Below are 144,179 nucleotides of genomic sequence, written 5' to 3'. Positions count from 1 at the left end.
CATTTCTTCATGATGTTTAGTAACTGGAACAATATTGCATCATACACAAACTTGCCCTTCACTTCCTTCCTCAAATTATTAATGAATGTGTTTAAAGGCTCTCACTCCTATCTCTACCCGCTCCATTCACTACTTTGTCTTTTCCTATTTCTTCACCAGTTTTTAACCTGTTCAGTCTTTCACCATAACTTGGCTGGCTTCCTGGTGGCCAAGGTAGGGAAACTCTTAATAAAATATGTCCCGCAGATAGAAACTAATCCCAGAACATGACAGTTATACAGCATTGTTTTGAATCAACAATAGCACACACCAACCTATAACTTGGCACTATAAAGGGCTATCTCCTGGCCCTGAGTTATTTATTTGCCTTCTTCCTGGTGAGTCAGGGGAAGAGAAATGTGCTTGCTTTTCAATATTTAAATGTAGATCATTTCCATAGGGCTTTACACACACGAAGCAGAACTGATGGGGAGGCAAGTTCCTTTGGTCATTCATGACTTGGTTTCCCATTCATCTCATTAGAGTACTGTTTGTATCTCAGGCATTACACACTCAGTTACATTGTACAATTAGCCTCTACATCCAATCAGCATTTTTCTTTTTGATAAGTTAGGGTAGTGGAAGATGAGGTAAGACCTTAAATATTCAGAATACTCAAAATGTACTTTTTTTTTGCCTGTGTTGGGTCTTCGTTGCTGCATGTGTGCTTTCTCCAGTTGCAGTGTGAGGGCTTCTCATTGCGGTGGCTTCTCTTGTTGCGGAGCACAGGCTCCAGGTGCGTAGGCCTCAGTAGTGGTGACATGAGGCCTCTAGAGTGCAGGCTCAGTAGTTGTGGCGCACGGGCTCAGTTGCTCCGCAGCATGTGGGATCTTCCCGGACGGGACTCGAACCCGTGTCCCCTGCATTGGCAGGTGGATTCCTAAGCACTGCGCCACCTGGGAAGTCCCTCAAAATGTACTTTTAACTGTTCACCTCAAGATCAAACAGAGCCATAACGGGGATGTCTTCAAAAATACTCATACGTTTTTATCCTAAAGCCTTCTTCCAGCTCCTCCATTAAAAATATTTTCAAATTTGCTCAACTCCTGGAACAGGACATTGAAAGCCTAAATATTGGAGCATGGGACAGTCTACGCCCTTAGGCCTTCCTGACTTCAGTTGTTTCTCAGCCTCCCTCCTTTTGCACTGTGATGGTATATCCACTATGCCACCACTGCACTTTTCTTGTTATTTTAGACTGATGCACTAATCGGTCTGAAAAGAAAACTGGAAAGTTGGACAATCACGCACTTGTTTCATCTCTTACTCTGTACTCAAGAAATTTCTGTATTTTTCTGGTCAGAGTTGTCCATTTGTCATGAACCCTGGAGACATGCTCCATCCAGCTGGCAAGAACCGGACCAGGGCCCACCTGATTTCCACGCTCTGAAGGCATAGCTAAGGTCTTCTGAGGCCAAGAACCCCATCACTTGCCTGGTTGGTACACATTTGAGTTTGTACCTTCAGCGGTCATTCAAAGGAGGATGGGGCTAGAGACCCACCTGGCTATACTCATGGCAGGTTGGAGATAAACGTCATCCCCCACCCCGTTCCTTCCCCAGGGCCAAGGGAGAATAATGGAGTGGTGCTTGGATAGATGCCCTTGAGTTCTTCCAGACTCTGAAGGAGGAGAAAAGGAGCCTTGGATGGAACTAGAAAGGAGCTGGCTACAGAATGGCCCAAAACTTCAGCAGCAAAAGTCAGTGGTGGGGAAAACATCCATAAGGAGAGAGATTCAATAACACAAGCCCAAGAGCAACCTCTCTGAAAAGTATCTCTATCTTCTGGCAAAACACAGAAACTAATAGTGTCCTGTATTGAGCACTTATTTGTGCCAGTCTCTTCACATGGACCCATACGCGTTGATATTACGGTTGTTTATTGTTGCTTTTTTTGTTGTAGTTATTCTATGTCTCTGAGCACAGAAAGGTTTAAAAAGTCCCCCAGGTCAGACAGCTAGTAAACAGGATACCTGGGATGGGGAACGGATGCAATTCTGACCACAGTGCACACTCCCAGTCACGCCACTCCAGTGCCATCCTAGGAGGATCTGCGTACCACTAGGCAGTTTTCCCGGCCGTAAAAGGTTGGGAGAGCCCAGTTCTGAAAGGCAGTCAGTCATTCCTGATGGTGAGAAGAACTTCTGAGCAGCTTGCCTGGTATTTTTGAGGTGCAAAAGCTGTTTGGGTGCTCAGCTCCAATGCAGCAACACCGGCTCCAGAAAAGAACCATAGGAGAATCTTATTTGAACAAAGAAGGGAACAGGTTGCTCCTGGAGACAAAAAGGACTCCAGAAAGAGGGGGCCTGACTGGGGGTTCGGAGGCAGCAATTCCTGCACTCGCCGTTTGGTTACATAAGCAGGATTCTGTGGGTACAAAACGGTTTTATTTCTGGCTCCATGTCTTTTTCTCCCTGCTCTGCGACTACTTCTGTCCCAGCCCTCGGTGAAGTCTCATACAGGTTACGCTGCTCGTCCCGTCACTTTTAGTTACCAAAAATATCTCATGACAGTAATTTAACTGTCTAGTTCAGACTAATAATCAAAGCTTCTCACTTCAAAGTTAAGCCTTCTCCTCTGTCCAGATTTAGACCTGTCCCAGGCTGGAGGGTTTACAGGAGGAGGGCAGGATGACGTTGACTTCTTGCCTTTTTTCTTGGGCTCCTTCTGCACTCCGTGAGGTTGCTGACACCTTGGGGATAGGCAGGGTCCGGGGGAAGAGGGCGTGGGGAATGATACCGCCTTAGACGGCCTTCCCGGCGTGATGTGGCATTGCTGCACTGAGTTTGACGATGCTCACAGCTGCCTTTCTTTCATGGATCACTTAGGTGGGTTTCCTGGAGATTCTCTGTTCTGAATCTCAACTCTAGCCATGTCACCTCCAGCCAGCAGCTGATAACTCCAAACATTTGGCCCCTAGATTTCCTCAGCCCACCCCTCTGCTGGGTCAATTCGTCTGGCACCTTCCACTTTCGATGAAGCTCTTTAAGTGATGTTTCCAGTCAATCCCTCCTGGGAATCGTGCGCCCTCTCAGTGGACGGGAAGCTCCCTCCCACTCTACCTTGTTCCTGCTCCGTCCTTCTCTCTCACTTTTGCTCTGCTCTTCTGCTACCTCAGGGCAGTAGCCTCCGCTTCTTGCCTTTAGATTTCTCAGGTCTGTCACACTCCAGGGACACCCCCCGGTGCAATGAGGAGTCCCTTGGAGGTCACTTTCACTTGTCTTGATAAGAAATACCCTCTGTGCCTTTGCCCACAAGAGGGGCATGGCGAAGTGCCATAGCACAGTAACAACTCTTTCTGGAAGACTTTTCCACCCTCTTCCTGTTATAGACCAGAGTGAAAGATGGCTAAAGCCGGCCCATGGAATGGCTCCCCCAGACGCTTGCAGATCCTGCATAGGAGGTCTGGCCTCTCGTATTAGGATGTGAGTACTGTCCTGTCACACCAGGAAAGTGAGACGGAAGAGGCTAATCACGCCACTCATCACACCCAGACCACAGAGTAAAATGATGGATCTTAAAGGAGACTGGCTGGGGAAGGCCTTCCAGCTGTTGGGAGGGAGTGGTCCAGAGACCCTCTCTGACTTGGGGAGAGGAGGATAGTCCAAAAGGGTGAGGCACAAGCGATGATGGGCTTGATGGCACTGGAACCCTGAGACTGACCCAGGAAGGCATCATACCCCAGACTGCTCCTGCAAACTGCAGACAGCAGGGGAAGGATGCTCCCTTCAGGAGGCCCTAGGTCCGGGGGACTCTCAGCCCCAGGGCACGTAGAGTCTCAGAATCTGAATGACTGGCTGCTCCTGGGGAAAGTAGAGTGATGGCCTGCTAGTGTATATCTTCCAGGGAGACTGGAGAGGCCTACAAAGGTGCGTGAAGGGAGAGTGAAGGGTTAGATGACCTGAACCCAGGAGATGAATTTGCCGAGGGCTCACTCTCCAGGACTGGAGGAGGAATGGTACTCAGTCACAAAGAGCACTGAACCTTGATAACTACAAGCCCCTACATCTAACTTGTCAAGTAAAAAAAGCTATTCTTTCAAAACACTCTTTCTTCAGATATCATTTTAAGCTTATATATACCCTTTACCTAATTCTCTAAGTGTTAACATTTTAAAATATTTACTTTGCGGTCTTGCCATTTATTCTCTCTCTCTCTCTCTCTCTCCCTCCCTCCACCCATTCCTGAAACCATTCCAGAGTATGTGGTGCCTCTACCCATAAATACTTCCACATATACCCTAAAGAAAAAAGAGTTCTCTTATGTGACCTAGTGCAATGATCAAAATCAGGAAATTAACAGTGATACGATATAGTAGGTAATCTACAGGCTTTACCCAAATTTCACCAACTGTCCCAATAACGATCTTTACAGAAAAAGAAAGTCCCGGATCATGAGTTGCATTCAGCTGTTATACACCTTTAATCTGGGACAGTGCTTCAGTTTTTCCTTATCTTTCACAAGTTTGACATTTTTGATCAGTACAGGCCAGTTATTTTGCAGACTATCCCCCAGTGTGTGCTGTGCATCTTTGGTAGGAATACTACGTAAGCAATGCTGAGTTCTTCTCAGTACATCTTTTCAGGAAGCTCCTGGTGACCATCTATCTCACTACTGATAATGTTAACTTTGATCTCTTAGTTAAGATGGTGTCTGCCAGATTTGCCCTGTGAGGTCACTGTGTTCCCATGTCATGAATAAGTATCTCGTGGGCTGATACTGGATATTTAATAAAAGCGAATTTCTTTGTTTCCCCATACATGTTCCTCCTTCCATATTCTGCTTGGATGAATTACATCTTCACTTGGCCAACTGCCTAAGCTAGAAACTAGGCAGTCATCACTGTTTCTTCTTCCTTGTCTTTTGTGTTCAATAACCAAATCCTATAGATTCTGCCCCTTTAATGCCTTTCAAACTGGTCTTCCCCATTTCTATTACCACTGCTTAGCTCAGCTTCTCATCATCTTTCCCTTGAGTTACTGAGACACCCCTAAGTAGGCTCTCTACTTCCTGTCTAACCCTCTCCCCACCCTACCCACTTTTGCCACCAGAGCTGTCTTTCAAAAATGCCAATCTGCATTTTCCTACTTAAAAATCTTTAATGAAGTAGTTGCAAACTGGAGGTTTTTCAGGCAGTGATGGGAACCATATGACACATGTACTACAACTCTGTACCATAACAAAATACCACAGACTGTGTGGCTTTAACAACACAAATTTCTTTTCTCACGGCTCTGGAGGCCAGAAAGTCCAAAATCAAGGTTGTGGTCAATTCTATTTCTGGTAAGCGCTCTCTTCCTGGCTTTCTTTGATGCCTGCACGTGGAGAAAGAGAATGAGCTATCTGGCGTCTCTCCTTGTAAGGAGACACTAATCCTATTGGATCAGGGCCCCTCTCTTATGACCTCATTTGACCTTAATTACTTCCTTAAAGACCCCATCTCTAAACACAGCCACACTCCACAATACATATTTTAGGGCTTCAACATGAATTTCAGGGAAACACAGATGTTCAGTCCAATACGCTCCCACATCTCCCTTTCTCATACCCATGGCACACACTGTTGATCAATCGCAGCACTCTTTCCTACTGAATTTGAATGAGCCTCAGAACACTGTGTCCCTTCTTCTCAAGGTCAAAGTCTCTCTTGAATCTGGGACGCATGCACGTGACTCAGTTTCCCCCAGGGAGCTTTAGCCATGAGAGACTTTAATTCAGAGGAGAGAAATATGAGGACGAAGAGGACATCGTTGGCGAAGGCAGAGCAGAAAGACCTCAGGCAGTAAAGGTAGAGGCCTGTGTTACTGTATCCTGTGCAAACCACAGTGCCTGCGTGTGTTGACCAGATGTGTGACTTGGGTATTGTTCTTAGATGAAAAGCTTTCCACTTGACTCTTTGACCCTCCCAAGAGATTCTTAGTTACCCAGGACCTTTAATGCGTTTGTTTCCTGCTTAACCTAACGAGGATGGGTTCTGTTGTTACAACAACAGATACAAATGATACAGTCCTGCACTCTATGTGCTGATATGTCGAGCTCTTTGCAGCTTCCTAAATGTGCCAGGTGGTTCTGTGCAGATTTGCTGCACTCCACCTGCGCCCTTTGTCCAAGATATCCTCCCTACCCCAACCCCTCACGATACTAGGTAGGACGCTTTTGGCTGCAAGTAACAGAAAAACTGTCAGAAAATGGCTTAAACGGTTACAGTTTATTTTGTCCATAAAAAAGTCATTATGGGTCCTCAAAAAAGTTAAAAATAGAATTACTATATGATCCAGCAATTCCACTTCTGGGTACATACCCCAAAGAACTGAAAGCAGATTCGCAAAGGGATTTGTACACCTATGTTCATGGCAGCACTATTCACAATAGAGAAAAGTTGGAAGCAACCCAAATGTTCACTGACAGATGAATGGATAAGCAAAATGTGGTATATACATACAATGGAATATTATTCAGCCTTAAAAAAGAAGGTAATTCTGATGTGTTACAACATGGCTGAAACTTGAGGCTATTATGCTAAGTGAAATAATCTGGTCATCAAAAGACACATACTGAAAAATTCCACTTTTATGTGGTACCCTAGAGTAGTCAGAATCCTAGAGACAGAAAGTAGAACGGTGGTTGCCAAGGGCGGAGGAGAGAGAGGAAGGGAGAGTTATTGTTTGAAGGGTACAGAGTTTCAGTTTTGCAAGATGAATGGTGTTCTGGAGAAGGATAGAGGCGACAGTTGTACAACAATATGGCTATACTTAATACCACTGAATTGTACATGTAAAAATGGCTAAGATGGTACATTTTATGTTATGTATATTGTACCACAATAAAATTTTTTTTCTGGGGGAGAGTTCTTGGGTACACAGCCCCAGGATGATTAATTCAACTCAACAATATCAAGCTTCTGAGTTAGCTTCTTTGCCATTCTCCTGGCTTTGACCTCATGAGCACAAGATGACTGCTGCAGCTCTAAACATCTCAACATCCAATGACAGGAATGAGCATTTTCTCCTAAAGTATCTCTCCTTCTCTTTTTTTTATTAGAGGGGAAAACCCTTCCCAGACAGTTTTTCTGGAAGTCACCCCCACCATTACACTCTCTCCAACCCGGACCAGGTGTCTTCTCCTTAACATCACATTTGCAATCATGATGAAGGTATAATTGTCTTAGCCTGATCAACATCAATACCCCTGAATCTGGAGATGGACTCTCCTTCCCAAAGTGCTTTTCTGCCTGAGACCTGAACTAAACCAATGTTGTGAGAAAGAAAGGGGAACAATAGCCTCAGAGTAGACAGCCAATTCTGTACCCCACACCAACATACCTACTTATCTTTCAATAATAAGTTCAACTGAAAATATTTCAATAACGCCTAACACCGGAGATTCATCTGGTTTGCTCTGTAGAACTGGCTTCTTCTTTCTTGGCGTCACTAGAGTACCCTGTGTGTACATTTACTGTAATGCCCAAAGCACATTTACCTTTCCATTTGTTCACCTCTATGTAAGATTCCCAAAGGCTGTGTTACCAAGTCCAAGCTCACACTGCTCGCTGCACAACAGACCAATAAATCGAGAGCCGAGTCATTGGGGCAAGGAATAGTGACTTTATTCAGAAAGCCAGCAGACAAAGAAGATGGTGGACTAGTGTCCCAAAGAAACATCTTACCCAAATTTGAATTCAGGCTTATTTTATACTAAAAGGGGAGGGGGTGTGGCTAGTTGCTGCAAACTCCTTGGTGTCAGAATCCTTTGTTCCAGCAGCTGTCCAGGTAGATTAGGTCACAATGTTCCTGTAAACTTCCAACAACACAAATATTATTCTCTGTTCTGCAACTTTTTATCTCTATATGAATGGAAAAGTATTATACCTTTAAAGGTCAGAGCCTTGAGAATGGGCTATCCTGTATATTTCGGACTATAGGCAACATTCTTAACTTGTAGCAAAAGCAACAGAATACAAAGTTTAAAGTAAAAGAAACCGTCCAATATGGAGTCAGACTTGTTTTTCCCTATTACAACTGGACAATATTTTATTTGTCTTTGCCTCTCTTGTGCATAGAAAACATGGAAGAACACAGAAAGCACTTATTAAATGATTGCTGAATGAATGAATGAGCAAATGAATGAGATGGTCTGTTCAGAGAAGCTGCTAATAAATGAGCTCAGAATTCTGAATTTAAAACCCTCAAGGGAAACCAGAACAGACCACATAATCATGCCGGGCTGAGCCTGAGCTTTGCAGAAAGCTTAGATGCAAAGAAAAGGCAACGTCTCAGAAGTCAGACGAGGAAGGTGGAAGGGAAAGAGGCAGGGTCTGGGGTTTGCAATCCTTCCCCTGGGCTGGGCCTGTGTATGTCATAAGCAGCTCATTTTTGGCAGAGGTAGCTGAGGAGAGCAGAATCTCATGGGTCATGAACTGTTGTCTAGTAGTGGGCTAGATCTAACCATCTTCCATTTTTTTGTGGGTTGTTGTAGAAGCTGGAAAATTGATTTCAAAGTTGCAAGTTGTTTTCACACTTGTTACTATGGGCAGATCTCCAGGGAGCTTTATCAGCTTGTGGCTACATCCTTACTCCCAGTAATCCATTTTAGTAGATGTCTTATCTGGAGCAACACAAAAGAAATTCATTCGGACCTCAGTGAAAGTGTGCTGAGCGGTGGGATGAGAGGAGAGCTAGATTCTGAGGATTCTCTAGTAGTGAGCAAAAGATGGAGAGTAACCATGACTGGTCATATTTATCACATCTTTTGATTTTTAAATAATTTTTATTGGAGTATAGTTGCTTTACAATGTTGTGTTAGCCTCCACTGCACAACTAAATGAATCAGCCATACACATACAGATATCCCTTCCCTTTTGAACTTCCCTCCCATTTAGGTTAGCACAGTGCATTAGGTAGAGTCCCCTGTGCTTTACGGTATGTTCCCATCAGTTGTCTATTTTATACATTGTACCAATAATGTATACGTGTCAATCCCAGTCTCCCAATTCCTCCCTCCCCACCCCTTTCCCCCTTGGTATCCGTATATTTGTTCTCTACGTCTATGTCTCTATTTCTGCTTTGCAAATAAGATCATCTGTACCATTTTTCAAGATTCCACATGTATGCGTTATTATACGATATTTGTTTTTCTCTTTCTGACTTACTTCATTCTGTATGACACTCTCTAGGTCTATCCACATCTCTACAAATGACCCAGCTTCATTCCTTTTTATAGCTCAGTAATATTCCATTGTATATATGTACCACATCTTCTTTATCCACTCCTCTGTTGATGGACATTTAGGTTGCTTCCATGTCCTGGCTATTGTAAATAGTGCTGCAATGAACATTGGGGTGCATGTGTTTTTTTGAATTATGGTTTTCTCTGGGTATATGATCATGTCTTAAATGTGATAGTTATTTAATTTGGTGTGCTAGGTTTATATTTTTATATTAAGAATAAAAATATGTATAAGGGCTTTTCATGAATTTTCTGGAAACCTTCATATTCAACTCTATTTTTTCACAGGGTGTGGAATTCTTCAATAGACAATCTCCTACCTTAAATGTTTTCAGGAACCTGAATTCTATGAGTTGGCTGATATTACTGTATGTATGTAGTGCTGTTTAAGAATTAATATCACAAACTTGAAATGTTTAAAGTGGAAAAAAATGCTGTCTTTCACTTGGTCTTTGGGAAGAGAAGATGTAAGGAAACAACAGCCCGTTTCCTCCATTTTTCTGTATGAGTTTTTCAACTGTGGCCTTATTGACATTTTGGCTGAGATAATTCTTTGCTACAGGGTCTGTCCTGCACATTGTAGGATGTTTAGCAGCATTCTGGCCTCTACCCACTAGATGCCACTAGCATCTTCCCCGTTGTGACAATCAAAAATGTCTGCAGACATTGCCAAATGTCCTTTGGGAGGCAAAATCAGCCCCTGCTCTACATTAACACATCTCTTATATAGTAGCAGGGTCATTGTGCATGTAAGTCAGAGACCTGTCAAACCTGAGATCCACGTGGTCCAGTCCCTGAGGGGGTGGGGTTCAAAGAAGCAAAGTCCTGATAGGATTTCTACTCTTCATCTCAAGGAATATAAATAAGGGTCAGTATGTAATCTAGAGCAGCTCTTATCAAAATACCTTTCCTTTTCTCTAATATCCAACCATCCATTTCTCACCCTCTTTCCCCAGAATAGCAGTTCTCACCCACCCTCTCCCTACATCTCTCTGTGGCCTCCTCCCACACTCCCACATGATGCCTCTGAACAACATTCATGCCCTCTACTCTCCATTTTTTCCCTTAGAATCTACCCGTGTGGCTTACACCAACTCTCTCTCTCTTCCTTTCCCCTGATTCTCCAAAGATCCGATCTGGACCTTCCAAGCTCTTCTCCCCAGTTGCGTGTGGGTGGATGGGAGGAACTGGGCAACTCCAGCAGCACCAAATTTAGCAGTGGGGAGGAGGGTGAGGAAAGCTGGCAACACTCACATGTGTGAAGAGTTGCAGATTTTTTCACCCTACTCACAAATGTGCAAAGAAGATGTAGCATTTCATTTCTCCAAAATTGTTCTCATCTTTCTTACCAGCGAAGCCCTCAACCTTTCCCCCACCTACTTAACAAGCCTGCCCACTTTGGGTGGAATCAGGAGAAGGGAGATTAGCATCATCTCTGACAACCTAGGACTAGTGGGGCGGCAGGGATGGGGTGGGCATTCTTTCTTTTCCTTGTCTACTTCCCTGCGTAAACTCTATGATCAAACCGACTTTTGATATGCCAACAAGAGAAATAAAGGAATCTAGAACATCTTTTCTCTCCCTTATGAAACCTAGCTTTTAAGATCATCGGGCGGAAAAATACTAAAATCCTATTTGGAAGCTGATACTTAATTTTTTTTTTTTTCTTTTTCTTTGTGTCCCTCTGTAACAACACTAAACCTCCCTGAGGCAAGTGGAAACCGCTGGAAATACGAGGCATGGGGGAGGGCAGTGTAAGGAAATTAAAAAGAAAGCAGCATATTTGGGTATTTCACAATGAAATTACCACCATTATATACATTGATAATTTTTTCTATCACACGTCATGTTCTAACGTGGTAGTTCCATAGAGGCCTGCAAGGCCGAGACCGCAGCCTGTGGGCAGACTGCGTCTGTCCAGCAAATGGCCGGAAGAAGATGTAGGCCCTCAGACAGGAAACCAGAACGCTGAGGGCAAATCTTAACAGACGGGAAAACTGTCTACCATCCTTGAGGTCTCTTGACCTGGAATCACAGAGCCTCAGCACTAGGACAGCCCTCCCAGGCGTGGGCTAATTTTCTCTCCCAAATGAAGTCAGGCCAGAGCCTGCCAAGGGAGACTTCTTTGTAGCACTGTGCTTCCCTGATTCTACAGTTCAAAAGATCAGTGTAATAAAATGTTTTTAACGGGAAGACTAACAGGGTTATCAATTTAAAAGAAAAATTATTTTCTTGCAGTATAGTTGATTTACCACGTTGGGTTAACTACCGTACAGCAAAGTGATTCAGTTATACATATATACACATTCTTTTTCATATTCTTTTCCATTATGGTTTATCCCAGGATATTGAATATAGCTCCCTGTGCTATACAGTGGGACCTTGTTGTTTATCCATTCTGTACATAATAGTTTGCATCTGCTAATCCCAGACTCCCTGTCCATCCCTCCCCTTGCCCCCTCTTGGCAACCACAAGTCTGTTCTGTAAGTCTGTGTGTCTGTCTGTTTCGTAGATATGTTCATTTGTGTCGTATTTTATTCTCTTTTTTTTTTGTGGTACGTGTCATATTTTAGATTCCACATGTGAGTTACCAATTTTTTTTTTCACCAAGCAAGTATGTTTAAAAGAAACCCCTATTCCTATCATCAATGTTTTGTTTTTTTTTTAAAAGGACTTTAACACCTGAAAAGCTGGTGGTTTTGTTTTAAGGAAGGCATCATTATTGGTAAGAAAGAAAGCTACACAGATGCCTGGAATGGCATGGAGCAAAGGCATGGAACAGAGGCAGGGAAGGGAGATAGGGGCAATGTCTATTCCAGGGTGGTAGGTATACTAAGAAATGCCTACAGGATTTGTATAGGGGTCTATGGGAAGCAGACTGAAAGGAAGTTAGAGCATGTCATGGAGATCCTTCAGTAACAGGGTGAGAAACTGGAATGTCAGCTTTGAGAGAGTCAGACCTTCCGACTCTTTCATGAGAAGGGAATTGACACGAAGAAAACCATGTTGCGGAAATTTAAGTTGTAGGTTATGTGCAGCCTCTGATGCAATTACTGCATTTTGAGGGAGGGAGGTTAGAGGAAGGAAAGCCATTTAGGAGAGAAAATATGGAACCATCCCAGACTTTGGCTGAAGTGTAATCTTTAGTGGGAGATGAATGGGGCACTTTTTCTGTGTCTGTTGGTTATTGTGTCTATTGGTGACCATGGCAAGGGTGGTGGGTGATTTTTTAAAGAGGGCTACATATATTCCTAATAACTTAATACGTAGTCACAGGGTAGACTTTAACGTTTTAGACAATTCCTCTTTCATTCTGCACAGAAGTTCGCCCATATTTATGTCGCCTTTCTGCCTTGATTCATCTTATCCCGGTGCCTGTACTGTTATATGGCTTGTACGTTTCCTTTGGATCACTTACCACACTTTGCGATTATTTCATAAATTTGAGCATTTCAGTAATGTCTGTTTCCTCCACTAAACCACAGGGACAGTGTCCATGTATTTTCTTCACGATTATATCTCCAGCCCCAAGCATGGGGCCCACCCGACATTTGATAGGCACTCAATAAATATTTACTGACTGTGTAAATGAGTGAACGAATAAAGGAATTTAGGAAGAATGATTGGAGTCACCCTCCTTAAACACACTTCACCGAGTGCCTCTCTGTGTGTGGGCCTGTGCTAGGTTACGTCTTGTGATGGAGGGAGGTCCCCGAGGGCCACAATCAACCATAAGCAATAGATCCCACGATCACTGCTACAGGAAGTGGGCTTCGTGGCTCCCCGTGGCCTTTCCCCTGCCTGTGTTTATGAGGCAGGGTGCTAGTGTAGCGCCACCTGTTGGAGAAAAAAGAAAATCCAGCTTTTTGCTCAATCGCGTATCTGTTTACAAATACACACGTTGTAGTCCGATCTAGTTTTTGCTGACTGAGGATCTTCTCTGGCATTTGAAACTTTTTACATTTTAAAACTTTGGCTTCGGGACTTCCCTGGTAGTCCAGCGGTTAAGCTCCGCGCTTTCACTGCAGGGGGCACGGGTTTGATCCCTGGTCGGGGAACTGAGACCCTGCATGCCCTGCGGCAAGGCCAAAAAACAAAAATAAAAATAAATAGAGGGAGGGGATATGGGGACATGTGTATGCATATGGCTGATTCGCTTTGTTGTGTCACAGAAACTAACACGGTATTGTGAAGCAATTATACTCCAATAAAGATCTATTTAAAAAATTAATAATAATAAAATAAAAATTTGACTTCATTTCCTCACCAAAATGTACCGTTTTCTTACTCTTTCTCTATTAAATAGTAGCTTTAATTCCATTCTCCCTGTTTCAGATAAAGGAATCTTCTATATTAAATTGTAGTAAAATTTCTGTTAAACAAAAGGAGTCAGGGAGTGGGACAATGTCTAGAATTACCTTATGTGCCGTGTATGCATGAGTGACTTGAAGACACAGATGTCTGTGCTAGAAATACATTCTATAGCCATGGTGTGACAGCACAATAAAAGATTATTGAAAGGGAACTTCAAGAACATGCAGTTCCTCAGTCATTATTGTAAACACCTGTTATTACACTGGAAAAGCGCAAACATAGCAGTTAATGGAATCCTGGCCAAAGATGTTACTACTTATACTTTACAGGGACACATATATTTTCAAACATTGTATGTCAAACACATATGCACACCTTGGCCTATTTGTCCGTTTTAGGAGAAATGCATATTGACTTAAAGGATGCTGAGGGCTTCCCTGGTGGCGCAGTGGTTGAGAGTCCGCCTGTCGATGCAGGGGACGTGGCTTCATGCCCCGGTCCGGGAGGATCCCACATGCCGCGGAGCGGCTGGGCCCGTGAGCCATGGCCGCTGAGCCTGCGCGTCCAGAGCCTGTGCTCCGCAACGGGAGAGGCCACAGCAGTGAGAGGCCCGCGTACCGCAAAAAAAAAAAAAAAAAAAAAAAAAAAAAAAAAAAAAAGTTGGAAGAGGATGGGGTGGTACTGAGGGGATGGCAATACTTGTTATAACAAGAACACTAAATGTGGGAAACATTTCTTGAGCTTCTGTGATATGAAAATATTTTTTACCTGGAAAAGTATTAAGTCCAGGAAGCACCATGAAAAGGTTTTCCACGATTGGGGAGCAGGGGACAGAATAATAGTTTTACTCACAGTTATCATAAAACAGATTTGGTGAATTCTTTAAACCCAAAGTCAGTAGAAATTTGTTTTTCTTAGGACTGGACACTAGATATCTCAGTTACCTTGAGTCTGTAATGAGAAAAGAAGAATTTACTAAAAAGATTGGTACAGAAACGTGAGCTTTGTAATCTTGTATATGATGTAGCTTTTTATTTGGGGTACTGAATTTTTTTTTTTTTTTGGCCACGTGGCATGCAGGATCTTAGTTCCCCGTCAAGGGCTCAAACGCGTGCCCACTGCAGTGGAAGCGTGGAGTCTTAACCACTGGACCACCAGGGAAGTCCCTGGGGTACTGAAATTTAATTTCAGTGAAACTTTCTTTGAAAGGCTATGGTTATTACCTTTAAAATTCTTAACTAAAAACTCATTGAGGGCTTCCCTGGTGGCACAGTGGTTGAGGGTCCACCTGCTGATGCAGGGGACGCGGGTTCGTGCCCCGGTCCGGGAAGATCCCACATGCCGCGGAGCGGCTGGGCCCGTGACCCATGGCCCCTGAGCCTGCGCGTCCGGAGCCTGTGCTCCGCAACGGGAGAGGTCACAACAGTGAGAGGCCCGCGTACCACAAAAAACAAACAAACAAACAAAAACTCATTGAAATCTCAGTAATGTTCTGCAAATTCCTGGATGAGGAAATAAAAAGAAAGACATTTAGGGATTTATTAAAAGACTTAGCTGAAAGTGGAATTAGAAATCAGGGTACAATCCAGAAATTACCGGCTTCCTATATGATCCCCTAGAAGGCAGCTATTTCCACTGAGTAATTTACAAGAGTTTTGTTAATGTAAAAATAGAAAGTGCTCCAGATGAGACATATATTTACCAGAAGTATGATGTGGTGGAGCCCAAAGACTTGGTTTTTTAATACTGAAATCACTGTTTTTACGCTCCAAGATGACATTCGTTCAAATTCCCTCCATCTGGATCTTGCTTTCCTCCAGCACTAGGGGGAGTTCAACATTCTTTTCCTGAAGGAAGAGCTCAAGAACCAGTGGAATTCTCACGACCACCATACAACTTACAATTTTTTTTGGTAATGAAAAGTAAACAAATGCATATCTATTAAACTAGAAAATGTTCATCTATCCTGAAGTAATCTTGGGTGCCTCTAGTGGCACACATACATAGCCTGTTCTTGGGGCAGTGGGCTCTTGACTCCCACAGTCATGTCTGCAGACAAGGGAAAAGGATGAGAGCAGAAGCCGAGCATGGATGAAGGCAGAAGAGAGGCCCAGAGAGGACACGACATATACGTATTCTTCTACCCACTTTGTCTCATGGGCTCCTCCCAAACCTGCGGGGGAGGAAAAAGGAGTGGCACTCTACCCAGGGTGACCCCTGGGGGTGGGTTAATTACAGCAGGTGCCACTCCATCTCTGGCCCTCTGGCCCTGCCCACTTCCCTCCCACTCACACACATACCCAGCTCCTGGTCTCTCTCTAACACACACACACACACACACACACACACACACACACACACACACACACACACACCCTGCACCAAGGGTAGCCTTGGTCCTGCCTCCATAACTGCTGAGAAAGGGTGGAAATAAAAGGCGAATTGTTAGTACATGAGCCTCTTAGGTGGCATTTTTGGTACTTCCTGGGAAATCACCCCTTGCCCTCAACCTCTGGCCCTCCCGGGGTCACTGCCCACCCTGCCCCCCAACGCCTCCCTCATGGGGCCATTTATCCAGGCTCCCGTGGGTGTGCTCTTGAGTCAGAGCTGGCCAGGGAAGTTGAAGGGAGCTCAGTTCTGTTCCCAGGCTGCTGAGTCTCACTGAGAAGGAACAAATGATGACTGTTCTGCAAGGCCATACAATGAGCCACTTTCTCCGAGAGCCGTGACCTTTACCCAGGAAGAGGCCAAGCACACTTATCAAGTCTCTGCATTTGCCTCAGAGGAGCTGTGATAGAGCAAGAAGGCCCTCATTGTCACCGAGAGCTTCCAGAAGCCTCCAGAGCTTTTCACACAGAGCCCTTGGTTGCCTGGTCCACGGCTGTCATCCACTTTTACTATGGAAGTGGATTATTTAAACTTGAAAAATAATTTATTTAGTTCCATTTGGATTCACCTGGATGATCGCCAGTGTCTGCCCTTGTGGCCGTGCTATGACAACCATGTTGGTTGCTCATTCATAACTCATCTCTTCTCCTGCTGTGCTCAAAGAGCTCAGGTTTTACGCAGCCATTTGGTGACCATGAGCCCAGTTCAGGGGATAACACTTATTGCGAACACCTGTTTCCTCTTTACCAAGGATTAGTCTAAATTGTGGGTCGCTGAGGACCTTCGAGGAAGGGAGAAAAGCCCTGCCACGCTGCCCTTTCTTTTTGCTCTTGGACTTGTATAAGAGTCCGATGCTTGGATTGACTTTGGCCATCTTCTGTCTGTGAGGGTAGATATTACGGACAGCACTGACAGATGTAAATAAAAGCCTGAGTCCTTGTTGACACAACTGAACTTCAGAAGTGCCTACTTTGAGACTTCTTGTTAAGTTGGTTTCTCTGTGGATTGCAATCCAAAGCCTCTTAACAGATACATATGCCTTCCCCCCCACCAGGGGATCTAACATCATTAGGCCTAAAGCCAACCCTTCAGCAAACAATTTATAAATACTCTGGTTTCATTATGGCTTAAAGCAAGATGCTGGACTCCAGAGGGTTTCCGGGGAGTTTGTGCAGTTACACTGCAGAGGAACTGGAAACTGATTTGAACAATGAGCATCAGGTTGGACGGCCAGGGAATCCCCTTTCCTGTCAAGACTACAGCCTGCTTACCTCAGAACTGGCTTTCTTCTTTGTTTAGTACTTTTTCTCTCCCTGAAGGATTTGGAACAGAGATCCACCCATCCATGCATCCATCGATCCATCCATCCATCCATCCATCCATCCAACCATCCATCCATCCATCCATCCAGTAAATATCTATTAAATTCCCTTTGTGTGAGCATTTGCCAGAGTGGCTATGATGGGGTCCCCCAGTTTCCCCTAGCCACGGGCTGTGTGCACTGTGACAAGTGTGCAGTCCTGTAGGCCATGGGCTTTTTGGTTAACAGCGTCCTGCTCCCAAAGCTGGGCTCTTCTGGAGGCAGTGTCAAGGCGGCCCTTGGGGGAGCTCAGCCTAACAAAGATTTATCCCGTTTCAATTGTGCAGGGCCCCTGTGTCAGGTGTGGGGTAAAAGTCATACTGCAATCGTGATACAGGTGCTATTACATCAAAACATGTAAAACGGGGACTTCCCTGATGGTCCAGTGGTTAAGACTCCACGCTTCCAATGCAGGGGGCACGGGTTCGATCCCTGGTTGGGAAACTAAGATCCCACATGCAGAGCGGCCATAAAATAAAATTTAAATTAAAAAAAAACTTTATTAAAAAAAACATGCAGAATGGGTGTCACTGGCTTGGAAGAGGTCTCTGAGGAGAGAGTTTAGAAATGCTGCCTCACTTACTTGATAGATGAGGACACACACCCAGAGAAGATGAGCCACTTGGTCTACAATGTTAAATCCATCAAGCTGCACACGTGAGACTTTCAAAAAGAAAAGAGAGAAAAGCAGAAAGGAACAAGATGACCCTAGATATTTTTTTTTTACCACCACACACACACACACACACACACACACACACACACACACACACAAAGAAATAAAGGCAGAACTTTGAATATAGGAAAATCAATTATACTTCACCTATTTAAATTAGTAATTATGGGAATAAGCCAATTAATTGATCATCCTTCTCCAGCTGGAAGCCCTTCTAAAACTTAAGTTGGTTTCAACTTTAATTTCAAGGAGACGCTTCTCAACGTGTACTGTTTTCTACAGGTGATGTGCGGTAGAAATGCTGGTCTCTTGGTGTAGCTCTTAGGGTTCAAATTCATACCTTGGAGTTGTTGGCTCCCACTCTGGGGTGAGGAATGGTCCCCAAGATTCAGGATGGCCTGGATGTTTGTAAGAGAACAACCTCTGGTGACCTTTTGAGCCTGAGCACCTTGCCCCGGCTGACCGGCTTTATCTCAGATCTGCCGGCATATCAGGAATCCTAAGGGTATCAGATGCAGAACCTGCTCAAAGAACACCTGCCTCGTCTTTCCCACCTCAGGAGACACAGGAGTGCAGTTCTAATGGGCGCAAGGGGAGTCCATTTCCTTGCTGGAAACCCAGGAGTAACATTGACTTCAGGTGTGGCTGGATTCAGGGCTCAGTGTCATCAGGACTCAATTTCCCTCTGTCTTGAGGTTCTTCCACTGAGATAGTCATGATCTCAGGACCTCCAAAGTGGCCCCACTCAGCTCCAGGCAAGGAGGAAGCAGAACCTCCAGACTCTGTATCTCCGTAGCTCCAAGTCCAGCCAGGAGAGAATCATGCCTTCTCTCTTACAGCATTTCCAGGAGTCGCTAAGTCTCATTGGCTCTGAGTGGGTCACATGCACGCTGCTGACCCAATCACTGTGACCATGGAAATGCAATGCATTCATTAGCTTAGGCCTAGATCACATGCTTCTTCCTCAGAACTCTTCCCAAATGGACAGCTACCTCCCCTTCCCAGACGGTTTCCTGCTGCCACAATGCCTCTGTATTTCCTTCTGCTTTCCTGGGACCATCACACGTCGATTGGCCAGTGGCTGTGAGGTGCAATTACCTGGCTGCCTGCGTGGGGAACAGTCCACATATCCTAATGGCTTACAAAGGTGGTCTTCTCACCTGGCCTCTGAGACTGGCAGCAACCTAGCCTTGGCCAGTATATGAGACGGGTGCTACCATTTGGCAATTCAGTGGCTTTCAGGTACTTTATTATGCCCTCCCCAATCCTACAAATGTAGTTTCTGCCTTTCCACCCTGAATGGGTAGATGGCCCGTGGTGGCATCTCTTTGCTGTATTGGTGGCCACTTGAGAGCGCTGGCAAGTTGGTCCATGGTCTGCAGCTATTGTCCATGGCTACTCTTTGGCCCACAAGGGGCTCATAGATACTCCTAATTCTCTGCAAGCACCTTCTCTTTTCACCCTTCTGGGTGTACCACGCCATGCCGTACCATGGCACCCAGCCTTACTCTAGGGGTATTTGCACATACCCTCAGCCGTGTGTGTGTGTGCGCGCGTGTGTGTGTACGGGCAGTGGGGTCACCTCCCAGTCATCCAGGTAAGAAGCAAGTGTAACTAGTTTCTGGAATGGGGGTCAGGTACAACCCGAGTTTGAAGCAGAACCTGACATCCTGTTATTGCCTGTCCTGTTCTGAGTATTAGTGTTAATCTAAAAACGCTTAAGTTCGGGATATCAAAAGGTAGGTACTACTGAGAAAGTTGCTGATAGCATGCACGCACTGGGTCAGTGCAACAACGACATGTATTTCCTTCAATAAGTGAAACAGGGAGCAAGTTACTAGAAAGGGAAGAGGGGCAGGCACATTACTGGAATGGGCTGTCCTGCTGAGTCCCAGCTGGAGCTTCAGTGACCTCTGCTGGCAGGATTTTCCTCTCTGGTCCACACAGGGTTTTAGTCTCCTTCAGGTCTGTGTGTCTGGTTCAGTATTCAGAGAGATGTCACAAGATTGATCTCAGAGAGGGTAGGGCAGACGGGGTTTTCATGCTAAAACTTTTACCAGGGGGTTGGAGGTCACAGCAGTCAGGAGTTTAAGCATAGATACTAACCTGCCTCCATTGGCTTTCTCTCAAATGTGAATGGCTTGTTTACAAGACTCATTTTCCAGATATAAACATGTTTTCTTTCTTTTTAAGGAATACTTTTCTCAAAAGAACACATTAAAAACACAGGTTTCACATAAACAAGTGTATAAAATTTCTTAAGAATAACATGTTTGCAGTTTGACAAAGTGAGGTAAAGACACTCTGTCAAAATAAGTTCACTTTTTTATGTAAAGGATGAGGCGTCCTTTACAAATACCTCTACCAAATCCCACACTTCACATGATCATGTGCCCTCTCACCCGCAAAGACCTGTGAAACGCTGCTGTTGGTAAGGCCTGAGCCCACCTCCATGCCAGGAAACTTTTTTTTTTTTTTTTTTTTTTTGGCTGCGTTGGGTCTCTGTTGCTGTGTGCGGGCTTTCTCTAGTTAAGCGAGCGGGGGCTGCTCTTCGTTGCGGTGCGCAGGCTTCTCACTGCAGTGGCTTCTCTTGCTGCGGAGCATGGGGTCTAGGCGCACAGGCTCAGTAGTTGTGGCTCGCGGGCTCTAGAGTGCAGGCTCGGTAGTTGCGGCACACAGGCTCAGTAGTTGTGGCACACAGGCTTAGCTGCTCCGCGGCATGTGGGATCTTCCCGGACCAGGGCTCGAACCCATGTCCCCTGCATTGGCAGGCGGATTCTTAACCACTGCGCCACCAGGGAAGTCCCAGGAGACTTTTTTATAACTGCCTGGGTACAACTGCAGTGGGAGACTGGGGTAGAAAGCTGGGCAGCAAAGTCGAGGCCACCATGACAGGTTTTGAGGGTCACACTGATGCAGTTACTGACTAAGCAGCTCTTGTCCCCATGGGACCACGTGATGGGCACTTGAGGGCCTCTCCCAGCCCACCTGCCACCTCTGATTATGGATCATGGTTTGCCCTCAAGGTCGGGTCTCTGCAGCCATCTTGTAACAGGGCTCTGTCCCTTTAACCAGAGTTCACTGGACCAGGAGTAAACTGACTGAGGGGAACCAATCCCGTCAGTGGGGAGTTGGGGAGGGTGGGAATCAGATTTCCTTTTCCAGAAATTGGCAATTAGGATAGTAAGTCTCTGACAGAGACTTTGCCTGTCCTGTAGAGATGGCCAGCATCTTCCACTGCGGGCAGGGAGAGGCATAGAAGGCCAGTCAGCACAGAGAGAACTGAGTAAATGTAAACACTAAGGGGACACAGAGATGAGGTGACAGGGAGAGAGAAGGCTTCTGCTTCCTGATTCCAATTTTCATCCGAGGTCCAGGAACTGCCGGGAAACTGGGTTCTCATTTCCTATGTCGATTCTCATTGCTCAGAGTGGTGAAGGCCTTGGACTTGGACCTTGGCATCTATTAAACGGTGAAAACAGTACTTTCTTTTCAGGTTCTTCTGAGGAATAGAGATGAAAGCATCTGACACAGCGCCTAGCTCAGTTTTAGCTGAATGCTGTTTGTTTTGCGGTGCTTATGACTGACTTTACATCAAAGTGTCCTACTAGTAGAGATTACAAGTGTCAACCATGATGCTGGATGTCCTGGGTTTGAATCCAGACTCTGATGGTTGGGGGAGGTTATTATTAGAAATGTCTTTGCTCTTTTTGAAGACTTTTTTGGGGGGAGGAAAACTTTATTCCATTCAGCAATGGACATCTTTACCATCAATTGCAGAGAAACAGCCTGAGACTGAAGCCAGAGGAAAGTAGAACAGAGAGAAAAGGGAGAGAGAGAGAGAGAGAGAGAGAGAGAGAGAGAGAGAGAGAGAGAGAGAGAGAGAATATAACTTTGCCTGAGCCCTTGGATCCAGTTTTGCTTAAAGCCAACTATTCTCTCTATGGCAATTGAGAAGATCCTGACTCAGTTTCTTTGTTCTTGTGTTGAGACGTAGACATACAATGTACTAGAAACTAAGTCTCGTATTTCCCACCCACCCAGCCCCCGCTGCTCCCCCCCCATGGTCTGAAGGTAGGGTTGAGGAATAAGGGATTGAAGGATGGTTTCTAAAGGAAGTTCAGGTGCTTTAACGATAAAAATAGAAAGGGGGGCTTCCCTGGTGGCGCAGTGGTTGAGAGTCCGCCTGCCGATGCAGGGGACACGGGTTCGTGCCCCGGTCCAGGAAGATCCCACATGCCGGGGAGCGGCTGGGCCTGTGAGCCATGGCCGCTGAGCCCGCGCTTCCAGAGCCTGTGCTCCGCAACGGGAGGGGCCCCAACAGTGAGAGGCCCGCGTACAGCAAAAAAAAAGAAAAACAAAGAAAGGGACTCAGCAGGAAAACCCATCCACCCCACTTGGAAGGACAGATGGGGGACTCAGGGTGGGGTGGGAGGCGGAGGGGGAGAGGGCTGGGAAGACTGAGACAGGCGATCACTTACCCTTAGAGTGGACTCCACGAAATGCCTTGTGTGGGCATCTGGAAGCTGTGTGATGAGCTGGGTTCCCCAGAAGTTTCTTCAGAGAAACGAGACTAGACTAGAAACTTAAATTTAGTAGGAGTTGCCCCTACTAAAATCCTTTAATTCTTTAAATTAAATCATTTAAATGAATAATTTAAGTATTAAACGGTGAAAACAACACCTTCTTTCCAGGTTCTTCCAATGAATAAAGATGAAAGCATCTTTAACCATGCTTGGGCCTCCATTCTCCCAGCCCAGACCTGCACAGCCTGGCTAGATTTCCATGTGGTCTAGAAGTTTCCTCACGGCTGACGGGTGGACGGTGGAAAGTCAACAGTCCCATTAATTGTTTCAAACTGAAATTGCCACTTTGTTCCACTCGTGTCCTGGCTGCTGATGCCCTGTTTCTTTCTGAACAGCTTCTTCCCCATGAGGGTCACCAATCATCCCGGTTTTCCCAAGACTGTCTCGGTTGAGCACTTCGAGTCCTGCATCTTGGGAAAACCCTCCTTCCTGGATGCACCGGGATGGCTGGTCACCCTAGAATGGGGACCTGGCGCTCCTCATTTTGAGAGCAACGTTCTGATGCTGGAAACGTAGAGCTAAATGAGCCAGCTCTGCGCTCAGCCTGGAGGGGCAGGTTGTCTGATAGCAGGGCTGGAATTGAAAACAAGTGATCTCAGATTGCTGTGTGGGACTGAGGCGAAGGCCAGCAGAGGTCTGAGGGGCTGGGGTTTTTGACCTAGATATTGAGAAATGATTATGCCTGTGGATAAGGGGGGTGGTGGTGGGGGGGATGGACATTTCAATATGGCCCAGAGCTTGTACACAGACAGTGTGCTGGAAGCCAGGCATTTTGAAGAACAGTGCCCAAACATTTGCAGGGTTGAGGGCAAAAGCACATAGACGGAGGCGTATATATCATATATCAAAATATTTAAAAGTTATAAATCAGGCTAACAAGTTCTTAATTAAATACGCTCTACTTTCGGGCTTCCCTGGTGGCGCAGTGGTTGAGAGTCCGCCTGCCGATGCAGGGGTCACGGGTTCGTGCCCCGGTCCGGGAAGATCCCACGTGCCGCGGAGTGGCTGGGCCCATGAGCCATGACCGCTGAGCCTGCGCGTCCGGAGCCTGTGCTCCACAACGGGAGAGGCCACAACAGTGAGAGGCCTGTGTACTGCAAAAAAAAAAAAACAAAACAAAAAAACCGAAAACGCTCTACTCTCTTCCCTTGACAAACATACTTTCATAACAATCTGAAAGGCCAGGTTTGAATGTGGAATTCCCATCTCTTTGGTGCTCTGGGCTGGAATGAGACAGCACAGGAAGGGCTGGCCCCTGGTCTTCCTCCCATACCTTCCTACCCTCAGCTCTGCTCCTCCCCACATTGCCGGGGCCCTCATGTGGACCCAGAAACTATATCCCAAACTCTGTCCAAATCCCCTTCAAACGGCTGCCCCTTGCCATCCCTGGGACCTGGCAGAGTGACACTGGCAGAGAAGAGGCCTGAGCAGGCCCTGGAAGGAGACAGGGAATTCTCAGGTCCTGGGTACTCTGACGGCGGTCTGGGGAATGGCGCAGATTCTGGGTGGGCCCGTCTCTGCTGGCCCTGCAGACTCTTTGTCCCGAGGGGAGGGGACCTCTGGAGGAGGCCAGGGCAGGGCCCTCTCACTTGGTGTCAGAATGATGCTGAGTGGTGAGCAGTTCCCAGTGGCTGGAACGTTGTCATATCAGCACAAGCAATAGCAGAACGGGAGGCTGGTTCTCCCTGTGATGAGAGACGACAGAAAGCGTGGCCCCCAATTCTCACCTTTGCTCTTTAGGAGGGGGAATACGTGGGAAATGGCCCGCCACTCTTCCCATTCACCACATGTACACAGGAGCTGGGCACATCCAAGTCAATGTGCGGGACCTGGCCTTTTGACCCAGTAAAACTGAGAAGCTAGAAATTAATAGGACCTCAACTATATACTCTCTCAGGTTGTCAGGGTGAGGGAAGCAGGCCACTTGGGAAGGAGTCAGCTTCTCTCTGGCAACACCCCATTGCTCCAGTGAAGTGAGTAAGCTTTTTGAAGTAGAGACGTCCTTTCCTTGTCCTTCCGTAGAGGGCCAGGACCTGCCTAAAGTAAGCAACGACCCAGACTTTCAGGGCTATGGCATTGTACAGCAGGGGGCGCTGAAGGAGCTTGAAAAACCTCTCTGAGGCTGCTCTACACCTCAGTTCTACCTCTTCTGGTCCAGCTATGGGCTCCCCCGATGTCTGACCCTTTTGAGCAGATGTCTAAAAGTTTTAGATTTTAATTACTTATAGGAAAAACAACACACACACACGTGCGCGCGCACACACACACACACACAATTCCATTTCCTGATTGGAGAGAGACAAGCAAAAGTATGAAGTCTTCCATTTGCCTTGGGGCACACAAGACCGTATTTTCACCCCCAACATAAAAAGAGCCTTGTTTAGATCATCCTTGAAATTTGGCCCAATTTGTACTCTCCTCATTTCTTTCCATTCATAGTATTTTTAGAATTTCTTCCTCTCTCCCGAACTCCTGATAGAACCCCAGGAACTCTCTGGTTCTACTATGGATAATGCTGTTCTCTTAACCACCACAACTTTGCTATGAGAGGTTGTGCTGTGCTCTTGGGCTCTAGGACCCTTTTGCCTCTCCCATCAGGCTCTGGGACTCAGATGCCTGGGATTAACTCCACAGCGGGGAAGCTGTAGGACCTTGGGTAAGTTATCTAACTTCTCTGTGCCATGGTTTTCTCAAGGGAATTATCCCTTGCAGTAGCTTGTCTCTAAAGATGCCTGCCGTGGGACTTCCCTGGTGGTCCAGTGGTTAAAACTCTGCGCTCCCAATGCAGGGGGCCCGGGTTCGATCCCGGGTCAGGGAACTAGATCCCGCATGCATGCCGCAACTGAAGATCCCTCATGCCGCAACGAAGATCCTGAGTGCCGCAGGTAAAACCCAGTGCGGCCAAATAAATAAACAGATACTAAAAAAAAAAAAAAGATGCCTGCCATCAATCCCTTCCCTCCCCTGTATGTGCCCGCCACTCCCCTATCAAGAAGTGGACTCCATTCCTCAGCCCTCTTGGATCTGGGCTGGCTGTGACTACTTTGATGCCCAGTGCAGTCAAGCCCTTAGTTGACTCCACCCCACCAGCATCTGACTACAACTGCATGGGAGGCCATATAAGCACAGGTTGCTCTGGTCACTTCTTAAGTAACTTTAATTCAAAATAATCAATATGCCATTGTGGCATATTTTGGGATGGCCTGTCCTGAGCCCAGCAGTGTATATTGCAAAATGATCACCACGATAAATCTAGTTACAATCCATCACCATACACAGTTATAATTTCTTTTTTCTTGTGATGAGAACTTTTAAGACCATGTTCTAAGCACTGGAAACACAGCAGTGAAGAAACACCTAGATAATACTAGAACCTGGAAACCGCGGCAATTCTAAGCCTTCACTATGTGGAACATAGATTCTTTAGCCTTTCCTGAGACACCTCATGTCTGACCCTCCATTTGTGTCTGTCAGAGATTGAGGTCTGCACTTCCTTAAATTAAACCCAGGCTCCACAGTTCTTGGCTACAACCCGTCTCTCGCTAGTACTCTCAACTCCCTTGCCACCTCGTCCTCTGTTCCGCCCTGTTCCACCAGGTGGAATCCCAACCTTCAAACCCTGGTTGCCTTTGTCTGTCTTTCTTCTCCCCTTCAGAGCTAAGCTTCTTGAAAGAAGAGTCTCCCTCACTATCTCCACCTCCACTCTCACATCCACCCCTCAGTTCCCACCTGCACCATCACGCTGGAGCCACTCGTGCCAAGATCACCAGTTGAGTCACTAGAGCAGGCTCATACCGGCTCTCATGAGCCCACTGGATGCCTCTCTTCCCAACTTCCTGTTTACTGACACCATGTTGGTGGCTTAAAATCATCCAGGGTGGGAGTATTCACATCACAGACACTGGCACACACTATAAATAAGGCTTTCTCCCCCTACAGAGCTGGGGTTAACCATTTACCAGCACCTCACTACCAGTCACCTTCCAGCTGCTGAGGGCGAAAGGGCATTTCCCAGACTTTCCTTACTTGGCTGTATCTCCACTCGACACAACTGATCATTCTCTCCTCTCTTAGAGGTTCTTCGTCTCTGGCTTCCTAGGCTGCCACGCCCCCCATTTTCCTCTGACCTCTCGGCCCCTTCTCTGCCTCAGCCTTGAAAGGCTTTTATTTAACTCATCTTTCAAAAATTGGTGTTTTCCGGGATTCTGTCTTCTTTTCCTATACAAGCTTCATAGAGGACATGTTACATTCCCATAGTTTTGTTGAAACCAAAAGGTCACCCTGGACCTTCCCTAGCTCTCCTTCCCATATCAATCCAACATCAAGTCCTGCTGATTTTTTAAATAGCTCTCAAATCCTCTCCCTTCTCTCTATGTTCACTGCCTGTACGCAGTCCACACCACCATCATCTCCAGCCTGCAGGAGCTTCCTAACTGCTCTACTCCCGGCTACTACCGTCCTCCAATTCATTCTCTACATTTCAGCAACAGTGATTTTTCACAATACAAAACTGATGAAAATACCTCTTTGTGTCCTAATCTGCTTGAAACAGTTCAGTGGCTTTCTGTTGCTCTCAGTATAAGATCCAAGTCCTTAGCATGACCTGGGAGGCCGGCATAGCCTGGCTCCTATCCTCCAGTCTCATCTCAGACCTATCTCTCTTGCACCATTGATTCCAGGGCACTGTATTCCCTCTAGAAGCAGACTGTTTGTACGTGCTATTCCCTCTGCCTGGAAACCCTCTCCCCTCTCAACTCTCATTCATCCCTTAGCTCTCAGCTCAGAAGTTACTGCCTCAAGGATGTCCCTTGGACTACCAGACTCGGTTAGGTCCCCCCGTTAGATGTTCTTATAGCACCATGTAACTCTTCTTCACAGCGTCTATTGCAGTTGTTAATTATTTAGCTTTTTTTTTTTTTTGCCATACGCGGGCCTCTCCCTGTTGTGGCCTCTCCCGTTGCGGAGCACAGGCTCCGGACGCGCAGGCTCAGCGGCCATGGCTCACGGGCCCAGCCGCTTCGCGGCATGTGGGATCTTCCCAGACCGGGGCACGAACCCGCGTCCCCTGCATCGGCAGGCAGACTCTCAACCACTGTGCCACCAGGGAACCCGGAAAACGCTTACTTTTTAACAAAGGTACATTCTGAAATATGAACGTATTTACAGATGAAACGGTATGATGTCTGAGATCTACTTCAAAATAACACAGTACAGAGGGGAAGCAGGTGAGGGTACAGATAAAACAAAATTGGCTGTGAATGGCTGATTGTTGAAGTTGGATGACGGGTTCACTGGGGTCCATCGTACTATTCTACTTTTGCATGTTTGAACTTCTTTAAAGACTTAAAAATCATCTATCCAGAACGTGACCTAGCCTTACCGCTTTCGTTACGCCCACTCTTAACCAAACCACTGTCAGCTCTCACCTGTACGGTCCCAGCCTCCCATCTGATCTCCCCATCCACCCTTGCCTCGTCCTGTGGTCTCTACATTGCAACGAGCGTGATTCTTTAAACACATCAGATGGTTTCCTCTCTGCTTAAGCCCTACAATGGCTCATCTTGCTTGGACCTGTGGCACACCTCTCTGACCTCATCTCCTGGCACTCAGCCCCTCATGCTCTCCCCCCAACCCCTGCTATGGTCCTTCTACCCCCAGGCTAGAGAGCAGGCCCCCCGAGGCCCTGGTGATGTGTCCTTAACATGCCTCTCCTGACTCACCACCCCACACCCCAGGCTTGCGGGGTCTACACTCACTTGTGGTTTCTTTGTTTTAGTCACAGCTACCAGGACCTGTCCCGACTGGGAAGCCCAGGCTCCATCAGCCCCAGCTAGGAGCTTTGGTTCTGAGCCCCTAAGAGCTCAGGGCTTATCTTGTAATCATCTATTGCCTCCCTATTGCCTCCCTCCCCGGACTCAAGTTCCTCGAAGTCACAGGCTACCTCTTCTATCTCTGTAGGCTTGACAAAATGCCTGACACTTAAAATTCAGCACATTTTGAGTAAATGAATAAAATTCTTTGTAAGTTAGCATGTTACATCTTTTAAATATACGTACCAAGGTTTCTTGGAACAGGAACAAAATACTCATCATTACACAGAAGTCATCAAAGATGATTGGAAAATACGCTTCTGACTTCTCAGTATAATATTCTAAATAGAATTACTTGATATCTCAGATGTCAAGAATGAAATAATAAAAACCTAATCACGTTTCTGTTATAAACGGTTCTTCTTTAGTTGTCTAAATTTGGAGTGCTGAGTTTTAAAGTTTTAAAAATTGCGCGAGTCAACCTGCCTGCTCCCTTGACCATCTTGCTTGAAGAATTAGGGTCAAAGGATGCAAACTGGGGAGGGAGGGAGGGGTCAAAGGAGCTTGATTAATAGATGTCCAGGATGGGGTGTGGGAGGTGAGTTCTTAGGTAAGGAGGAACTTGAAATGGAAGAAGAGCTGCCCCTGCAAAAAGGAACTGATAAGAGACAGGAAGTGGAACCAAATCAGTCAATAGGGGATGAAGAGGAAGGTGAGCGATAGGAACGAAAAGACCTGAAATCATTCAAAGAATACGTACAAATAGGACCGCTTTGCGGGATGTTTTTATGCTTTTAATCCAGTTGTTTCCCAACTGTTACGAATTCTTTCACTATTAATTCTGTTGTTTTGATAATTAAGTTCCTTTTAGCAGAGAGTAGTTAAGAGAATTTTTGGAGAATTCAGTTTGGGTTGCTCTTCAAATACAAAATTGATGCTATGGGCCGGCCATTAGGGCTGGAAATTTGAGTTATTTTCCCCGTGCTGCTGATGGGTTGTGCTGCCTGAGCCACTGGCCCTCCTGTCACATCACCCATTGTGACTGCCTGTATCTGCAGATAATTAGCTAAGGTTGCAAGTGATGACGGGACAGAGTTTTTCTTTATGTGAAAAATGACTAGTTTATAATAGCATTATAATTTCACCCTGTATTCAAAAAAAAAAAAAAAAAAAAAAGGTGGACAGACTCTTACAAACTGAGTCCATAGGGCAATATCCTCAAATATAAGAGAAACCAAATGCCCGAAGTACTGAGGCCTCAGTGAGCAAATGAGAGTTGAGTCCAGGGAGGCTGAGCCTCTTTACAGCTGTCATTGTGACAACTACCATCACAAGCTCTTTTCCTCACTCTCCGTTGAGTTTACATTAAGCATTTCCCTCTAAGATGCTGAGAAGGAACAAAAACATGGGCTCTGGAGTCAGGCAGCCCTGGGTTGCGATCCTGGCACTGTCTGGCTGTGGGATCTGCTCAATGTCACTATAAAATGCAGATAATGAGGTCTACTTCCTAAGGTTGTCGGGAAAGGACTGAATGAAACGGCCCACGGAAAGAACGTTGCCGAATACCTGGTAGTTAATAAGTGTACTTTGTTTTCTGTGGATGTCCAGAGCAGAATACTTCCAACACTCTGATTTATCGTAAGATCAGGCCTATCCAAAGCACTAAATGATAACAAGAGTTCAGTCTCTTTTATTCTGCTTTTTTTTAATGTCATATTCCATTTGAGTCCTAAGCATGTAAGCAGGTACCATGGAATGTAAACAAGAAAGGAAACAGAAATATATTGAATGACTCATATGTGAAACAATGCTGTGACTCACACAGATGAAATAGCTGCTTGGCTGCACAAAAAATTAACACTAAAACGTTTAAAAAGAGACAACATAGGAATAAGCTATTTTAATCAAGCAAAAACAAATTTATATCCATTAGTTCTAAAAATAAAATTAGACTTTTCCAACCCTTAACATCTGTATTTAATAATATCTTCTAACCAAAATACAGATGCTAAAACAGCAAATTACAATATATCTTGTACAGCATACAGTATGTTCACTGTTCACACTTACTTTAATTCTAGTTGGTCGTTATGTACTCAATGCATAAACATCACTTAGAATAAAATTTTCACAATTAACAAAAAAGCGACAAGGCTGTCTTAAAACGGCTCTGCTATAAATTGTATAGAATATACAGGATTACAAAGTCAAGTATTTTTTTATCAAAATATACACCCCTCCCTGAAACTAACACAAGCTATCAACATTTTCAACGAATAATACAATTATAGAAAATATTTGCAAAATTATTTTTTTCATGTATAAATATTCTGCCATATTTACTTTGGTCTAGAATTATCAGCATACAAGTCCACTTAAAAAGTATCCACATGGAAGGGCTGGGAGACATCAGTACATGTAATCATTTTATATTTGGAGTTACCTCAAATCAAAGTGACTGAAACACACAGTAATTCTCCTTGATCCATAAGCCTAATTGAGATAAAACAAATTAGTAGATCACAGGATTGCTTATTCAATTTTCTAATCATCAATTCAAAATTTCTTAGGCCCTTTGCAACTATCTTTTTAACAAAACCCAAATGAATAGTGCAGGTATACATATATACAATGTATAAAATAAAGTTGGACTCGTTTGCATTTTTCCATTTTCCTCTATTACATAATACTGTTTGTAAGTGAAAGCAGATGAACAAAAGATAAATGCAAATACAATACTGGGGTTATTTAACAGCAAAGTACTACAGTATAAAAAGGTCAGCTTTGATCATGTCCTTTTCTGGGTGTTTAAATGCTTTCTTGCCCACCCCAATCCTTATTAAGTCTTCTTCATGGAGGTATCACAACGCTTGGAGAGAGAATCTGGAGTCCTTTGAGCTACTTCTTCACAATGGTAACCTTGCAACCTTGGGTAATCTTGGGTTTCCAGCTATCACATCCCGTGAACATGAATGGCTGCAGGTCATCCTTGAACCGGGTTCCAGATTCTGCTCATACTGGTCATCAAAGGGTAAGAATGTTTTCTCTCTCTCTCCTATTCTGGCAGTTTAAAAAGTAAGAATCATGACTTCCAGCCTCCCAGGAACCTAGTCCACATGATGGAATATCCTATAGGGCAGTTAGATTTTGAGGGCAGTGCTGATGGTGTGGGTCAGCATAAAAGAACATTAAAAACGGAAGTGGTTTTTAGCAAGCGGGCTAGATGTCTGCAAACATTAAGACAAGGCATCTGGTTTGTGGATGTATTTCTGAGTCATATCAGTAAGTGATGGAACCTTGTCACTCCACATTCTATCTCCCCACCCCCTTCGAGGCAAGGAAGATCATCACTCCCTCTGCCCCCTCCAGTCATTAATAGGTGGGGCGGGGGTGTGTGTTTCTCTTGTCCTTTTTTTTTTTTAAATACTATGTGCTTGTGGGCTGCATAATCTCCAAGAAGGCTAACAGTTGTAGGGATTGGGCTTTCTGTCACTTTCAAGTGCCTGGGAATTCACCACCGTACACATGCTTTGCGCTAAATGTCCTGGACACTCCTTCAGTGGCATGGAAGGCGTCAGGTTTTACTTGAACCCTTGAGACTGGTTAAATCTATCTGGAAAGACCTCCATGTCCATGGCCTTGTGATGGATGGAAGACTGCAGGGAGTTTCAGAAGAATCTGACCTTCCTTCATTTTCTGAAGTGAGGCCACTAAAAAGTAATATACAGCACAGCACAGGTAACCACAGGTAACTTCTGGGAAGGCTCTCCCCCATGGATAAGGCATGACCTATGTTTTCTGTGACTTGAGTAGACCAGTTCTAATAACAGCTCAGCCATAACTTCAAGAGAACAGCATTCCATCTAAAAGCATACACATGCTCTTAAGTAATATTCAAAATGCTTTCTACTGATTTTTACATCAGTCCTCATTATTTGCAGATCTATTGCTCATCATTATAATTCACTACAGGGGACATGGACAGTTAAAAGTTAGAGTGATTTATATATGTATTTTACAAGGTTTGTGTTGCAGAAAAGTACTTCTAGATAATGTATGAATGTCCTACTCGGGTTACTCATTTCACACATATTTTCAACTATATTATTTCGTATGTATCCATTAATTTAAACAATTTTAATAGAAGCTGGTTGGGAATAATGACTGTCATAGCTCATTTACCTTTGAACTTATTTATGAAGATGACATTTTCATGACATCTGACCCTTATTTTCTCCAGTGACTAAAGACAGTTCAGCAGCCAGTTCCTATTAGCACTTATTAGAAAGTTTTAAATTATGCTAAAATTAAACTCTTTTCTTTCCCCCGACTGGCAGAAATATCATAGCTGAGAACTTCATAAACTTTCACAGGTCACTTGGGATATTGGAAGATTCAGCTACTTTGTTTTTGTGTACTTTGCATGAAGTTAATGCTAAAACCCAAAGTAGATATTAGGATCCTTTTCCTGGAATTTTCACAAATGAGATTTTCTTTGTTACATTTCACTCCTTCATGACTGTTATGTGAACAAAATTAAACAGAAACAAAAGAAAACGGCTAACTTAAAAAAACAAAAACAAAAAACCCCCCGAAAAACCCAAACCCACCAACTTATAGTTTCGAAGATTTTTCTAAGTATCACCATTCAAAGGACATTATCAACAACGGTTTGTCCATTATCCTTTTGGTCACTGTCTTCTGAATCAATGAAATGTGGATTCTCCAGGGGATGTGAGTTCTCGTGGCCCGTGTCACCTTCCGTTTTCTCCCGCTGACTTGGGCTTTTGAATAAGTGTTTCTTCTGGTGCATTCCAAGGGCAGCAGCTGTTTTGCAAATTTTGGGGCACTGGAAGCAGGCATAGCCCTTCCCATTATGCTCTCGGATATGCCTCTGCTCGTGATTCCTTTTCGTGGAGAGATACAAAAAACTCTGAAAGCAGAACTGACAGTGGTATCGCTTTTCGCCAGTGTGGATTCTTTCGTGGATTTTGAGGGTCTCGTTCAACGTGAAGGCCTTGTTGCAATACTGACAGACGAACTCCTTCACGCCCAGGTGGATGCGCTCGTGTTTCTGTAGGTTGCCTTGCACCGAGAAGCACCGTCCGCAGGTCTTGCACTGGTACGGCTTCTCTCCCGTGTGACACCTCATGTGCATCTTCAGGGTGGAGGGGCTCTGGAACTGCTTGGAGCAGAGCTCACACGCATAAGGCCTGGCCGTGAGATGCCGGTGGGGCCTCCCTTGATTCCCGGCCCCCGAGGCTTTGTCTCCGTCACAGAGTTCGCACTGCAACTTGGGCATCTCTTTATTTTCTTCTTCCTCGAAGGCCTTCTCCTGGGGAGCCTTCCCCACTGCGCAGTCCAGTTCGGCCGGGTATTTACATTTGCTGCTCGGGCTCCTGTTTTCATGCTCCTTCCTCCAGTTGGCTTTCCTCATTTTTCTCAACTGTCTGGATTTCTTTTTGGGTTTGTAGTTGTAGTAAGGGCGCCACGGTTTATCCGTGGAATCCTGGTCACTGGCATCGTCAAACATCTCACTCATCTCCACGCACTCGGACTGGCAGAGCCCGATCGGGCTGTCTCTGTTGGTTTCCTGTTCACTCTCTCGTGGCGGAGTCTTCTCCTGCATTTGGTACTTGGGCCTCCTCCCTCTTTTATAGAACAGTTTAGATCCTAGGATGTGCCTTTTCACAATGGCTTCGTTCCCGATTTTCACCGTTATCTGGCAAAGGGGCGCGACGTTGCTGTTTGTGGAGGTTCCCGGGAGAGCAGGCTTTGCGATGTAAGTTTCAATTTTACTAGTTTCTTTAATGATATTTGTGGTTTTGCTCAATGACCCTCCAGGATCAGCAATGTATCTGGACTCCTCTGGTACTTCTCCCCTGTTACACAGGATGGTTTTCTTTTTCTCCTTCACGCTCTTGGGTCTGCTGACAACCCTCCCCACTTTGTCTGGCTCGGGTTTGCCGTCGTCTCTCGGGCTCTGACTGCCAGCCAGGTCTGAAGGGGCTGCGGGGTTGTGGTTGCTTGTGGCAGCAACGGCATTGCTGTGCATTATCACCGATGAAAACTGGCTGCTGTGCACGATGACTGAGGGGGCTGAGCCACCGTAGCTGATCACAGAGGTGGAGTTCTCGCTGCCGTTACTCACAGACAAGACGGGCGCGTCCCCTGCCCGGAGGCCCGAACTGACGGCATTTTCAGCCGAAGAAACTGACACCTCTGTTGAATAAAAGTTACTGTCCAGATCAACTTTCAACTCTCCCCTCTCTCCCCACTTGGTACCCTCTGCGTTTTGTGCACTGGTGGAAGTGGGTACGTCCTGACGTGCTGGTGTTTCCAGTGGGATGGCTGGACTGTTGGTCAAGGTGTTTACACTGTTTTGGAAATTCAGAGTAGGCAATTCAGAGCCGTGTGGATTCTGAATAACATAGGGACCAGGTGCAGACTCGTTCATCTGACTGTTTTCTCGAGTATTTTCATAGGAAGAATGTCGGTAGCTCTTGTAAGGAGCCCTCTTGCATTTCATGGGCAGGAGCCTATAAAGCTTATATGGATAGACACTAGGCTTCAAGCCCCCGTTTGCTGTTTTTTTACTGATGGAAAGTCTGTGATCGATGGCATGGAAAGACTTCTGGTGGTTTTTGAGTATATAGTAGGTCATGAACGTTTCCAGGCAGAAAATGCACTGATACCGCCTTTCTCCTGTGTGCCAAATCTCATGTCTTGTCCTATACTCAGCCAGTGCAAATACTTTGTTGCAGTAATGGCAAGGATACGTTCTTCTCCACGAGTGAACATTGGCATGTCTTCGGAGGCTGGATAAAGTCACATAACTACGTTTGCATACTACGCAGCTGTAGAGCATTTGCCCGTTAACAAATTTAACCATGTGTTCTGCTTCTGGCAAGGTACTTCCGGGACTGGAAAATTCACCAATCCTATTCTCAGATAATAAAGGTTCTGGACCTGTGAATGCACCTCCATTCTGCCCAATGGTGGGATAGTTTTCTAAGAAGTGCTGATTCCCTCCAGGAACGGGCATATGGCTTGACCTCATACAGATCTGCTCGTGCCGATCCAGTCTGTTGAGGGTGCTGAACTGTTTGTTGCAATGCTTGCACACCAAGGGCTCCTGGGTTGGCTTGTGAAGCTGCATGTGGGCGCTGAGCAAAGTGCTACTGTCGAAAGATTTGGAACAACAGCTACAATTGTAAATGAGAGGCGGCACCTCTGTGGCTGGCAGTGTGGGGACATCAGAGGATTTATTTTCATCTGCCCTGGGAAAAGGGACCTCTCCTTCGTTGTTGTTGGGAGATTTTGAAAGGGAAAGAATTGCAGCTGGCTGTGGACTTCCTTCTTGATTCATTTCCAAGTTGGTTGCTGGAGGGGGGGGTATATTTTCTGGAGGTGAATCCGAATCCTGGGGTACGGAGATTGTCTTTGGCTTTCGGCATGTTTTCGGTTTTGCTGCAACAGCTTCGCAGTTTTCTTTACCTGTTTTCCCAGGTGAACTGCTGTCCCGTTCCCGTACAGGCAGACTTCTGTAAGCCTCAGCCACGGAAGACACGGCGTAGGAGTGCTCGGCGAGGGTGTGCACGGGCTCCACCTCGTGGCAGACGTCAGTCCTCTCCAGGCAAAGGCTGGTGGTTCTCATGGAGTCGGAGACCTTTTTGAAACTTGCCCTCAAGTCCAGTGGAGAAAACATGTTATTACTATTTTCCGTTTCGATGATGGAAAATGCATTTGTGATCCTTGGCCCATTAGTGATGGCTGGTTCTTCATGCCTTTTTTCATTTTTTTCTTCTTTAACCACTCCCTTTTCGGTAATGCAGAATACATAAGGACCTGGGGAATTTGAAAAGTTGCGATCGGTAAGATCTTCCAAGAAGGATATTCCCAGCTTTTTTCCTGCAGCTGCAAGATCAGTGACTGTTTCTTGTCTCTTGACGACGACTGTGGAGCTGTAGATATAATTAAGGATTTCTGTAAACACTTCGGCTTTGAGATCATCCAGCTCCAGGACGTGGCTGGAAATACAGATGGTGTGACTCCAAAAGATATTTTTGAAATAAAGGCTTGAAGCAGCCAGGACATTGCTGTGGGCTTTAAATTTGGTGTCTTCCACGATGATAGTGACATCACATAAAATGCCCCGAATGCGCTGCTCATTCAAGATTGAGAGCACTGTGTCGCTGTGAAAGTCGTCCTTGAGGTCCCTGGAAAGGGACATGACTGTCATCTGAAACAAGAGGAGAGAAATGGTCAGAGACCCTTCCACAAGGAGCTCCTTTATTTGTAGGCTGTTTTTAATTTCTTTGAAAAACCTTTTTTTTGTATGAAAATAATTGTTTTTTTTTTTAAAAAATCTCATTCTGTTGCTGCTCCCAAGACTCGGAGTCAACCTTAGAAGTTTAATCTTTATCTTGCCCCAGCCTGTTCCTCGTACCACTGCTCATAGTTGTTATAGTTGGAAATCCTCCCAGAACTTTCTCTCCTTCTTTCTCCAAAGTTGTAGCTTGGAGAAAGGTTCCCCGGCCAAATGTTAAAGGTCTCACATCACGCAGGGCTGCTGCGCTGAACGCTTAGAGTCGGGCGATGCCATGGTCCTCCCGCAAGCCTCCTTATCTATTTCAGAAGATCGCCCTGATGATCTGATCCAAACGTAATTCATGAAGCAGGAAAGTGATTTTTTAAAAGTTTTCCCTAAGTAAGCAGTACCTGTGAGTAAAGGCATTGGCTGCTCGGGAAAGAAGCAAGAACGGGAGGAGCCATTCCTGATCTGCGGCTCCGAAGGGTTTCTCAGGGTAGTCTCAGCCTGCATGACCAAGTCTGACCACTAGGGGCACTCTGCCCTCTGGCCCTTCCTTGTGGGGACCCATTCCGTTCCTTCTGATTTCGCTTTTATCACAGCCAAAGTAGACTGGGGTGTTCAATCAAAAAGGAAACAAAACAAAACAAGGAAAGTATATTTCTGAGTTTACAATACCGTGTCTAGTCACAGGTTCCTAAATTAGCACAATGTAAAGGCACTGTGGCTCTTGTTCTGGTCTGAGGATGCGACCTCCGCTGTTCCCAGAGCTCAGGTCTTGTTATCCTCTATGTTCTATAATGAGCCTAGAACGGCCAGAGCCTACCCACTAATATTCTAGTGAGGAACAATCCAAAGCAGTGGCTTTCACAGTTACCCACAGTCAAAAATACATGGTACACAGTGACTTAAGACAGAAACGAAACTAAAACTTACCCTTACTATGTGTGATGCAGTCTGTTCTGTCCTATTCTCTTTCACTTAAAAAATGCTAACAGCAACTCACCAAACTAATTCCACTACACACTAATGGATCACTCCTGCACTCAATCTGTACCCCCCCCCAAAATAATTCCCTTTGGTCTAAAGGATATACTACCCAGCTATTCATCAAGTCTATCTCTAATCACATGATATCCAGAAAGCCATGTATCTTGCTGCTATTTCTTTAACTCCCAGTGGCAATGTATTCCTAGCACTGGAGTATAATGTTTAGCCCACGGCATTTATTCAGTTGGAAAAGACCAGATGGCCACATAAAGGATCTCTTTTCACCTTTTTGTAAGGATTATAAGCTCTGCCCATTATGTTATTTAGACAGTCCTTTATACAAGAATCCATTCGAAAACTTCTTTTTATCTCATTCAGCCATTGGAAAAAGAGCATTTCTACTAACAAATTCTTCATTATTCAGATAATGAGAACAATGTACTCACCACATTTATTCTCTCTTAATTCTCGAGATGAGGATGCTTAGAACTAATGTTTACCATCGACTGTTGTAGCCACTGTGAGCCTGGGTTTCTGGTGTGACTACTGTCTCACTTTCTTGATTTAGTGATAGCTCTTTTACTCTTGTTTTCCCTGCCTTTAAGTGGAACCTTCCATGAATCTTTTCTAGGGATGTGGGGGATTAAATATTTAAATAAAATTAAATGAAAAGGGATCTCTGGAACTTCCCCGGTGGTCCAGGGGCAAAGAATCCAACTTCCGATGTAGGGGACTTGGGTTCGATCCCTGGTCGGGGAACTAAGATTCCACATGCCACGGGGCAACTAAGCCCGAGCGCCACAAATACTGAGCTCACACGTCTCAATTAGAGTACAGAGCCCCCGTGCTCTGGAGTCCACGCGCCACAACTACAGAGCCCACCCACCCTGGAGCCTGCATGCCATAACTAGAGAAGAGAAAACCCGCATGCCACAACTTGAGAGAAGCCTGCACGCCACAACTAGAGAGGAGCCCATGCTCCACAACTAGAGAGAAGCCCGAGTGCCACAATGAAGATCTCGCATACCACAACTAAGACCCAATGCAGCCAAAAAAATAAAGAATATAAACTTAAAAAAAGGGGATCTTTATGGCTTCCTCTGTGCCCTGAAGGGAGAAAGGTTCACCCCTGAATGGATAGCAGCAGTCTATCCTTCACTGGCTTATAGATCAATAACATACTTGGCTGGTGCTTGTTTGGCCTTCCTTGAGGTCTCTCTGTTCTGGGCCCCTGTAGGATCTACTTTCTCTCCTGACTCGCACCTTCTCCTGTTCGGAAGGGTCAGACCAGACCATAATGGGCTCTAGAGGACTCCCCACAGCAAGTTTTATACTGCCAGTACTAGTTATCATTAAAAGTTATCATCAGATTTGAGTTAAAAAAAAAATCACTCAGGATCACTTAGGCTGCAGTGTGTGGAAAGGATCAGAGGGAGGCCAGCTGGTTGCAAACCAGCTAGCGAGGCCGTCCTAGTGGTCCAGGTAAGAATTAATCCATCCACCCCAGACAGAGTGGGAACCTGGGAAGGAGTGATGGCTCCACCTACACCTAAGAAAGTGAGGCCGTGGGAGTTAGTATCTGAACTCAAAATTTACTTTAATTCCCTCGACCAATATTTATTGAGCAACTGCTAAGTACAAAGCATCAGGCTAAGTGCTACAGGAAGATAAGAGTTCATCTCTCCGTCGAACAGATGTTTACTGAATACCTACTTCATGCTTTGGGACAGTAGTGCCCAAACCTGGCTAGGCATCAAAATCAGCTGGGAAGCTTTAAAATAGTACAGGTTTACAGATTCCCCCTACTCCGCCCCTGCAGAGATTCTGGTTTGGAACAGCTGGGGTGAGACCCTGGAATCCGTATGTACTTTTGTACCTTATTTCGTGAATAAGTAATACATCCATATGATAACAAATTGGAAAGGCACACCGAGTAAACACTGACAAGCCTCCTTCCCACATTGTCTCAGAGGCTCTTCAGGTGGTTTTCTATCAACCAGGCAGAAGCAGGCCTGGGGGCTGACACTAAGAGCCAGGGCCGCTAGAGGAACAAAAATACCGCCCCCAAAGGTCTGTGGTACAGCAGGGAAAATAAGATGTGCTCATGAAAAGCCGTAAAACACAGATTCCCAGGGAAGGTGAAGGGTCAAGAGCGCTGGGAGAAGGTTTCAGGAGTCGGGGTGAGAGGGGCTTGGGAACGGGTGTGAGCCCAGCAAAACCTTGCAGATATGGACAAAGCTGAGGAAAAGGAATTTCAGTCAGAAAAAGGCACAGTTGAGAGTTTTACGCCCTCAAGAAGCTTGTAATCTAGGAGTCAGTGTAACACTTTATTTATTTTTATTTTGTTGTTGCTGTTGTTTGCTTTTTGTTGTTTGCCATACCACGTGGCTTGCGGGATCTTAGCTCCCCGACCAGGTATTGAACCTGGGCCCTCAGCAGTGAGAGCACGGAGTCCTAACCACTGGACCACCAGGGAGTTCCCAGTGTAACAGTTTAGGACAAAGAATCCAAAGCCGCAAATGCGAAGTGAAAATGCGGTGAAAGTTGTTGAAGATGCAATTTCAAGCCATATTCTGCCTGTCCAACATGCAACAAAGAAATAAACTAGAAGTCTGTAGGCCAGAGGGGACCCACCATAGGCCACAAGCACACCTGGTCCCCACACACTGTGTTTGACCCCCATGGTTTTTGGAACCATGTTTTTGAAAAACTGATCTCACGCTGAAAACAAGTAAGATTTAACGTAAAAATCAACATATCTTTTCTTGAAAAACAGGAAGACTGGACAGCGAAGGGGTTGTTGGCTGCCTGGCAACCGCGTGGCTGTGTCCCTGTGTTCCTGTCACCTGCACGCACGTGCTACCCGTCCAAGTACTTACCGCCAAGCGGCTTCTCTCAGTAAAAAGCCCAGCCTGGCCCCTTCAGGCAGTTTGGTTTGTGCAACTGATAAGAACATTAAGCAGAATCACTTTGCACCCACAGTTCTGAACAGACACACTTAACGATATCCCTAAAATTAGAATTAAGACATAAATGAGCTCGTGGGGGGAGGCAGTCATTCTCACCAAAAATAGTATTCATTGACTTAAGAAAAATTAAAGTGATCTTCTCTGTTATATTTCTTCATTGAGAGTAAATGAAAACAGAAGTCTCAGGAGTTCCTGCCAATGGAAAGCCCACAGCAGACTTCAGAAAAAGAAACAGAAGTTGGAAAGCAGATGAAATTCAGTTTACACGTAATTTTCTAAAACATGTTCAAAAAAGCAAGTTTCGTGCAGTATATTTATTATTTTCAGTAGTACTGCTGAGATGGAATAAATAAGCATGAAAAAGGCTAACAAAAATGATGTAGATGCAAAAATTTTGGTAAGCCAATATTTAAAAAAAATAAACTAATTCGTAATTAGGCAACTGTGGTCATCTGACTTATGTTACTATTTCCCTGAGTTGGTATTTTAGCTGTAATAGCTTTTAACATACACCTTCTAAACACATAAATACACATACATATATATCCACGTGCACATACCAATAAATCTATGACTATATAACTATATGAACATACGCTGTATGTAAATATATTTTATAAACACATCAAACAGGATGAACTTTTAATTCAGCATCTAAAAAACAGGATACTTGGACTTCCCTGGTGGCACAGTGGTTAAGAATCCACCTGCCAACGCAGGGGACACAGGTTCGAGCCCTGGCCCGGGAAGATCCCACATGTTGAGGAGCAACTAAGCCTGTGCGCCACAACTACTGAGCCCGCGTGCCACAACTACTGAAGCCCGCGCGCCTAGAGCCTGTGCTCCACAACAAGAGAAGCCACCGCAATGAGAAGCCTGTGCACCGCAACGAAGAGTAGCCCCCGCTCGCCGCAACTAGGGAAAGCCTGCGTGCAGCCACGAAGACCCAATGCAGCCAAAAATAAAATATATAAATTTAAAAAGAGAAAAAGTAAAAAACAGGATACTTGCGAGAGAAAGGGGGTGCAACTAATAACCATGCCAGGGCAACAGGTATACATTGGGACTGTACCCTGGGAAATGAGATTGAATGATCATCCTGTTTTCATGTACATAACTATACAAACAAAATATGTATCTCTATATAAATTAAATGTAAAATCCTAAAGTTATAATTACATATATGTACATTTACATAAAGTATACTTTATAAATATGTAAATGCTTTTAAGAATTTTATAAATCTATGATAAACATACTTTATAATTATACTTCATATAAATGCCACTGGGAAATTCTACTTAATTAGCATATTTAGAATCTGCTGCTCCTTTTGTCTCCTGCCATATTCCAGCCTTATACGATACACATTCACCTCATGCAAAGGTGGGCACTTAAACAAGATGCTTTTGATGATTAAAATGACTTTTCTTCACTTACTTGTAGAATTAACGTTTTAGAAAAGTAAAATAAATCTATGCTGATGGTAAAACATGCAAACAGTAGAGAGGTGGATTAAGGTACAAGGCAGAAGGCCCCCTCCCCACGCCAGCCTCCTCAGTACACCCACAGCACAGGGACTCCCTACACGGGTCCTCTCCTCATCACTCGGGAGGATTTCTACGCTCCGTATGAAGCTTTAGAAGAAAAACTGTATTTCCTCTTGAGGTTCTTCTTCTATCCTCGCCCCTAGCTCCGCTGCTGGGCAATTCCTATCATTCACTCATCTCAGATGACACCTCCTCTGGTCAGCCTCCTTCCTCACGGATTTCTAGTTTGGGGTTCCTACCTTTATAGTCGCATGTAATGTTGTGCGTCTGTCCACATCTCTATCTTTCCCTGTTTGCTCCTTGAGCGCAGGGACAACCGAGCTCATCTTGGTACCCTCTGCGCCCGCAGGGCGGGTACAACACACTGTTGATGTCGACAGTGAGCAGAAACGCACTGGCTCCTCAGACCCTGGGCAGCAAATGCCTTAAATAACATACTGTGCTTAGAAAGCTTTCTGGTTTAAAGCTTTAAAAATTAGACCTAGGTGAACCCAAATGCTAGTCTAGAGAAAGCAAAATTACCAGGAAAATAAAAATAAATTCCTGTTCCTTTTTCCCCCCCTAGCTTCCTTCTAACCTGGCGGTTCTCAAAGTACGTTTCATGGACCTCTGGGTCTCCCAAGACCCTATCGGCAAGCTCTTGAGGTCAAAACTGTTTTCATAGGGGCAGGACAGGAATAAAGACGCAGATGTACAGAATGGACTTGTGGACACGGGGAGGAGGAAGGGTAAGCTGGGACCAAGTGAGAGAGTGGCATGGACATATATACACTACCAAACGTAAAATCGATAGCTAGTGGGAAGCAGCCGCATAGCACAGGGAGATCAGCTCAGTGCTTTGTGTCCACCTAGAGGGGTGGGATAGGGAGGGTGGGAGGGAGGGAGATGCAAGAGGGAGGAGATATGGGGATATGTGTATATGTATAGCTGATTCGCTCTGTTATAAAGCAGAAACTAACACACCACTGTAGAGCAATTATACTCCAATAAAGACATTAAAAAAAAAACTATTTTCATGACAACACTAAGATGTCATTCATCTTTTTTTTTTTTTTTTTCATTCATCTTTTTTATCATGCTGACATGTGCATTAATGGTGCAAAAGCAAAGATGGGGAAAACTTCCGGCAACTGAACAAACATCAAGCCAGTAACACTTGGATTAAGGAGTAAAAATTATTCAGTTTCTTAAATCTTGACCCTTGACTATACGTCTTCTTACTGTTGTGTGATAAAATGGGAGGTACACTTCTGGTGCATACTGCCTTGAGAAAAAGCACTTGGGTGTTTCTTTGAGTTCTGAGTTGAACTAGCCAATTTTTTTTTTTCATGGAACACCATTTTTACTTGAAAAAAATGATAAGACAAACCACGGCTATTCAAATACGGGTATTTGGGCAAACACTTCCTTGAAAATGAACTAAGTGAGCCTGTCATTTCAAGGAAGTAGCCATTTTGTTGCCAGTAACAAGAGACTTTGAAGCAGAAACAGAATTTTGGAAAACCTGCATCTACCACAAGGAGCTCCACACTCCTCAGTACATAATGATTTTTCTGATGGTGTTGGTGGTGATGTAATGAAAGTGGTTTCTGGATACTACGCATGGCTCAGTGAACCGACATTTTCCAAATGACCAATGCATATTACCAAAAAAATCATGCAGGGGCTAAAAGGTGTGAGAGAGAGCAGTGGATTTAAATGTAGCAAAGTACAGAAAGTTCACTGATATGGATTCCATGCTGCAATTAACCTTTAAGAAATTCCCACTGGTAAGTTCTGGTGTAGTAGCAAAGAATATCCACAATTAACTGAAAAGATTATTAAAAAACTTCTCCCTTTTCCAATTACCTAGTTGTGTGAGGCTGGATTTTCTTCGTACAACTCAACTAAAACAACACATTGCAGCTGAATCCAGAAGCAGATGTGAAAATCCAACCGTCTTTCTCTGAAGTCAGGTATTAAAGATACAGCGTACCCTTGAACAATACAGGTTTGAACCACTCAGATCCACTTATATGCTAATGGTTTTCAATAAGTACGTACTATAGTACTACACGATCCGCGACTGGGTGAACCCACAGATGCAGAACTGTGGATATGAAGGAAGGGAGACCGTGCGAATTTCCGACCACATGGACGGTCTACGCCCCTAACCCCTGTGCTGTTCAAGGGTCAACTGTGTTCGCAAAAACATAAAACAATACCATTCTTCTCACTATATACAGATATATATATATAAGATATTTTTCATGTGGACCATTTTTGAAGTCTTTATTGAATTTGTTACAATATCGCTTCTGTTTTTTATGTTTTGGTTTTTTGGCCAAGAGGCATGTGGGATATTCGTTCCCTGACCAGGGATCAAACCCACACCCCCTGCATTGGAAGGTGAAGTCTCAACCACTGGACCGCCAGGGAAGTCTCTCACTGTATTTTTTGCTTTAGAAAATAGTTATTTTTAAAATATATTTTAAAATACATCATTTTATCATGTAACTGGGTTTATCACAGTTAATTTTCATAAGTTAATAGTTTTAAAATTCTCATTTAAATTTTTGAATATGATAAATATTGATAGATATAATTCAGATAAACAAAAGCTCTTTGGGTCCTTAAAGATTTATAAGAGTGTAAGGGGGTCCTGGGAATAAAAAGTTTGAGAACCACTTCTCTAACCTATAAGACAATGCTCAAAATCATTTTTAAAGAAACTATTTAGAAATTATTTTACTCAATAAAATGAATCATATATAAGCCTAAAGGAACTAAAGACAAAATAAATGAAAGTGTGTTGAAATACAAAGCAGAAACGCCCAGGAGACAGAAGGAAAATCCAAGGGATAGAGAAACAGACACACCTACAGTCACACATATACACACCCTCTACAGCTGTCTTTAATTTTCCAAGCGTGAACAAGCGTGAAGCGATTGCTATCTATCACTTGAGTTTGAACAGGGCTGAAAAACAGGTGGACCAATTTGCCTAGTGTGGGCCTTCCCCACTACACACTCAGGTGAAAATTGCTCCTTGGTATGCAGGGCTGCTGTCTATATTCTGTTTGCACAATCTATCATTGCCTGAATCCTTGCCTTCCAAATCTCAAAGGTTAGCTTGGTCACAGCATTCCGTTTGCCCTTACAATTCTATCCATTCCTCTACTAAATGAGCCCCTCCCCATTATATCCTGGATACTCTTCCTGGTTTTGAACTTGAAATCAAAGGAAACAATTCCTGACTATGATCCAACCAACAAATTCCAGTATTTCCACCTTAATTAAATCTTCTCTCCCCAAATTTGACAAGGCAATTTTACTGAAATACAGAGAAGTCAAAAAACTTAAAAATGATAGTTTCCATAAAGATTTTAACTCTCACAATGTCAACCAAAAAAAAAAAATTGATAAACCTCAAGTTGTTTAACCAGTGTTAACTATTACGTAGAACTTTATAGACCTTGTTAATGAAATCTTTTATTAGCAAATCTTTAAGACATGACAGATGGAAAGTGAAGTAACCCTGTCCAGTCTGCATTCTTAGTGAGAATTCGAAGTCACTTATTCAAGGCCACTCTCCAGGGCCAGACTGATTCCCACTTTTCTGTATCTTCTGATCAGAGAAAAAGCCAAGAGCCCTCTTGTAGCACCTTGGCCGCTCAATTCCTAACGTACATAATAACGAAACTAAATCAACAGAGCAACTTTCTCCTCTTTCTACTACAAGTCTTCTATAAAAAGACACTTAGAAATAAAACCCAACTAAAAAAGAACACACTATGTTAGGATACTGACCTGGAATCCTGCAAAAGTCAAACTCACAGTCCATTTTGGGCCAGCGCAGGCCCCATACTGAAGTGGAATCTACTGCATGGATCTGCTATTCTCTGCAGAAAGTGTTCTGACAAAGGACACTGCTTCAGTGATCTGGCTCCACCATCCCACACACATCTTTGCAGTGCATTTTCTCATAGTCATGTTGGGTGGCTACGTCAGACCTCCTCACGTGATGGGGTGTTAGAAACACACGCATCAGATCTCGAAAACAGATTACAAAACAGAAGCCCTTTATAGAGTTCAGCTACGTCTAAGAAAAGGAAAATCCTCTTGATTTGCCTTCTAAATGCAGCCCAAAAGGAGAAGAGAAGAGCTGCATTTATCAGACTTTCATGCATTTAAGCTATCAGATTCAAGAAGGTGTAGTATAACAAAGGAGGTTTGTTTTTCATCTGAAATTCAGGTGGTTGGAAAGACTAACTTCAGGAAGCTACTAGAGTCCATCCAACAGAGAGGGGGATTGGCTTGAAACACCTTTACTGAATACATTATTTTGAATAGGTAAATGTTTGGTCTCCAGACTTGCAGTTGTGTGCACAGACTGTGAGAACGAGTATTATCAGATTCGTGGGTGATGCAACGTGCCCAGTTAAATATTTCCAGTTGCTAGTTTGGAAAGGTGAAAGGGGGAAAAGGTGCTTTCTTTTTTTCTTTTTGAAACACAGCAATGTTTAGGGTAGCCCTTGGGGTCATCTCACCATCAAGCTTGCCTGGACACCTGCTTGCTTAAGGAAGCTGGCAAACGGGCTTAGAGAGTCTATCTCTGAGGCCTTGAAGTGCTGCGTCCATTTCTTGTCTCCACCAAATTCCACTGACATTTAGAGATGCTAACGTGAAAAGGCATTTTAAATTGGAATGCTGTGTGAACTGAGTTACCAGAACGACCGGGACAGGGGTCTTATCCCCCGGAACTTCTCATTTTAGGGGTGAGCTTATCATCTAGAGTTGGTTTCAAAAGCCAAATACCATTTTCTTAAAGGGCCAGCTGACTGAATGGGCCTGCTCCTCTCAGTTGACCTCTACCTGTCAGGGAGGGTGGAGGGAAGAACTGTTGTACATTCTGGTTTCTGAACAACAGTGAACCTCCTGCGAGTCACAGGATGGGTTATCCTAAAAAAGGACAGAGACCAACTGCTGCTTTGGTGTTAAACCACCTAAATCCACCTGCCATCGCACCCTTGTTCTCCACCCCAGGGTCCCCCTGCACCCCAGCTTTTGGGGGACTCCTGCAAGACAATGAATCACAGTTTGCATGGACTCTTTCTGGACAAATCAGAAATTGGGCAGAGAGGAGTGAACCAAGAAATGCCCATGAAAAGCACCACACCCAGTGCTTGGCACACAGCAGGGGTTCGATGGATGTGGGCGGGAATCAGCTTGAGAACTGACTGTGTCCTCCTCACGTGTGACTACGGAGAGGACGGCTTAGGCACAGTGTGCAGGGCGGCCTTTTAACAGCACAAAGGAGATCCAAGTCAGGCCCTACTCAGAGACCTTCAGTGGCCATCCCCAGATGTTAGGGTAGAATCCAGACCCCTCGCTGTGGCCTGCGAGGCCCTGCACTGCCCACGGGTCCCAGCCACTCTCCCCAGACTCACCGGTCCCTCTGCCCCGCTCTCTGTGCTCACACTCAGGCCTCCCTGGGCTGACTCCACCTTCCGAGTCTCTCCTGGCCCTGGTTCCGGTCCTGCCCCGGGGCTGGCTCATTCATACTTCAGGCCCAGCTCAAATGTTGACTCAGAGGCCCACCCCATCTCTCTATTTGCTCCCGGCTTTACTTGCTCTCGCATCACCTGGTTTATTTCCTTCATGTCACACACCTCCACCTGCAATTATCACATGTACTTGTCTGCTTGTTAACTGTCCACTGTACCTGCCAGGAAGTAAACTCCAGGACGGAAGGGACCTTATTCGTCCCATTCACTGCTGTGTCTCCAGGGCACAGGGCACGGCAAGCACTCGGGAAATATTTGAAAGCAGAGAGACTCACCCTGATGAGAAAAGCGACCTGCACTCCTGGCCCCCCTTATCTGTTCTGCCTGTTTCTCGTGCATAGCACTCGTAACATCCCCATACACTACACAATGTGCTCATTAGTCATTATCCATCTGCCTGCTAGAACTTAAGCATCACGCGGGCAGCAATCTTTGATTTTCTGTACTGACGTATATTAAGCACCTAGAACAGTGCCTGATACATCGCAGGCCCTCAGTACATATCCATGTGCTAAATGAACGACCTGTACTGCAAACAGATACACGTTTGTGGGTCAGCACTATATACGGACAGGCGCTGTGAGTGCTGCGAATTACAATTTCCATCTGTGTGAACTGCCCCACTCCATTCTGAATAAAATTACTTTCATCTGATACATTTCAGGTTGTAAAGCACCTCACGTTAATTTGATCCCCTTCATAATCCTGCGAGGAAGGCGCAGAGAATGGAGATACTACTACGAACTCACAGGGTTAAATGAATTAACAGAGTCAGGGCTCACCATATGGAAGCTGTTACTCTCGTGCCCACGGTATAGATGTGGAAACTGAACCCGGAGAAGTGCCTCGCTCACAGCAGAGTTGTAATTTCTGAGGGCGGCACCGCGCCCGGCCTCCTGCACTCTACTGCATCAGGAGCATGCGCATACACGTAGCAGGAGGGAAGTCAGAACAGCTGACTCGCTGTCTCCGGCACACAATGGTTCTGCCCCAAGTTCAGGCTGCAGGCCGGCGGTCCAGGATCACCACTGCAGAAGCCCGCGGCCGGCAAGAGGCCCAGGTGAGATTTAAGAGCTAAGGCCATCGGGGGCAGCCTGCCTGGGTCCCGTGCCGAGAAGTCACTGGGACATGTTGCCTGACATGAGGGGTCCCCAAAAAGGGCAGCTGAGGATCAGAGTTCAGGCAATCAGACCCCTGGCCACGGGCGGCAGGTTCCCGGGGCAACCTGAGCATAGCCAGGTGATGCGCCAGGGGCTTGGGGCCCATCACGGCCGGCCGGGTGTACAGTAACGGGGAAAAAGGCGTTTTCAAGGTGCCAGACGAACACGGAGTCAGCCATGGTGTATGCCCCACAGCCCAGAATTTGCTAAACACCCAACGCCAAGGCCTTTACGCTATACTCACACGTTGCCAACTTAAAATCTGTAGTATTAAAAAAAAGGTGATTTTTCAAAGTTTGTTGCCAATTCAGTCCAAGCACTCGAGAGACAAAAGCCAAGGATGTACACTGCCAGGACTTACTAATCTGAAGCGAATGCATCAGGAAGATGAGTTTTCACTTTCATTTCATTTGGGTACTCACCCACCACGAGTACTTAGATTGAACCCTTTCATTACGGGCCTGGGGATGATACGGTCTCAGGGATCGTAAGGCTCATGCTGGGGACTTGTCAGGCAGGATACAGCATGAGACCAGTGGGTAGGAAGCATCAGGGCAGCTCTAGAGGAAGAAAATCTCCAGGGTGGGGCCAGCTTTGGGAGCGAGCCTTCTCCATGACAGAGAAAAGAGTCTCCTGGCCGACACGGAGCTGAGACATGGCCAGTGAGGCTCATTAAAACCCTAAGCCCAAATTCCAGTATCTTTACTAAGGCATATAAGGTCCTCTGTGATTTGACCTCACTTCCTGCCACTCCAACCCACGCCGGCCTCCTTTCTGTTCCTTAAAGGTGTGAGGATCTTCCCACCTCAGGGCGTTTGCACATGCTGCTTCTGAAGCCTAGAATGCCTCTGCAGCCTAGGCAGCAGCCTGTCCTGCTCTCTATCCAACAATCCCTTCCCCCTCAATCAGGTTCATCTGTCCTCTACTCTCAGCGTACTCTTCTTTCACAGTACTTACTACTATTGTAATTAAGTATTATTTGACAAATGTGTGCTTTACCGCAAGAGTATAAATTCTGTGAGGGCTGTGAGGCTGTTTACCACAGTCTCCCCTAGCTCCTAGCACCACACTTGGCACGTAACAGTGCTGATAAACCTTTATGAAATAAATGCAAAAACAAAAACCACCCAAACAGTAAGCTCTCTAGAGCCCACCATACCTGGCACTATTACCAAGCTTTCTGGATCCAGCATTAGGTCAACGCGAACTCCCCTACTATTTGTCACCTATGCTAAAAGGGAGAAACACCTTTGTTGAACATTAAAAAAAATCGAAAAGTCTGTTCTGACATTATAAAAGGGAAAAAAAAAAAAAAAAAACCACACACACACACACATATCAACTCTGCTGGCCTAAAGCTGAGCTGGATAAGACAAGCCAGGGCCATCCACTGCTACAAAGTATTTACTGCTCACACAAGTTAAAACAATGAAACATAGCTTTGAAACACTGAAATTGCTTACTATTATTACTTTGGCTCAAAGACAGGAAAAGAACACTCCTTTAAGCTCTAATGATATGCTTTGTTCTGTTAAAGACAAAACAACAGGCCCAAAATGGAGTTGCTTGTGCTAAGCCCCATGTCACCAAACGGAAGCTTGAAGTTTTGGCTCTTCCGGCAAAACAACCCTAAACTAGGTATCAGCTTAAATCAGGAATAGACTGATCAGGACTAGTTAGGTAATCTGCCTGACAACCCCCGTCATCCCCTATAAGGAAAGGAACCTTGCAGTGATCAACCCACCTTTTTGCCTAGTATAATTTCCTTGTTCTGTTCCCTTCCTCCAATAAAATCTCTCACCTTGTATAGCTCTTTGGAGCTCCATTCTATCTGCTAGGCTGCATGCTGCCTGACTCATGAATCACTAAATATAAAGCCAGTAAGATCTTTAAAATGGACTCAGTTGAATTTTGTTCTTTTGCCTTTAAGCTCCAGGGATTTGGCCTTTTGTCTACTGAGTGCTTGGACGGAATTAGCAACAAACCTTTGAAAAGTTAACTGTTTTTTTAAATACTAAAAAATTTAAAGTTGTCAACATGTGGGTATAGCATAAGGCCCTGGTGCTGGGTGTCTGTAAGGACCCTGTTTCTGTATCTGTCCTCCCTTCAAGCACTCCCAGAGGTGTCCACTCTCTGTAACCACTTTTCAGTTCCTTCCAATGTTTCCCTCACTCGGCTTCCTCTCATGAGAAGCGGACCTGGAGAAGGTTCCGGGCTAAGTGAAGCACAGCTGGGCTTGTGGGCTGCTTCTGGGTCCCCCAACTGTAGATGCTTGTGTTTCCTGGTACACGGCTCTGTGACCCACTCCAAAGGCATACACAAGCCCTCTTCCCCCATCAGGCAACCAACAGTAAGATGGAAAAGGCATTGTAATGTGAGCTGATAATGGTGGGTCTCAGTGGAGCCGCACCTCAGGCTCACCTGTGGAACCTCAAGAAGATTATGTGCCAGGCGACACTGTTGACACTGAATCAGTTTCGGGAACAGGGTCTGGGCAGGCAGGCTTGTTGCAGCCTGCTGAAAATTACCCAGGTATGTTATGCACACGAGCTGGTCCACGACTTCTAATTACATTTTGAAGCATCAGGTCACTGTGTCCCCTGCTTGTGTTGGAGCCCCTCTGGGCAGCGTTGCTGAGGGCTGCTTTAAAGTGACATCGACATCCCGCCACAAATGCGCCAACATCCCCAACTCGACTCATTCTGTGAAGGAAGAAGTTCACCTAAATATGCCAGCCACATGCCATGCCCCCAACACCAGACGAGCGCATCCCTGTGCCCGGTACTGTTCTACACACTCCGTATACACCATCCCGATGAAACCTCACAGCAACCTTATTTTGCAGATGAGAAAACTGAGACTCAGAGAGACCTTGTAACTCGACCAAGGTTATTTAGCCAGTGAGTGGTAGAGCTGGGATTAAAATCCGGGCAGGATGCCCCCAAACCACACTCTTCACTGCAGGTTCAGGAGCACCAAGAAAGAAAGCACTTAGCTTTTCCAGCTCCTTCTCGGTATCAAAGGCTCCTATGCTCACGACCCCAGCCTACCTACCGGTGTGTGAGTGCTTTGGCAATCGGTAGCCTGGACTTGAGCAGGGCTGCCATGTGCAGGGGGACAGGTCATGTCCTGTAGTACATTGTGAGGGTAAAGGGCGGGGCTGAGAGCCAGTCCGCGCTCTGCTTGGCCAGGCATGTACCCCGGGTGAGGGCTGCATCCCCCTGCCAGGAGAAGCCATTTCCCCGATATGCACAAAGACTCCATATGGACCACCAGATGGCCCTGGGGTGAACACTTCAGGGAAATTCAGGATTTTCCATAAATTTCTACTTTTATTTTCTCAAGAAAAGTAAACTTCAAGGTAATAGCTGGCACTCATAAATATTATCATTTTGATCCACTTCCATTTGAAGGTAATATTTATTGAATGCCTTACCACCCACCAGTTATTGAGTGTAACATAGGGGCTACCATGAGAAGTGGGCACAGAAGGGGCGGAGGGGGGAGATTAAAGCTACTGAACTAAGAGAGCTGAGGGACCCCAGAGCACTGTATCAGTCCACTCCTGAAACAGGGCTCTCCCGAAGGGTAATCTGGGACAAGGCAGCCCATGTCCAGTCTGGCACCATGGCTAAGAGCCTGAACTCTGGTGTCAAGTGGCTCTTGTCACATTCTGGCTGTGACCTTGGGCAAGTTTCTTAAACTCTGCACCTCAGCTTCTTCCTCTGCAAAATGGAGCTAATAATAGAATCTACCAGGTTAACATGAGGATTAAATGATAATACCTATAAAGTGCTTGGCTTAATGTCTGACACGAAATCAAGCTTAATAAACATTAGGTATTATTAGTGTTACTATTACCAATTAATTATTATTAGTGGTAAATGTCAGCCGGAGCAAATACTACCAAGTCTTGGCCCCCAGGCCCCAAATCTAGGGAACGTGAAATTCCTCAATGGCAGGGACAAGTATTCTATTTCACCGTGCACCCAGGGTTCCCCAGTCCCCACCCCAGAGGAGCTCATTAACTTATCATTCTTCTTTAATGCAGAGAGCAGTTATTACATCTGAGCCTTAGGTCAATATGTGGGCATTTAGTTACAAGTATCATTGAAATGATTTTCTTTCTTCAGTTGCATCATTTGTTAGCATTTCTTCTAAGCCTATGGAAGAAGGCATTAAAATTTTAAATAAGAATTATTCATGTTGGCTATTTGCAATTTATTAGCAATTCCAGTAAAAAGCTTGATAGAAAGGAAACTAAAATAATGTTTAAAACAAATACTTAAATCATCTATACATTTCCAGTCTGTGCACTTGTCCTTTTAGGTCAGAAGGTCACTCAAATTTGGCTATATAAACACGGCCAGGTGCTGGCTGCTTATGGGGTCACGTTCCTATTTTCGATGGCGATATTCTTTTATTTCATAAGAAAGCCTCCCCTGTGATCTGCTTCATCACCTCTCCTGTCTCTTTAGACTCCTGGCAGACCACATTTGCTCCTTTGCCCTCACACCAAGGTTTTGCGGGGGATGAAGTCTTGAGACCTCCTCTCTCTTATTTTAAACTAGGAACCTGATGATATGTCAGTTTGGTTATGATTTATTTTAGAGAACATTCTGATGTTTCCGTTTTTTGATTTAAAAGTCTTTTTAGTTTATGTCTCAGTTTACTGGATTCATTAGGTTGTGGGTGATTCAGTAAAAAAAGTTTTTTTTAATTTGGGTTCAGTCTGGGGTTTTGTACATTTATGTGCTGATTTGGGATTCTGGTTCAAGCTTCCACTGATGAAAATTTTTGACAACTGTCAGAGGTAGTCAATTGTTCTGAGCTTTCCCCTTCCTGTTCCCGGGGCCGTCCTTTCTCCCCCTAAAGATATAGAGACATCTTTATCCTCAGAGGGTAGACCAGGGCCCCTGCTTACATACTCCTGGGTTCAAACTCCAGTTCTGCCACTTAGTAGCTGTATGAATTTTAACAAGTTAATTAGCATCTCAAGACTTGTTTTTTTTTAATCTATAAAATGGATATAATAGTGCAACTTAATTCTTAATAGGATTAGAAGAGACAGTCCAGATAAAACGTAGTATCTCACGCTATTGCTCTTTTTCGCCCTGATAATTTCCCATGAAAATTCCAGAAAACAAAACAATTCCTACAACCCTTTTCTCTGGCCCACCTCACTATGATAATAGCAACCAATTTAACGCTTGTTGGTTGAAAGGGTGTTGGAAGCAGGGATCATTTTGTAAGTGGGGATTTCCCTGGGGCTGAAGTGGAGAGATGAGTGGCCTGGAGAGTCCCCGGCTTCCAGGGCTTCCAGGAAGCCCGGGCAACTTAGCTCTGGGCAGGCTGGATGGTTAGGAGCTACGGGGCTCAGGCCTGGCTGAGCCCAAAAGGAGGGAGGGAAGTTAGAAGAACATAATTATGGAAGGTAAGTGCAAAAATAAATATTTAGCAAAATAAGGGACTGTGGGTAATTCATTAAGCATTCCTATACTAAGGTCTTGGGAGAATATGTTAATATGGGTACAGAAATGTAATTGAAAGAATAACTCACTTTTAAAGAACAGGTACTATAACTGATTCACTTTGTTATAAAGCAGAAACTAACACACCGTTGTAAAGCAATTATACCCCAATAAAGATGTTAAAAAAAAAAATAAAGAACAGGTACATGCATCACAATGTAATATAATATCAATAGAGCCAAAAACTGTGTATTAACAAATGCAAAATCGGTGACTCTTATTATTTGGGGGAGCCATGCATGCCTCTACACATATTCCCCCAACCCCCTACCAACCCCACCGTGAGGGATAGGCAGAGAAGAAGAGGCTGGGGTTCTGAACATCCAGAGAGCGCTTCTACCCTCGAGCGGCCTCTCTAGGGCCACAGGTTGCTCTTTCCAGTCTGGTAAAGGCACTGAGCAAGGCTGCCCTCGACCGTCATCTTAGCCCTGGATGAGATTATTACTCAGTTTCTTCCCACAGAGAAATAGCAAGAACATGGATGTGGCTAGCCTCACCAGCATTAGGAGACAGGGCTGGGGAAGGCAAAGCATTTTTCAGCTCGAGTGCTCTGTTCCCTTCACACCTTCAATCTGTTCCATCCTCACCTCTTGGGGAAGGGGGCCTTTAAGCACCGTAAGGTAACTTATGCTCTGAGTGGCCATCAGTACCAGCAAGAAGAAGAGGGGGCAGGGCAGAGTCCTAGACCTGGAGACGCGAGGCCGGATGCAGGATACAGGGGGAAGGAGGCCAGAGGGGAAGCGGCTCGGGGCTCGCTCTTGAGGAGGCCTCTGTACTGATGCCCTCTATCCCCTGCCCCGGAAACAGGACCCTGGCTGTACTGTACCACAACTCTGGGAAGGTCCGGCTTACTGTGTCACTGAGCCTGGCCACTCTGCTCTCCCAGGTGTCATGGGCATACTAATAGGGTTAGAGTCATGAAAGTAAACTCCCCAAGGTAGATCCTACCTTTGAAAGCAGGCAGCCCCTCTTCAGAACATGACCCCTAGACAGAGCCTTTCCCAGGCAGCAACTCTTTCAGGATCGTGTCCTGAGGTTCCTTCACATTTGATGATCAGAGCCCATCCCCAGTTCACAGAACCATGTCCACAAGATGGTGCTGAGTCCACACAAAGAGATGCTCTTGGGTCTTGAGTAACTGGGAATCTAGTCCCCCACACCTTTCTCAAAATGTCAGATGAGGGAGCCTCCCTTCAAAATAAACAGACCTTGGGTGTTCTGGATAACAAAAAGCAAAGGGAGCAAGCTTCTTAGTGGAGTGTGCCTTCTAACTCCTTCTTAATTTGCCACAGATGGATTCTAGAGATTCTGCAGACCAGGGGTAAGGACCACTCCACCCAGTGGGAATTTCCTCCATAGGGGAGCAGTCCTCCTTAAGGAGCAGTCCTCCTTAGGGGAGCAGCCCAAGGAGAGCCCTCAACTGTCAACCCTGCCACGCGACAGCCCTTGGAAGGTTTGCGTGTCCCTTTCCTGGGCTAAGCATCTCCCATTCCTTCAACTATGCCCTAGCAAAGAGAATTTTATAAGATGAGGAACTTTAGATTGTTTAGTCCAACGCTCCCATTTTAGATATGAGAAAGCGGAGGGACGGAGAAGTAGAATGACTTGCCTAAGGTCTCATGGTGTGACCAAAACAGGTTTCTACACTTCTGGCTCCGCACGCCTTAAAATGTACCATACTCCTCAACTGGCAGCTGCTGGGACCCGCTCACTGACAGCAGGACTTTACAAAATACCTGACCTCCCTAAGCCTCAGTCTCTTCACATATAAAATGGAGCAAATCATACACACCTCCTGGGGTGCTGGGGGGATTCGACGAGTATAGGAACACCCAGTCAGTGCAAGTGAACAGCAAATGGTACTTGCGCGATAACTGGTTTTATTTATAATATACAGAATTTTTTTTTTTTTTGGCATGGGGTTCTTCTTTCTGTCCTCGTGTTCTTCCTCTTTGGCTTGCCAACTTCCAAGACTGAATTTTTTTAACTGATACTCAAAAACTCACTCATTCTGGTCAAATTTAATGGTGTTCACTTGGTCCATTATCTCTAATCTGTTGGAATATTTTAGAACAATTCCATCTTAAAATATACCTACTGATTCCTGAAAAATGATATGCTGACTCCCGCTCCAGGAACTTTCAGATAAGTTTAGGGTGGTGACGTCTGTGATAAAAAAGCTGTTTGCTATGCTCTCCTCTGGAGAGTGGCAGAATGGGATTCAAGTTCAGAACTGTTATACTGATGACGACTTAGAAAATATTCTTCAGTCCATTAGAATAAAAGAGATAAAGCCTCGGCTTCATCTTTAAAGAGGAAGGAGGTTGAAGCCACACAGTCACGGAGTCACCCTGACCCTGTGAAGAGAAACTCCGGCGTCTTAATACATTAATATGTTTGGAATGGAGATGCTAGGACCTCAGGGTAGGTGAGCTTTTGCTCTGAGACCCAGAAAACCTCAGAGCTGCTGGGGGTGAAATTGCTGGGAATAACCTACAAGTAAAAGAACAAGACATCAAGCCCCTGGAGCTGATCTGTGGTCTCTGCGTTGGTCCTTTGTTACAGGTGACCCAACGCAAAACCCTGACCATTACATTCTCTCAGCTCCATCGTATCAATAAGCACAGCAAGACTCTCATTTCCAACCATCCTTCTCCTTCCACATTCTCCCTAACTAGCCTGGGCCACTTGTTTTTACCCATCCCAGCATCCTCAGACCCTGCTGCACCGGGGAATTCAGCCAGCCCGCAGCTGTTCCAGTGCCCATATCCGCTCACCCAGAAAAACACCGCCTTCCCTGTCCTGACTGTTCCCAAACGCCAACTTTCTGGACCCAAACGCAGCACAGAGAAAAGAACTCCTCCCCTTAGTCCTGTTTAGCCCTATATCATTTACAAATCACTTTCATACACACCATCTCCTCTCCTTTCTCATAACACCCCTGTGGGCTGTGAAATAATATTTCCATTTCAAAGATGAAAATGCTAAAGCTCAGAAAAATTAAGCCAAAATCCCAACACTACATGGCTTGTAACTGGCAAGGCTGGGTTTTCAACCCTGATCTTGTGACTCTGGGTCACAACTTCCTTCTAGCACACTTAAAAGGAAGACTATATTATGCGATTCCAAATGTTAGTAAATATAAACCACCATCTCATTTATGATTGATACCTTTAGTGGTTGTGTATTTTTTATGCCAAATTCAGCATCGAATGTGTACTTGCCACTCAAAAAACTACACATTAGCTATTTTTACCAATAAAACCAGTTTTTCCTGATCAGTCGATATACCAGACATACTGCTGACCAAGTGGTCATCTACACATTCCCCTTCATATTCTCTGCCATTCTGCATTACCTGACCACACAGCATCTTGTTAATTCATTCTGTAAAGTGGGAATGATACCTGAGATGATTACCATGAGAGTTAAACGAGGCAATGACTATAGAGACCTCAGCTAGCAAGTGTTCACTTAATGGTATTACGTACTACTACTACCACCACTACTGCTACAACTTCATTACATTCATTAAAACCAAGTAGTTTTGTTTTCTAAAAAGTGCCTGATGAACCAGAAGGCAGCGTGGATACAATGATTCAGAGAAACAGAAAAATGATTTTGTCCCCTCGGCCTTGTTTAATCCTTTCTTTCTTTCCCTTTTCAGCAGCCTCCTGGAGCCCACAGTCCAATGGAGGAGACAAGACATGCAGACAAACAGCTCCTCCATGATGATGGCAGTGCTCTAGTGAGCATGCCCAGGGTTTTGGAGCAGGCAGCCTTAGGCTGGGTTTGCGGAAGGCGAGTCAGGGAGGGTGAGGTGGAACTGAGTCTTGAGAGATATGGAGCATTTTTTTGGAATCCAAGAGGGAAAAAGGCATTCTATTCTAGGGGAAGGTCAAGCAACGGCAAAGAAACAGGAAATGGAATGACGCATCTGGGGAAGGGCAAGGAGGTGGGATGTCTGTGGCATGGGGTGTGTGGGCAGGGCTGGGTGGGAGATGGAGGGCGAGAGACTGGCAGGGACCCAGTCGTGAAGAAAGCATCGACTTTGGACCTGATCCTCTAGCCCAGTAGTTCTCAACCCTTACCTGCACATTGGAATCACCTATGGGAACCTGAAAACATACCAACAGTCGGGCTCCAACTCGAGATTCTGGTTTGTTTGGTCTTGGGTGGATGCTAGGTATTGGGATTAAAAAGAAAAAAAAAAAAACCAAACAACTCTCCAGGTGATTCCAACGTGCAGCCTGCACGATGGTGAGTCATTTACGAGATTTGAAGCAAGAATCATTTGACACATTTGCAGACACGTCATTCTGGGAACAGTTTGATGAGAAGGATGCCTGGAGGGGATCTAGAAAGAAGGTAAGGAGACAGGTGGGGATGACAAGGAGAGAAAGAAGTGAAAGCTATTTGGATGGAAGCATCAACTAGTTGGACCTTGGGCGAGAAGGAAAGAGGGAAGAATGAAGGTTGACACACCAGTTCTGTTGCCTACACGTGCCATTAACAGGTAAGGAACCAGACCGAAGAGCTGGTCTGGAAAGAGGATGAGGTCTGTGTTCCCTCTGAGGAGCCTGTGGAAGACGCAGCTGGCACTCTCCAACAACGGGCCTCCATGACAGACTTTGATGATGAAAGGAAGCTGGGCTGAAGATTCGGCTGTGCGGTGCACTGACACACAGGAGGTGGCTGCACACGCAAGCATGGATAATGCCCAAGGAAAGCAGGTAAAAGGGAAATAGGGCAACAGGAGGAACTTGAGGACTACCAATACTGAGAGGGTAAATGGATCTATCAGATCACCTGGAGGCTCTTACTAAAAATTCAGTTTCTTGGTGCCACCCCAGCCTGGTTGCATCAGAACAGCCACAGGGTAAGACCCGAGGAACTGGTTTTTCACAAGTTCCCAGGCACTTCTGAATCAAGGCTAGGCTCGACACTGTATCCATTTCCAAACACTGCCGTAACAAACTACCACAAACCTGGGGACTTAACACAAGAGAAATGTATTCTCTCACAGTTCTGGAGTCCAGAGGTCCAAAATCAAGGTGTTGGCAGGGCTGAGCTCTCTCTGAAGGCTCCAGGGAGGAGAGTCCTTCCTCGACTCTTCCAGCTTATGATGGTTCCAGGGTTCCTTGGCTTGTGGCTGCATAACTCCAATCTCTACCTTCATCTTCACATGGCCCTCTCCTCTTTATACGTCCCTCTTCTGTGTGTCTCTTCTAAGGACACTTGTCATTGGATTCAGGGCCCACCTGATAACCCAGGATGAACGAATCTCAAGAGCCTTACAAAATTTCCATCTGCAAAGACCTTTTTTTCCAAAAAAGGTCACATTCACAGCTTTGCGGATTTAGACGTAGCTTTGGGGATTTAGATGTAGCTTTGGGGATTCAGACATATCTTCTGGGAGGCTACCAGACGCCACAGCAATAACTCATCTGGGTGGATGGGAGAGGGGACTGGGGGCCAGATCTCCAAGCTAAGCTCCCCAACAGTGGCAGGAAGAGGTGGAAGAAAAAAAGAGAGAGCCATTTCAGGAACTGCTAAGTACACAGTTCCACTTCCGAGTCTCATGTAGCCCTAAGGACCCCAGGCCGCTAAGTGTCCAGTGCTTCAGGCCATCTGAAAGTACAGTACGGAAAGGAAAAAAAAATCACCACAATCATAAATTAACAAAATACTAGACCACATTACCCTCAAAATACAGGCGAGAGCTTTGAGGGGCTGAAAAGGCTTTTAGTTAATTCACTTCCTAAACTAAACGAATTTGATATGAAGCTAGGATTTCATCTCTAAGGTACTGTGGCCATTTTCTCCTCACCACCTTAGTAGCTTCCTGTCCAAACAATAAGCCAGCATGGCAGCATGGGATCGGTTATTTCTACTTTTCAAAATGTTTCTTAGAAGCAGGCAATACTCTCGGTCACCAGCATTAAAATACGTTCAGTGGGCTTCCCTGGTGGCGCAGTGGTTGAGAGTCCGCCTGCCGATGCAGGGGACACAGGTTTGTGTCCCCTCCGGGAAGATCCCACATGCCGCGGAGCGGCTGGGCCCGTGAGCCATGGCCGCTGAGCCTGCGCGTCCGGAGCCTGTGCTCCGCAATGGGAGAGGCCACAACAGTGAGAGGCCCGCGTACCGCAAAAAACAAACGAACAAAAAAACGTTCAGCTATACCTCCCTTCTCATCACCTACCAGGGTCCCAAAATCTTCACTGAGACTGGCTTGCCCCTCATTTTTACACCGATATATGTTCTATCTTTAAAGTTCTACATTTTAACTATCTGTGTCGGCTCCCTGATGCACCAGGGTTGTCTGTCCTCTAATATAGGAATTTCCCTTCTTGGCAACAGGATTTGCATGGCCAGAAGGTCAATAGGGTGGGGGGAGGAATCAGGTACTTTGTTGAGGTTAAGGTCACAGCCAGGGGACTGAAGCCTTCAGAATCAGATTCTTAGTGTGGTCAAAACCACCCCATCATACATCCCTACCGTATAATGTCAAAGGCACATCCCTCCCCAGCGTCCACCCCTGAGACTGTCCCAAAGTACCGCCTAGTTAGCAAGTCCACAGGGACCAATCTCTATGCAAGCCTGTGTCTGTACTTCACCGCGGTGTCTAGGGCAGTGCTCCCCAAACATCAGTGCACAGCAGTGAGCTGGGGATCATGGGAAGTGCATTTTCTGACACAGTGGGTTATGTATGTGTGGTCCATCTTCCTTTACGTCAGGGTGCTGGTGGCAGAGGTACACAACCAAGTCTAAGGTTTAAGGAAACCAAGTTTCCGTATCCACTGGGGAAATGACAAGAGTTATAATGGCGGTGATGATGCCAGTGACAATAAAAGCTAATGTTTACTGAGCACTTTCTACACGCCAGGCCCTGTGCTAAGTGCTTTGCAGACATTATGACTCACTTAGCACCAAAAGAGCTGACGAAAACGAGAGTGGATTAAAAGATGTTTAGAAAAAGGGAAGACGTTATAAATTCCAGGATGTGCGGAAGGTCAACAGAGTGTCAACAGAGAGAGAGGACAATTCTCACATTGTCCCAGCCTAGGACGAGTTAGGAAGTTGCTAACTGCCTGATATTTCAGAAAGCATCCTTGGGCCAAGAGGTCAATATCAGAGACCAGGTATATCAAGATATGCCCGCTGTCCTCTGCTGTCACCCCATGGCCCAGTGCCATCCAGGTTAGCCTCTGCAGGCCTGGCTCCATTCAGCTGCCCTGGGAGTGACATGGCCGGGTAAGGCGGGGCTTCCACTGGTGGGTCCTTCCTGTTCCATCCTGAAATGGGCACACTGAACGCTGGGCAGCTTAGTCAAGGCTGCTCTGTCTGATGGCCTCTCCAGATGTCCTCCGACATACAAGCTGTGTTCTGCTGCTACAAATCACTTTGCCTGTATGACATGGAACACACTTCATATCCAGAGTAGCTCCTTTATTTGCTGTGACGTGGAGAAGGTTCAACAGCCATGAATTTTTCTTGAGCTGGGTCTCGGAGAGCTCCACGCCCAATGCTCTGCAGGAAGACTGGGCAAGCTGCCATTGAGGAAACCCAGCCTGGTGATGGAGTCAGATGGTGTAGCTCTATAACTGCCGTGCAGAGCAGCAGTCCAGAAGCTGAACTCGGCCTGCAGACCCGTTTCATTCAACCCCAGAGTATTTTTAAATGTTTTAATGCCCTCCAGTTTGCATGATCTAACCATTCTTATCTTCCTATACCCAGCCCACGTCGAACATTTATATTACCCTCCTGTCCCTGGATGTATCTGAATTTTAGACCCTAAACTATAACATAAGGATAGATCACTTAAGCCTGTAATATATCAACCTCCACACCTTCATAGCCCTCCTAAAATTTAAATGGTGGGATATCAGTATTCAAGCTTTCAAAACTACCAAAGTACTCCATCTTCATGAAGAAGGGGTGGTGAGAAGCCTTAACACGGAATATATTTGGGTCACATAATATTTCTTCAGGATCCCTCCAGCTTGTTCATTCCCATGTGGGAAATTTCCTACTGAGTCCTGGGGGGACAGAGGGGCAGGTATCAAACTCTCCACTTTGCTTCAAAGTCAAATTTCTTAAAAAAATTTATTTATTTATTTTTTTGGCTGTGCCGCACGGCTTGCAGGATCTTAGTTCCTGACCAGGGATTGAACCTGGGCCCTGGCAGTAAAAGCACCGAGTCCGAACCACTGGACCGCCAGGGAAGTCCCTAAAATCATTTTAATGATACAGTCTGCTCAGGCTTCGAGAAGGAGATGATAACTCCTAATCAGCCCTCCACAGAATCAGACTCTCACTCTCAGAGGCACCCAGCTCTCCATTTTCATAGAGCGTTCGGTTCCATAGTCATCGTACGCAGGTGATGTAATAAGGGAAGCAATAACTGCTGAGAATGCATAGCGGCTTAGTGGGTCAGGGTATTCTGAATTGATATCATGCTCCATCACAGCGTCACAGAGACAACAACAAGTCTAGAAACTAGATCACAGAAATGGAGCCTGGAGGTCAAATAATGGGGTCAACACAATAAAGCATATCTAGCAAGATCACAAGTGTCCTCGGGGAATCTCAGAGAGGTATTCAATGGAACAATGGCGGTCAAGCCAAGGAAGCAAACCCCGCTCTAGAGACATCGAGGGGGCTGGTGCAGAGCCGACCCACTTGGTCTAGGGAGCGGTCTAAGCATCTGTCATGCTGGGGGGACCTCCTGGAGAAGAGCTGCTGATGCTTTTTTTTTTTTTTAAAGCTATACTTTATTCTTTTATTTCATTTCCTTCTTGGCCACGCCATGCGGCATGCAGGATTTCAGTTCCCAGACCAGGGATCCCACCCGCGCCCCCTGCAGTGGAAGCAAGGAGTCTTAACCACTGGACCGCCAGGGAGGTCCTGAGCCTCTGGTGTTCTTGCCCAGTTCTGCCATGCCTCTTCCCCACCATCAACAGACAGCCCCACATTCACAGTGGTTCCCCACCTGGATCCAGACACAAAATGCCAAGGCACAGAGATCACTTTTATAGACCTGGGCTCCCAGATATTTAGTTGAGTCCATGTACATACTTTCCTTGCACACACATTTCCTTCTCTTCTGTTTTCCACAATCCCTCCTCCCATGTTTTCCATCACTTCTCTTCCACCTCCCACTTTTCCAGTTTGAAGCCACTGCTGGCAATACCGCAATCCCTGGAAAGAGGCCAGCCATGACAGCACAGATCTCTGAGGCAGCACGGGATTGTGAAAGTCACCGCAAACTAGGATTCAGGAGATGCAGGTGACCGGCAGGGCCGTCAGGCAAGCCCACCGGCCAGTCTGACGTACAATCAGAGGCAAAGAAGCTTTTCTGTACTGCGGAAATGCTACAAAAACTCTGGCCAGACACACAAATGGATGCACGATGGTTTAGACAAAAGAAACTGACTGGGGAAAACTGCTGGGTGGGGATGGGGGGTGGGGGGGCAGGGAAGAGTACGAAAGGAACTAAGTTCCAGTTGGCTTTTGCCAATTTTACCCCCAAAGAAATTTGATTAAAACTAAATGAAGGTTTCTGGCAGTAGATATCCAAATAGTTCCCCTGCTCACCTGTTTCAGAGTGAAATTATCTGGGGGTGAGGGGAACAGGGAGCAATTACATCAACAAATATGTTGTCTGCATTTTAAAAAAAGTAAAATTCCCCAAACAAACCCAAACCCACTGTAGATAAAAACCCACAATAGACTGTTTAGAAAAATTATGCTTTAGATACACTGATCTAAAACAAAACAAAAAAAAACATCTAAGGAACAGGCTGTTCTGTGGAACAGCTCGAGTTTCTGCCTGTGCTTTCATTTTAGAAAACAAATGCTCATAGACTCCACAGGGGGAGGAGTTTAACACAGGGATTCAAACTCACAGAAAATGGCCACCGGGTTTTAGAAACCTGAACGCAACAAACAGGGGCACTCTGGGGACCTTCTGGGAACACAGGGCACTTACCTTTCACAAGAGTCATTGTCTAGAGGCAGATATTGCCTCTTTTTCCGACCAGCAACATAAATCATGGCCTCCGAAGTATTTGTTTGCTGAATGCCACAATGACTAATCACCCGACTTTTATTTTCCTCCCTGAGTCAGGAAACCTCATGGGGGGAAAAATAGGTCATTTTTAATGGAAGGTAGCTGCTAGGATTGGATGTAAGACTCCCGTTTAAGCTTCATAAAAGAGAAACAATTAAAGGCCTCGAAAAGTATTTCCTAAAATAGAGAGACGCGCAAATCATCTTATTGGAAACGCCTATCATTAAACAGAAAAGAAAGTCTTAACACAGATCATTCGAACATGGTACAAAGCTCCCGAGTGGTTTCCTGAAAAAACGTCAAAAAACAAAGATGAACATTAAGAATATTAAATAGACAACAAAACAGGGTAAGAACTCACTTCGTAGCGCATATTCATTTAGAGAAAAACACGTTCTCCCAGGCAATTTCTGAGAGAACATTTCACTCTTTTTCTGTGCAAAAAGTCAACTTGCAGGGTACAGGGGATAAAGGAACTCCAGAATTGCTAGACCTTGACAGGAAAAACTTTAAAGGTCAGGCTTTTTCTTTTCTTTTTTTTTTTAAACCTGATTTAACACAGCACCCGGGGTAGGCCAGTTCTCTAACATCTGAGAGAAACCCCATTCGGGGCTTCATTTCACTGCCACGTCATCCCTTTTTCCATGTATCCCAGCGCCTTCTGCTTCCTCAAAGTGGTCCTCCCACCCCTTCCCGTTTTAAAGCAAAGGTGGAACGTGCATTAGTGCAAAGGAAAGGGCAGAACACACAACAGGAGGAATCTCCAGCAGGCACCCGGGACGCAGCTGCTACGACTGGCTACTGCCTACCCCCACGAGCACCAAGGGCCACCCGAGACCCCGGCACCCCTGCTCTCCGAGTTCGGGTCAAGGACCACAAGACCAGAATAAATAGGCCTACGCAGGGACAGACCAGAATGCCGAGTAGGTTTTGAAAACAGAAAATCCTCACTTTGGTCTAGAGGCGAATCAGCATTCCATCAGAACTAATCAGAAATCTCCATGCTTGCATGAAAAACGCTTATATGTTTGGGGAGACTGATTCTGAACGCCAGTCCCTCTTGTCTGGTAAGATAATAAATTCAGCTTTGTTTTTACTGCATCGCTGGTCTTATTATCTAGTGGTAATCAACTCTGCAAATAGTCAGAAGTTGTTCTAACACACGAACAGGAAAAATAACACAAACAAAACGGGACCTAGAAACAACATCCAACTCACAAAGCAGGAAGTGGCAGCTCCTATCTATCTCACCTGGCACAAAGCCGGCCTTCAGGGGTTACCGAAATAACCCCAGCATGTCCCTGTAGCATTTGTACAGCCACTGGATTTCTCGTGACGGCGGGGCGCCCCGCGATGAACACGCACCTAGGCGTGGCCAGCAACGTGGGGGGTGTGAGCTGCGTCTTCCTCTTCATACTCCCTGAGAAAATGTTTCATTCCTCTTGAAACTACATTATTGTAGACCTTAGCAATTTTCATTTAAATAAGAGAGGGAAAGTGCTTTAAAAAAACAGGAGGCAGCCTTCTGCCTCTCCCAGATTAAAAAGAAATGTTCTTCATTATCTTAGTGGACAAGAAGCCCAGGGCTTCGATGGGACAGAAAGTGTGCACTGTAGTGTCCTCTTAGCAATGTCTGTGAGAAGCCCAGCAGGCATGATAGGCTGCTCTCCCCAACAGAATAGTTGTGGAGTGCCAGTGCCTCCTTAGGCTTTGCTTACTGACTGCCACCTCCTGCTCTCCTGATAATCTGCCTTAGGACAGGACCTACCTGTTTCTGCAGACAGCGTACTGGACGGGCAAGGGACACTGGCTTCTGTTCCCAGTTTGCCACTAGCGGTGTGACCCTGAGCAAATCCTATGACTTCCCTGTACTTCTGTTCCCTTATCTGGAATGCAAAGAGGTTGGGCTAGTTTCTAAGGTTCTTCCTAGCCATAAAATTTCAAACCGCGATTCCCTACCTCCCATTCTGTCACCTTTTGATTGACTGCCAGCCAGTAAAAGTCCTTATTTCCTCCAAAGCAGACAATCTCTCTCACTCTTAAATTCATGCACTTTCCTCAAAAGCGTATGGGGCAAAGGCAGAACCTGAGGTCTGGCCAGTACCAGTATCCCTTCGCGGACAGTCGGAGGAAGCTCTGCAATCCGGGACCCCTGGCATGCCTCAGACGTGAAGTTGCCATATGCTCGCTTCGGCACCTCTGTTTAGGGGCCTTTGCCATCATTGAGCCAAACCTTCTCCAGTTACAGCTGAGGAAATCAAGCCAGCGAAGTTACGTGACTTTCTTTCCCAAGGTTGCACAGTGGGTCACGGGAAGAACTGCCAAGCCTCCAGTCCTGTCTCATACACGGTGGTCTTTTGACCTCTCCCCAGACCCCCTCTGCAGGGCTCTGGGCTCCTTCCCTGGCCCCCTGTAGACTTCCTCAGGGTCTCAGAGGGTAATCAACAAACACTTACTGTGCACCTCCGGGCAATCCCCTAAGGAACTGTTTTAAACTTTCGAAGTGACAGAGCTACTCTGGGAACACTCAGCCCCACACAGGGACCGGGACAGCTATAGCAAGACACAAATCTTGATCTCATCAGTGCAGAAATCCATTGGTGTTTCCACTCTAAAAGAAAAGCCTGCAGCAGCACTTGGATGGTAGATAAGAATAGGTGACAAAGATAGGGAGGGCCCATGAGGGTGGAGTCCTGATCTGGTACCTGGCACATAGTTTATATTTGTTGAACTAACTCAAGTTTGCACATTACCTTTGTCCATTTGCTTCTTGTCAAAAATTCTGAGGTTACTGTAATACCAGGGACAAGGGTCTCTAAGCCACAATCAGGAACGATGATCTATTTCCTAATTCATAGTCTCACTATGCGGCTGGGGAAACTACGCGGGGTATGGAGAGAGGAGGCTGGACTTTGGAGCCAGATAAGAGCCCAGGGCGCGAAAATCTCATCTCTACAACATCTGCGCATTACTGAACCTCTTTGCCTCAATTTCTACCACACCGGGTTATGTGGAGATGCTAATAAGGTGGCTGAGATAATGCACATAAGGTATAGAATGGACTTCATGAAATTCAGTTCTGTCTTCTCTCCTCAAGGGCTATGGGTATAGACGGAGAAACCCTGATTCTACGCAAGGCTCCAGGACATTGGCATCCTGTTCCAAAAGAAGCAAACCATCAATGGAATGCCAACAACAGTTATAAAATGACTCAGTATTGTTTTTTAATAAACATAGCCCCACTGAGTCATCTGATTTGCAAATTACGTACAAGGAACGTAAAGTGCAATATACACAAGTCAAATATGTTTTATATTCTCCATACATAGCTTAACACCAAGCATGTTTATATGTCTCAATCCTTTCCTGTGAATAAGCAAAGAAGAGAGCTGGGACTAGGAGGGGAGAAAAGGATAAATTATTCTCTCATCTATAAAATGAGGTTGGGAACAATGTGAACTAAAAATATGATTCCAAGATGCGGAGAACAAAGGATATATAATGACACAGATGTTTATCAACCAGAAGACACAGAGTCAGATAGACAAATGCATCAAAATATTTTAATGGCGTGATTGTGCGCCGTTACTGCCATTAAATACATTATTGGTAACAATATTTAAAGTTACGCTGGTTTTGCAAACTCTGGGCATAGTGACAGGGTGTCACCACTTACTCTGCAGGGAAAAGAAGATGATTTGGGGGCTGTATGTCACCCAGTACTGCCGTGGATATACCGTGGATGGCAATAGTGAGGTGCGATAAGACCACCGTTCCTTCACATCTGGGATCCATGTGTTTTTATCTCATTGCAAATATAATCCGTAAACATGAATAACACAAATGTAAGAATTTCGAGCACAGGGGTATCTTCATGGAATTGAAATCAGCCTATCAAGTCTCAGGTTTACACCCTTCCTCTGCTTCCTAGAAACTGGCATTTGTTAACCTTCATCATAGCAGTGCTTGTTTAAAATGAAGATTCTCAGGGGTCCCACCTGAAATTTACTGAATTCGAATCTCTGTGCTAGGGACCTGGGAACCTACATTTTAATAAATTCCCCAAGTGGATTCTTATCCGTACTAAACTACTGGTCACTTGAACTCTCACAGGATAGGTTAGCTATCGTGGGAGGTATGCTCTTTCCATGACAAAACTAACACACTAAAATATATCATAAAGATAAGGCTTTGGGTATAGATGAATATTATGCAAATATATATATATACCTAAAAAAAGTTTTAAGGGGAAGGGAATCAGCATTTATTAATTGCCTACTATAGTATAGATCCTGAGCAAATTATATATTACTCAATCTTCAAAATAATTCTATTTGAGTTATGGATGGAAAAAGTTAGGCTTAGAGAGTAACTTTTCTGAAGTCACAACCCTGGAAAATGGCCCAGCTAGGTTGTGAAACTAGATTTATCTGACCCCGGCCTTCTCATTCCATTGTACTAAGCTCATATGCCCATGAAAACACACACACACACACACACACACACACACACACACACTCACTCTCTCTCTCTCTCATGTCATACAACAGCCATATGGTAAAAGGCAAAATACAAATTTAATTACAAAATTAATTAGAAACCTTTGCGTCAACAGAAATGTAGTTTTTAAAAAGCTTTCTGTCAACGGATCGTCTTTGGTCAATCTGTTGACAACAGAATAAAGTGGATGACTACCATTAAAACCACATTTAACAGCCTGAATTTTAGTAATCAGAAATGTGTTTTGGGGCTTGCAAGGATCAAATTTAACAGTGACTCTTCATTTGCGCAAGCTACGAATTTTTTGCAAATGAAACCACTTGATATTCATTCTGCAAGGAAAACACCAACAAAGGAAAGGAGAACACCAACAAATGTGTGATCTAGCGCTTGTCAAACCAATGGCCCTCCTGGGCCTCAACCCTCCTCCTCCTGCGTCTAACACTCCAGGCTCCCTCCTCTGGGAAACACCCTGCTCTGGCTTCTGGAGCCCTGTTCTCTCGTTCTTCCTCACTCTCTCTTTTTTTTTTTTTTTTTGCAGTATGCGGGCCTCTCACTGCTGTGGCCTCTCCCGTTGCGGAGCACAGGCTCCGGACGCGCAGGCTCAGCGGCCACGGCTCACGGGCCCAGCCGCTCCGCGGCATGTGGGATCTTCCCGGACCGGGGCACGAACCCGTGTCCCCTGCATCGGCAGGCGGACTCTCAACCACTGAGCCACCAGGGAAGCCCTTCTTCCTCACTCTCTTGCCGGACTTTTCTCTAGGTCCTCCCTGGGTCCTTCTTTTCTCATAAGGCTCCACCCTCAAGCTTTGCTTCCCTACGGTCTCCCACCGGAAAAATCTCTTCTCTCACCTCTCGACTTTTCTCACAACCCAGTGTCTCCCAAACTAGCCCTGGCCTTCCTCCGGGGTACAAAGTCGCTGATCGTCTGGGGGACATCATACCTCAACACTTCAAACTCTGCCCCTCTAAAATGCAGCCCCTCACCTCCTTCCAAGTATCTTCATGGGTGCCGCTGCTTTGGAAATCTCAGTGTCAACTTTAGCTATTTCTTCTCTACTCAGATTTCAATTGAGTACATTGGAAATCAGATGTCAGATTGTGTCAATTTGTCCCTTCGTGTCTGTTCCTTTCCTGTTTCACTGCTATCACCCATTTCCGGTCTTCCCTGAGTTCCCCCCAACCCTGCCTTTTCCTTGGTGGACTGTGGTCCTTGTCTTAACTGGTCTCCCTGTCTCTGGTTTCTGCCCCGCCTTTCCTTCCGATCTCATAGTAGGTACTCGATAAACATTCGCTGTAACGTTTATGGAACTCCTAGAAGTTTGCAAAGCACATTCATACTCAACATCTCCTTCTGGAGTTTCAAACGTTTTCCACTTGGAGCTTAAGTTTATTACAAGTAGCATTCAAGGCTTACAACCTGATTTCTGTTATTTAATGCAATCACTGGAGCTACCTCTAACTTTGTACCTTGTAAATTAAAGTAGCTCTTAAATTGCTTTACTTCTGAACATTCAGTGTCTTGTGCGGCCTACAAGCTAAAAGAGGAGAGCATTTCAAGTCAAAGAAAGCCCCCTCGCCAAACTGCTTTTTCCTCTGCCGACAGGTTAAGTGGACAAAGAAAAGGCCTCTATGTAAAGGTGACAGTAACAGCAGAATCAAAAAATGAAAAGAAATTCCTTTCTGAAGATTTTAAAAAAGATTTTCCTACTTATCCAGTTGGAATCCTATTTATGGGTTAATCTCCAACATCCTTGCAGCCAATATTCTAGCACGTTAACAGAAAAATTCTAATAGGTGAACGATAATTCCTTGCTAAGAGAATGCGCATGACCGTTATCATGACTGTAAAAACACAGTCATATGTTTGGTCTTGAATACCCAAGTAAGTGCCTTGTAGGAGCTCAATAAACATTTGTTGCATGAACAAATAAACAAATGAATTCAGAGAAGCCCTTACTATTGTTTATAAATTGAAAGCGTATGTATTCACAAGTGGATGGCAAGGTATGTTAAATTTGAATAAAATGAAAACTTGCATTGAAGGGCCAGAACTATGATGTATCAACTACTCTGGTCTCTTCCGGATCCGCTCCAACTGACTGCCGGGGAAGCAGGTGAAGGGGAGAGAAGCTAATGTCAGGCATTGCCCACCTGACTCCACCTCTCTGGAGTTCAGGTTATAAGCTCCTAGAGGGCAAGCACTTTCCCTTGAACTTCATGGTGCTAGCATCGTGCTTTACACACCGAATGTGCATCCTGAGTGTGGTCTGAGATGCAAAGCCCTCTATGACCTGCCTGCATTTTCACATTTCAATCCTTCACATCTCTTCTGCCTTACTTCACAGGGTTATTGTGAGGAGTGAGTAAAAACACAGCACTTAAAGCCCTTAACACACTGCCTTGCGCTCACACACAAAAGTGCTTGATAAATGGTAGCTGTTATTATCACTATCTGGGGCCCTGTCTATGCCTCAAAGGTGAAGTTTAGTGTTCTGGGCTGTCAATACTCATCTGTGCAAACAGTGTGTGTCCTGGGGACGGGCTCTTCACGCTTGTATCCTCAGCGCCTAGCACGGTGGTCACCCTGCAGCAGGCCCAGAAGCTGACTGTATGAGCAATCGAGATGCGAGCCCCAGGCCTTTCCCCACCCAGCCCACTGGGTCTCTGAAAAGTCATTTAACCTCTCTGGGCCTCCGTGACGTCTGTGGGTCCTTCCGGCCTGAAGAAGAGACCGAAAGAAGCTCCCACGACAGTCACTGACAGAACTGGAATGAGAAGCCCTTAGCTCCCCCCTTCATGTCTCCTTAACAACAGCTCGCCTAAATGTCATTGTCACTTTGTAATCCCCAAACCTGGTGGATCGCTGGCCAACAAATCATCAGCTCCTTGGGAGTGGTTCAGTCCCTCAGAAAAAACATTTCCTATTTCACGTAGAGTACGGAGAGATGTAAATTCAGTTACCTCAGTTAGAACAGAGCAGGCTTAACAGAGTTAGTTTCTCGTGCTTTGGAAGAAATCACTTGGAAATCCTTGGTTCTGAGTCTTCCATCTCCACCGCATCGAGATCTAAAAAGAAGAAAAAAAGCAGTGTCCCATAACTGGGTGCCAGGACTGAATAGATCAGCAACAAAAGTGACTGCAATTAGCCTGTGTACTGAACACCTACTGTAAGTAAAGCACTGGGCAAAGTGATCGACACATGCGACTTCATATCGTCCTCACAGGAGACATTCCCCCATTTTTACAGCTACATAAAGAGGCTCTGAAAGGTCACGGAATCTATTCAAGGTCACAGAGCTAGTTTATGTTAGACCTGGGACTTAAATGCAGGTTCAACTGATTCCAAACCCTGGGTTATTAACCTGTTAGTCAGGGTTTAGAAACTTTGACAGTGACCCACCGTTTTTAAAAATCATATTATATAAAATGAAACCCCAAAGCCTAAAAAACAATGCTTACTCTTATTATGTGCAATGCACTCTGATATTTTCTAGTCTACTCTATTATTTTTTATATTGCATTATATATTCTATATCTTCAAAAAAATCCGGTAGTAACCCACTAAACTGATTTCACAATCTTCTAATGGGTCTCTACTCTTGTTGGAAAAACACTACACTCAGAGATAGTACCTCACCAGAAGTTTCTCTGAAACCGCGGACTTAATCCTATGCTTTTTAACCATGGGAACCTGACCGAGCAGTTGACCTTGATAATTAGGAGAAAACTCTTTAACCTTTACAATATGTATAAAGCACCGTAATACGTATCATCCATAATGGATCCTTAGAAGAGATATTCAATTTGGGCCAAAGTCCAGAATGGAATTAGTCACTTACCTATAGCAGAGGAGTTATAAAGTGGCACCGCGGAGAGACTAAAATCTCAGGTGATTTATAATATACCCTGCAAAGAAGTGGCTAACTGCGGGCGGTCGTGTTGTACCAATAGAGGAGACCTAACTACTGCCGAAGTAGAAGGCTGAGATTGCAAGCCCCTGGGGGCAGGGCCCTGCCTTTGCACGTCCCCTTCAATTCCAGGGGCTCTGGTGTTCGACCAAGGAAATGCTCAGGTTCCCGATGGGTCAGGACCGGGGTCCGAGTCGCAGTCCCGGAGAGGGGAGATGAGGCTGTTAGCGCAGTTCCCAAGCCTGCTGTACTGGCGCCCGTCACGTCCCCAGCCCTTGGGTGCGCATTTGTCCCCGGCCCCCCGCCTTCCAGCAGAGCCGCGCAGATGGGCCACTCGCTGTGGCGTAACGTGCCCGACCCTGCGGCTAGACCCCCTCCCCCAGGGCGCGGGCCCGGGCGTCCCGGCACCTGCGGGCGCCGGGTCGCCGTAGCAGCTCGGCTCTCCGACGTCCGCGGAGCTCCCAGCCCTGCGCCAGCGTTCCCCTGCCGGGTTTCGAGGCTCCCTCCTGGGAGAAGAGGGGTCGGGCCGGCCGCGTCTCGCCCACCCGTCCCGCATACGGCCCCTGCGGTGGCACTTACAGGGCTCGGCCGCTGCCCCGCGAGCGCGTTCCCCGGGGGTCCATGGCGCTTCCGGACCCGCGAGTCAGGCCGCGGCGTCTCGCAGCACCGCCCAGAAAATGGACGCCGGCGGCTCGGCTCGGCCGGCCCGGCCCGCCCCCGGCGTTGGGTTGGGGACGCAGCCTGGCCGGGAAGAGGGCTCCCCGGCCTTAGCCGCGGGCCGGATGTCGGAGCGTCAACGCGCCCAGGACCCGGCCTCGGGACGCACTACGACCCCGCGAGGCCTCAGGCCCAACCTGGGTGCAACTGGGGGCGGGATGGGGGGAACCCACGACGGCCCCAGACGCCAGGAAGGGAGCAGCGGCCTCCGCCTCCCTCTCATGGGGGAGAACACAATTCAGAACCTGCCGCGAGGGCAGCCGAGTTAGGGGCTTTACGGCCACAGAGCCTAGTCACTATCAGAACCAGGCCTGGGTCCGCAGAGGGGGTCCCTGGGTTCTGCACCCAGATCCCAGAGAACATCCAACCCTTGCACATTTAAGAGGCAGGCTTCAGAGAAGTCAACTGCAGTTTTAATTTAAATTCTCAGGAATCGAGTGTCATCTGCGCTTTCCCACGGCTGACAGGAGAGGCCTAGATTGATTTTCCTAACGTGCTACAAAAGCTAGTTCACGCAAAAGACCCGGGCCTCTTCCTGAAATAAAGCGCGCTGACTGCCTGCTCGGATCTCTCGTCCAAGATTCAGGGACTGCTCATTGAGAAAGTATTTACTGAGGCCTGCCACAAACTCGCCCTGCGGAGGAGCTAACAGCCTAGTGCTCTAATGTACAGCTTTTGTTTGCTTGTTTTCTACAAAACCATCCATGTTCCCTGCCTTTTGGTAGTATGAGTCTTATTTTAAATTTTTCTTTTGAAAAGATTCATTCCCAGGTTACAATTTATAAAGGATAAGAAGTAGGTTCTTTGCACGCCTTACATCCTGTTTTTAGCTTGGAATACAGCGTACACAATTCTGCATCCTAGTTCCTGATCACGTTTTAAGATTGTGATCATTCTGATGAATAAAGGAGATTCCAATATTGCAAACAAAGCGGTTAAAACATTTTAATAATCACAGAGAAATATACTGACTTAAAGTCACATTAAAGCATCATGTAATTTAAAAATAAAGACAGGGCTTTGAAGGTTGATAGACTGGGCAACCCGCACACACACGTACACGAGCAGGTCGCAACCTCCTCAAAGCCAGTGCCCTCTATTCTTTCTCCGTGGGCCACGTTCAGAAAGAGCTATTCCACTAAACTGCATTTATTAACTGAGGATTCATCTTCGTACTTAAAAAAAACCAACAATCCTGCAATGTTTTGTATACGTAATTGCAATCGGCTACAAAACCTGAGCGAACACGTTGTTAATCATGGATTCCAAACTAAGGAAATCTGTGGTCTGACTGCAAGTTTATGTTGTTTCCACTGAGGCTTTTGGGAAACTAAGGCATGGGGATTAGGAACTTCTAGTTGGGAAGTGCCAGTATGAGGTGCTGTTCTCTGTGCTGCCCAGCGATTGGAAGGTGGGAGGTGGTAGAGTGAGGCAATTTGGCCTTCGGATTCTGCCTGCCTGGGTTTAAAGCCCAGCTTCGTCAATTACAAAGCTACTCACTGTGTGACTTTAGGCAAGTTATTTAACCTCCCTGAGCCTTGGCTTGCTCATCTGTAAAATGGGGCTGATTTTCATATTACGCTTACCTCGTAGGGCTTTTTGACAGTTAAATGGGATAACACGCGTGAAGCATCTGCATACGGCTGTCGGTGCTCGAGGTCAAGTATTCAGAGTTCTAAGTTCCTACCATCCAAGCAGTAAGAATCGTAGTTCCCATATGTAAAGCAACTTTTATACCATGGAAATTTTCCATGGGTAGGCTGCCAGGGTCACATGGGGAGTGACATAAAGGGATTTTAAATATAGGTCTGACTTCACTTTCTGTGCTGCTAACATGTTTCAGGTGGTACCTTGATCAGATGCTGTCAACAGCTTGCTAGGGTGAAATCAGCTCTGGCTCTCCTAAGAGGCTTAGCAAGTGAATGGCTCCTTACATCCACTTTGGAATTCATAAACAGTGGCATTTCTTTCTCACTAGGGCCAAATGTTTCTCCAAAAGCCAGCAGATTTCCCCTAAATTGTTATTAATAACTAAAATATCACGGCAACAGTTTTAAACACCACAGCCTAAAACTTCCATAATCAGACTGTCCTTCAAAATTTTCCACCCTTCCTCATAACCGGTCACAGATTCTCTCTCTTAATCATTCTTCTTAGTATGGGGAATTATCTGGAAATTTCCAAGAACGTCCCAACCTGTCATAATTTTATTCTTTTCTGTAAAAATTTATTCCTTTCAAAACAACTAAATGTGATATATTTTTATATCCTTATAATATTTGTCATTTCAATGCATTTGCAAATAAGAAAAAAATATCCTAAGACTTTTAAGATTCTCTCCTCTCTTAAATTTCTACTAATTCTTCAACATCTCCACAGCATGGCCCCTGATCCTTTTCTAGCGGCCTTTTCTAGGAAGCTGTCCTTGATTTGTACCTCATTTCATTTAATCCCCCCATATGATTTCTGTTATGTTACAACTGCCTGTTTCAGCTTTCTGATTTAAGACTCTTGGCCAATTTATTTACTGCCCCCCTTCTTGCTCTTTTTTAAGGTTTCAATGTTATCATTACATAGGAAAAAATCTAAAGTGTGTCCCTTTGAAACCCACTTGCTTCCTTTGTTTCCCACCATGGGTTAGGAATCTGTAACTCGTTCTGCCTCCCATTCTTCACACACTATTAATTTAATTTATTGTTTTACTTCTCTCTTCCCCTCATCCTGGGTACTCACCAAGTTCTGTCGCTTGGCTCCCTCTTATATGGCTGCTTCTCTCTTTCCCTTTAAGCATTTTAAGAAAGTCCCTGTCCAAATCATCTTCTCTAATCTCCACTACATTCCTGAAAAGCCTCCTGTGATGTCGTGTTGAGAAGTCTACCAAGGGCCTTGCAGAGGCAGTGTGTAGAATGCAGGTGGCAGCTTCCCGCCCCTGGGAGCCAGGCAGGAAGTAGTAGGAACTGGGGCCTACAGGATCATTCATGTCCCACCTAAATGGGGAATGGGGTTGTCACTACCCAGCCCCAGACCAATTGTTGCCAGGTGGTAATGCCAGATCTGCAGAATTTTCCAATGAAGCCCAAATCAGGATTTTTATATAAAATATATTCTGTGTCTTGATCAGGTCTCTAGCTGTAATGACCACTTTACAGAAAGTCTCTGAGACAGAGGAACATGTAAAGCAGTTGGGGGACGGGGTGGTGGGATGAAATGGGAGATTGGGATTGACATATATACACTAATATGTATAAAATAGATAACTAAGAAGAACCTGCTGTATAAAAAATAAACAAATAAAATTAAATTTAAAAACAAAAAAAAACAGCACCAAGGAATGTAATCTGAAATTTCCGATTTGGAGAAACTCTATGAGTCAAATTGTTTCTTCAACAAAATTTTTATGACAATAGCAAGGATGAAAGAAAGAGAGGGAAGGAAACCTATAGATTAAGTGAAATGTAAGGGAACATTAATTGGACTGTATGGACCTCATTTGGAATTGTGCTTTGAACAAGTTTTTTTTTCTTTTAAATGACCTAACTGGACAAATCTGAATGCTGACTATGATATTTGAAGTTATTAAACAATTATTGTTATTTGTTGGTGTGATAATGATGCTGTGGTTCTTTTTCTTTTTCTTCCTTTTTTTTTTTTTTTTTTTTATATAGCAAGTGTGTACATGTCAATCCCAAACTCCGTAACTCTCCCTACCCCAACCCTTCCTACCTGGTAACTGTAAGTTCTCTGTGAGTCTGTTTCTGTTTTGTAAATAAGTTCATTTGTAAAGCGATATCATGTGGTTATTTTTCTTTCTTACTAATCAACATTTTTTTTAGGATTCCATATTTTTAAAACTTTTTATTTAGAACTATTTCAAAGTTATAGAAGAGTTGCAAGAATAGTACCAAAAAACTATATACACTCCAATCATATCTTTTTAGCTATTTTTATTCTTGAATCATTTGTAAGTTGCAAACATTCTCTTCCACACCTAAATACTTTAGCATTTATTTCCTCAAAAAAAAAAAAATCATCTTCTCTTAGTATCCTTGTCTTTTAGAGAATCATACTAAAATATTTAGCAATAAAGCGATATGATCTGGGATTTGCTTTAAAATAATACAGGAGAGGATTTACATGAAACAAGATTGGCCAGCCATTGAGAACTGTTGAAGCTGGGCGAGGACTGTACAGGGGTTCATTAGACTAGCTTTTTCATATTGTACGCCTGTTTAAGATTTTCACGATAAGGTTTTAAAAGATTATGTTAATGAAAGACTTTAAAATGATATAAAATGCTTATGATATGATATTAAGTAAATAAAAAGAAGATACAAAATTGTCTATATTATCTCAACTATTAAAAAAATCGCCAGGCATAGATAAAAGACTGAAGGAATGCACGCCAAAATGTTAACATTCCAAATTAATTCAAAGTAGATATATATTACTTTTATAATTAGAAGTAAAAAATACAATTCAAAAAATAGAAAACAGAAAGTTGGCAATGGATTCAATTAAGATTCTTGTTAGAAGTCAAACAAAGTACATATATGGGTTGGACTGACCAATGGGCCCCCAGTTTGCAGCTTTTGTCTTAGAAAATGGGTCCACAAACTACGTCCTACAGGCCAATTTCGCTTGCCACCTGTTTTTGTACAACCTTCAAGCTGAGGATGGTTTTGACATCTTTAAATGACTGAAAAAATAAATCAATAGTAAAATAATATTTCATGACATGAAAATTAAATGAAATTCAAATTTCATTGTCCATAAGTGAAATTTTACTGGGACACAGGCACAGCCAATCATTTCTGTATCTATGGCACTATGTGTGTATATATATAAAATATATATAATTATTATTATACTTCATATTAGTATGTTTTTAATTTCATCTATAAAGAGTTCATAGAAATTTATTTTCTTTGTTGTTATATAAATACCTACATATCATCCTCAGTTTTGCCTTGATCCACAGAGCCTAAAATATTTACTATCTGGCCCTTTACGGAAAAAGTCTGCCAACCTCTGGCTTAGAACTGGGCTTCCCACGTGACCTAAAAGCACCTTGGTTTAGCAGAAAGTGCACTGGACTGGGAGTTAGCCGTGGCCACTTAACTCTCTGAGTGACCTGGAGAAATCAGAACTTCTCCGGGCCACAGTTTCCTCAATGACAGAATAAAGTGAGTCTAAGTTTCACACAGCAACTGAAGTCTGTGCTTCACGTTCCCGTAAGAGCCAAGCAAGAAGTACCGGCTGAGTAATATTCCATTGTATATATGTGACTCAGCCATAAAAAGAAACGAAACTGAGTTATTTGTAGTGAGGTGGATGGACCTAGAGTCTGTCATACAGAGTGAAGTAAGTCAGAAAGAGAAAAACAAATACCGTATGCTAACACAAATATATGGAATCTAAGAAAAAAAAATACAGGGCATGAAGAACCTAGGGGTAAGACGGTAATAAAGACACAGACCTACTAGAGAATGGACTTGAGGATACGGGCAGGGGGAAGGGTAAGCTGGGACAAAGTGAGAGTGGCGTGGACATATATACACTACCAAACGTAAAATAGATAGCTAGTGGGAAGCAGCCGCATAGCACAGGGAGATCAGCTGGTGCTTTGTGACCGCCTAGAGGGGTGAGATAGGGAGGGTGGGAGGGAGGGAGATGCAAGAGGGAGGAGATATGGGAACATATGTATATGTATAACTGATTCACTTTGTTATAAAGCAGAAACTAACACACCATTGTAAAGCAATTATACCCCAATAAAGATGTTAAAAAAAAAAGAAATAGCGGACGATGGCGGCATTACGTGCTGGCGTGCCAGCAGGGGCGGTGCTCCTGGAGACCAAGGAATTCAAACCATCAGAATATCCACTGGGGATGGTTTGCTGGGCACTCAGACCAGGGCCTGGAAAGGTGGGTGAAGAGCAAGGAAGACAGGCTTTGGGGGCTCCAAAAGCAGAGCAGCACACCTGTGAGGGCAACATGACTTTGGGCAAAAGAGTTTCTAAAGTCTGCTGCTTAAAATGGGTATTTGGGGTGTATCTCCAGGCTGAGCTTTGTGGAAAACCAAAAGCATTTGGTCACAACCCATGTAAAAATCTGCTCATTTAAAGTTTAACCCAGCTCTAGTCAAGTGACGGCAGCAGGGCTGGGGTGTGGCCTCTGGCATCCTCAGCATGTAGAATAGGAGCCTTGGGATAGAGACTTCATAAGCTTCTGGGATAAATCACCCTTAAGGATGCCAATCTGTGGGCTTTTCATAATAGTCAACGTGCGACAGTTAAGCCCTAAGGCCAACATTGCGGCCGAACCAGACAGAACATGAGAGCACCCAGTCCCTACACAGCAGGCCCGCAGCCTGCATCTCGGGGGGCTCTCCCAGCCTCCTTTTACTCGTTGCAACCCCTCCCACTCCTCCCATGTACCCCAGGCCGCCAGCTTCAGGGTGCAGCACAGCAGCCTGCCTCCTGACTGCCCGCTTTGTTCCCTCCTTCTGATTTTCCACACACTCCTCCCCGCCTCCTCGCTGCCCTCTCCCCACTTTGCCTCCTAGATGGCCCTTCCACAGTGTTTCCCGAATATCCTGCATTTTCCGATCTTTCAGTGATGCCCCTCTCTTTCCCTACTAAAGGTCCCCCGCTTCCCTTCCACAGCTCAAGAAACAAGAGAAAAGGGGAAAAAATTACAAGGGCGCTGCCCTTCTGGGGTTTAACCACATTCTCAGCTGGTGGCTTTTGTTTTCTCGTCTCACCGACTTGTAAGGCCCTCGGGGCGGGGGCTCTATGGCATGCTCAGTGCTGGGGAAGATGGGCAGGACTGTGAGGGCCTCAGACAGGGTAGAAGATTTGAGCAGGGAAAAAAAAAAAGAATTTCAAAATATCTATTTGGCAGCAATAAGCACAGGGTAAAGTAAGAGGTTCGTTTAATCATATAAAAAGCATCATGAAAGTCTTCACAGCATTCTATGAACGCAGAAAAAAATATTTATACTGGCATTTTAAAAACAAAACCGAACCAGAAAACAAACTTCCTCCACAGGCCAAATATAGTGACTGTAGAGCCAAATGCTAGTCTCAAACCCTGAACAGGAATAGCTGCAGAAGCGAGAAAGTCATTAAAGGAAAAGATGCAAAATGAATGACAAGATCAAAAGAGCCATCTTCTGGTCAATGAGATGTTTGGGCCATGGCAGTGCCACGCTGGGATCACCTAACAAAGACAAGGGCTTTGGCAATTGGTCTTTGATTTACCTGCTTCCCACAGAAGCAGAACAGCCAGCAGGGAGACCCCCACTGTCTGTCAGGGAAGGTGAAAAAGCAGAAGCATCTTGCCTGCATCACGAATTCAAATTTTTGCATTCAAGGCCTTCTCAACTTAACATCTGCTCATGAATGCGAAAGAGTGGCAACCGTTATGGAGGTCACCTGCTAGGCCAGGCAGACCAGCTCGGAGAAGGGCAGCCAGACATACGGTGGCTTATTAGGAACCAGGACATTTTGGGAAGGTGACTGAGGATGAGACACAGAGTCCCAGGGAAGAACCATCTTTTCCATCGGTTGAGATGCCCCCAAACTGAAGGCTAGCCTTCAGGAAACAGTATAAAAGGCCACTAAGAGAGCAGCATGCCATTCATCTCTTTCTGGAACAGAGAGGATATACAATTGTACCTGCCCATACAACCCCCTAGCCTTGTGAAAGTGGACATGAGCTTCACAGGGAATTTCGTGTCACATTTCCATTCTGCCTGGGTTGTAGTGGTGCTTGTCACACAGTAGATGCTCAACAAATATTTGAAGAAGTGAACTGAACAGTTGAAGCCCCTCCCCGCTGATGGGCAATATTCTACTACAAAGAACTAGAACATTCTTCATGCAGTGGAATGTTTTATGGCTAGTCAAAACCAAACAAAGTGTAGGGAGTCAGCCAGGCCACTTCTAACTTGTGATAAGCAAAGCCCACTAAATTGTGAATCAGTGTTATAAGGTGCCTCGGAAACATTGAGAAGACTTTGAAGGGTCTTATGGTTTCTAAGGTGTAGAGCAAACCTATCCTTTGTTCTTGGAGCTTCATTAGCAGACGAACCTAAAGGCATGAAAGAGTTCTGGTTCTGAAGAATTTCCTTAGTATTATTTGTTCAAATAGCGAAAGAACGCTCCCAAGCAGTGAGGTCTTTAGAAAGCCACCAACAGAGTTCTGCAGAAACTGAAGCGTCTGAGGTGTCAGAGGTCAAAGACAATTTACAGGCAAGGTGGGACAGACCCTTCCACCTCTTGCCTTTGAAAACAAAAAATTAAAGGTAAGTGGCTCTCTCAATGTTTGCCACGATTGAAGTTCTGGGAGTTCTTAAGAAAAATAAAGCAACAGCCTTCCAGAAATTTCCTTGCTCCGGGATTCCTTTCTTCTGTGGATTTCTTGGGCTAGCACTGAATCTGTGCCAAGTTTCAATACACCTAGGACTGCAAAGTCCAGAACTTCACTGCACCCTTCTGAGCCGTGTTGCGGTGGGTCTGGGTCAAAGCAATGACTCTGCTGGCACTGAGTCCTGGGAATTTGACTAAAACCAGCCACGCGGGCCTGGCCCACGGTCTCGCTTCGGGGGCAGCTTACCTAAGTCAGGCTCAACGCACCAAGTCCTCAGAGCTGGCTCTGATATAATGGCAGTTACTCCTAGAAAGGAGTTTGTGGTCTGAGCATAAGCACCCCGCTTCCTGGTAATGCTCTCCATCAGCCCTTCCCCTGCCTGCATCCATGTCACCGTCCAGGTCTCCACCTAAACACCACTCCTCCGTAAGGAGTTCCCTGGCCAACCATTCTAAAGTTGCTCTTCGGGCTTCCCTGGTGGCGCAGTGGTTGAGAGTCCGCCTGCGGGTTCGTGCCCCGGTCCGGGAGGATCCCACGTGCCGCGGAGCGGCTGGGCCCGTGAGCCATGGCCGCTGAGCCTGCGCGTCCGGAGCCTGTGCTCCGCCAACGGGAGAGGCCACAGCGGTGAGAGGCCCGCGTACCGCAAAAAAAAAAAAATAAATAAAATAAAGTGGCTCTTCGCCGCCCAACAACACACCCTTGTTTTTTTAAATTGTATCTTCTCTTTCTCCTTTGCACTTGTCTTCTCCAATTAATTGTTTACATATTTATTTTTGTGCCCCTGGCCCCTACCACTCCACCACACTAAGGGTGGGTCTATGAGAGGCAGGTTCTGGTCTCTCCTGCTCATTACTATATTTCTAGCCTCTGGAATATGCCTGGTATGTAGTACGTACTCAGTATATTTGTTGAATTACCAAGAAAGCCATTAAGAACAGCATTTCCCTTGGAAGGGAGCTGCTAGAATGAACCATATGGTACCAAGGAACTCAAAGGCTTAGCGTATTAAAGAGAAGATCGTCTTTCTAGATCCATCTCCCCATATCAACCAGCCCTAAGATGTGGTCTGGGTACCCATTTCCTCTATGGGGGGTCCATGGAAATCGCTGAGGTAGATCAACATCCCTCTAGTAGCAAGAGATGCCATCTTGGTAATCTCACTGAGTTAAGGCTTGGAAAAACAATTCCTATTCTCCGAAAAAAAGAGTTGAGAATTTTAGACTACAAATCATTCAGGCAGAAAACCACAGATTTGCCCATTTTGTTTTGGTGGGAACAGGGCAGTTGTTTGCACGTTCTTCCTGTCGCACCTGCTCTGGCCTGCCCAGTGTAAACACCTTAGCCAAAAAGTATAAATGGGTTAAGCACTGCCTTTCCAACAATGAGAAGGGATAAGTGCCGTCCTCTACAACCAGCAGGAAATCCAATGATAATTGTAAATGGGTAAGTTTAGAAAAGCTTTGTGCCTGGTGAAATATGAAGGCAAAGCATTAAGGCGAAACACAACAAAGTAATAAATAATAATTATTCTTCCATTCACTGGTCTATTAATTACAACGACAGTGGTACAGTATACTTCCCAACAGTCTCATTTGGCTTTCAAGCTCCTTGACTTGGGTTTAAAATTCTTTTAGGAGAGGCCAAGAGCAACATAAATGAATAATGCCACAGAAAATCATGAGGTATGAAACCTATAAGGTAACACAACCACGCTTGAGTTAAAAACAAAAGGATCGACATTTTACAGAGAAGAAATACACTGTTGAATCTCTCAGGCATTCAACTGCAGGGTAAAACAATTCCATTGAATCCATCTAACCTTGTGATTAAGATTCAAATGGGTTCAAAATGATTAATTTGTACCAGCCTATCAAAATAGAAGACATTGAGTTGTAATCTTTCCGGGCAGCAACAGTGTTTTAATTACAAATGCTGGGCTCATTATTTGCTCAAGAACGAGTGACAATTACCTTGATCCTACTGCAACAGTTAATGCTACTGATACTGAAATAAACAGGCAATGCTGAATCAGGGTTCCGACATTTCCCTTCAGTTTACGGTCCTCTGATCGATGCTATGTGCAAAATGTACTTAGTCTTTTTAAGTCACAGGCAAGAAGGAAAATGGCTCCCAAACAGCAAAAAAAAAAAAAAAAAAAAAGGTATTGCAGGAAGGATATTTCATGGCAAGCCCAGAGAACAAAATCACTGTGAGATGAATCACGTTCTAATATATTGAACCAGAGAAAAAACTCCAAGCAAAATATTTAAGTTGGCCTCAAAACAACAATACAACAACAACAACAACAAATCTTTAGTCCATTCGAGGTTTGATTTGATAGACAGTGCTTTGGAATATTAGACAGACTGCTAAGATAAAGCAACTATTTACACAGATGGTTCTGCAGCTCAGTGTTCTACATACTGGAGCAAACCTCAGGGAGGTTTTGCGTTTGGCAGCATCTCCCTCCTAACACACCTACAAAGATGGTTGCACAGAGGCTCCATGTGCACTTATAGTTGGGGCTGGGGTGGGCTTGGGTTTGGGTCCTTCTCTACTGAGAGCTCGGAGGTTACCAATGGAGGAATCAGGCAAAAACAATAGCATAAGCATTTCCTGATTCTCAGAATTTCTGAGATATCTATTGTTTCAGTGGCGCTGGTGAACTCGTGATAATGAAACTACACCTTTGCACACAAGCCTTGACCAGCATTCTGGAGCACATGACAAAGAAAACCTTAATTTTGAAAGTGCTGAGCACAAAGGGGAAAAGAAAAAGCTCTTACTGTGCAAGGTTTCTATGTATAGAAATATGGCTTAATTCTTAAGGCTTGAAGACCGCATTTATAAACGTCTAAAACCAGTTCAGACTCTACATGAGAGGAAAAAGAACTGCAAAATTTTCATGAAACATTTTTTTTTAAAGACTATCTTTTGCATATCTGTTACTGCATTTTAAAATAAGATGTGGTTACTAAAGAAACAGGTTCTGGCCCAGTGTTAATTTGAAACTAAAATATATTTGAGAAGTTAAGCTCAAAGGAAAGAACCCATGAATTTATTTTGAAAAGTGCTAGAATTTGGTGCTTACAGAACCACAGCTGTATGGTTTGCAATGAACCATTCTAGGGACTCTGTTTCACTCAGTGAGGCTATTTTTCTTCTAACAGAGCCATCTATATTTACTATTTCCCCCTTTAAAATTGTGATCCCTCATCTCCCCAAATAGTAGATATACAAATAATACATTTATTCTTGTACATTATCTAAAATTGATTTTGGAAGCCTCTAAGTTTTTATTTTCATCTCTCATATAACACGTTTAAAGACCGCTTCTTAAAATTTAAATATTTTAAATGTTTCTTATTAAGCTTATTTGCGCTGTTCAAAATTATCTCCAGAAACCCATTTATTTTTAGTTTCAAGCTAAAATGGAGCTGAATCCACAGACTTTTCAAAAAATTCTTTTGTGGTCTAATGGCGCCACACCTATCATATATATGATTTTTTAGGAGGAATCATCTCACTTTTATAGCAGAATCATTTTACAAGTTTATAAAAGCTATATATTTGTATAGTGTCTGAATAGGAAAGGCCATCCAACTGAATACCCTCCCCTCCCAATTACAACTGTCTTACTTAATTTGTTTTAAAAGTCATATTTTAATCTATTTAATGTTCTTGCTACATGGCTCAAAAAAAAATCTATAAAACATGCAAATTTCAACCTACCTGTATGTATCACTTAATGCAGTGCTAGCATCACAAGACATTCAGCCATTTTTATGTAAAGCGATGGAGACCAACTGATTTCTCCGTCTTCTTGCTCTCAAGTTTTAGATGCAATTGTCACACACACACAAAACCATACGCAGAACAGCTTGAATGTACTGTGATCACGAGAACTGAATTTATCAACAGGAAAACAGGTTTGAAAAAAGAAGTTTCTCATCCAAGGTTTCTCTGAGGCTGCAACCAAGGAAGTAGCGTGTTGAATTTTTTTCCCTTCCTCCTCTGAGAGTTCAAAGCCTGGAGCTGACCACTGCAAAGGCCACTGTCACATCTGCTGAAAATCAAACCACTGATACCAGTACTGAAAACACAAATTTGAGAACCAAGTTGTTTGTACACCATGGAGTGCATAAGAGTTAAAAATAGATTCCACCTTGCCTCCTACCCGCATAATAAACATGTAAGTTTCAAGTGTTTAATTTGATATTCACATTAATTAACAATACAACATACATTATTTAAAAGACAGCAAATGCAAGAAGAAAGGGGAGACACCATCTGGTAGCAGAGTTTTGTTGTTGTTTTTGTTTTTAGGGTTTTTTTTTTTTTTTGCCTTTGTTAAAAAAAAAAAGGTAAAATTCTATTTTGAATGTGATGAAAAGCAAACATCCGGAAGCAAATGAATCGGAGCTGAAAGGTGATGCTGAAATAGCTAAGGCTGTCATGAGGCAAAAACAAGTCTTCGCTACCAGATGATATGGCATCCCGAGCATTTACATACTCACATCTGAAATACTAGGCAACGTGTAATGAATTCTATACACAGCATGCACACACACAGCACAAGCACGGCTAATCCTGCCTGCCATCTTAGGCTCGCAGAAGCAAGATACGCACTGCAGGCAGCACACGAGCACTGGGGAAGGAGGAGGCAAAGGACAGCTCACCTTAAATGCAGTGTCTGATTAATGTTGTAAGTGACATTGCATATCAGCCTCAGAGTCTTGGTTCAACTGGGTAGGAGGGAACAAAGAAAAATGTCATCAACTGGTGATGCAAGATGAGCCCAATCACTAAACACTGTTTAGCAAACTCCAAATTCTGCAACCAGACAGTAGAAGGCATTTCATACAGTTCAGCAGAGCTGCTGCACAATGAATGTGCCCTTCTGCTTCTGAGAATCAGACAGTCCTTTTGCTAAGGAAGAAAATAAGCTGGAACGAATACTGTCACATCTTCTGCTTGAAGAAAGCTTTCAATACAGTATGTATCTGTTTCGGGATGCATTTTATAGACTGTTAATTTCATAGGATGGCTAGCAACAATGACAAACACAAACCTTTTAAGCTACTGCAAAGTAAAGAATAATATTATAAAGGGTGTAGCATTTCTAGATTATTTTTCAGAATCCTAAATGGTGCCGGCAGGCTTGTAGAAGAATGCATGATCAGCTGTCTGTATCCGTGCTCTAACCTCTAACCACAAGCCGTGTAAATGTATTCTGCTAAATGTATCTGCGGTACAGAATGGCAGATACCTCCCCAGTCGGAATGGTATTAAAATGTGAATGAATTTGCTTAAACTTAAAAGCAGAATAAAAGCACTTACAGAAAAATAAACTGATGCTGAGTGCCTTTCGATGTATAGCTGACCATCACGAACGATAAAATAAAAGCTGTCCTTAGGACGCTGACCTAAATAATGTTAAGTCTTTCAACAGCATACTGTACTTGCTCAGAACCTAGGAAATGCAGAATGATTTTTCTCCTTCCTCCCCCTCCAAAAGCTAGAACGTAAAGTAACAAGCCGTTAACAGGAATACCATAAGGCTTTGTGTATATATATTGTACATAGTGTAAGGGAAGAAATGGTGTTGAGCTGACATGCAATGTTTCTTTGTTTTACTTTGAGGCTTAGCTACGCTCCCACGATGACATTGACATCACGGAGGTCAGGGCTGACACTGGGGTGCTATCTGTTTTATGAGTGAAATGTTTTCCGAAAATTAAATCTCATCTACTCAAACACCGAATTTCATGTCTTCTTCAATATCCCCTCCCTACTGCCGCTGCTCAAGATGGATGGGCTTTACTTTGGCTGTATGTAATAAATTGGAATCACCTTCTGTAGAGACTCCAATACATAATCGTAGGAATTAATTTTTTAAACGAAAAACCTTCAAGAATTCTTATACATCCCCTTTCAATCTTTCCTATCAACACACACACACACACACACACACACACACACACACACACAGACGAAGCTCAAATTGCAATGAAATGTTTAACATGTGGAACAAAAAAATGTGGAAAGAGCTGCTTATTCAGGATTTTGAAGAAATGCCTAATAAGCAAAGATTGTTTTGCTACAAAACCAGTGTCACCATGTTGCCAAAGAGAGGAAAACAGAATAGCCTGCTAGCAAAATTTCCTCCAGATCCTGCCGGCAGGTAAAAATCAGAAAAGCATTTCATTTACCATGCTGTATAAAACACGAAGTCTTTTATTTTTAAGGAAATGGAACAGATTCTTTTCTACTCTTTCTTCAGCTACAAAGAAACCGTACCCACCCCCAGCCTTAGATCCTGGACATAAGCCAACATTTTTAGAAAATGTTATGAGACTGATTTTGAATATATAATACGTACGTTTTTCTTCTTCTTATTTCTCCAAAAGTCTTGAATTGCCTATTGCATCACTAAATATGCTAATGTTAATTAATTTTAACACGTGCAAAAATGAATTAATCTTTTCTGGGGTCGCCTCTCTCTTCTATAAGAACTGGCTGCAAATAATCAGGTTAGCAAAACATTTAAGTTGCCCAGAATTTTTTTAAAGGAGAAAATGTATTTGAACATCTGAACTTAAGTACTAGGTTTCACAGCCGGATCTTTTGTTTCTAGCTCTCATTCTGTCTCCTTCCACCGAACCCAAGTGATTTTTTTAGCTCAATGTGTGGAAAGTATCCAGCCCACCTCTATCCCGTACACTTTAGAGTCTCTGAGCTGGGTTGTCCAGATGGTCGGTCATACCTGAACCACTCCGAGCCCTCTTCGCTTTGGAGCACATCTCTCTCCCACAACTATTCCAGAAATAAACGTGGCTTTAACGGAAACAGTAGCTCCTGGTCTAACCCCGATGGTGGACCCATCTTCCCCGCCCCCACCATCATTGCTCTATGAGCTCTGGTTAGCATTGACAGCGACGGAAAATTAGGATGGAGTATCCCTAGGCTAATTCCTCCTTCACCATGGAGGTTGAGAATTAGTGAGCCTATAACGCTCAGTTGCAAGGTACCAATTTAATATATGGTCATCTATAAAGCAGGGTCCTTAAAGTGGGGTTGGAGGAGGTTGAGGTGAACACTTAGACATTTGATGCCCTTGGTGTCTGTCCAGATAGTCCTCATTAGTAACACTTGAAAGTTAGACATTCACATTAAAATACTCACAAAATATTATCATGCAAACTAAATGTACATGATACGGAATCTACTCTGACCACATAGAATGAAGCCGCTGCCTCCTCTGCCTGAGATAATAAATGACGGTGACAAGGACAGTAATCCAGATCAGGCTCCCACAAAATGAGTGAAGAGTGTTATGTCTGCTTTACAGGGGCAGGATGGTGAATGTGGTCAGGTCCCTTACTGGTGCTTGTAAGCGGGATGCCAGGGCAAGTGGTTTCCAAACCTCCCAGTGGGGTTCTCTGTCTACCGTCTGTCAAATCGAGCCTGAAAGCCACGTATCGGTTTATTTTGTGATGTTCCAAAACATTCAACAAGCAAATGTGGCCTGTTTACCGAACCTGCTTGTATTAAACAAATCTGAGCTGTAGCTGAAAGCATTTAGATGGATGAGCTTGTTTAGACAGACATTCTCGTCATGCCTGAATTACTTAAGCTTTGTCATGATCACAAGTGGCAAGGGTATGCACTCACTTACGATTTTTAAAAATTGTGTGCTCGTCAACCTCCTCAGGGCATAGGCGCAAAGGTGCACTTAACAGACAAATCCCTTTCCCGTGATGAAAATTTTAACCTGTTTTTGCCTCTTTGATGAGTCAAGCACAAGGAACCCAAAATAATGGGCAGGAGCAGGCTGGAGAAGGACAGAGCTAGCAGTAAGGGCTGCCTCTTTCACTTTGATTAATGCCCTTACTTGCTTACAGTCTCCTTCTGCAGTCATTCTGAGCTCATTCTCTTTTCAGTCCTGTGGGTTAAAGTTAAATTGCATGACTTATGCAAAGTACATAATTCAAGTATGAACAAAGCTTGACTCTCTGTTTAAAAAAAAACATAAAGTCAGGGCACTGAGTCCCCGAGGAGTCCTTGGTTTATAAACATTTGGATTGGTTTGCACATTTCTTTGCTCCATTCACTGCATTAAAAACTACAGCTGGTTTCCGTTTATACCTAATACAGATATTCAACTTTTGTGGGTAAAATTTGTTATCAGGTTCGGCTACTATAATCTTGATTTTTTTTTTCCCTAATCTCGACTTTTAAAAATAAAATGTTTACCAGATGTAACATTTTTGTTTAAGTTCTTAGAATTTAAAAAGTTTAAACATTTTTATGAGGTTGGTTATTACATTTGTTTGTAGGATATTCATGGAAACAATATGGTGACTTAATTTATCAATGACTAAAAATGCCTCTGAATGATATTTTAGCCTAAAGTTTTAGGAAAGTCCAATGCTACTTTGAACATCTACATTTTGCCTAGATATCAGGGCAGGGGCTTCTGCTTTCTACTTCGATCAGAGCTAAGTCTATAGTAGCTACCATTTATTGAAAACCTACTATGTACTCAATATTTTAGCTATATTATTTAATTCTAACCCAATAATCCTGCAAGGTGGGTATTAGTTACCATCAACTTTAAGTGAGGAACTAACTGAGATTACCAGTCACACATAGCAGAGCTAGGATTCAAACCCAGTCCAATTGATTCCAAAGTCTGGGTCTTTCCACCAATCCTAAAAGGATAAAACCTCCTCCATCCACATTGTCCTGATGTATCGATAGGAATCTTCTGATTGTGCAGACTCCTGGTAGAGGGGACCCCTACTCCCTGGAGCCAGGACTACCCCTGTTTAGATGAACCAGCCTCAACTCTCCAAGCCCTGGGAATTGTGGGTACCAACTGGAGAAAGTTTGGACCAGCAGGTGGAAAAGAATAAGAGAAGAGGAATTAACTAGACCATGTTGGAAAGTTAAGGATAGAAAGCAGGATAACAGTTTTGGTCAGAGATTTGTCATAATTTGGAAATGTTTTATCAGGCGAAATAAGTGGAAAAGCTTACACATCCATCTGAGCAAACTACTTCACCTAATGAAGTCCAGTCTTTTCATGGTACAGATGAGGAAACTTGAGACTATGAGAGATCTAGATATTTGCCCAAGATCACACACTTAGTGAGTTTACCCATTTGCTGTATTAAAATTCTTCTACAAGCCTGCATTTGTGAATAAATTTGTTATCCAGTTGTTAGATTATTCTAATCTAAATTATCAAAGAGGGATTTCCCTGGTGGTCCAGTGGTTAAGACTCTGAGCTACTATTTCAGGGGGCACGGGTTTGATACCTGGTCAGGGAACTAAGATCCTACATGCCGTGTGGCCAAAAAAATAAATAAATAAATAAACAAACAAACAAACAAAAAATAATCAAAGAAAACTCAGTATAACAATCAAGACTGACCTGGCTTCAAGTACTGTATGCTAACATATGTATGGAATCTAAAAAAAAAAATGGCCATGAAGAAACTGGGGGCAGGACGGGAATAAAGACGCAGACCTACTAGAGAATGGACTTGAGGACACGGGGAGGGGGAAGGGTAAGCTGGAACAAAGTGAGAGAGTGGCATGGACATATATACACTACCAAATGTAAAATCGATAGCTAGTGGGAAGCAGCCGCATGGCACAGGGAGATCAGCTGGGTGCTTTGTGACCACCTAGAGGGGTGAGATAGGGAGGGTGGGAGGGAGGGAGATACAAGAGGGAGGAGATATGGGGATATGTGTATATGTATAGCTGATTCACTTTGTTATAAAGCAGAAACTAACACACCATTGTAAAGCAATTATACTCCAATAAAGATGTTAAAAAAATAAATTAAAAAAAAAAAAAGACTGACCTGGTTTCTACAGACAAATAGTATTTCTGTCCTGAACAGACAACTTAAGTCCGTATGATGAGTTCCTTCCCCAACATATTTTAAAAATGGACTTTTGAAAAGCCTAACTTTTGAGTAAGAGATTTTCCAAGCTCAGTGTTTCAAATGCATCATTTTAATGACTGCCTCTCTGTGTGAACATCTGTACATTCTGCCCCCATTTAAGATCCCTTCCAGCTCTGAAGGTTTGTGATTCTAAACAATCCAGCCCTGCTTGCTTGCTTTCTAGGTTGGTTAGGCCAAGAGCTGGACTCCAAGTCTCCTGCCTCCTGGCTAGGTGACCAGATGACTGTCTCGCTCATTGGCAGTAATTTTAAATGCCAGCCAGATGGCTTGCAAAGGGGGCTTTCAAATCAACTCCATCAGCTCCACCCTGCTCAGAATATGAGAGAAGGATTATCTCTCTCGGTGGTCCTGAGGCAGTACAACAAAGGCTTGGGTGAATGATCATGGGTGAGGAGTTTGAGCTCCAGGAAGCCTGCTCCAATTCTTAGACATGAGGTTTCTCACTTCCATCCATTAGCACTTGTGTAAGATGAGGGCAAGGAGTACACGCTTGACGGCAAGGGCCGGGCAGCAAGCCTTGGGGACCAAACTGAGGTTACCCTCGAGGAAAGAGTTGGAGGGAGAAGGGAAATGTGAACCATGTGGTTTTCAACCGAGAAAAAGTGGTATGTGACTTAGGGTTGCCCGGGAGACTGTGGTGGACAACATCCCACCCCGAGCTAATTCGGCTCAGACTCTCCCATGGGAACGTCCTCAGCATGGCTCACCACCATTTTCTATGTCACTACCTCAGCGTTAGCGGCAGAATAGCCCCTGCTTTCATTGTGCAGTGCACTGGAAATGTGGCACTAATAAAGACCTTGCGTGCCCACGGAGATCAAGAGCATTCCTGCATCTCTAGTCACACGTTCATTTGCAGCCATCACTGTTTGCCACTCCCCAGATGGAGAGCAAATGAAACAGCAGGGTCTTCTAGATCCTGAACTGGCAAAAGACATTCAGCAAGAAGGCTGAGTTTCTTCTTTCTAGAGAGATTAGCAGGCAACTAGGTTGAAGAGGGAAGGTGGTGACGTCAATGAAAGTGGAGAAGGAAGAATTCTTACAGATGGGTAAAATCTACCCCATGTGAGAACAGAATCCTCTCCTCATATCTTTCTTCATCCTGGGCAGCAGATAATTCCAAGACAACCTGGGAACAAATTCATTTGCTTTCTCTTCTCTCGGATGAATGAATTTGTAGTTCGGAAAGGTCACACCATGAACCTCTTCTCACCAGAGCAGCCTAACAAACCTCAGTGAATCTTCACTTCCTTTGGACTAAAGACAAAAGCACAATATGTTTTTGTTGTGTTGAATTACCTGCCTTTACTCACGTCTCTGGCTGGCATCCTGTGAGGTCTCTGTATCTCCCACAGCACCTAGAGCATTGCCGGGTGCCATGGAGGGGCTTATATGGGTAGGATCTTGATTAACCAACACCAGATTAGGGGTCCTTTCTCTGCTCCCACCACTACCAGTGGAATCTTCAGCTTTGTCCTTTGAAACTACTTCCTAAAATTAGAGAACTTGTTCCATGAGTTAAGGAAGGGATCTGGAGACTAAAAATACCTATGGAAGTCTTTCAAGTTCTTAATCACTTGTTTACCAAGTTAGGGGGTGGGGTGGGGTGGGGGGACAAGTTGTCTGGCAAGCAGACCACAGGCTTTGTTTACATCTGTCCCTCCTAGAACAGGGAAAGGGGACACAGAAATAAGGGTGGCTCGACGACCACACCACTGCCACCAAAATGTGCCTCAACGTTTCCTCGGGCTCTCAATGGCACAGTCCATTTCACGGAACTATAGGATAGGCAAGGCACTTCAGATGATGTCATCTGAACCCCTTCTTTCTTTTTCTTTTTTAAAATAAATTTCATTTATTTATTTATTTTTGGCTGCGTTGGGTCTTCATTGCTGCACGCAGGCTTCCTCTAGTTGCGGTGAGCGGGGGCTACTCTTCGTTGCGGTGGCTTCTCTTGTTGCAGAGCATGGGCTCTAGGCACGTGGGCTCAGTAGTTGTGGCTTGAGCGCTCTAGAGCACAGGCTCAGTAGTTGTGGCGTACGGGCTTAGCTGCTCCGCGGCATGTGGGATCTTCTTCCCGGACCAGGGCTCAAACCCGTGTCCCCTGCACTGGCAGGCAGATTCTTAACCACTGCGCCACCAGGGAAGCCCCTGAACCCTTTCTCTGAGGGAGGAGAACATCAGATTCAAAGAGAGTGTGATATCTGAAGACCTCAGCAACCAGGATAAAAGCCGTCTTCCTTAATTCCTAGTATTCTGCTCTTTGTGATTCAACACACTGGCTCAATTAAAAAAAAAAAAAAACCCACTTTTCACCTAAATAGATGCCTGACAAATGGTTATAGAATAAGTGAACTAATGAATAGATTCCAGTATAGAGGGTTTATAACTTCTTTCCCAGTTCCTCTCAGAAGAAAATGTTACAGAATACTTAATTTTTTTAAAGCTCAGCTAAATATAATTTTTAGCAAAATAGTAAATATTAGGTAACATATCACCTGGGACCAAGTGTTATTTGAGAAGTATCAGCAGTGATAGGCTTGATTGCTATATTAAGTCAATCAGATTAAGTTCAGCCGGCTGAAGTAGGCTTTTATCCTATTTGGTTTGCAAAGAAAAATCTCATGAGTTAGCATAAGCAGCTAAAAATAAGTTGCAGGTTTCATTTTCTGTTGTTCAGTATGGTTTTGAAACCAGAAGATGCAAAACTAGGAGATTCACCAACACCCACTGAAGAGCAACAATTCGAATAAGTCCCCTTTCTGGAACAGCAACCTGATGACAGCTCACAACCAGGCCTAAGACACATACGCCTATGTCCCTCTCACCATGGTCTCTTGAGATGGCTGCCCCTAATGAATAAGGCATGGCAGGAAATTAGGGACTGAGGCCAGTCCTGGGGGGCAGTGGCTTGTGTGTGTGTGTCTTGTCATTTCTGGACAGGATGCCGCATAGACATCAGCCCCATACGCACAGCCTCAATCTTAGGTGGTGCTGGGGACCCCTCCACAAAACAAGGGAATAAATAATGCTAGAATTTCACTAGGATGAGGCCCTGAAGGTAGTGAGCACAGCGGGTACCCCTCGACCTAAATGCCCAGGGCCTTGTGCAATTCCATACTGCAAACCCAGGGGGCTCACGATAAGTTTAATTTCAAAACTGTCTTCCCAGGGCCAAGTCTGGCAAAAAGGTGTTTGACAGAGGCCTAAATGCTTCAAAGGGAAGGCAGCCGTCTCACATTGGAGCGTTCAGCTGCGGCATGGGGCCCGGAGAGAGCAGAGCTGGTGAGAGAAAGCCCTCAGCGGAATGAGATTGAGAGGGGGCAGAGAAGGGTTAATCTCCTTCCATTATAGGAGGGGCCATTTGGTGAAGGTGAAGAGAATAATCAGTATGAAGAGCAGGGAAGACAAAGAGCCATTCCAGAAAAGAAATTACCGTGCAAGGGTGAGAATGATGATTTGTCCTAGATTTTTCACCGTGAGACCATTTCTTAGATCTGAGTCTTTGAAGTTACAGTCTCAGCGTGGAGGAGGGGAGAATATTCACACTCAGTGCTGGAAGACGAGCTGTGATTGGGTCTGAGATGGGCTGACTCTGATTAACTCTGAGAAGCAGAGGGTGAGGCCAAAGCCACCAGGATGCCGCCGTAGAAGCCTAACCATAAATTAGAAAGCGGCAAAATAAACAATAGGAGTTGCTCATGAAAGAGAAGCCAGTGGAGTGGCTGAATCCCCCTTCCTTGGGGTGAGGAACAACCTCCCCCTTTTTTTAAACCTAAAATAAAACTTTTAAAAAGTTGCTTTTAATAAGTTTTGGGGAAAGAGTTGAAAATTCACAAGAAGTTGCAAAAATAGAACAGTAACTGTATGATGTCATCTGTCTTCCTAGAATGGTATTATCTTATACTGCTGTAGTACATTCTCTAAACCAAGAAAGTAATATTGGTACGACACAGTTAACTCAGGTACAGACTACTACTTCAGATTTCACCAGTTTTTACATGCATTCTGTGTGTGTGTGTGTGTGTGTGTGTGTGTGTGTCTAGAGCTCTATGAAATTTTATCACATGTGGAGATTAGAGAAGCCATCAACACAATCAAGATATTCCATCACCACCAAGAAACTCCTGTGCTACCCCACCATAGTCACACCTTCCACCAGCCCTAACCCCTGGCACTCATCTGTTCTCCAACACTGTAATTTTGTCCCTTTAAGAATGTTATGTAAGTGCAATCATGCGGTCTGTAACCCTTTGGAACTGGCTTTCTTTCACCCAGCAGAATGCCCTTATGATCCATTCATGTTGGATGGGAAGATGTGCCTTTTTACTGCTGAATAGCAATCCATGGTATGGAGGTACCACAGTTTGTTACCCACTGAAGGACACTTGATAGGTGTCCAGTTTTAAGCTATAACAAATAAAACTGCTATGAATATTCATGTACAGGTTTTTGTGTGAACCTAAGTTTTAATTTCTCGTCTGTAAATACCCAGGAGTGGGAATGTATGGTAAGTGTATGTGTAACTTTATTAAAAACGATCAAACTGTTTTCCAGAGTGGCTGAACCATTTATACTCCCACCAGCAGTGTATGTGCAATCCGGTTTCTCTACATCCTTGCCAGCATTTGGTAACATCAGTATGTTTTATTTTAGCCATCCTGACAGATGCACAGGGGCTCCTTTTGATGGTGGGCTGTCTGGCATTTCGATGCCAGCAATGTGGGCTGTCTGGCATTTCGATGATGGAAAATGGGGCTCTTGATATGGGGTGAGGTTTCAGGTTTGTCTGGTTCCTCTTGACGGCAGTAGTGGGACATTACCATCTGGGAATGCTGGGCTTCTTTGAGGCAGTACCTCTTGGCCCAGCAGGCAGACTTGAGATCAGTGATACTCACTCCCATGGGGTAATATGAAGGCCATGATATGACGGTCAAGGGGCAGTGACAGACTTTGCCTGGGCTGGCGTCCTCCTGCAGCTTTGGCCAGAGACTGTATAAATGCTTTTTATTCCTAAAGTTGGTAATTTATTAGCAGGATGTGTGTTTGTTCCGGCTGGCCGGGGGGGACATGGAGTTAGCACAGACAGGTAAGGATGGCACCACCAGTGGCACTTGTCAGATGTCACAGGCCACACTGAATACTTCTTGCCCTTGGACCTCCTACTCTGTTGACCACTCAAGACTCTCCAGCAGCATGTGGACACTTTGTCTGGATGTCATGGAACTCTGACTTCCACCTCCTGGGAGTTAGATCTGGAGGCACTGCTGTCACCACCCCATGGATCTTCCTAGCCTAGGGATCCAGGTCTTGCCCGCAATTAGAATTCCATGTGCATAGCAGAAGGTGTCTCAGCCAAGGAAGTTGTTCAGGACACCAGGGAAACGGGCTTTGTAAAGGGCCAACCTCACAGTGATGACTCGAGTTGGCCCAGCCATGTCTGGAAAGTCACCTTCCATCTGCTGTACCCTGGATTCAAGGGAGGCTGTGGACCTCCCCAGAATCCATACCCATCATGACCTTGGCTCCACAGCTTTGGACAAGGAGGCCAAGAATCGGGAGGGCAGTGATCCTGCATGGGGACAGCCAAGAGATAATGGAGATCATGCACAGAAGCAGGGAAGCTCTGTGATCCTAGGCAAATTCCTTCATGCTTCTGTGTGCAGGATGGGTGCGGTGAACGAAGGTGCTCCTTTGGCTTTTGTCTCTTGTGCTTTACCTGGTGCATTCACAGGACGTGGACATGAACTTGGCCATGGAAGAACCTAAATGGTGAACCTGCCCGCGAACTGGGGACTGTTGGGGGCTGAGCAGACTGTGGAGGCTGAAACCAAAAGTCGAATGATACGATAGTGGCCCTCCAGAAGTTGACGTAGTATTGATAAAATGAGTGGAAGGGCAGCCAGATACCATCAGGTGACCAGTGGGTATGGTCTGATGGCTTTGAACAGAGTTATGCAGACAGGATGGATAGTCACACTTCCTCTCAGAAGGTGGTGAGAATTTTCAAATTTGGTTTTTGTTTGTTCACTATGTTCTCTGGTGTAACAGAGGATTTTCCAAGTTTCCATTCCTGGGTACCTCTTCTGTGGCCCATTGTCCTCGTTCACCCAGGTGCCCCTACTTATCTGCTGTCAGAAGGCAGCCCAGCCCACGGCACCTTCCGGATATAATGAGGCAGGCGCAGACTGGGGCAGTACCTCACCTGACTGTGAAGTTGGGTAATGAGACTCTATCCTCCAGGCTGAACGCACAGCAGCTCCCCCCAGCTCTGGCTTGGTCCTTTCAACTCACGCTGCTGCGACCTAACTTTTGCTACAGTATGAGTCTTGCCCTTGCCCGCCCCTGCTCTGTTTTCTTGGCTTCTGATTCTGGACCCGACCTCATACTCAGCCCTCATGGTCTGGATCCGTGTGGCTATCCTATGTCCTCCTTGGTCTAAGTGTTACCACCTCAGGGTTCAGGGCCCAGAGTGGTCTCATGAGGTGACCCTTGCAGGATCTGGGCTGCCCACACATGTCCTGAGGTATGCCCTGCCTATCAGAAGGCAGATAAAAATTCCCTGGTGGAAGCAGGTGCTCACTTCAGGAGTCAGTCTTCTCTCGGCGCCTTGTCTCTACTATTGCAACAGAGAAGGACAAACCTGACTCCATAGTGGATCTATTCCTTTAGCTCTAACCTTTGTGCTCTGTGGCCTGTGCTTAGTCATGCTGGCTCTGCACCTTTTGTAAAACAATGTTGCCGATAGCCTGAAATATATGTGATAGCCCATTCTCAAGGCTCTGCCCTTTAAAGGTATAACACTTCTCCATTCACATAGAGATAAAAAGTTGCAGAACAGAGAATAACATTTGTCTTGTTGAAGGTTTATGGGAACATTGTGACCAGACCTACGTGGACAGCTGCAGGACCAAAGGATTGCGGCACCAAGAAGTTTGCAACAACTAGCCACATCTCCTCCCCTTTTAGTATAAAAGATACCTGAATTCTAACTCTGGTAGGCTGGTTGTTTAGGACACTAGTCCACCATCTTCTCAGTCTGCTGGCTTTCTGAAAAAAGTCACTATCCCTTTGCCCCAACACCTCGTCTCTCGATTTACTGGCCTGTCGTGTGGCGAGCTACAGCTACTACTACTGAGCTTGGACTTGGTAACACTACCCAGAGGTTGGCTGGATCCGGGCCCTTTGTTTATTCAAGTTCTAGTTCTACCTTTGCCACTAAATCTTTGGGTAACAACCATAAGTGAGTAAATTAACCATTCTGGGGCTCAGTTGCCTCACATTTACGGTAAGGTTTCCTAACTCCCTAGCTGATAATCTTTCGACTATACCAAACCACGATTAAGGAGAAATTAAAATTCAGAAGCCAAAAAGAGCCTTTAAGTTAAATTCTGGTTCAGATATATTAGCTTAGGTAGGGTTATCTATTTTCTGTCTAATAAGTGTTGCTGAAAATGAATGTTTATTGAATTGAATGCAGCATTAACAATAATTCTCAGGCCTTAATGTGCATAAGGATTGGGAGGGTATATTAAAATGCATATTCCTAGGCCGCCTCCTCAGAGCTTTTGATGCCACTGGGGCCTAGGAGCATGCATTTTAATATGAGAAACTGAAGGGGACTTAGGTTTTGAAATAGACATTGGTAATTTTTTAGAGGCTTATTTATCAATATGCATTAGGAACTTTAAAAATAGGTCATCTGACCTACTGATTCAATTCTCGGAATTTTGCCTAAGGTGTCCACCAAGATTTATCTACAAGAATGTTTTTGTGTTTATAATAGCAGAACACTAGAGGCAATAAAAATGTACATAAAAAAAGAATGGATAAATTAAGATATATCCATGTAATGGAAACACAGCCATTAAAAATCAAATTTTCGGGCTTCCCTGGTGGCGCAGTGGTTGAGAGTCCGCCTGCCGATGCAGGGGACATGGGTTCGTGCCTCGGTCTGGGAAGATCCCACATGCTGCGGAGCAGCTGGGCCCGTGAGCCATGGCCGCTGAGTCTGCGCGTCCAGAGCCTGTGCTCCGCAACAGGAGAGGCCACAACAGTGAGAGGCCTGCGTACCGCAAAAAAAAAAAAAAAAAAAAAATCAAATTTTCAAAATCATTTAGTGACTTGAAAAAATGTTTACAACATAACGTTAAGTGGGGTGAAAAAAAGCATATAAAATACCATTTCAGTAATGTTTAAAAGAAGAAAAGAATATATATGAAAAATTGAAAAGAAATACATTGACATGTTAATATTGAATTGTTGCTTGGTTGTTGGATTACTAGAGATTGTTGGTTGCTTCTTGATATTTTTCTGTATTTTCCAGATTTAGATTTTGTATAGTGACTATGTTATGGGTCTTTTTACAAATTTTTTAAAAGTAAAGAAAAGGAATTTGCCTCATGTAGAGTGAAAAGAGAGGGAAGAGAGGCCTCTTAGGAGCCCAGCCCAGCCATGGCCTCGCTGCTGCAAGAGGACTTGGAAGACAGATAGACTGAGTCCGGTGCTGGGGTGAATTTTAAGCTACATTCTCTTTTGCAAAGTACCTTGATATAGTCGATGCCAAGGAATTTGGGTCAATGAGAAAGTCCTTTTCACTAGATACTACTCTCCTGCTGCATTTGAAGATAACAGACTATAGGAACTGGAATGTGGAAGGGAATTCAGTTTCCACAACATCTTTGCTGCTCTTGGGTTGATCTCATGCTTGTTGCCTCTGTGTGTAATCCCCCTGGCCCCTACCCAGAACACCAAGCAGAGAGACTGCACTCTGCTTAGGGGCTTCTGGACAGATGATGGGCTCTATTCTGGCTTGGGAGACGCCACCCAGGGCCAGTGCTTCTGTGGAGTGCTTTCAAAATCTCCTCTGGCCAATGCACTGGGAGCCCCATCGAATGCCAGGAAGCATCTTTTTTTTGGCAGAGAGATGGCTCAAATCTACCCTCCCTCATGGATCTTAGAGAGTCCCAGGTCAAATGTCTCTGAATAAGATTAGAAGCTTCGCGGTTAGGCCTCTGGCCTAGAGTCAAAGCTTTTCAAATGTCCTTGAAATTTTTACACCACATGCTTTGGCTAGTTAGGAAGTGGTGTGGGGACTTCCCTGGTGGTGCAGTGGTTAAGAATCCGAATCTGCCTGCCAGTGCAGGGACATGGGTTTGGCCCCTGGTCTGGGAAGATCCCACATGCCGTGGAGCAACTAAGCCCGTGCGCCACAATTACTGAGACTGCGCTCTAGAGCCTGTGAGCCACAGTTGCTGAGCCCGCGTGCCACAACTACTGAATCCCGCGAGCCTAGAGCCCGTGCTCCGCAACAAGAGAAGCCACTGCAATGAGAAGCCCACACACCGTAACGAAGAGTAGCCCCTGCTCACCGCAACTAGAGAAAGCCCACGTGCAGCAACAAAGACCCAACGCAGCCAAACATAAATAAATAACACACACACACACATATATATATATATAAGGAAGTGGTGCTAAGGATTTCAGATGAAAGTCAATTTAGAGAGACCAAAAAAATAAATAAATAAAAATGATGATACTTACAGTATTAATAGCAATATCAAAAGCCAAACGCCAATGCTGACCATAACTATGGTACTTGTTTTCATCAACATCTTGACTTGCCACACATTTTCCTAAGTTGCCCAAACCATTTCACATATATTACCTTACTTATTCTGACAGAATCTCAGTTTTACATTTTTTAAAAATACCATTTCGGAAGCGGGAGGAAGCTGTAAAGTTCTGATGAAAACCAGAGGCTTGAGTTAAAAACAAAACCCTGAAGTCTTCAGTGTGGTGTTTTCCAACTGTGTTCTTGACAAGAAGTCAGGGGATTTCAGCATGAGAAATTACGAAGCCCCATTACCGTGAATTCTTAGCTTTGGTGTCTGTGACGTGGCCTGATTGCAAAATCCTCCAAAGGGAGTAACAGGACATTCATAATGCTGACCCAGAGCAAGAAGGGAGCTTGTACTTCTGTGCCATGAAAAGTATAAAACCTCTGGGGTTAAAAATAACCAACTGGTCCAGGCACTGCCTACGTCAGCCAGTTGTGCCCAGACCACAACTGCGTATCACAAATCAACAGGGATGACCTAAGCTCCTAAAAGACTATGAGGCCCCAGATTTGAATTCTACCCCTCATATGGAATTAAGAAAGGAAAAAAAAATTTTTTATATAGATAAAACTGAATCACTTTTCTATACACCAGAAACTAACCCAACACTGTAAATTAATTATACTTCAACAAAAATATTTTTTAATAAAATAAAATATAAAATTATAAGTTAAGGAAGCTCAAGAAAGTCTAACTTTCCCCATAATGTCTACTTTGACGCGTTTTTGAAAATGTCAAAGATCAAAATATTTACAAAGTGTGTATTTGTTACCCCTGCCTTGCTGGTGGGTCCGTGGTGTCACCCAGTGTGCTGTACCAGTTCCCTGTGGAGGGTTCGTGTTGGCGGCAGTGAAATTTTGATTTGGCGGCCGCACTCCTCTCTCTGCCGTGCTAGGCAGCTAGACATTAAAAATCAGCAGGTTGTTTGTCGATTCCTGCACACTTAGTGCTTTGAGGAGTCATTGTCACATGGCAGTTGAAATTAACAAGCGATGACTAAAGAGTCTCCCCAGTGAATGGACCCTGACTCCTTTTCCTCCTTGACCATGGCCTTTGGCCCTGCCCTTCCTAGCAGACTCCTTTAGGCTTGTACATGCAGCAACAGTTCGTCCCCACTTGGCTCCAGCTTTTGAAACTTGGTACTTGTTCTCAACTTACTCCTCCTGGCTGCTCCCTTGTTACAGGCCTGTACTCTCCCGTTCAAGCTGGTCTTATCTTTAGTTTACTCCGCTAGCCCAGCCAGCTCTCTCTGCTCAGTAGACACTTCTGGGACCCACCAAACCAAGAAAGTGGACTTTCAAAGGTTGAAGCACTTTTGCAATACGTCACTTGTTTTTCTATTCCACTCCTCCTTAGCCTGCTCCAGATGTGAGGGGGCTGGGCAGAGGCGAGGCAGCAGTAACAGGAGATGAGGCCAGACGTTAGGCTGCATGAGAGCCTGAGATCTGTGTTAAACCAGCCAGTAGCTGGTCTTCCCGCACAATGGACAATGTATATTCTTCAGGGTGTGGGTGTGAGTGCCAGAAATGTCAAGTCCAGGGGTAAAATACAATCAGAAACCGGACTGTCCAGTCAGATATTGACAACAAAACTAGAGAAGTAGGTACCAGGCAGCTCAGGCAAGGACTGGAGTCCATTTTTATAGTGTGTGTGCTGTTGAAGTGAGCACATATAGTCTATTTTTATTGGAGGTCTTTATGATGCCTTGGGAACATCATAAAGGCACCACCATATGGTTTCTGATATTTACCAGTGAGGAGGATACTGCACTAAGACCAACAGTGGTGAAAAGGCTACATAAAATATCAAATTAGTTCAGGGTTCTTCAGACAGGGCTTATAACCTTACCACTCATTATTTCAGTAAATGTTTTGCAACTTTTCCTGAAAAGAAAAAGCTAGAATTATATATCAAATCCTTTGGGGAGCATTAATCTCCCCAGCTAGAGCCATTTTAGTCTGCTTTTACATGTTTCTCTAATAACTTGAGTTGAAGATCCCATCTTGTCAGGAATTCCCTCCACTACCTCCCAATATTAAAAAGTATGCCAAGATCTGGAGGAGGGTAGCTTCTCAACACCCCCAAGAGCAGACAGAACCATGAGTTAAAGAAACCATGAGCTTTCCTAGTGACCACTGATGGAACAGAATTCTGTTGGACAATTCGAACAACCATGACTAGACCCAGGACCAGGAAACTGAGCCAGAATGGTCCTAGACCAAGAGGACCTTGTTGGGGAGGGTGGGGGGAAGGGGGGAAGAATGTGCTTCGTGGTTCACTGGCCACTGGTGGCCTGATGGTGCTCATGTAAATGCTTAGGGTCAGAATGGACCGAGGCATCTTGAAAAATCTCACCCACTGCTCCTTGCCCACTCTTTCCCTAAGAGTGTCTGTTACAGAATTCTAAATACCTGATCACTGTTTATTTCTCCCACTGCTTCATTCTGCTGTCCTGTCCTTGAGCATCTCTAAGTTCCTTATTATGCTCTGCCAGAGAGGACTACCTCTTTTCTCCAGAAGTTCTCCTGAGCTGTCACTGGCAAGTGGCTGCTCCCCACCCCAGGGACTACATTTCCCAGACCTCTTTGCAGTCAGATGTGGTCATGTGACTGGCATTTTAGCCAATAGAGTATGAGTAGAAGTGTTGTGCACCACTTCTAGGCAGGGGCCATGAAAGTCTCCATGTGCACCTTTTCACGCTCTTTTTTTCTTCCTCCACTGGGAAGTGGAAACAGTCCCAGGTGACCTTGGAAACCACATACTGCAGAAGGTGGAGCCTCTCTCAACCCATGTCTCTGAATGAATGCATGAAAGAGAGTTGCCCCACTAACCTCTACAGTTACAAGACCAAGAAATAAACTATTATGTTTGAGTCATTATACATTTTTCGGTCTATTACAGCAATTAGCCTATCTTAACTATTCCTATTACCCTCTTTGATACAGCTGTTATCATTGTGTGCAGAAGTCCCTGTGCCTTCTCCCCTTTCCTTAAACCTTACTGCAAAGCAAAAGAATAGATTTAGTAAACTAAGCAGCCATTAGGGACAAATGACACTCACCAAATTAATGGTCACAGCATTCAGCTCTTACAGCCAGAAGAAGAGTGGTTTAGCAGAGCCTCACTTCCAGACAACCTGATATATGAAAATAAAACAAAAAGTAAAATGTAAGACCTACAAAACAGATATATTGGTGTGCCGTGGTTAATTTCCAAAGAGTGTTTTCAGTTTATAAAGGAATCTGCCACTCTTTTTCAGTAAGCAACGAGCTTCCCTATTGCATTCATAACATAAGACACATTTTAAAATACCCTCCCACCCCATCATTATAAAACTGAATTTATAAAGAACAATTCTCCTCTGCTAAGTAAGCTGTACAAAGACTAGATAATGACTCAGGAGATGACTTTGGAAGCCAGAACTGGGTATGATTTCTATGTCTGTGTGCTCTGCAGTTCTTATGTACACGTTAAAACTTTTCTCTCGGGAATTTAACTCTCTTGGGTAGAAACTTCCAGAGCTTGTAAAATTATAGGCTATGCAAAAACTTAAGATTTCTTTAGGTGAAATTAAAACAGACACCAAAGATACAATATAATCTGTCTTTGTGCTTAATATCATCCCAGATGCGATGGCACACGTAGGAATGAAAATAAGCTCTCTGTAAACAGGGCAGTGAGACAGTGGAGGTGTACACACCAGAACAACCACAGGCAACCAGAAACACGCTGGGTAAAGGCAGCTGGTTGTGGTCGTTTTCTTACCAGAGCTGCCATCTTTTAACAGGTTAGGTGGGAAAATACCATTTGACGGCATAGGGCACGTATTTGCCTAGAACAGGGTTTATTTTTGTGTCTGATTACTTGGTATAAGATCCAGGAAGCAAATAGTTCAGAACTGAACAAACATTCTGGCTGTCCAAAACAGAGCACTAGGGCAGAAGGAGGAAGAGGAAACAAAACAAGAGCAGTGACGGGGTGGAAGGCACGATGTGGGCCATTTTCCCCAGAATTCAGCCTTAGTGTGTGTGTGTGTGTGTGTGTGTGTGTGTGTGTGTGTGTACACAGATACACACACACAGATATATATATATGTGTGTGTGTGTATATATATATATATATTTTTTTTTTTTTTTTTCCTGAGAGGAAACGCATTCTTGTCTGGTCCTGTGGAGAAGAAAAAGATCAGAGAGATCCCTTTGGTGCCATATTCGGAGGGTCTCCCAGATGCAGCCCTCATTCCCCCCCCTCCGGGCTGGGGCCTGCCAGACACAGGTGTCAGGGAACAAGATGGCGCCCCACAGTGAAGGGTGCTGAGTGAGGGGGTCTGGGGGTGGCCTTCACTTACTCGGAGGCGCTGGCTCCTCTGAAACCCAGACGCTGCCAACTGCCTGGACTCAGGAGTTATAACCGCCTTCTTGCTCTGGGTTCTTCACTTCTTGTCGAGATCAGCTCCACATATCTTTCTGATGATGTCACCCATTCTGACTTCCTACATTTTGAAAATTGATCTATAAGTAAAACCTTCCGTGAGGCTTCAAAAAAAAAAAAAAAAAAAGCAGCAGCAGAAAAGAAAAGAAAGGTGTGCTGTGGGGCGATGGAGAGGAGGAGGAGAGAGGCAGTTACCTCCTTATTTTGAGATTTGCTGCAGCCTGCGAGTGCCACTCCCCAGCCAGTTTCCTGGCTGCAGAGGGAGGCCAGTGGCCGGGCGTGGGTGACGTCAGGGCCAGGCCTGAGTCATCGCCAGTGGCCGGTCTGCCCTGCCACTCGGAAGGGGACAAAAGGAATCTTTGATGTCCAGAGGCCCTCCTCTCGGGACACTCGCCTGGACGAGCAGCAGGCCAGAACATTCCTGCCGCCTCCCCACCCCCGGCCGCCCTTCCTACTTCCGGAACCATCCCAGGCAGATTCAGCAAGGCCTCCCCAGGGGACATCGCCCTCCTGCATGGCAGAGGCATGGCCGCTCTCTGCCAAAGAAGAAGCAGGGGAGGGTATTTCTCTGGGGATTTCTCACCTCACCCTCCAGCATCCCCCCCCACCCCGCTTCCCTGTGGTGCCACCTTACGCAGGGAGTTGCCGTGGTACTCAAAGAGATCTGGAAAGGTAGCAAGTGCTCTTGTCACCCACCCCGGGCGGTAAGCAGAGCTCAGTGTCTATTCTCTGCCTTCGTACCGTGACCCTGGGCCTCCGCTCTCTGCTCCCTGGCTAGCAGTGTGAGCTTGTACATCCTGGACTGAAGGGGGGCCCTCTCTTTAAGAGGGGTATTTATATCCCAGTGCCTGCCACGGGGCACAGTACACACATGATGTATAAGTAAATGATCATTTTAAAATAAAATAGTAAAGAACATGTATCGAATACTTGCAGTGAATGTTGGAGCCTCTGTGCTAAGTGCTTCAGAGATTATTTCATTTATTTTTATCATGACAAAGCTATGAGGTAGGTACTATTATTATTCCTAGTTCTACAGATGAGGTGCTCAGAGAGATTAAGACACTTCTCTAAAGTCTCATAGCTAGTTAGTGGTGGAGTCTGCATCATCTGATCTCAAATCCCGTGTTCTCAACCATGATGCTGAGTGGCTGAGCGAACGAATGAATATTGACCAGAAGTAGCCTGTCCAGGTGAGGGGAAATGAGGGTAATGATGGGGCTTGAAACCAAATCCTATGAGGAAATAGCGGAGCAATTAGGGATGATCTGTTTAGGGTAGTAGGCCTCAAGCTCTTTTGATGGGTCAACACGGTGTCTGAAGCTTGGATACTCAGAGTGGCCAGGGGGATGGGGCAGGGGGCGGGCAAATCTGGTCGGGTTCAAGCGGCGATTAGGAGCTAGAACCAGAAGACAAAGCTAGGGAGGTCCGGTGGTGCGTGGTGGATGCAGTGTCTGAGAGCACAGTGGACAGTGAAGCTCAGAGGAGCCAGGCCCAGACTTGTCTTTATTGCCCCCTGGCCTCAGGGGTGTGGGTGGGAGGGTGAGTGCAGCTAAAGGTACAAGCCTGCGGCAGACATGAAGACAACGGGGAAGAAAGACACGAGAGCGTTCTCAAAGACCCCGAGACTTGGAGAAAGAGCTGGAACTGCCATGTGGTTTCAAAGCACCAGGAGGGGCTGGAAGTGACAGGAAACGGAGCTGGACCTGACAACTGCAGTCACTGCCCTGAGCGCCGCCCTACCAAGAATCAGCTGCCTTTCTGGGACGGAGTGAGAGTCCCATCAGTGGCTGTACTCAAGCCAAGGCGAGGAGGGCTGGCAAGAAGAGAACATCCATGTATGGGGGTATCTGGGCCCTGGGATAAGAGTGACCTTGGAGGTACCTTCTCCCCCTATGGTTCATGATTCTGTGGTTTGTACTTTTCCATGATTCCAAGAGGAAGATAAAAGCCAGGACTTTCCAGCTCCTTGTGGCAGTGGGCAGAGAGGTTCTGGCCTCCTCAGTGATGCCACTCCGCGGCTCTCCTTTCCGCTGTGGGGCAGGGTGTCTGGTCACGGGATCCCTCTCCTGGGCTCAGGAAATCAATCCCTCTGATCGTTGGGGACGTCGTTACTTTGTTCCTGGAACTGCTGCCAGTTGCCACTCTGAGGACTTACACTTGTGCTGTGGGGTCTGACTCCCCAGGCAGGAGGAATTAGCAGAGGTGACTTTCAGAAGAGAGAAAGCCACGTGCTTCGGATCAAGGCAGCAGCAACCCGGGTCACTGTCAATGTCCGCACAGAGCCTGACCCTGGGTTGAGGAGAGCGCTTTAAGTTCCAGGCATTTCTGGCAAAGGCTTGTTGATGCTTTTCTTCTCTCTGCAGAAAATGCCCCTGGGCACCTCCCTGCTGTTTCCCCAAAGGCTCCATGGCCTTGCTTGCTTCATATACACGGGTATTTATTTCTCTCATTAGATGGATGGAGTCTGATTCTTTTTCAGTCTACCTTGTGGGACCAGGATAATGTGCGGAGAAAGATAAAGCAAAGGAGAAATGACGAATAAGCTTAAGTGAGATGCACCTCCCTGCATTGTATGCTCTGGGGTTGATTCTAACAGTGAGGATAAAATCAGAGAACTGGGCAAAACATCTATTTGAGGACACAGAGATGTAAGTACAGTGACACCCCTAACCTCTACGCCATCTGGAGAACCCTCCTCTTTGGTACAACAAATGCAGTTATATACTGGAAAGTTAAAAAACAACAAGAAAGACTTAGAAGACTTGTCTGTACTTGCTGCCTCCAATTTTTCTCATCTCAATCACTTTTTAAAAAACAATTTACTATTATGGTATAATTTGTATGCCCTAAAGTTAGCCTACTTACAGTGTACAAGTCAATGGATTTTAGTCTATTTGTAGAAGTGTGTGATCCATAACCTCATGTTGGAACATTTTTATCACCCCAAAAAGAACCCTTGTGCCCACCAGCAGTCATTCCTCATTTGCCTACACCTCCCCGCAGTCCTGGGCAAACATTAATCTTCTCTCTGTCTCTGTCTCTCTGCCTCTTCTGGACACTTCGTATAAATGGAATCATGCAATATGTGGCCTTTTGTGTCTGGCTTCTTTCATTCAGCATAATGTTCTTAAGGTTTGCCCATGTTGTAGAGTATATCAGTACTTCACTCCTTTTTATGCCTAAATGATATTCCATTGTGTAGCTATAACCACATTTTGTTTATCCATACATCAGTGTTCAATGATGAACACATTGTTTTCATTTTTGGCTGTTACAAATAGTGTTGCCATGACCATTTGAGTACAAGTTTTTGTGTGGACATATGTTTTCATGTCTCTTGGGTGGATACCAAGGAGTGGAATTGCTGGGTCACAAGGTAACTCTATGTTTAACATTTTGAAAAACTGTCAAACTGTTTTCCAAAGAGCTGTACCATTTCACATTCCCATCAGTGATGTGTGAGAGCTCTGATTTCTTCACATCCTCACCAACAATCTTATTGTCTGTGTTTTAGATTCTAGCCATCCTACTAGGTGTGATGTAGTATCTCATTTAGGTTTCGATTTGCATTACCTTAATGACTAATGATGTTGAGTACCTTTCCATGAACTTATTGGCCATTTGTATACCTTCCTTGGAGAATTAGACAATTCAAATCCTTTATTAATTTTTTAATTATTTGTCTTTTTATTTTTTACTTGTAGGGGTTCTTTATATATTCTGGATACAAAGCCTTTGTCAGTTATATGTTTTACAAATACATCTCCCTGTCTGTAGGTATTTCATTTTCTTTATGGTAGTCTTTGACGGAGAAAAAAATTTTAACTTTGACGAAGTCCAACTTATCTATCCTCTCTTTTATCATTTGTGCTTTTGGTGTCACATCTGAGAAACTGTTGTCTAACCCAAGGTCATAAAGATTTACACCTGAGTTTTCTAAGAGTTTTATAGTTTTAGTTCTTACATTTTGGTCTATGATTCACTTGAAGTTAATTTTTATGTAAGGTAGGGATCCAAATTCATTCTTTGCACATGGATATCCAGTTGTTCCAGAACCATTTGTTGAAAAGACTATTCTCACAAGAATTCTGTATATCTAAAACAGATCTAGAATTTTAAAAGTTATTTAAATATAGTCTATTCTTTCCCCCAATGAATTGTCTCGACCCCTTTGTCAAATCTCAACTGACCACAAATATTAGTTTATTTCTGGACTCTTAATTCTGTTCCACTGATCTAGATGTCTGTTCTTACACCAGCACCACACTGTTTTGATTACTGTAGCTTCATAAAAAGTTTGGAAATTCAGAAGTATGAGTCTACCAACTTTATTCTTTTTCACAGTTGTTTTGGCTATTCTGGATCCCTTGCATTTCCATATGATTTTCAGGATTATCTTTTCAATTTCTGCAAAAAATCCAGCTAGGATTTTGATGGAGATCGTATTCTACCTATAGATCAACTCGGGGACTATTTCCCCAAATTTATTAGCTATATGAGTTTAATGTTACTTAGCCTATACCAGCCTCCTTTTCTAGTCTGAAAAAAAAAAAAAAAACCCAAAACCAAAAAACAACACCACCTCATGGGTTTGTAATGCAGATTAAATAAGATAGTGCTTATGTAACCCTATTAAGTCCATGACCCACCTGGGCCAGTGTCAGGATGACGTTATAGTCTGAGAAATCCAGCCCAGTCACCAAAAAGTAACTTCAAGTTAACTTATATTCAATACTTGCATTTCTCAAACATCATACAGAGGCCCTTGCAATTCTTCTTAACAGCCTTTTCCCCCTCATATCCAAGCCCTTTATACCCCACAGCATTAGCCTCCCCTTCTTTCTCCCAAGCTCCCTACAAAGCTTTTTCTCCAGCCCTAACCAGTGTTCTTCCAGTCCCTCTACTTCTGTCCAGTTCTTCTTCTGATGGGGCAGGAAAACAAACTGAACAGGCAAAGCCAGAACTCTTCTTAGTGAGCAGGAAGAAAGGAAAATCAGGGAGAACTCAAGCTTAATTTTTGTCCCATCACTTATATAAAGTGTTTAGTGCGATGTCTGATGTATAAGAAGGGCTCAATAAAGGTAGGGTTTTTAGTTTTTGTTGTGGTGGTGATTACACCAGGCCCATCCAGACTTTACGTTAATGGTGTGGGGTTTAGATCAGGACCTCTGAGAATCGAGCCTGGAGGCTACTGCTCGGTGGCCCATCTCACTCATTTAGGTGAATTTGGGATTTTTGCTCTTTTTTCTTCCTCCTCAAAGAATCAGGCCCTAGAAAAATGTAAAAAGTTCATTTTTGAGGCTCCCTGAGTCATGTTTGGGGGCCATATCTCTATTTCTTCCCTTACCCAGCACCAGGACCCTATGTTTCCTCCTCTTCTCCCATGAAAACTTCTGGTACAATGCTTTTAAAACTGGAAGTCAAGACCCACTGTCTATTGTGTCAAAATGAGCATTGGTTTCCAGTGACAGAATAAAAGAAAACAGAATAGAAAATTTCCAAGTGCATTACACGTAAGACTTCTGTTTCAGTTTTATAACGTGTGTGACCTGGGTCTCTCTGTGAAACCTATTTCTTACTGTGGTTCAGGGTTTTTACAAAGTTTAAAAATCAGTGTTGGAGTAGATTTCTTTTTTAATTAATTAATTAAGTAATTTTTGGCTGCATTGGGTCTTTGTTGCTGCGCGCGGGCTTTCCCTAGTTGCGGGGAGCAGGGGCTACTCTTTGTTGTGGTTTGCGGGCTTCTCATGGTGGTGGCTTCTCTTGCTGTGGAGCACGGGCTCTAGGTGCGCGGGCTTCAGTAGTTGTGGCACGTGGGCTTAGTTGCTCCGCGGCATGTGGGATCTTCCCGGACCAGGGCTCGAACCCGTGTCCCCTGCATTGGCAGGCGGATTCTTAACCACTGCGCCACCAGGGAAGTCCCCTGGAATAGATTTTTCACTTTCATTAAGGTGTTTAAATATCTCATAAGAGCATAAAGTAACACCCCTCCAAGTGGCCTGTTCATTTTGATGGGGATTGAAACATTATGTCCTGTCAGTAGTAAAAGATTTGGGGACATTGAGGCCTTTTCCTGTCATTTATAACACTTTGGTGGAGGAATATCTTCTGTAACCTGTTTGGACCTACCTTCACCCAGTTCTCTCCCCCCATCCTCCACCCCCACCAGGCTATCTCTTAGCTATCACCTCTTCTCACTCCCACAGTATCTGCAAATCCACACCCTGAACTTGCATGGTGGTTTCTATTTTTCAGAACTCTTTCACCTACTCCATCTCATTTGATTCTCACCACTATTCCATGAAGTCGACAGGTCAGATCCAAATCCATGCTTGACCATTTAACTCAGTATTTAACCTTAAGTAAGTAACTTCTCAGCCTATCTCCTCAGCTCTCTTATATTAAACCAGAAAGGTTAAGAGACTTGGCCAACATCACACAGCCTGGAAGTGGCAGGACCAGGAAGAGAACTAGATCTTTCACCCTTTAGCCTCGTTGCTCCACAGACTCTCCTCATGGAGAGGCACAGCTTCTTTTTTGTGGTATGATTCATCTAACTGCCTTACAAAGAATGTTGAAAAAGTAAAGAACATTTTGCACTCTTCCACCATATCTAAAACAACGACTTTTATGGCTCAAATCACAAGACAAATAGCTCTTCATGCCTCGTGGTTAAGGGTTATCACTCTCAACATCAAAGGCTATTTATTAAAGGCTGGGGCGTTGGGAACCAACAGCAAAGTCCAAGGAGGAGGGGCAAACAAGTTCCCCCAGGGCTCTGTTTTGGCCTTTGTATTGCAGAGTGCTCCCCCTAGTGGCTCTGGAGGAAAACAGCTTCTGGAAAGCACATTTCTAGATTCCATCCATGTTGATGCCATCAGGGAATGCTGGTGCTTCAAGGGAGCGTGGAGAACACTTGGTTCAAGGTCTCCCGTCACTGATGAGAAATTGAGGACTAGAGCAGTGATTCTCATCCAGGGTCATTCTGGCCCCAGGGGACATTTGGCAACGTCTGTAGACATTTTTGGCTGTTTTTTGGTTGGGGCTGGGGGGATGTTACTGTCAGGGACAGGTAGAAGCCAGGGATGCTGCTAAACACCCTACAATATGCAGGACAGCTCCCCCATACCCCCAATAAAGAATTATCCAGCCCCAAATGTCAATAGTGCTGAGGTGGATTAGAGAAATGGTGTGACCCTCCCAAGAACTTGCATTTTTTCCTCCCCGCACCCGCCGCCCTGCCCCAGCTGTATTGAGATATAATTGACACGTAAACAAAGACTTGCAGCTTATTCACAGCTTTTGACAGCTCAGGCTAAGTGCTCTCATTCATTCCTTTTAAAGCGTTTTTATTAGAATTGAGAAAAATTCAAAAGCAATACATGCTTATAATTAAAAGCAAATGTAATAAAAGATTTTCCACCACTGCACATAATCAATGTTAACATCCTTAGTGGTTTATTAGGTGGGACTATATTAAAATGCCAACTTTAGATCACTTTTGACTTACAAAAATGGCAATGTCCTGTGGTAATACTTAAGATATTCATGGGACTTCCCTGGCAGTCCAGTGGTTAAGACTCCGTGCCTCCAGGGGCACCGGGGGCACTGCAGGGGGCACAGGTTCGATCCCTGGTCAGGGAACTAAGATCCCGCATGCTGAGAGGCCAAAATAAATTAAAAAATAAAAGCTCTTTTAAAAAATCATATTTAAAAAAATGATATTCATCCACTTCTCCATGTGCTTACCACGACAAACTTCAATCCATATGCGGAGGGTTCTTTTAACTTTGCTTGTTGTACAAAAGCTGGAATTGACAACAACTTGCTTTTTTTTTTAATTTAGTAAATTGTGACTCTCTCTTCAGATCCTTCAGATAAGGATCTCCTGTATGTTTCCAGAAGTTGGGGATGCTCGCTACTGTGGGCTCCAAGGAGATTAGATGGCCTACAAAAAGGCATTAAATGATACTGCCTCACGTGGTGCGCGCCTTTACTATCTCTCTGACACTTGAGAGTTCCCTGTTTTGTAGAGAGCTTGGCTCAGGATTAAGACCTTCTGTAGGCCACGCTATCTAACTAGAAATGAATAACATCCTTTTGTTGTTGTCGTATTAATTATTATAGATACTTTCTAGTTACAGCAAGTAATATTGGTTTTCTATTGACTATGGTGCTATAAAAACTTCATTTCATAACAAATTCCCACGTACTGGTCAATTTTATGTGTCAGCTTCACTGGATCACAGGGTGCCCAGATATCTGGCTAAACATTAGTTCTGGGTGTGTCTGTGAGAATGTTTCTGGATGAAATTAGCTTTAGCATTTGAATTGGTAGACTGAGCAAAGCAGATGGCCTTCCCCAGTGTGGGTGAGTATCAGACAATCTGTTGAGGGCCTGAGTAGTACACAAAGGCAGAGGCAGGGAGAATTTGGCCTCTCTCTGACTTTCTGCTTGAGCTGGGTCATCGATATTCTCCTGCCCTTGCACTGAGACCTATACTATGGGCTTTCCTGGTTCTCAGGTCTATACCACTGGCTTTCCTGGGGCTACACCTTGCAGATGGTGGAACATGGGACTTCTCAGCCCCCATAATTCTGTGACCAATTCCTTATAATAAATTCTCTCTCTCTCTGTGTCTCTCTGCCTCTTTCTCTGCCCCTCTCTCTCTCTCTCTCTCTCTCTCTCTCTCTCTGTCTATATATATATATATATATATACGATAATATAACTCCTTTTAGTTCCGTTCCTCTGGAGAACTCTGAAGCCAACTCAAATAAGAATGTTTTAATGGTATAAGGTTGATTCAAGTTTGGGAAACAGTGATCTAACTCTTGGTATGGCCAATCATATGTTGCTCACTCATTCTGATAGACAAAGAGGATTTTTTTCCAGATATTTTTGTTCATTTGTTTGTTTCGCCATTAGAGTAATGCTGCAATAAATATCCTTGCACTTATACTTTCATATTTTATTCCTACGGAATAGATTGTCCAAAGTGAGATTGTTGACTCAATTTTTTTGTGTGTATTTTTAATTTTATAGATATTTCCAGATGGTTTTCAAAAAAAGCTGAAGCAAGTCATACTCCTACCAGCAGTATATGAGACTGAACATTCTCTCACATCTTTGCCATCACTGTGTATTATCACTCTTTTTAAGTTTTACCAATCTGATGGGTAAAAATTGGCATCTTGCTTTTGTTTTAATTTGCATTTCCCTGACTCTAAGTATAGTGGTTAAAAGCAGAGTCTGAAGCCCAAATATTGACACTTAATGGCTGTATTTCCTTAATCAAGAGTCTTAAGATACTTTTCACATCTGTCAAATGGAGATAATCAAAGTACCCCCTTACAGGGTTGCTATGAGGATTACGTGAGTAAATATATGTAAAGCTCTCTGAAAAGTGCCTGGCTTATAATGAGCACTGTATAGGGGTTAGTATTATGGGTGAGTTTGAATAACTTATAGTAAGTTTATTAACCAATTTTATGTCTCTTTTGTGAATTGCCTTTCCATATGCTTTGCCTATTTTTCTATTGATTTGTTTGTCATTTTCTTATCAATTTGTAGGTGCTCTTTGATACCTAATATAGGTGTCTTTAGGCACATATTAGCCGTGTGTTGCAAATACGCACTTTTCTCTATCATTGGTATTTTTTTTTTTTTTTTTTTTTTTGCAGTACGCGGGCCTCTCACTGTTGGGGCCTCTCCCGTTGCGGAGCACAGGCTCCGGACGCGCAGGCTCAGCGGCCATGGCTCACGGGCCCAGCCGCTCCGCGGCATGTGGGATCTTCCCGGACCGGGGCACGAACCCGTGTCCCCTGCATCGGCAGGCAGACTCTCAACCACTGTGCCACCAGGGAAGCCCTATCATTGGTCTTTTGACTTTGTGTGTTGTATATATTTACATATACAACACATTTAAATCTGTATGTAGTCAAACACTTTCCTTTATGGCTTCTGTGTTTCATGTCTTGCCTAAGATCCCTTTTGCTTTTAATGTTAAACAAATGTACTCCTAATTTGGAAATATATTTTTAATTATTTATTTTACTCCACTATTTAAATCTCCATGACCATGACCTATGGTAGTGAGAACAAAAACCACAAATTAGCGTCTCAATAAGTTACCTTGTTATCCACAGGAATCTTCCCATCTTGAAAAACACTTTTCGTTTGATCCTGTTGCCCGATTTCTCTCCTGCTTTCTCTTTAAAAGGTCCCATTCTTTTTTGCCATTTATCTCCTGTCTTCTCAAAACTCTATTTACTATCTTCCTCTTTCCTGTTACTGGAAGATAGTAATTAAAGGTTACCAGTAACTAACTACTAACCAATTCCATCACCTTTTTCTTGGTTTGATCCTTCTTGCCCTCACTGTGGCATTTGACCCTACTGGTCACTCCCATCTCCACTGTCCTTTGTTCGACTAAAGATGCTGGTCTATCCTGACTCTTCTTTGGCCCTTATAGCAAACATCATTGTTTGCCTACCCAAGAGCACCTCCATCTCCCTTCCTTCTTGCTGGCAGAGACCACCACCCATCACAGAAGATGATAATGTCACATAGGCACATCTTCGGCCTACCTAAGCTAAGGCACAGGTATATGCTGTGGTCTCGACCCGTGGTCCATGAGGGAAAGTCTTTTGGGTGGGCTACAGGGAAAAAGTTTGCTCTCTTATAAAACAAAGATGCATATTTTATAAGCAACTATATGAAGAGGTGATACCTTAAAGAGCCACAAGGCATCTTGCAACAATGAGGAGAAAAGTCAGAGCACAAAAGCCATTACACTAAGATGATAGAGAGAAGATGGAAGAATGTGGGTCCTTGGCAACACTGGTAAGCCATGGATCAAATCTAGAAACTCCCATCTCCAGATTTCCTGTGAGTAAGATAATATGTCCCTGTTACTTAAGCCATTTATAGTTCAGTGTCTTCTGACTTGCAGCCCAAAGCTTCCTTAGTGAGCACTCACATGACCCCATAACAGCTACTGACTTTTATGGCCTCATAATGGCTCTCCTTGGCCTTCCAGCCCCCTTCCACCATCCTGCATCTAGAACGTTCTCTCTAGAGCCACTTTGATTGGAGAATTCTGTTGCTTACCCCATCATTGGTAATATTATACCAAGCAAAAGAAGCTAGTTACAGAAGACCACATATTATATGATTCCTTTCATATGAAGTGTCCAGAACAGGGAAATCTATAGGGACAGAAATAGATTAGTAGTTTCTTAGGTCTAGGATGGGAATGGCGGGTTAGGGGGCGACAGACAAAGGGCATAAGATTTCTTTCTGAGGTGATGAAAATGTCCTAAAATTGACTGTGATGATGGTTGTACATATTTGTGAATACACTAAAAAACACTGAACTGTATACTTTAAGTGGGTAAAGTGTATGGTATATGAATTATATCTCAGTAAAGCTATTTAAAAGAATAAAACCTTCAGTGGTCATCCATTACCTAGAGAATAAAGCATGAATTCATTACCTTGGTATTCAAGGCTTACCGTCCTCCAGCCTCAAACCACCATCTAACTTAATCCTTCGCTACTTCCCTATAAGGCAGACAATCAAACAGATCACGAGTGGTTCCAGAAATACAACCCATGCCTTTCTGCTTCTCTGCCTTTGCTGTTGTGTTCTCTTGGCCTAGAGGCCTAGAACCTCTCCCACCACCTTGGTCTCTCAAAATTTAACTTGCCTTCAAGGTCCAGTTCAAATGTTCTCCCTCATCTTCCCAGGCAGAATTGTCCCTTGCTCCTCTGAATTCACAGAATTCAACATACTTCATGTTTATCTGTCCCTTTTACAGGCTTATGGACACACAACCTCATTGACTGTATTAGCTCCACAGTTTCCAAATCAAAAGTTGGGTGGTAACAATGTGTCAGGAAGAAAGAATATTGCAAATCAAGACCATTTCAGAGAGTTTAAGTTATGCGGTTGCCTTAATAGTCTTCCCACGAGAGCGGACCATCTCTGTCAGACGTAGACCAGTGCTACGTATCCTTTCCTCCCTTGCAGAGTGTTCACCACTGTCTCTCAGGTGGATGAAAGAGCTTCGTTTCCCTTTTTCTCCAGGATGCATGGAAAAATGGGCTTAGGTGCTTTTAATGAACGGTCTGTGTTAATGAATGGTCTGGTGGTTAATGAACCCCTGTGTTATATGCCACATAAGTAAAAGCTAGGTTGATTATACACACATTTTTAAAGACTATAAAAGCCTTTAAAAAAATAAAAGAGAATCTTTTTTATAATCCTATGATGGAGGAGACCTTCCTAAATAAATCACAAAATCCCAGGTGCCATGAAGAAAGTCAGTGATGGGGGCTTCCCTGGTGGTCCAACGGTAAAGAATCCGCCTTACAATGCGGGGGACAAGGGCTCGATCCCAGGTCAGGGAAGTAAGATCCCACATGCTGCGGGGCAGCTAAGCCCGTGTGCCACAACTACTGAGCTCGCGTGCCTCAACTAGAGCCGGCGTGCCACAAACTACGGAGCCCACGCACTCTGGAACCCGTACGCCACAACTACAGAGCCCATGTGCCCTGGAGCCTGTGGGCCACAACTAGAGAGAAGCTCACATGCCGCAACGAAGGATCCGGCATGCCTCCATGAAGATCCTGCATGCCACATCTAAGACCCGACGCAGTCAAAATAAATAAAATAAATAAATAATAAATAAATATTGGGGAAAAAAAGTCAGTGATGGATTTCTCTCCATAAAAACCTAAGCCTTCTGGATGGCAAAATATACCATAAACAAAGTTAAAGGACAAATGACAGACTCTGAGGAGATATTTCTAAGACTTATAATAATTAAAGATGAATATCAGTACTAACTAAAAAACAACACATTAAAAAGGGCAAATAATATGAACAGGTGATTCATAGAAAAAATAGAAATGACAGTGTATGAAAGATGTTCAACATCGTTAGCATCAGGGAAATGGAGACAATGCAATGAAGGTCTTTTGCTTGTCAGATGGACCACCATGGAAAAGATTGAGACTATCCATAACTGTCAAGCATATGGGGAAAAGATCAAACATATAGTAGTGTTGCACATATATTTTAATATGTATAATTTTTTTTTTTTTTTTGCAGTACGCAGGCCTCTCACTGTTGTGGCCTCTCCCGTTGCGGAGCTCAGGCTCCGGACGCGCAGGCTCAGCGGCCATGGCTCACGGGCCCAGCCGCTCCACGGCATGTGGGATCTTCCCGGACCGGGGCACGAACCCGTGTCCCCTGCATCGGCAGGCAGACTCTCAACCACTGCGCCACTAGGGAAGCCCCTAATATATATAAATTTTAAAGAGCAATTTCGTAGGATCTAATTATTTTCCGCCACGGACAGGTATTACATTCATAATTCCCAAATCAACTTTTAAAAAACCATTCTTGATAGTTAATGAAGGAAATCTCAAATCCTTCCTATCCCAATTTCCCCATTCTAAGAGGCTTATACTGAGTACACTTTTTCCTTTCTCCCTTTCTTTCTTTCTTTCTGCATTGGGTCTCTGTTGCTGTGTGCGGGCTTTCTCTAGTTTTGGCGAGGGGGGGCTACTCTTCGTTGTGGTGCACGGGCTTCTCATTGCGGCGGCTTCTCTTGTTGCAGAGCACGGGCTCTAGGAGCATGGGCTTCAGTAGCTGTGGCTCGAAGGCTCTAGCGCGCAGGCTCAGTAGTTGTGGCTCATGGGCTTAGCTGCTCCGCGGCATGTGGGATCTTCCTGGACCAGGGCTCGAACCCGTGTCTCCTGCATTGGCAGGCGGATTCTTAACCGCTGCGCCACCAGGGAAGCCCCTAAGTACACTTTTAAAGATAATTTTCAGGTTGCTTACAATACTGAATAAGGAACCCTGGCGGGATTAATCGTCTTGAAAAGCCCTACTCTACTTCTCTAAGTGAGAATTTAATTTTAAAATTCTCCTTTGTTTGCCTGAACTGATATTAGCCATATTACCTGGCTTCTTCTTAATATGGTGCTCAACCAACTGACTGACTCTATGGGGAGGGGCAAGGGTGGGGGCGGGACCGGGGAAGAGAGGGAGGAGAGGATGGGGTAACTACTGTGTCCCAATTTCCTTCTGCCTGGCTTCCCTTGATCAAGGGTCAGTTGTATGGATGCTTTTCATTTCCCTGCTGTTGGTTTCCCTGCTTTAATATAAGGTTGGGTCTCAGTGAAAGAGGTTTATAATCTTTACAGTCCACCAAGTACGCCGACTTTTCCTGAGCCTGCTATATTCCTTTATCCCACTGTCCTTCCTAAATAGGGCCATATCAGTCCTATAACACATTTGATGAGCTAGAAAAGGGTGTCCCCTCAGGCACAGCCCCCTGCCAGGCTGCAGGGCTCTGTGAGTGGAGCACAGGGGGTCTTCAGGCCCTCCTGATCCCCGGGCCACTATACTAGCAGCCCTTTTCCTCACACCAGCCCTAGACCAACGGCTGCACAGGAAATCTTTGCAAATTGCCGTTTCCTCATTTCGAATGGTCACAGGACACAGTGGCACCTGCTACAGTTAATGCTGCAGACACGTGGCTTGGGTTTCTTTCCTGGCTGCTCCTGTTAAGCTGCCCTTTGAGATTTCATCAGGAGTCCAAATCTCCTGCATTAATGCTTTTAGCCCCTTCACCGCTCCCCCCAGCACACACACAAACACCGCCCCCACAGGCTCAGTGTTCACCCATGAAACAGAGAGTGACGGAGAAGTCAATTGGTGTCTTATCCTTTTTACTGTTGTGCCCTTATCAGTAAAAGAGAATGATAAGGTAATTTTCATCTCGGCCTTCGGTTTTAAGTTCTGGGCTTGTCTTCCTCAGGGGAAAAGAAATAGTCCTTTGTGCTTCGGAATCTTAAACAGAGACATTTCTAGGTCCCAGGTGAAGGTCCTTCACTCAGATCTTCTGTTGGAAACCAGCCATATTAAGAAGAATTTTTCAGGATGGCGGAAACAGTTGCTGTTTTGAAAGGAGGGATATTTGGCCCAGGCTTATTGGTGGCTTCCCTGAGATGGAGAATTTTGTGTGTGTGTGTGTGTTTGCGCGTGCATGTGTAGAGGTAGTAGGTGCAGGTTTCCAGGGTGGCAGGAGGGTCTGTGTCCCACCATCCCTGCAGGAACTCAGGTGAGAGGCTACCTGAAAGCCAGCGGGGGCTGGACACCACACACTCCTGCTTTGAGAACCTGGATGGGGGTTTCCATGGATACTTGTGGCCAGTGGCAAGAGGAACATAGCAACAAGAAGCCTCTCCATGGTCCTCCAAGCCAGAAAAGGCCAGCACATGGGGTAGCAGAAGAAGCAGTGGTAACCATGGCGCCCACCATGGCCTATGAATCAGGTTATCCCCTCTTTCCTGGGCCTGTGAGAGCCTGGGAGCCAGGGACAGGGAGACCCAATAACCATGACATTGGACTCTTCCCCAACCTTGGTGAGTAAGAAATTTGAAGCCAAGTTTAATTTGATTTTAGAGAAATAGAAAAATGTAGCATCCTTTGCACCTGGGTATGGTGGAGCAATTCTTACCTGTCACCCGCATTTCTCTCTATAATGTAATCTATGGAATTTCCCCTTGGAATGAGAGGGGCTCCTACGTTTTGACCAGAGCTTCCTAAACTCCTTCCTCTGATCATAATCTTCACCTCTTAGAAATTTCTCTTGTCTAAACAACATGCAGGGGACTTCCCTGGTGGTCCATTGGGTAAGACTCCATGCTCCCAATGCAGGGGGTCTGGGTTCTATCCCTGGTCAGGAACTAAAATCCCGCATGCTGCGTGGCGCGGTCAAAAAAAATAAAAAGAGAGTGAGAAGAATCATGAAAATGGGGTCTGGAATTGGGGACACCAGCCTAGACCTAGATCTTGATGACACTAGTAACTCTCCCACTGCCCAGGAGGTCCAGCTGGGGACAACTGGATGAACTGCAAGTCCCTACACGAAGGGATTTAGTTCCTTTGAGTCAGAGTTTTAAATTAACACTCACTGCACAAAAAGGCAATGTGGTACGCACTCTGCAGATACAGAGAAGTAAAAGATATGGTCCTTCCAGGAAGAAAGCACCAGCTCACTGGAGATATAAGACTATGGGCCACGAAATGCAGAATGGGGCCGAGGTGATAGGTAAAACACAGGGAGCCCAGGGAAGCCACAAAGACTAGATGAGTCAGGGAAGTCTCCCTGGAGGAGGCATCCTGGGAGGAAACCCTTGTCCCATCCAGTTTCCTGATTTCAGTCGGCTGGAAGAGAGAGGTGAAAGGGAAGGAGAAGTTTCCAGGGACTTGGAAAAGGGACAGAGGTGAGAATGCTCACTGCTTGGTTGTGAGATAGATGGTGATGTTGGGAGTAACAGGGGAACACGGGAGTTCGATCTGGAGGGTGGGACCAGATCGTGGATGGCTTTCAATGCTGGGCAGCAGAGTTCAGACATGAGGTGGTTACGTTTCCAGCACGAGAATTATATGATGAAAGCAGAGTTTAAGGTGGATTAGCAGGCAGCTCTCATGAGAGATGCCGAGTGTTAGAGGTTCTCTGGGTTAGTAACGATTTTTTTGTAATGATGCCTCTGGTATTCAAAAAAAAAGAGTTGACTTTGAGACGCAAGCATTGTGTGTGTTGTGCATAGAACTTCTAAAGAGGTTTATTCCTTGATGTGACTTAATCCGTACTATTAGTAAAGGAGAGTAAAGGGATTGTTGATTTAGGAAATCAACAAGTCCAATCAGGAGGGTCCGGGTTGGAGAAACCTGAGGACTAGCCTAAGACCAAGTGCCCAAGTGTTAACTTCATAAGGTGGTCATGAGAAAATGCGGAAGTTGGCTGATGACCACGTTGTTCTGCAAGACCACACTTGAAGGAGGAATAAAGAGAGTGTCCCTGGAGACAATTGCTGGAGTCCAGCACAGCTTCCAAGAGACCACCCCAGCTAAAGGTGAGTAAATGGCACCTCACTGCACTCAGTGTCTGATTTTGCCATGTGACCTTGCTCATTCACTCATTCACTCAAATGCACTCCTTCATTTAGGTATTTATATGCACTAAGGCGCTATGGAAGGTGCAGACTCCAAGAATGAGACAGACGTGCACAGGAATGATGGTAGCTCAGAGCCACTGTTCTCTCTTTCCTTCTTCCCCCTCTCCCTTCCTCACCATCCCCACCCACTGGAAAACTGAAATCGCTCTTGTATTGGTAGGTGATTGGTTCCCAGTTTTCTTCCATGAGTTCCAATGTCAACTCTTGCTTTCTGTCTAGTAACATAAGTGAAGACATTCAACAAGAAGTTTCTAGAATTCCTTCCTTCTCTGTTCCTTCTAAGGGGTGTGGGTTGGAGGAAGGGTCTTTGGTTTGTCTGAGCTGAGGTAAGGGATGCAAAATGGAACAGGCTGGAGAAGGGGGGACTCACCCTTGGGGGAATGGGGTCAGATCTCCCTGAAAGAAGAGAGGATTAGGATTGAGTAAAAGAGGGAGAGGAAGGAGGGAGGACGAGAAACAGTGAGGGTGATGGAGACAGAGAGCTTGGTGGGGAGAGGAAGAGAGAGAGGGTCTGAGTAGTCCTGGTGAGTGAGCAGAAGGGTGGGGGAAGGGACTGCTGTCTCTCTGGAGGAAGCTTTGCTGTGTTATGCTGTGTTGCGCTCCCACCGTGGCCTGCATTGGGCTACTTTTCAAGGCTCTTGGGTGGGGAGGAAGGTTTTTCCATTGTTTGGGGAGTTTTTTGGGGGCTGCAAATCAGTACTAAGACTGAAGGCAGCTTAGTCTTATTTGGGGGTATTCCTGCTTCAATCATGTGGTCAAGTTTCCTCAGCATTCTCTGTGCATGTTTGATGTCTGAGCCCATTGGCCTGTGGGCCTGTAATGATTACAGATATGACCTTTATGACGACAGCATGGCTTGAAGTTCTTCCCCAGGCCCTTCACACACCAATACTGTTGTTTCTGCCATTTTTTTTTATCCCTTCCCTCTGCTCAGTCTAGCCAGCCATCCCTTGATGAATGTTTCTTCCACTTCTGTTTCCTTCCTCATCTTTCTTTCAACTCGAAGCCCTGCCACTGACCTTCTCCTCATCTACGTATCTTCACTCTACAACATACTTTGAATCCTAGGATTCCATGAAATCTGGATTCTGAGAGGTCAAAAGATCACCTGGTTCTTTCATAGCCTATACACACCTCGAGGACAGAAATAGAGACGTTTGTGTGTCCCCAGAAGCAGGCAAGGTGCTGGGATGATTCTCCTTCCCCAAGATGACCACATGGCTCCTCCCTCACTGCATTCCGGTCTTACAGGGAAAATCAGCCCTCCTGCCCACTCCCCAGCTCATTTTCCTGCTTTATTTTGCTTTATCATCTGATATATTATACATTGATTTATTAAATTGCTGAATATCTGTCTTCCCTGCTCCCCTAGAATGTAAGCTCTGTGAGGGCAAGGACCCCGTCTGTACCTCAGGCCTAGGAGTATACGAATTCCTGGTAGTTTCAGGTACACAGTCAATGTGGAACTGAATTAAAGAATTAGAAGTCTACTTCTTGAAATATGACCTCATAAAACGAGGCTTTCACTTTGTGTTGAAATCTTGAGCAACCTGAGGCATCAAACTGCATCTTCTCTTTCTTTTCCGTGGAGATTTTTAAAACCCTCCAAAAGTATCAGCTTAACTCAGATAAAGATAACACATTGTTAGATGAAGAGTACACTTAATACTTAATATTTTCAGTTTATGATATCGAATCTGAGAGAAACAAAAAGGGGAGATGGATGTTATTTATAATTTTTTCTAATTGTTTTGTTTTGTATATTGGACTTGGACTATGTATTTAAATTGGCCTTTGGAATGAAAGTATGTCATATGCCTTTTTTAAAAAAAGTGTGACTCATTTGTCAGAAGAATTCATGAAACATGTAAGTGTAAATATAAAGCAAAGACTTTATACTTATAAAGGATAAGTGTAAGGCAAGCAACTGGTTAATCGTCCCCCCACCAAGTCAAATGGCAGTGAGGTCAGCTCTGCAGGAGCCCCCAGCATCCCCTTCCTGAGTCCTGGGCACAGCTCTCTCCCTGACCCAAAGGTAACACAATTCTGACTTGTGTGATCATCTTTCACCTGCTTTTCTTTATAGTTTTGCAACCCCTGTCTTATAATTTTTAAAGCTTTGTCCAAATAATCATGCACATTGTTAAGAAAAAAATAAAAGCCATGGTTTTCTGTCTTTCCCAGTCCCACTCTGCAGAGGCAACCACTTCTTACCTTCCAAGACATTTCTTCTGGTAGACATCTCCATATCTTTTAACAGTATGCTTATGTTGTTATTGCATGAGGTACCCATTTTAAGAGGGTGAGAGTAGAGGAGAGAAGTGAGCTTACCAACAGAACAAAAATTTGAATTATATCTGACCTGTCATTAGCAACACTGGATGCTAAAAGACATTGGAGCAATTTTTCAACATTCCCAGAAAAAAGATTTCAATGTAAAAATCTCCTCCTAGCCAAGGTATCAACTAAATGTGAAAATTGAATACAAGGTGGAAGAAAATTGATTGCCTACACATCCTTTCTAAAGAAGTTACCTGAGGATCTGCTCCAGTAAACCAAGGGAGTAAGACCATAAAGAACAAGATGTGGGGTCCAGGAAGCAATTGAATCCAGGGAAGATACCAAGTGATTCTGGTGTAGGAGACTGGAGAGCAAACTGTCCAAATAGGAGTGTCTCAGGAGCAAAGAAGGGGATTTGAAAGAATGCCTGATCGGGTAAGGAGATTAGGTAGACTTGAGAATTAAATAATGGCAAAGATTCTCACAAAGGCAAATACAAACTCCAGGGAGGGAAAAAACCAAAAAGCTATACAGGAAAAGACATATAATCAGAGTGATTACTAGCCCAATGGCACACAATATTTTCAAGGTCACAGTAATGTAGACCCTGTTACTCATTTTCAACTTCTAGACTATTGAGGGAGTGTGAAAGACTTAGTTTTGGTCTCAGAGCAGATTATAAACATCATAGAGGACCTCTTCTACATCCTCGATGTGTAAAATTTATGATTATATGTCTAGAAGTCTCATGCCCTTCACCTCTGGGAAACATCTTATATTTCACATTATCTAATTTTTCTTTCTGCAACTTCTGTTGGTCAGATGTAGGACATCCTGGATTAGCCTCTAAGACTTTTTTCTCTTACGATTTCGATCCCTTTGTCCTTTCTCTGGGAGATTTCTTTGAATTTATATTCTAATGCTTCTGTTGAATTTTTTAATATAAATGTGGTTTTTAATTTGAAGGGGCTATTTACACTTCTCTGATTATTTCTTTTTCATTAATTGTACCCTGTTCTTTTACGATGAAATATCTTTTCAGATTTCTCTGAGGACACTAATTGGAGGTTTCTTTCTTCCTTTGTGTTTCGTGTCTTTACTCTTTCCTCTGGATCACTCCTGTGTTTATTTCCATCTAGCTTTCGTGTTGTGACCTCTCTTCACAACATCCTCAGTTGTCTTTACTTCAGAATGAGGCAATAAGATGCTCATTGGTACTTTTTTTTTGCACACGGATGGGGCTTATTAGTTGCGCGTTTACATTGTGGTGATCTAGCTCTGCCAGTTACTTGCTGTGCGACCTTAGGCAAGTTATCTAACCACTCTGTTCTTCAGTTTCTCCTAGAGTTGTTGTGAACATTAAATGAATTAATATGTAATGTGTTCATTACACTGTTATATAATTATTTACTGCTTCTATTACTTTTACTATAATCACCTGGCAAAGACCCAGCTAGGGAACTCCTAAATCCCAGCATGTCAGGGTCTTATCTCTGGGGCCATTACATTTTGTAGAGAGAACAAGGCTGTTGTTTTTTATTGGAAGGGGGAATATGTCAGGGGCGGCCTATCTGGCTGCCAAGTGGGGTGAGAGGCCAACTGCTCCTTTGTGCCATTTTATCAGTCACCATAGTTTCAGCCCCATCACTCTCACAGCTGCTGTTTATGAATTGCCTAGTATCCCAGGTTCTGTCTTGCGAAAGATTTCCTTCTCTGTTCTACCTGCCTTCAAATTCCCACTCACATAATATAAGTTTAGCTTCCTCTATTCTCTTTCTTCTGCCATCACTCCTCTATAAACTATCTACCCTCCAGAAATTCTTTGAAATCTCTTATCTGCTGAGAGTCCCTTTGCCATTACTGAGTACTTACCACTATTTTAAATGTCATTATTATCATTTTAGTGGGGGTTTTGGTGAGGATAAAATCAAGCATGCTTCATCCGCCATCTTTAATCAGACATCCGTACTCGATCTTGATAGATACAGTGCCAGTTTCTGTGTTTGAAATCCTGGCTCTTTTACATGCGTTTCTTTCACTTGTAGGGTCATTTAAACTTGGGCAAGGGACTTCCCTGGTGGCGCAGTGGTTAAGAATCCATCTGCCAATGCAGGGGACAAGGGCTCAAGCCCTGGTCCGGGAAGGTCCCACATGCCGCCGAGCAACTAAGCCCATGCGCCACAACTACTGAGCCTGCACTCTAGAGCCCGCGAGCCACAACTACTGAGCCTGCATGCCATAACTGCTGAAGCCTGCACGCCTAGAGCCCGTGCTCCGCAACAAGAGAAGCCACTGCAACGAGAAGCCCCGTGCACTGCAACGGAGAGTAGCCCCTGCTTGCTGCAACTAGAGAAAGCCTGTGCACAGCAATGAAGACCCAACACAGCCAAAAATAGAATATAAATAAATAAATAAATTTATAAAAACCAACCAAACAAAAAAAACTTGGGCAGGGTGCAGAAGGGAGGGAAGACAGGAAGTGGTAGCCAAAGTGACTTGCTATAGTTGAAGGCTCTTAGAAGATAGTCTACTAATGCGTTCCCCTCCTGGAATGATACAGTCGATCTGAATTTGCAGTCAGCAGCAGAGAGGGTTTTAGGCAAAGGTTCAGGAAAGATATTGCAAGTAGTGATAAACGTAAATCACTTAGAGGGGGAGATATAAATTACTTCCCAGTTTCAATGTAGCTATTATGAGTATTTCTTTTACTGTGACTACTACCAGATCATTCCTCTGTGATATTATTGCTGGAAGTCAGTATGTACATTAGCTCAAGAATGAATGTGAGCTATTTTTGCAAAATACAAAATAGTGGTAGTTCTATTTTGAAAAACAATCATTCATGGGCTCATGGTACACTATTTCCATTACATTTATCCTATGAATGTACTGAGTAAAATTAGGTCACTGCTTTGAAGCTCAAGATGGTAGAATTCACAACCATTTATTTATTTAAGCATTTTAAAATGTTTATTACTGGCAAATGCTTATTACTGGCAATAATAACTTCAATAGATTCTGAACTGCTCTTCAAACAAATAATTACAGATAATAATACATTGGTAACCACAACTCTAATTAAAGAATTTGCTAGTGGCTAACTTACGTTAAAGAAAAATACTTTTTTTTTAATTGAAGTATAGTTGATTTACAATGTTGTGTTAAAAATACCTTTTAACCATGACATACGTTATCAGTCAGGGTCTACCCGGAACAACAGAAATTACCACACATATTAATAACAGAGGGAATTTAATGCAGGTAATTGGTTACACAGTTGATGGACAATCTGAGGAGTTTAGATTAGTGACCGTGGGAGTCACTGCCAAGCTTGGGCCAGAGGGAAAATCAGAGGAGGTGTTGTTACCAGAGCCCAGCGACTGGGGTCACTGATGTCGGCTGGAAGCACAGCTAGCCCTCCTGGCCGGAGCTGGAGCCTTGCTACAGCTACTGTCAGAAATGTCATAGAAGGGCCAGAGGCTTCCTGGGAGAGAAACACCCTGGCCTTTCCCTTCCCCCAGCCCAGTGTTTCTCATTGGCTGGGCTCAGCTGGAACACAGGTGACCTGGCAGCCTGGAAAAGCCGCAGTGTCCAGTCCCCCTGAGACACAGAGCAGAGCAAGGGAAGGTAAGGAATGATCTGAAACCAATGGGCCCATGATGCGAGCAACATGTACATAGCATTATACATAGTATGGACATTCTTTAGGTTAAATATATGTGTCTGTGTATAACATGAATATATATGTGTATACCTCTGCAGCTCTGTTTGCACTCAGATTAAATTGGAGCCATAGTCTTGGCCAGTTGATCCAGAGTTATCTTAATGGGTTAAGATGAGGTTCAAATGAGCCACAAACTATTGCTAATATAATAACTATTGCCAATTAATTGACACTTTTATTTTTTAAATCAGAAAACATATCAACCAGCCTTTGGACATGGAAACAATTCCTTTCCTCTCATTTTATCTCTAATCCTAATTCTAGGGGCATATAATCTAAGATGCACAACTACAATTTCCGTGATGGCATAAATGCCCACCCACACAGAATGCACACACCGTATGACTTCCAAACCAGCACCACCAAGTTTAAGATTCTTGGGGCTTCCCTGGTGGCGCAATGGTTAAGAATCCACCTGTCAATGCAGGGGGCATGGGCTCGATCCCTGGTCCGGGAAGATCCCACATGCCACAGAGCAACTAAGCCTGTGCACAACTACTGAGCCTGCGCTCTAGAACCCGTGAGCCACAACTACTGAGCCCGCGTGCCACAACTACTGAAGCCCATGTGCCTAGAGCCCATGCTCCGCAACAAGAGAAGCCACTGCACTGTGAAGCCCGCGCACCCCAACGAAGAGGGGCCCCTGCTCGTTGCAACTAGAAAAATCCCACGCTCAGCAACAAAGACCCAACGCAGCCAAAAATAAATTAATTAATTAATTAATTATTTTTAAAAAAGCTTCTTCGGTAAATGTCATGAGACTATGAAAGAATAATATTCTGAAACCCAGGCTTTGCAACAAAAATGAAGAATAATTCTTTGATTCTTCCCTTATAAAAGCTAGTAGTGGAAGTGCTGAGCTGGCTGTTTTCCCACACTAATTTCCTCCTGGCAGACAGCAAAATAAAACATTCACAGTAGACAGTGCCTTCTTTCAGAGATTGTGAAATCTACCGCGTATGTGTAGGAGCCTTGAGCCTTAGTCTCCTTCAGACCTGAGCACTACGCCATAAAGGAAACCCCGAGAGTTTGAGACATGCCCTTGGCCTGTGCTTTCTAGAAAGTCGATGGTTGGCTACATGGAGCAGACCAGGCTGGGCCAGACTGGACATTGACTCATTTCCTATTTACCCTGAGTCTGAGCGTCTCACCCCAACTCCCCTCTGCTCCTTCAGCAAGACTTTCAAGCCAAGAGGAAATAAAAACGTTAAGAAGCTGTAGACTGTACTGCCTTTTTTCATCCTCCCCCTTTGTTGCGATGGAACAACAGCTTGGATGAACAAAAGGCAACTGTACAACGAATTCTAAGTAATTATAATAAAAATGGGTAGAAGGGGGAAAAGGAGAAAGAGTAGAATAAATGAAAGGGGAGGAGCTAACAAAGAAACTTCCCAGCTAGTGGGAAACGTTGATTTCAATGCTGCTACCCTCACCCGCACCCCAGCCTCAAGGTTATTCACAAAGAAAGTCTCCTGGTAACTGGTTAGCCCTGCCGGCTGATCCCAGGAAGCCTTAGCCAAGCCAGGTAAGTGAGAGTCTCTGGGGTCAGAAGCCAGGTGTCAGTATTTTTAAGGTCCCTGTGATTCTGCCATGCAGACAGGATTGAGAACCTCCGAGGTGAGCCCCTGCCTTGGGCAGAACGTGGTCAAAGGCGGAACGGCAGGAGTTTGGGAGGTGATTGCTCTCACTGGTAAAATAATCAAGTCACTATTTAGGGAACTGGCTGCCAGTCGGGGGTTGTTTCAGGAAATATCTTCCCACACAGTGGCCTCAGTAAGCCAGAAACCGCCACCCCAGCCCCTGCGGAGGACAAGCACTGCCCTCTGCTCATGGGCTCTGAGCACAAGTTCTCCATGCGGCTGATCTTGTCCCCTGAGAGGCCTTTGGGAACTCCACGGGGGTGTTTTCAGTTGCCACCAAGATCGGGGCTTGGGGAGGAAGCTAAGCGGTTGGAGCGGGTAAGGGAGGGATGGGGAAGGAACTAATGTTGGAAAGCTACTGCGTGTCGGGCACGGGGACGGGCACTTGCGAGAGGTGTGGGATCCCAGCATCCCATGCCTCCAGCCCCCAACACGCACGCACGCACGCACGCTCACCCACACACCACACCCTTCTACAGATTTTCTGACTTCAGGGAGAAGTAATATGCCAACGCATGCCAGCTCAGAGATGGAACCCGAGGGGGAGATGGGAGAATACTCTCCTTGCACAATGAGGCAGGAGAATTAGTTCACACGAAAGAAGCTCAAAGTTGAATGAACAGAAGCACCGTGAATCGCACATGCAGGCAGATGGGGCTGGGAAAAGAGAACTCTATCCTCGCACCGTGAGGTCTGCTTGGCTTTAGATCTTGTGGGACGGAAGAGCGGCAGCCGGAGCAGAACTCCACCTTCTTCAATGCTCACATCCCTGGCATCCTCCACGGGCCAGTGTTTACCTCTTCCCAGCACAGGTGGTCCAATACCAGCTGTCCAGGCCCAGACCTTCCATCCCCAGGGGACACCTCTGTGGTCACACCACACCTGTGTCCGCAGGACTGACTCTGACCAGCCTTCTCAAAGCCTTCTCTCTCTCTCTATATATATATATTTTTAATGTTCTGCCTTCCTAGGAGCACTGCATCTCCCTTTCCCACAGAAACCACCAGAGCTTCTTCCCAGACCAGACATCTATCCAGAGTGGCTGCCTCGTCTTTTCAACCCACCCAAATACGGTTTTACCCAGCTACTTTCTTTTGCAAAAGTTCTCAGAAGCACATCTGGGGCGGGGGGAGGCAGTTGCTAACTCTTGGCAATACTCAGTGAAGTCTAGACCCTTGATGACAAGAAGTGTCTAGATATATACCAGGCCTAGCTACCTTCTCGGGAAGATGGGAAATCACTTTATTTCTTCCCTAGGATTGACAGAAGGGCTTCTGGCCTTACCAACTCTGGTAGGCAGAACAGTGGCTCCCCCCACGAAGATGTCTACGTCCTAATCCCTAGAACCTGTGAACATGTCACTTTACATGGCAAAAGGGGCTTTGCACAAGTGATTAAGGTCATGAACCCTGAGAGGGGGAGATTATGCTGGATTATCTGGGTGAGCACAATGTAATCACAGGAGTCCTTAAGAGCAGAGAGCCAGTGAGAGGGGGGCATGACTATGGAAGAAGGGCCAGGCTGACCCACTATCCCTCGTATTGAAGATGGAGGATGAGAGCCACAAGCCAAGGAAGGGGGCCAGCTTCTAGAGCTGGGGAGGGTGGGGAAAAGGGTTCTCCCCTGGAGCCCCCAGAAAGAAACACATCCCTGCTGACACCTTGACTTTAGCCCAGTGGGACCCACGTCAAACTTCTGACACGCAGAACTGTCAGATAATAAGTATGTATTTTACCAGTGATTATTCAGCAGTTAGTTGTGATTTGGGTGTTTCCATAAGAAGAGGTGAGCTCACGTCCTTCTACTCTGCCATCTTGTCTCCTCTATCAATAAGTATGTATTTTAAGCCACCAAGTATGTGGTGATTTTTATAGCAACCGTGGAAAACTATTACAGAACTGACTAAAATGTAGCCAAAAGTTGACCACAGTTTAAGGTCTCCTGCCCTGCTATTACTATAATACAAAGTACACCCAGGTTCCTAAGGTAAATGGAACACATGAAGCAGATTTTATGCTTTGGACCTACTATTTAGAGCCACGTCTGCCAGAGTTTCCAGGATCCAAGTTTTCTCTCCTCTACTGTGAGAGGTTCTTGGATGGAAATGTTTGAGAATCACTGACAAGAGAATCCATTGGCCTCATTCATGGAATTCACACAATGGAGCATGCCATGGGGCATACAGACAAAGGAGACAACGGCCATGAATTTGAGCCACACAACCTTCTCAAGGTCACACCACGTTTGAGGCAGACCTTTTGTGAATATTCTTTTCCCGGAAGGAGAATCATACTTTGAAATCTGCCTGGCCCTGGCTCCACTGTGGTTGCTCAAGATGTCAGTCCATTCCTTTCTCTGCAGTGGCCCCAGAATCTTCAACGTGCTCTGCCCTGGAATCGTCAACCAGCAGGGGGCCTAGGATACCACCCTCTGCTGGTACGGACCAGAAGACCATGCGTGGCCTAGAAACCTAAGCATGCTGCGGTCTTAGGTGCCATCTTCCAGCATCTGTGGCCACCAAGGAAGAGGCAATCCACCTGCTCAGCCCTCTGTTCAGAGTCCTTCTCCACCATCTTCCCTCCCCTACTCCTGGGAGCTGTCCAGCCTTGCGGCCTGGTCAGCTTATGTTTTGGCCTCATGTCATCATCCAATCTCCAAGGGCCCTGTGACCGCTCCCTGAGGCCCCCGCCACAGTGACTTTTATGACTTAACACCAAGCCCCAAGCTCCCCAATGATGCTGCTGCCCTGCTCCTTGGATGGGACCCCCTGGAATTCTGAGGAAGGTCACAAGATTACACTGGAGTCTGACCCCACTACTGGGGTCTTGGATGCTGTGATGTGCCCATTTTTTTCCCTTTGCCAGTTTTTTAATTCGGTTATTTGTCTTTTTATTATTAAGTTGTAAGAGTTTTTACATATTCTAGATACAAGTCCCTTCTCAGAAATATAACCTGCAAATATTTTCCCCTATTCTGTGGGCTGTCTTTGGACGCTTCTTAATCATCTTTACACCCATAGTCTCTAGCACAGTAGGTATTTAATAAATCCTTATTGAATTCAATTGAGTTCCTCTTAGGTCTTTTAGGCAAAGTCTTTCACCATCTTTTTTACTCTCCACTCAACTTCAATTTTCTTTCTTAGAGTATAAGAAAATATAAATAAAAATGAACAATATGAACAATGTGGACTGGACATACACATTTTTGGAAAAAATCTAAAATGTAAGCGGTGGGTTGTTGTTTTGTTTTTGTGTTTTTGTTTTATTGGCCGCACTGTGCGGCTTGTGGGATCTCAGTTCCCCGACCAGGGATCGAACCCGTGCCCCCTGCAGTGGAAGCGTGGAGTCCTAACCACTGGACCTCCAGGGAAGTCCCTTAAAATGTAAGTGGTTTCTAAACAACAGATTTTAACAAAGCACTTGACCTCTCCAGGCCTCAGTTTCCTCCGCTGTAAATTAGAAAGTGGTTTGGGAGCTTGAACTTGGTCATCCCTAAGCTGGCTTCTACTCTAACATTTAACAAATTTAACAATAAAAGAGGTCAAGACCATTCCTGGTGGCATGCTGGGCTTAAAGCAAGTCACTTAGAGTAATTACCACATCTGTCTTGCTTGCTGCTATATTCCAAGCACAAAGCACTGTGAGCTACACATAGTAGATAATCAGCTAGATGAATAGTTCTACTCAATTCCCAGTAAACTAATTAAGCGCCACACTTGTAAATGTATCAATGACTCCCAAATGTATCTCTAACGTGGATTCTTTCTGATGTATCCATTTGCTGATTCGACACTTCTGTCTTCAGGTCTAACAGTCATCACAATGCTGATGCGTCAAAAATAGAACTCTTGGGCTTCCCTGGCGGCGCAGTGGTTGAGAGTCCGCCTGCTGATGCAGGGGACACGGGTTCGTGCCCCGGTCCGGGAGGATCCCACATGCCGCGGAGCGGCTGGGCCCGTGAGCCATGGCCGCTGGGCCTGCGTGTCCGGAGCCTGTGCTCCGCAACGGGAGAGGCCACAACAGCAAGAGGCCCGCGTACCGCCAAAAAAAAAAAAAAAAAAAAAATAGAACTCTTGATTCTCCACACCTCCCCAGATTTGCTCCCTAACTCCCTGCCCCACACCAGGCTTTCTCATTTCAGTACATGGTACCATCTCCAATGAGGTGCTCAGGCAAAAACCCAGGAGTCATTCTTAAGTGCTCTTCTTCCCCCTTAAGGTTTATCCAATTCATCAAAAAGCCTTATCGGTTCTACCTTCAAAACATACTCCTAATCAGACCACTCTTACCCTCTCCCCAGCTTACCACTCTGGGCCAAGCCACTATCTTGTCTTCCCGGGATTCCTACAGTGGCCTTCTAACTGATGTCCTTGCATCTACTCTACCCTGCCTTCAATCTTCCTTCCTATAGGAGCCCGGATGATTCTCTAAAAAATTTAAGCCATGTCATACCACTCCCGTGTTCAAAACTCTCCAATGACTTCCTATCACACTTGGAATCCATCCAAAGTCCTGACCACGGCCTAGAAAGCTCAAGTGATCAGGGCCTGTCTTCTCTCTGATCTGACCTCCACATCTCCCTGCCTCGCTGCCTCCAGTCCAGCCTTGCTGACCTCCCTATGCTCCTTAGACATACTCAGCATGTTCCACCTCAGGGCCTTTGCACCTGCGGCTGTCTCCGTGGTTCACCTGAGATTGCAGCATGGCTCGCTCTCTCGCTTCGTTTAGGTCTCTGCTTCAATGTCACCACCTCAGGGAGGCCTTATCCAACACCCTTTCTAAAGAAGCCCCTTCTGGGACTTCCCTGGGGGTCCAGTGGTTCAGACTTTGCCTTCCAGTGCAGAGGGTGCAGGTTCCATCCCTGGTTGGGGAGCTAAGATCCCACGTGCTTCGCGGCCAAAACACCAAAAAACAAAACAGAAGCAATATTGTCACAAATTCAATAAAGACTTTAAAAATGGTCCACATCAAAAAAAAAAATCTTAAAAAAAAAAGAAGCCCGTTTTGCAACTCACAGTCCCCTTATTCTGCTTTACATTCATTCACAGTACTTAACGTCCTCTAAGTTACGGTATCTGTGTGTTTACTTCTTAATCGTCTCCCCGACTAGAAGGTAAGCTCTATGACAGTAAAGATCTCCTCTTTGTTTATTGCTTTCTTCACTGCTGTATTCCTGGTGCTGGGTACCATTTCCAGCGCATTACAGACATTCAATAAATATTGTTGACTAAATAAGTAAATCATTGGTATCACAGTTTATCATCTGAGAGCAAGCCCTGGGTTTGTGCCCCAACTCTCCACTCGACAACTGAACAGCTTGGGCCAGTTGTCTAACTTCTCTAGGTCTCAGTTTTCTCATCTGTAAAAATGAGCTAGTGATACCTATTGTGAAGGTTGTTGTGGAGCTTAGAGATAAGGGATGAAAGTGCTTAGAGATAAGGGATGAAACTGGTATTAGGCACTCACTGCATAGACTTACAATTACTCATAAAAATAAACATCCTTCTTCATGCATTGCTTCGTTCAGGGACAAAGGTGATCATCAAACCTGCTCTCTTAGAACCACAACTTATTGACGGAAAATGGTACGTTAGAGGCTGAGGAAGGAAAGGAATCCATCGCAGTGCAGGAGACTCAGAGAGCTGGGCTTATCCGCTAGCCAGAGTAGCCAGGCTTAGAGATACTACTTCCAAATTCAAGCCGAGGCACTGCTTTGTCCTGCGGACAATGATTCAAAACGACCTCAGCCTTTGTCTCATCTGGTCCTGTGGTCCGGTCACAGGACCAGAGCAAGCAGTTTCCTTTGCTGCTGTCTGCTAAGAGGCCCACCGACACGGTGAAATACTGCGAGCCGTCGCAATGGAGAAGGCATCTCTAAGTGTGCTGACACGCAAAGGCCTTCAACACACGTTGCCGAGTGAAAATCTCAAGTTGCAGATGAGATGCGTGTGTACAAACACACACCAGCAACGCTCTACTAGACTTGTATACAGGTTTCTATATACGTATGGAAGCACATAGAAACTGATAGAAACCATTACCCTCATTTTCACAGAGAAGTGGGCAGGCGACTAAAACTGGAAGTAGGTGTCAAAGGATACTTCAGCTTTACCTAAAATAAATTTCTACAAAGAGACGATTACTTCTGTAATTACAAATTAATTTTTAAAACTTCCCAGACAAGCCGATGCTAAAATACCACATTTAAGGTCAAATGAAGCAATTTACTTTCCCCAACTGGCGGTTCTCAAATGGGTCAGTCTTACCCCCAGCGGGTGTTTGGAAATGCCTGGTGGCACTTTTTTGACATCCAGGGTATTGTCATTTAGTTCCCCAGGGACGAGGGATATTAAATGTCCTAGTGGGTGAGAAAGTCCCACACCACAAAGCAGGATCCCGGCCCCAATGTCAACAGCGGTCTTGGTGAGAGACACCACAAAAGCTTGGATTGCTTGTACTTATAAATTCATCTGTGACTCCCCATTAGGAATTTTCTGTCTTTGATTTGAGCTACCGAGATACCCAGCCCAAGATCCATCTGGATATCTAAAACAGTAAATTTTATACCTGACAGGCTAGGGAAGGAAGTTGAAAAGCATGCCAGTTACTCTGGCCGGGAAGCCCAAATGGCTTGGGTTTTATGTCTCCATGTAGAGCGTGTGAATATTTCTGAGAATAAGGGTTGTCTAAGGCATAAGCCAGTGCCGCTGTACTGAGCTGAGGCCTAAAGACAAATGTCCCACCGGTCTGCAGTCAGGCCAGGGCTGACAGCCTTCTAGGGAAAGTTGGCAGGGGTCCTTTTCCAGTGGTTAAGCATTCCCATACAGGACGGGCTGCCCTCAGATGCCCAGCCCTTGGGAAGCAGCTCCCAGCTCCCAGTAATGAGAGGTAGAAAGATAACAATAGGCAAAAAAGAACAAATGTATTATATTTTCCCCTTCAATTCCTACTCTCTGACACTGTTGTGGTACATGCATTCATAAATATTAGTTGGGCATCTACTAGGTGTCAAGCATTGCGCTAGGCACAGGATATATCAGACAATGAGACAGCTATCCTTACGTTCTAGCAGGGAAGACATCATAACTAAACAGATATACGTAAATCAGATCATTTAAAATAGTGATGACTGTTAGGGTGAAATAACATGGGGTAATGCGATTGACAGAGACTAGGGGTGGTGTCAACATACGACAGAGGCCAGCAGAGACCTCTGTGGGGAGGCCGTCTGAGGAGGTGAGCTGGGCCCTGGGAAGAATAACTGTGCTGGCTTTGGCAGCCATGTGTCTGTAGGGGCTTTTCTTCCAACCCGGCCGCCTAGGACAGCGGATGTGGACCACACCTTTACCTGCTCCATGGCAAGGAAAATTATGATGAGTAATATTCACACTTCTTATTTTGTTTCCTAGCTGTCTCCACCCAGGATTTCACCCGCATCTGAGAAGCTGATTTCATTTGTTTACGAGGTGTAGAGGTAGAGTGTACTGGTGGACAACTAGCGTGGGATTTTACAAGTTACTGTTACCTAAAAACACTTGTATGGCACTTACTTTGTGTCAGGCGCTGCTCTGAGTGCTTCACGAACGTTAAGCCATTTTGTCCTCACAACAAACCTATATGCCAGGCCCTGGGGAAGAGTATTATCCTCAGTTCACGCGTGAGGATGTGGGGCTGTTTCTCCCATCACAGCCCCCTCCGCGACGGTGAGGTGTGGTCCTGCATCAGCACTGGGCTGGGGGACATGGCAGCAGCGGCCGTGGTGTCAGAAATGCAGATTCTTGACCTGCCCAGGCTACTGAATCAGAATCTTTTCTCTCCAGTGATTCTTACGGATGGCCAAGTTGAAGACCACCGATCCAGCACATCTGTTCATTTTTAGGGAAATGACCTGAAGGGTGAGCCTTCCATTGTTAGCTAATTGTTCAAAATCTGCTACGTGTTTTGTGTTAAGGTACCTTTTCCCTTTCCTAGTTAACGTTCACTTCTCAGGTAGAGGAACTAAGCATGGGTGGAATCAACCAGTTAACCAAGGCACATGTAAGCAGGACAAGGTACATGCAGATGGCCGGGGCTGCTGGTGCCTGGGCTGGGGAAGGTACAGGGGAGATGCTGCAAACTACAAGATATTGTTCCTGCCTCAGAAAGCACCTTGTCCCCGTGTGGAGAAAAGATGACAAGCGCCAAATGGGGGACAAATAGAGGTACTGTACTTTTACAGCGACATCCCATCCCAGGAACAAATAACTGAGGTCAGTGTAACCATAATATATCCTTGGAGGAAAGAAAGAAAGAAATGAGGCAGGGGGAGGGAGGGAGAAAGGGAGGGAAAGAAGGAAAGAAAGACAGAAAGGGGGGGGGAGGAAGAAAGAAAGACAGGAGGCAGGGAGGGGCAGCCAGGGGAGAGGAGGTTGGGGAAGAGAAGGGAAGGACAGGGGATGACCTTAGGTTGTGAGGTATTCCCCCCCCCGCATTCCTATGAGGAGATGCCTCAGAGAGAACATGCACTTGCCCATGGAGCTCTCTAGCTGAGAATGGATCTAACATTTAGAGATTTTTTTTCATAACACATGGCTCTCTGAATGCACAGTAATCACATCCCCTGGTTGTCAGCCAAAAAACACAGTCTGCTCTGGTGCTAAAGGAAAAACCGGCTGTGTCGGGTTAGCTGAGAGACGTATGGGTCCCATACCTTATGGGTGATTTACAGGTTTTCCAGAGACGTTTTGATGACATGTATTTTCATCTTATGTGCTGGCTTCAGACTCTGCCCTGTATGTAAGATAGCACACTGTGCAGGAAGGCCTCCTGTGTTCTGACTTCCTCTACTGCCAAAGCTGAGAAGCTTGTTAACCAGACCCTGTCCCATGCTGCAAAGTCCACCCTGGGGGAGAGGAAACGAGGCTGCAGCCTCCGGAGGAAGCAAGAACCTCACAGTCGTTGATGGATTCTGACAGTGCAATTCTCCCCTGCGACACCCCTGTGCTCGCGCACTGGACATGTGGGCTCAGAACCCCTGCAAACTACAGCGCAGGGTCTGCTGGACGCTTGCCCTGTTGGGCCTCCTGTGGCCAGCCTGACCCCCTGGCTACCCCTCGCCTCCACTCAGCGCCGGCTGGACCCAGTCAGCCCCAGGGTCTCCCTCTTACAACGTGACCTGCGGGGCAGTGGGTCAGAGGGCCGGCAGGCTCTGGCTCCAGGAGGACCCAAGGACTCTGGGCTGGTGGTCACCTCGAGGACAAGGAAGGGCTGACAAGCAGAGGCCGGCAGAGAGAAGCTGGGGTTGAGGGAGGCTGAGCTGAACAACCAAGCGGGTGGGTGGCTGTCCCAGCCTTCCTCCCCTGAGCCTCACACCACCTGCCCCTCTCATTGGACCGGTCCTCTCCGTTCTGTCTCCCGCATCCACCCAAGGCTTCACCGGCCCTGGCTTCACGCCGACCCCTGGGGGCCTCAGAGGCCTGCACGGAGGAGACAGGTATAACCACATGGATGATTCCTGTCAGAGCTTCCATCACTTGTGACCTCTGGTGACCCAAAATGCAAACTTCTAGAATTTAGATGGTCTCAGCAAGTTCATTTGTCTCTTTCTTACAAGTCAGACTTTTTTTTCCTGGTTCTGTGTAACATGCCCACTCTTTGGGCCAAACCCTTCCTTTTCTGATGGTTTCTCAGTGTTACAGGTGCACTGTTCAATGGTGGGCATTAATTTTTTTCCCACTGTTTATCACATAAGCCATGGAAATAATAACAGTGGGATGCAATGGTTTTCAAAGTTTCAGCGCAGATTTTTTTTTTTAATGCTACTTGAAACTTCCATACAGAAGAGCTATAAGCCTAGTTAGCTCTGGGTTCCTTCTGTCTGAGCCCCTCCCCTACTCTCAGCTGCAGGCTCCCCTAAAACCCAAGGGCCCTGGGAACAAACATTAGGTGCAGTGCTCAGGGCGGCAGCTTGTTTCATCCTTATCTCAGGCACATCAAGGAGCACCCGTTACGTATTATAGACATACTATAGCCTGCCCCAAGCTCTGGAAGTGCTCTGGAAACACAGCAAAGTGAAAGACCTGTCCCCAGCACAAAGGGGAGGCAGGGCAGATGTCAGCAGCCATCAACCCGGCCCAGTACAAGGGTGTCACAAGTACACTTAGGGCTACGGGCTCAGAGATGGGAGGAGAGACCAGGTGGGGCTTGGGCAGGGTTTCTGTGTATTTACATAAGAAGAGAAAGTAAAATCTGAGGGGTGGGAGTGATGGGTGCATCCAGACAAGAGGCACAGGCAAGGGTGGAAATGTCTGTGAGGTGTCCAGGGAATGGTTAGCTGACGAATTTGGTTGGAGAACAGGGCGTTTGGAATGGGAAAATGGGAAGGAGGCAGAATTCGAATGAAAGGCCAGGAAAATTCAGCTCACTTCAGAGGCCATGAAGAGCCGTGAATGATTCAACTTAGGAGGAAAAAAACATTAGGAAAAAGAAAAACAAGATAAGAGCAAGAATCAGACGTCGAGCTGCTCAGATGTGCTGTTTAACACGGTCTGCAGGAAAAGAGAGTGGTCAGCAACGGGAAACGATGACACATTTCCCGCTGCTGACCCTCCCCCAAAAGAGTCACACGCCTTGAGATCAGTGAAGGCAAAATGCATTATCTCCACTTATTCATCAGACATCAAGCAGCGTGGTGACTCATGTGAAGTCACCCAGCTGAGGACTCCAGGGGTCTTGACTCACAGGCCTTCCCAGAAGAATCCTCTCCAGTAAGAACACATGATCTCCAGGCACTTGTGCAGCGGCCAGTGAGAACAGTTTCCCAGTAGATCTGCGCTTCTCAGATCTTCCTCTTTCTGCCCAAATCCAGGAATGCGGAGCCCCCAAACTCTCTCCCAGCTCAGCCTCAGCTTATAGCCTCAGCTTACGACACACAGCCAAAGGGATTCAGAGAAGAACAGCCTTATGTTGAAGCCTCTCCAAGGTCATCACAGTGAAACATCCACACATGACATGCACACACAGGCATTCCTGGAGCAGACATGAGCAACAGTGATGAATGGGTCCTGGAAAGGTGCAGGCTGCACTCGGCCTGCCTTAAGGGAAGGGCCCTGATGCTACAAACTTCCCTGGGGACGACGGTTTAAGATGCTCCCTCACCAGGCACAGCTTGATGGTAAAACATTTGGTCTGGCCAGCTCTCCCTGCCTCTGTGTCCCCTACACAATCAAGAATCCACAGATGTGGGGAAGATGGGAGGGAAATGAGGTATAGAGTTGAGTATCCTGCACAGGGTTCCCGGACAAGGCGGTATGTGGCCCCCCCATTCATCCTGGCCCTCCAGGTGCAGAGGCTGTGCTCTGTCCCACAGCTCCACAGGATGGACGAGAATGACATCATCAGAAAAGAGGACGAAGAGGAAGGAGGACGGCACCGTGCATCCCCCATCGGGTGGAGGAAGGCTTTCCGGAAGGTTGTGCTAGACTTCCCAGCACCTCTGCTGAATTCCTAGGAGTCTGTTCCTGAGGCTCTGGGGGCCGAGGGGAGGCCACCATGGTGGCCTTAAAGTCAGGACAGCATGTCAGTCTTAGTTCAGCCAGTGACTCAGCACTGATGGGAAGGCCAAGGCTCCCTGAGGTCACCGGCTGCAGTCAACACTGGGCTCGTTCACCTCCCAACGCCCGTCCCCGCGAGGAGGGAACACAAACCACCCTCCTGGTGACTGTGCATGCGACACACACTGTATACATGCCTCTTCCACAATATGCATGCCATTCCTTCACTGGTTTGCTAATCCAACTAGTTTCCTAAATTTACAAATATAATAGCGTGCACCTAATTAAAAAAAAAAAAAGTCTCAAACAGTACCACAGGCTGTCCAATAAAAAGAAGCAACAGAGGTTTAAGGATAATTTTCTAGTTCTTGACACATCGGTGCAAGGCAGCTTCACGACACTTCCGCACTTCTGTTTTTGTAGCCGAGGAAACGAACCCACTTTGCCAGTCCTTCCACTTCTGCTCTCTTCCGCCCCATCCCTAAGCTCCGCCCCCAGACTATCATGGCTCCGTGGCAACAAAGTTTAAAACGTCTTTGTTCTGTTCTAGAAATAGAATTGTTTGTGCTTCATCTAGAGCTTGATTCTTAAAATTAAAAACAACCTGCATTTATGATATTCTGATTGTGTAGGAATTGTTCCTTCCAGAGGCAAGTGGACACCCTAAGAGAAGGACAAGCAGACGCGCCACTAAACCGCTGCTGCTCTAAGGGAAATGAAATGAACTAATTGGGAGGATTGGGGAAGGGATGGAGTGAGGCATTCAAGTTGTTTTTCCGTGGCACGATGAAGGCATTCCTCTAACTCCTATCCTTGAGTTGGCATGAAGGATGGGAGGAACAAAATCACGGGCCTCCATTCATGGACTATTCATCTGTGTTTTTTGAGCACCAATTATGTGCTCGTACTATGCTAAGTATTTAAGATGCATATAAGAGCAGTTCTCGCCTTCAAAATCTCCCTAGGGAGAAGGAAAATCAGAGGCAGTGCGCAAAGAGTGAACACTCCAAGAAGACAGGGTTTTTTGTTTTGTTTTCTGTTCACTGCTGTAGTTTTAGTCTTTAGCCAATTACTGAATTAATGACTGAGCTCGATGTCTGAGTTATGCACAGTGGGGGCGGAGTGGGGGGCGGAATAGGGACTGGATTGGTAGGGGGGCACTTAGAACACTAAGGAGGAGCCCTTAAGGCGCCTGCCTCAGGCTTGAAGTCTCAGAGAACGTTGCCAAAGAGAATTTGGGTCGGATATTGAAGCCCAAGTAGGAGGAGGGCAGGGAAAGAAATTGGGCAAGAGAATCCCAGTCATATGGTGGAAGCAGAAGGTGAGTTTGGGAACATGGCATGAGATGAGGGGAGAATGACAAGAGGAGGGTTGTCATTCACAAAGGGACTTGTGTGCCGGGCTGACGAATCTGGCCTTTATTCCAGGGGTGACAGGTAATCTTGGAGGGCGTCTGCAGGGTAATGGCGCGGTCAGGTCTGTGTGTTAGAGACACCCTTGTGTGGGCAGGGTGAGGGGTAGATGGGCTGGAGGTGGAAGTCTGGCTAGGGGACGGAGGCTGTCTCTGGGATGAGACATGGTAAGAAGCCGAGCTAAGGCTCTGAGGTTGGAGAGAAGGGCTCAGCTCTGAGAAACATTTAGGAGGTAGAATCTGCACAGTTCAGTAGCTGAGGGGCTTTGTGGGCTAGCTCAGCACAGGGTGAGCTCCTGATCGGGGTGCCTGAGGGGTTGGTGGCGTCATTCACAAAAAGAGGGATTAAAAGAGCACAGGCTCAGCCAGTTTTGAGGGTCACTGAGCACCACTGCGTGCTGTGCATGTGGGGACGTTTTAGACAGGTGAATCTATTTGCAGGTGAGAGAATTATGGCAAGTAAGTGGTAGATGAAGCCGAGGACAGAAA

General features: G+C 45.0%; 1 protein-coding gene and 1 non-coding gene across 8 annotated transcripts; both read right to left on the bottom strand.

The window, feature by feature from the left end:
• Nucleotides 1-30,082: 30,082 nt before the first annotated feature.
• Nucleotides 30,083-106,301, bottom strand: ZBTB38 (zinc finger and BTB domain containing 38). Of its 7 annotated transcripts, XM_032630030.1 has the most exons (5): nt 105,979-106,296; nt 104,692-104,766; nt 86,708-86,773; nt 71,992-72,096; nt 30,083-36,640 (listed from the first exon to the last, which is right to left on the bottom strand). In XM_032630030.1, the coding sequence occupies exon 5, from the start codon at nt 36,638-36,640 to the stop codon at nt 33,047-33,049; it is 3,594 nt and encodes a 1,197-aa protein (XP_032485921.1). In that variant the 5' UTR covers nt 71,992-72,096; nt 86,708-86,773; nt 104,692-104,766; nt 105,979-106,296; the 3' UTR covers nt 30,083-33,046. The 7 variants fall into 7 exon arrangements, 6 of the variants coding, with proteins under 6 accessions (XP_032485921.1, XP_032485923.1, XP_032485925.1 ...); XM_032630032.1 differs by lacking the exon at nt 86,708-86,773 and having other exon boundaries at nt 105,979-106,301; XM_032630034.1 differs by lacking the exons at nt 86,708-86,773; nt 104,692-104,766; nt 105,979-106,296 and adding an exon at nt 85,761-86,039.
• TRNAE-CUC lies at nt 40,103-40,175 on the bottom strand. The gene has a single exon. It is a non-coding gene; the product is annotated as a tRNA-Glu (tRNA).
• Nucleotides 106,302-144,179: the final 37,878 nt, after the last annotated feature.

The sequence above is a fragment of the Phocoena sinus genome, chromosome 4, assembly GCF_008692025.1.
Source record: "Phocoena sinus isolate mPhoSin1 chromosome 4, mPhoSin1.pri, whole genome shotgun sequence".
Taxonomy (NCBI): Eukaryota; Metazoa; Chordata; class Mammalia; order Artiodactyla; family Phocoenidae; genus Phocoena; species Phocoena sinus.
This window is presented reverse-complemented; position numbering and strand designations above follow the sequence as displayed.

Coding starts and splice junctions, on each gene's coding strand:
- ZBTB38 (XM_032630032.1), bottom strand. CDS start 36,640: ATGACAGTCATGTCCCTTTCCAGGGACCTCAAGGACGACTTTCACAGC.